The sequence below is a fragment of the Lontra canadensis genome, unplaced genomic scaffold (assembly GCF_010015895.1).
Source record: "Lontra canadensis isolate GAN:19392208 unplaced genomic scaffold, GSC_riverotter_1.0 scaffold52, whole genome shotgun sequence".
Lineage (NCBI taxonomy): Eukaryota > Metazoa > Chordata > Mammalia > Carnivora > Mustelidae > Lontra > Lontra canadensis.
In genome coordinates, this window is record NW_022631046.1 from 4,134,638 (window position 1) to 4,278,816 (window position 144,179).

At 38.2% G+C, this 144,179-nt stretch overlaps 1 protein-coding gene across 1 annotated transcript; it reads right to left on the reverse strand.

The window, feature by feature from the left end:
- Positions 1 to 29,787: 29,787 nt before the first annotated feature.
- Positions 29,788 to 112,031, reverse strand: KITLG (KIT ligand). Its single transcript, XM_032874187.1, has 10 exons — positions 111,816 to 112,031; positions 79,377 to 79,490; positions 67,038 to 67,100; positions 52,531 to 52,701; positions 49,631 to 49,790; positions 48,897 to 48,980; positions 39,437 to 39,546; positions 38,718 to 38,785; positions 37,586 to 37,662; positions 29,788 to 30,537 (listed from the first exon to the last, which is right to left on the reverse strand). The coding sequence occupies exons 1-9, from the start codon at positions 111,828 to 111,830 to the stop codon at positions 37,623 to 37,625; spliced, it is 825 nt and encodes a 274-aa protein (XP_032730078.1). The 5' UTR covers positions 111,831 to 112,031; the 3' UTR covers positions 29,788 to 30,537; positions 37,586 to 37,622.
- Positions 112,032 to 144,179: the final 32,148 nt, after the last annotated feature.

Consider the following 144,179-nt stretch of genomic DNA (forward strand, 5'->3'; position numbering starts at 1 on the left):
AGGGTAGTCCTATGGTTAACTTTTTGAGGAACCTCCATACTATTTTCCAGAATGGCTGCACCAGTTTGCATTCCTACCAAAAGGACGAGAGGGTTCTCCCTTCTCTGCATCCTTTCCAACATCTGTATTTCCTTTGTTGTTAATTTTAACAATTCTGACAGGTGTGTAGTGGTATGTCATTGTGATTTTGCTCTGTATTTCTGTGATGATGAGTGATGTTGCGCATCATTTCAAGTGTCTATTAGCCACCTGAATGTCTTCCTTGGAAAACTATTTATTCACGTCTTCTGCCCATTTCTAAACTGGATTCCTTATGTTTTGGGTGTTGAGTGCAATAAGTTCTTTATAGATTTTAGATACTAACCCATTGTTAGGTATGTCATTTGCAAATATCTTCTCCCATTAGGTAGGCTGCCTTTTGGTTTTGTTGATTGTTTCCTTCACTATGCAGAGCTTTATTTTTTTTAAGACTTTATTTATTTGACAGAGATCACAAGTAGGCAGAGGGGCAGGGTGAGAGAGAGGGAGAAGCAGGCTTCCTGCTGAGCAGAGAGCCCGATGCAGGGTTCGATCCCAGGCTCCTGGGACCCTGACCTGAACTGAAGGCAGAGGCTTTAACCCACTGAGCCACCCAGGCACTCCATATGCGGAGCTTTTTATCTTGATGAGGTCCCAGTAGTTCAATTTTCCTTTGGTTCCCTTGCCTCCAGAGATGTGTCTAGTAAGAAGTTGCTAGGGCTGAGGTCAAAGAGGTTTTTCTTGTGTTTTCTGTCTCACATTTAGGTCTTTCTTCCATTTAGAATTTATTTTTGTGTATGGTATAGAAAGTGATCCAGATTCATTCTTCTGCATGTTGCTGTCAAGGTTTCTCATCACCATTCACTGAAAAGACTTATCCATTGGATATTCTTTCCTGCTTTGTTGAAGATTAGTCAACCATATAGTTGTGGCTCCATTTCTGGGTTTTCTACTCTTCTCCATTGATATATGTATATGTTTTTGTGCCAGTACCATACTGTCTTGATCACTATAGCTTAATATAGCATGAAATCCAGAATAAGCATGCCCTCAGTTTTGGTATTCTTTTTCAAGGTTCCTTTGGCTATTCAGGGTCTTTTGTGGTTCCATATAAATTTTAGGATTGTTTGTTCCAGCTCTGTGAAAAATGCTGGTGGTATTTTGGTAGTGATTGCATTAAATGTGTAGATTGCTTTGGGAAGTACACACATTTTAACAACATTCTGCTAATCCATGAGAATGGAATGCTTTTCCATTTCCTTGTGTTCTTTTCAATTTCTTTCATAAGTGTTCTATAGTTTGCAGAATACAGATCTTGTACCTCTTTGGTTAGATTTATTCCTAAGTATCTTATGGTTTTGGGCATAATTGTAAATGGGATCAATTCCTTGATTTCCTTTTCTGCTGCTTCCTTTTTGTGTATATAGAAATGCAACAGACTTCTGTATATTGATTTTATAGCCTGTGCTTTTACTGAAATCATATATTTGTTCTAGCAATTTTTTGGTGGGGTCTTTGAGTTTTCTACATAGAGTATCATGTTGTCTGAAAATAGTGGAAGTTTGACTTCTTCCTTGCCAGTTTTTTGGATGCCTTTTATTTCCTTTTGTTGTCCTATTGCTGAGGCTAAGACTTCCAATACTATGTTGAATGGTAATAGTGAGTAGACATCCTTCCTCGTTCTTGAGTGTAGGGGAAAGGCTTTTTTCTGTTTTTCCTTATTGAGGATGATATTAGTTGTGGGTCTTTTGTAGATGACCTTTATGAAGTTGAGGCATGTTCCCTCTATCCCTACCTTGTTGAGGGTTTTTATTAACAATGGATGTTGTATTTTGTCAAATGATTTTTCTACATCTATTGAGAGGATCATATGGTCCTTACCTTTTCTTCTATTAATATGGTGTCTCCTGTTGATTTATTTGCCAATATCAAACCACACTTGCAACCCAGGAATACGTTCCAATGATTGTGGTGAATGATTCTTTAATGTGCTGTTGGATTCAATTTGCATCCATGTTCATCAGGAATATTGGTCTGTAATTCTCCTTTGTAGTGGGGTCTTTGTCTGGTTTTGGAATCAATGTAATGATGGCCTTTGAGAATGAGTTTAGAAGGTTTCATTTCTACTTTCTAGAACAGTTTGAGAATAAGTCATAACTCTTTTTAAAATGTTTAGTAGAATTCTCCAGAGATACCATCTGGTCTGGGACTTTTGTTTGGAGATTTTTGATTACTAATTCACTTTCTTTGATGGTTATCCATGTGTTCAAGTTTTCTATTTCTTCCTGTTTTAGTTTTGGTAGTTTGTATATTTCCAGGAATTTACCCATTTCTTCCAGATTGCCCAATTTTTTGGCATGTAATTTTTCATGATATTCCCTTATAATTGTTTGTATTTCTTTGGTGTTGGTTCTGATCTCTCTTTTCATTTGTGAATTTATTTATTTGGGTCCTTTCTCTTCTCTTTTTGATAAGTCGGGCTAGGTGGCTTATCAATTTTATCAATTCCTTCAAAGAACCAGCTCTTAGTTTTGATGATCTGTTCTAGTGGGTTTTTGGTTTGTTTCTCTATCATTAATTTCTGCTCTTATCTTCATTGTTTCCCTTCTTCTGCTGGCCTTCAGCTTCTAGCTCTGTTAGGTGGAAGGTTAGGTTGTGTATTTGAGATGTTTTTGCTTCTTGAGGTAAGCCTGTAATACCGTATACTTCCCTCTTATGACAGCTTTTGTTGCAGCTCAAATGTCTTGGACAGTCATGTTTTCATTTTCATTTGCTTCCATACATTTTTGAAATTTCTTCTTTAATTTCCTGGCTGAACCATTCATTCTTTAATAGGATGTGCTTTAACCTCTATGGATTAGTGGTCTTTCCAAACGTTTTCTCATGATGAACTCCAAGTTTCATAGCATTGTGGTCAGAAAATATGCATGGCATGATCTCAGTCTCTTTGTTCTTATTGAGGCCTGATTTGTGACTTCCCATGTGATCTGTTCTGGAGAATGTCCCATGTGCCCTCGAAAAGAGTGTGTATTCTGCTGCCTGAGGATGAAATGTTTTGAATATATCTGTTGAGTCCACCTGGTCCAGTGCGTCATGCAAAGCCATTGTTTCCTTGTTGATTTTCTGCTTAGATGATCTGTCCATTGCTGTAAGTGGGGATGTTAAAGTCCACCACTATTACTGTATTGTCACTAATGGGTTTTTTTTTACATGTCTGTTATTAGTTGTGTCATATATTTGGGTGTTTCCAAGATGGGGGCCTAAATATTTGCAATTGTTAGATCTTCTTGTTGGATAGACCTTGTTTATTATGATGTAGTGTCCTTCTTCATCCCTTGTTACAGTCTTTGGTTTAAAATCTAGTTTGTCTGATATCAGTATGGCTCCTCTGTCTTTCTTTTGATGTCCATTACCATGATAACTGGTTCTCCATCCCTTCATTTTCAATCTGCAGTCATTTGTAGGCAACACATATATGGGTCTTTTTTTTTTTTTTTTTTTTTTTACCATTCTGACCCCCTCTATGTTATGATTGGAGCATTTAGGCCATTTGCATTTAGAATTTTTTTTTAAGATTTTATTTATTCATTTGACAGAGATCACAGCTAGTCAGAGAGGCACACACACAGAGAGAGGAAGCAAAGTAGGCTCCCTGCCAAGCAGAGAGCCCGATGTGGGGCTCGATCCCAGGACCCTGGGATCACAACTGGAGCCAAAGGCAGAGGCTTTAACCCATTGAGCCACCCAGGTGCCCCTAGAATGATTATTGATAGATATGAATTTAATGCCATAGATTACCTGTAAAGTCATTGTTTATGGAGATTTTCTCTGTTCCTTTCTAGAGCTTACTGCTTTTGGTCTTTCTTTCCCACTCAAAGAGTCCTTTTTAATATTTCTTGTGGGGCTGGTTTAGTGGTCATGAACTCCTTTAGTTCTTTTGAGCAAAATCTTTTTTTTTTTTTTTGAGAGAGAGAGCGAGAGCATGTGAAATCAGTGCGGCGGTGGGTGGTGGGCAGAGGGAGTGAGAATTTAAGCAGGCTCCATGCCCAGTGCAGAGCTTGATATGGACTTCAACCTCATGACCCTGAGATCATGACCTGATCAAGGGTCAGACACTTGACTGACTGAGTCTCCCAGGAACCCCTGTCTGGGAAACTCTTTTTCTCTCTTATTCTGAATATTAGCTTTGTTGGACAAAGTATTCTTGGCTGCCTATTTTTCCATTTCAGCATGTTGAATATATCATGCCATTCTCTTTTGGACTATCAATTTTTCTAACCCTACTTGTCTTCCCTTGTAAGTTAGGGATGTCTTTTGCTTTGCTGCTGTAGGATTTTTTTCCTTATCTCGTATTTTGCAAATTTACCGTATGTTTTGATGTTGGCTTGCTTTTTGCTTCCCAGATTTGGATGTCTGTTTCTTTTCCCATATTTGGGAAGTTTCGAACTATAATTTGCTCAAATAAACCTTCTACTCTTTTATCCCCTCTCTTCTTCTTCTGGAACTCCTGTGATATGAATGTTATTATGCTTTATGGAATTGCTGAATTCCCTAAGTCTACCTTCATGAACCAATATTTTTCTCTCCCTCTTCTTTTTAGTTTCATTGTTTTTCATACTTTTATCTTCTATATCATTTATTCATTCCTGTGTTTCTTCTGTTCTTGTGGTCATTACATCCATTTGGTTTTTCATCTCAGTTTTAGCATTTTTTATTTCAGCCTGACTAGTTTTTAGGTCTTTTAAGTCAATAGTAAAGGACTCCATGGTGTCTTCTCTGCTTCTCCCAAACCCAACTAGTAGCCTTATAATTGTTGCTTTAAATTTGGATTAGGCATATTTCTTATACCTCTTTTGACTAGATCCTTGGCCGTGACATTTTCTTGTTTTTTTTGCAGGGGGGAGGGAGTTTAATTCCTTTCTTGTTTATTTTGTCTAGGTCTCTGTCTTCTTCTCTGTGTTAGGAAAGCCTGGTATATTTCCTGTTCCTAAGCGTAATGGCTTTATAAAGAATAGGTCATATACTTCCTTCTCCACACGAACACCGCAGTGCCCTCAGGGCTCCACTCTGGCCAAGTTTCGGACCTCTAAAACTCCAGTCTTTGAGCCAACTGGTTGTAAAAACACATGAATATCAGCCCCTCACATTTGCTTGTCCAATGGCTTTGGGGAAGTGTTTTCCTTGCCCAATCCCCTGTGCATTCCTCTCTCTCTCTCACTTCTCTCTGTGACCAGGCCTCACTCCCCACTCCCTCACCTGTGATTCATTTCTCCCCCAAACTATGTTTCTGCACTTCATATCTTCTGCAATGTGACCTCTTCTCTCCCTTTACTTGTGCAATTTATTCTGTCAGTCCTCAGATTATTTCTTGGGTATTTGGGATGATTTGATATTTATCTGGTTGTGTTCAAGATAAAATGCAAACCTAGCGTCTTGCTCTTACTCCTTAGCTCCTCCCCCATATATAATTGGTTTTATGCAACATCTGACTCTTGGTAAAAACAATCAGGTATATGAGGAGGTAAGACAATGAGATCAAAATTAAATGAAGCATATGATGACACAATGAAATTATATCATGAATTTTATATTTTTATATTACTCATTATGGAAAATTCCAAACATACATAAAAATAGAAAAATAGGGGTGACTGGATAGCTCAGTCAGTTATGTGTCTGACTCTTGATTTCAGCTCAGGTCATGATCTCAAGGTCGTGAGATTGAGCCTATCATGGAGCCCCTCTTTCCCTCTGTCCCTCCCCTCTATCTCTCACTCTCTTTAAAAAAAAAAAAAAAAACATGATAGAAAGAAAAAGGAACACCTTTCTATCTATAACCCAGGGATAACAATCAACATTAACTCATAAACCCTCTTTTGTTTCATCTATCCAGCTCTCCCACCTTTGAATTATTCTAAGAAATTGCCATAATTTTTCACCTGTAAGTATGTCAGCATATATCATTAAAAGGTAAAGAATCTTATTTAAAATATGTCATGGACTAAGTGTGTCTCTCCAAAATTTATATGCTGAAGCTCTAAATTCTAACGTGATGATATTTGAGATGAGGACCCTGGGAAATATTTAGGGGTAGATATGATGAAATGAGGGTGCTGCATTCATGATGGGATTAGTGCCTTTCTAACAGGAGACACCAGGGAGCTTGTTCTCTTTCCTCCCATGCAAACACAGAAAAAAGGGTACATGAGCATATAGCAAGATGGCAGCTGTTTATAAGCCAAAAAGAGAGCCTTCTACAGAATCTCACCACAGTGGCAACCCAATCTCAAACTTCCAGTCTCCAGAAATGTGAAAAAATAAATTTGTGTTGTTCAAGCCACCCAGTCTATGTTTTTGTCATGGTAACATAAGATGAGAACTATAATATATAATGATAATACAATTATCACTATATAAGGGGGGAAAAAACCCATTATAACCCATTTTCCTGCCTGAGTTTCAACTTTCTGAATGGCTTCAAAAATTTTTCTAGTTGGATTGTGAGCATTAGGACCCAAACATTGTTCCCGGGACAAATCTATAAAACAAACATATTCAAAGATGCTTCTTTGAAAAGGGTCTTGTTTTTTCTTTTCAGGGGATAGATAGATATAGATATATCACATCTTCTTATCCATTCATCTATTGACACACATTTACTTCCATATCTTGATTATTATAAATAATGCTGCTGCCATAAACATTGTGGTGCATATAACTCTTTGAATTAATGGTTTCATTTTCTTTTGGGTAAATATCCTGTAGTGGAATTATTTGGTCAGGTAGTATTTCTGTATTTTAATATTTTGAGGAACCTCGTATTGTTTTCCACAGCGGCTGCCCCAATTCACATTTCCATCAATAGTGCATGAGGGTTCTCTTTTCTCCAGATTCTTATCAATACTTGTTATTTCTTATTTTTTTTGATTCTAGCCATCTTGAGAGATATAAGGTAACATCTCATCATGGTTTTGATTTGTATTTCCCCGATGATGAGTGATGTCAAGCATCTTTTTATTTGTCTGTTGGTCATCTGTATGTTTTCTTTGGGGAAAAAAAAAGTCTATATTGGTACTCTGCCAATTTTTAAGTTGGATTATTATTTTGTGTTGAGTTGTATAAATTTTTTATATATTTCGGATATTAACTTTTTATTGGATATATCATTTGCAAATACATTCTCCCATTCAACAGGTTCCATTTTTGTTTTGTTAGTGGTTTCCTTCACTGTGCAAAAGCTTTATATTTTTTGTAGTCCCAGTAGGTTATTTTTGCTTTTGCTTTCTGTGCCTGAGGCGATCTATCCATAAATATGTTGCTAAGGCCAATGTCTAAAAGATTGCTATGTTCTCTTTCAGGAGTTTCATGGCCTCAGGTCTCAGATTTAGGTCTTTAATCCATTTTGAGGTGATTTTTGTTCATTGTGTAAGAAAGTCTAGTTTCACTCTTTTACATATAGCTGTCCAGATTTCCCAGCATCGTTTATTGCAAAGACTGTCTTTTCCCCATTGTATATTCTTCCTTCTTCTATCATTGATTAATTGACCATATAGATGTGAGTTTATTTCTAGATCCTCTATCCTGTTCCATTTATCTGTGTCTATTTTTTGTTCCAGTACCATAATGTTTTGATTACTAAAGCTTTGTAGTTTATCTTAAGATCAAGGATTTTGATACTTCCAGCTTTGTTTTTCTTTCTCAAGATTGCTTTGGCTATTCCAGATCTTTTGTGATTCCATACAAATTTTAGAATTTTTTGTCCTAGTTCTGTGAAAAATCCTATTGGTATTTTGAAAGGGATTGCATTGAATCTGTAGATTATTTTGGGTATTGTAGACTTTTTAAGAATATTAATTTTTCCAATCCATGAGCATGGAATATCTTTCCGTTTGTTTATGTCATCTTCAGTTTCTTTCATCAGTGTTTTACAGTTTTCAGAGTGTAAGTCTTTCACCACTTTAGTTATATTTATTCCTAGGTATTTGATTCTTTTTGTTAGAAGTGTAAATGGGGTTGTTTTTTTAAATTTCCCTTTCTGCTATATTATTGTTAATTTATACAAAAACAACAAATTTCTATGTATTTTATAACTCGCAACTTTACTGAATTTATTTATCAGTTCTAATAGTTTTATGATGGAGTCTTTAGGGTATCATGTCAACTGCAAATAATCACAGGTTTACTTCTTCCTTACACATTTGGATGCTTTTTATTTCTTTTTCTTCTCTGATTGCTACAGCCAGGACTTGCTGTGTTGAATAAAAGTGGTGAGAGTGGACATTTTTGTTGTGTTTCTGATGTTTGAGGAATAGATGTTAGTTTTTCACCATTGAAAATAAAAAGAAATTAATGTTAGCCATGTTTTCTTATATACGTCATTTTTAAAGTTTAGGTATGTTCCCTCTAAACCCATTTTTTTAGAGTTTTTATCAAGAATAGATGTTGTACCTTGCCAAATGTATTTTCTGCATCTATTTAGATGACCATATTGTTTTCATCCTTCTTGTTAATGTGACTGATTTGTGAATATGAATCACTTGTACCCCTGCAACATATCCTACCTGATTGTGGTGAATTTTTTTTTTTTTTTTAGTGTATTGTTGTGGATTTGATTTGCTTATATTTTGTCGAAGATTTTTGTGTCTATTTCTATTAGAGGTAATGTCCTGTAATTTTGTTATAGTGTTGTCGTCTGGTTTTGGTATCAAGGTAATCTGCCTTGTTGAATGAATTTGGAAGTTTTCCTTCCTTTTCTGTTTTTTGGAATAGTTTGAGAAGAATAAGTATTAACTCTTCTTTAAATGTTTGGTAGAATTCATCTGTGAAACCATCTAGTCCTGGACCTTTGTTGAGAATTTGTTGATTATCAATTCAATTTCATTCCTAGTAATTGGTCTGTTCATATTTTTTATCTCTTCCTGATTCAGTTTTAGAAGATTGTATGTTTCTAGGAATTTATCCATTTCTTCTAGGTTGTTTAGTTTTTAATATGATTTTTTATAATCTCTTATAATTCTTTGTATTTCAGTAGTGTTGGTTGTTATTCTCCATATCTGATTTTATATATTTGAGCCCTCTGCTTTTTTCTTAATAGGTCTGGCTAAAGATTTATAAATTCTGTTTATCTTTTTAAAGAACTAGCTCTTGTTTTCAATGATCTTTATGTTCTCTTTTTAGTCTCTGTTTCATTTATTTCTGCTCCAATCTTCAATATTTCCTTCCTTCTACTAACTTTGGGTTTTGTTATTCTTTTTCTAGCTCCTTTAGGTGTAAAGTTAGGTTGTTTATTTGAGTTTTTTCTTTTTTCTTGACGTTGACCTGTATCACTCACTATAATTTCCCTCCTAGAACTACATTTGCTATATCTCAAAAATTTTGGACTATTGTGTTCTTATTTTCATTAGTCTCCATGTATTCTTAAATTTCTTCTTTTACTTCTTTGTTGACTCATTGGCTTGTAATAGTATATTATTTAGCCTCCATGTATGCCTGTTTTTTTTTCTCTCTCTCTTTTCTTTTTTTGTAATTGATTTCTAATTTCATACCATTGTGGTCACAAAACTATACTTGATATGATTTAGATCCCTTTAAATTTATCAAGACTTGTTTTATTACCCTGGAAAATGTTCTATGTGCCCTTGAAAACAATGTATGTTCTTCTGTTTTTAGACAGAGTGCTATTATATATTTGTTAGGTCCATCTGGTCAAATATATTATTCAAAACTGCTGTTCCCTTGTTGATTTTCTGTCTGGATGATCAGTTCATTTATGTTAGTGGAGTGTTAAAGTCTCCTACTGTTATTGTATCACTGTCAATTTCTCCCTTTATGTCTGTTAATACTTGCTTTATATATTTAGGTGTTCCTGTGCTAGATGCATAGATATTTATAATTATTATAATCCTTTGTTGGATTGATCCCTTTATCATTATGTAATGCCTTTGTCTCTTGGTACAGTCTTTCTTTTAACATCTATTTTGTCTGATAGAAGTATCTTTACCCCAGCTTTCTTTTTTTTGCTCTGTTTGCATGATATATGTTTTTCCATCCCTTCACTTCCAGTCTGCATGTCTTTAGGTCTGAACTGAGTCTCTTGTAAGCAGCATATAGATGGCTCTTGTTTTTTATCCATGCAGTCACCCCATGTCTTTTGATTGGAGCATCTAGTCCATTTACATTTAAAGTAATTATCGATAGCTATGTACTTAGTGCCATTTTGTTAGTTGTTTTGGTTTTGGTTTTTTTTTTTAGAAGTAGCTATTTTTTTTATTGAATTATAATTAACATATGGTGTTATATTAGTCTCATGTACAGCATGGCAATTCAACAATTTTATACATTAACAGTGCTCATCACAATAGTCACCATCTGTCACCAAAAAATGTTATTATAGTATTATAGACTATATTCTCTATGCTGTACTTTTTATCCCTGTAACATTTTATAACTGGAAGTTTGTACCTCTTAATTCCCTTTTGTAGTTATTCTTTTCTTCTCTTGCTCTCTTCCTTTGTGCTTTGATGGCCTTCTTTAGAATTATGTTTGGATTCCTTTCTCTTTTTTTTGTGTGTGTGTGTATTTATTATAGATTTTTGGTTTGTGGTTACCACTGGATTCAGATATAACATCTTACATGTGTAGGAGTCTGTATTTGAGTTCATGGTCTCTTAAGTTAGCATACATACTAAAAGGAATTTTTTACTTTCCATTTCACATTTTATGATGTCATATTTTACATCTTTTATTTTGTATATTCTTGACTAATTTTTAGTGGATATAATTGATTTTACTACCTCTGTGTTTTAACCTCTATACTGGCTTTTTAAGTGATTAATCTGTACCTTTACTGTACGTTTGCCTTTACTTGTGAAATTTTTTCCTTTCATAACGTTCTTGTAGTTATGACTTTTTCTTCTCACTTGAAAAATTCTCTTTAACATTTCTTGTAAGGCTGGCTTAGTAGTGATAAATTCCCTTAACTTTTGTGGGTCTGGGAAACTCATTATCTCTTCCTCTATTCTGAATGATAACAGAGTATTCTTTGTTATAAGTTTTTTCTTTTCAGTGTTTTGAATATATTATGCCACATTCTTCTGGCCCACAAATTTTCTACAAAAAAAAAATCAACTGATTACTTTAATATGGTTTTCCTCATATGTAACTGTTGGTGTTTTTTTTTTTTTTTTTTTTTTTTTGTACCTTTAAACAATTCTCTTTTTATTGGGGCACCTGAGTGACTCAGTTGATAGGGTGTCTGACTCTCGATTTCAGCTCAGGTCATGATCTTGGGGTTGTGGGATTGAGACTTATGTCAGGTTCCACACTCAGTGGAGAGTCTGCTTGTCCCTCTCCCTCTGCTCCTTTCCTGGCTCTCTCTAAAATAAATTAAAAAATTAAATCTTAAAAAAAGTTCTCTCTCTATATTATTACTCTTTGCCATTTTAATTATTATGTGTTTTTCTGTGGACCCCCTTGGGTTCATCTTTTAAGGGGTTCTCTATGCTTGATGGATATCTGTTCCTTTCCCCAGTTTCGGGATGTTTTTAGCTATTTTTTGTTGTTGTTGTTTGTTTAATTTAATTTTATTTTTTATAAACATATAATACATTTTTATCCCCAGGGGTACAGGTCTGTGAATCGCCAGGATTACACACTTCACAGCACTCACCTTAGCACATACCCTCCCCAATGTCCATAACCCCATCCCCCCATCAACCCTCAGTTTGTTTTGTGAGATTAAGAGTCACTTATGGTTTGTCTCCCTGCCAATCCCATCTTGTTTCATTTACTCTTCTCCTACCCCCTTAACCACCCATGTTGCATCTCCTTTCCCTCATATCAGGGAGATCATATGATAGTTGTCTTTCTCCGATTGACTTATTTCGCTAAGCATGATACCCTCTAGTTCCATCCACGTCGTCGCAAATGGCAAGATTTCATTTCTTTTGATGGCTGCATAGTATTCCATTGTGTATATATACCACATCTTCTTTATCCATTCGTCTGTTGATGGACTTCTAGGTTCTTTCCATAGTTTGGTTATTGTAGACATTGCTGCTATAAACATTCGGGTGCATGTGCCCCTTCGGATCACTACGTTTGTATCTTTAGGGTAAATACCCAGCAGTGCAATTGCTGGGTCATAGGGTAGTTCTATTTTCAACATTTTGAGGAACCTCCATGCTGTTTTCCAGAGTGGTTGCACCAGCTTGCATTCCCACCAACAGTGTAGGAGGGTTCCCCTTTCTCCGCATCCTCGCCAGCATCTGTCATTTCCGGACTTGTTAATTTTAGCCATTCTGACTGGTGTGAGGTGGTATCTCACTGTGGTTTTGATTTGTATTTCCCTGATGCCGAGTGATATGGAGCACTTTTTCATGTGTTTGTTGGCCATCTGGATGTCTTCTTTGCAGAAATGTCTGTTCATGTCTTCTGCCCATTTCTTGATTGGATTATTTGTTCTTTGGGTGTTGAGTTTGCTAAGTTCTTTATAGATTTTGGACACTAGCCCTTTATCTGATATGTCATTTGCAAATATCTTCTCCCATTCTGTCAGTTGTCTTTTGGTTTTGTGAACTGTTTCCTTTGCTGTGCAAAAGCTTTTGATCTTGATAAAATCCCAATAGTTCATTTTTGCCCTTGCTTCCCTTGCCTTTGGCGATGTTCCTAGGAAGATGTTGCTGCGGCTGAGGTCGAAGAGGTTGCTGCCTGTGTTCTCCTCAAGGATTTTGATGGATTCCTTTCTCACATTGAGGTCCTTCATCCATTTTGAGTCTATTTTCGTGTGTGGTGTAAGGAAATGATCCAATTTCATTTTTCTGCATGTGGCCGTCCAATTTTCCCAACACCATTTATTGAAGAGGCTGTCTTTTTTCCATTGGACATTCTTTCCTGCTTTGTCGAAGATTAGTTGACCATAGAGTTGAGGGTCTATTTCTGGGCTCTCTATTCTGTTCCATTGATCTATGTGTCTGTTTTTGTGCCAGTACCATGCTCTCTTGATGATGACAGCTTTCTAGTAGAGCTTGAAGTCTGGAATTGTGATGCCACCAACTTTGGCTTTCTTTTTCCATATTCCTTTGGCTATTCGAGGTCTTTTCTGGTTCCATATAAATTTTAGGATTATTTGTTCCATTTCTTTGAAAAAAATGGATGGTGCTTTGATAGGAATTGCATTAAATGTGTAGATTGCTTTAGGTAGCATAGACATTTTCACAATATATATTCTTCCAATCCAGGAGCATGGAACATTTTTCCATTTCTTTGTGTCTTCCTCAATTTCTTTCATGAGTACTTTATAGTTTTCTGTGTATAGATTCTTAGTCTCTTTGGTTAGGTTTATTCCTAGGTATCTTATAGTTTTGGGTGCAACTGTAAATGGGATTGACTCCTTAATTTCTCTTTCTTCTGTCTTGTTGTTGGTGTAGAGAAATGCAACTGATTTCTGTGCATTGATTTTATATCCTGACACTTTACTGAATTCCTGTACCAGTTCTAGCAGTTTTGGAGTGGAGTCTTTTGGGTTTTCCACATAGAGTATCATATCATCTGCGAAGAGTGATAGTTTGACTTCTTCTTTGCCGATTTGGATGCCTTTAATTTCTTTTTGTTGTCTGATTGCTGAGGCTAGGACTTCTAGTACTATGTTGAATAGCAGTGGTGATAACGGACATCCCTGCCGTGTTCCTGACCTTAGCAGAAATGCTTTCAGTTTTTCTCCATTGAGAATGATATTTGCGATGAGTTTTTCATAGATGGCTTTGATAATATTGAGGTATGTGCCCTCTATCCCTACACTTTGAAGAGTTTTGATCAGGAAGGGATGCTGTACTTTGTCAAATGCTTTTTCAGCATCTATGGAGAGTATCATATGGTTCTTGTTCTTTCTTTTATTAATGTGTTGTATCACATTGATTGATTTGCGGATGTTGAACCAACCTTGCAGCACTGGAATAAATCCCACTTGGTCGTGGTGAATAATCCTTTTAATGTACTGTTGAATCCTATTGGCTAGTATTTTGGTGAGAATTTTCACATCTGTGTTCATCAAGGATATTGGTCTGTAGTTCTCTTTTTTGATGGGATCCTTGTCTGGTTTTGGGATCAAGGTGATGCTGGCCTCATAAAATGAGTTTGGAAGTTTTCCTTCCATTTCTATTTTTTGGAGTAGTTTCAGGAGAATAGGAATTAGTTCTTCTTTAAATGTTTGGTAGAATTCCCCCGGGAAGCCGTCTGGGCCTGGGCTTTTGTTTGTTTGGAGATTTTTGATGACTGTTTCAATCTCCTTACTGGTTATGGGTCTGTTCAGGCTTTCTATTTCTTCCTGGTTCAGTTGTGGTAGTTTATATGTCTCTAGGAATGCATCCATTTCTTCCAGATTGTGAAATTTGTTGGCATAGAGTTGCTCATAATATGTTCTTATGATTGTCTGTATTTCTTTGGTGTTAGTTGTGATCTCTCCTCTTTCATTCATGATTTTATTTATTTGGGTCCTTTCTCTTTTCTTTTTGATAAGTCTGGCCAGGGTTTTATCAATCTTATTAATTCTTTCAAAGAACCAACTCCTAGTTTTGTTGATTTGTTCTATTGTTTTTTTGGTTTCTATTTCATTGATTTCTGCTCTGATCTTTATGATTCTCTTCTACTGCTGGGTTTAGGGTTTCTTTCTTGTTCTTTCTCCAGCTGCTTTAGGTGTAGGGTTAGGTTGTGTACCTGAGACCTTTCTTGTTTCTTGAGAAAGGCTTGTACCGCTATATATTTTCCTCTCAGGACTGCCTTTGTTGTGTCCCACAGATTTTGAACCGTTGTGTTTTCATTATCATTTGTTTCCATGAATTTTTTCAATTCTTCTTTAATTTCCTGGTTGACCCATTCATTCTTTAGAAGGATGCTGTTTAGTCTCCATGTGTTTGAGTTCTTTCCAAATTTCCTCTTGTGATTGAGTTCTAGCTTCAGAGCATTGTGGTCTGAAAATATGCAGGGAATGATCCCAATCTTTTGATACCGGTTGAGACCTGATTTAGGACCCAGGATGTGATCTATTTTGGAGAATGTTCCATGGGCACTAGAGAAGAATGTGTATTCTGTTGCTTTGGGATGAAATGTTCTGAATATATCTGTGATATCCATCTGGTCCAGTGTGTCATTTAAGGCCTTTATTTCCTTGTTGATCTTTTGCTTGGATGATCTGTCCATTTCAGTGAGGGGAGTGTGAAAGTCCCCTACTATTATTGTATTATTGTGGATGTGTTTCTTTGATTTTGTTATTAATTGGTTTATATAGTTGGCTGCTCCCACGTTAGGGGCATAGATATTTAAAATTGTTAGATCTTCTTGTTGGACAGATCCTTTGAGTATGATATAGTGTCCTTCCTCATCTCTTATTATAGTTTTTGGCTTAAAATCTCATTGATCTGATATAAGGATTGCCACTCCTGCTTTCTTCTGATGTCCATTAGCATGGTAAATTCTTTTCCACCCCCTCACTTTAAATCTGGAGGTGTCCTCGGGTTTAAAATGAGTTTCTTGTAGGCAACATATAGATGGGTTTTGTTTTTTTATCCATTCTGATACCCTGTGTCTTTTGATTGGGGCATTTAGCCCATTAACATTCAGGGTAACTATTGAGAGATATGAATTTAGTGCCATTGCATTGCCTGTAAGGTGACTGTTACTGTATATTGTCTCTGTTCCTTTCTGCTCTACTAATTTTAGGCTCTCTCTTTGCTTAGAGGAGCCCTTTCAATATTTCCTGTAGAGCTGGTTTGGTGTTTGCAAATTCTTTCAGTTTTTGTTTGTCCTGGAAGCTTTTAATCTCTCCTTCTATTTTCAATAATAGCCTAGCTGGATATAGTATTCTTGGTTGCATGTTTTTCTCGTTTAGTGCTCTGAATATATCATGCCAGCTCTTTCTTGCCTGCCAGGTCTCTGTGGATAAGTCCGCTGCCAATCTAATATTTTTACCATTGTATGTTACAGACTTCTTTTCCCGGGCTGTTTTCAGGATTTTCTCTTTGTCGCTACGACTTGTAAATTTGACTATTAGGTGACGGGGTGTGGACCTATTCTTATTGATTTTGAGGGGGGGTTCTCTGAACCTCCTGGATTTTGATGCTTGTTCCCTTTGCCATATTGGGGAAATTCTCTCCAATATTTCTCTCCAATATACCTTCTGCTCCACTCTCTCTTTCTTCTTCTTCTGGAATCCCAATTATTCTAATGTTCTTTTGTCTTATGGTGTCACTTATCTCTCGAATTCTCCCCTCGTGGTCCAGTAGCTGTTTGTCCCTCTTTTGCTCAGCTTCTTTATTCTCTGTCATTTGGTCTTCAATATTGCTAATTCTTTCTTCTGCCTCATTTATCCTAGCAGTGAGAGCCTCCATTTTTGATTGCACCTCATTAATAGCTTTTTTGATTTCAACTTGGTTAGATTTTAGTTCTTTTATTTCTCCAGAAAGGGCTTTTATATCGCCTGAGAGGGTTTCTCTAATATCTTCCATGCCTTTTTCGAGCCTAGCTAGAACCTTGAGAATCGTCATTCTGAACTCTAGATCTGACATATTACCAATATCTGTAGTGATTAGGTCCCTAGCCTTTGGTACTGCCTCTTGTTCTTTTTTTTGTGGTGAATTTTTCCGCCTTGTCATTTTGTCCAGATAAGAGTATATGAAGGAGCAAGTAAAATACAAAAAGGGTGGCAACAACCCCAGGAAAATATGTTTTAACCAAATCAGAAGAGATCCCAAATCGTGAGGGGGGGGAAAAGGGGATAAAAAGAGGTTCAGAGGGGCACCTGGTTGGCTCAGTGGGTTAAAGCCCCTGCCTTCAGCTCGGGTCGTGATCCCAGGATCCTGGGATCGAGCCCCGCATCGGGCTCTCTGCTCAGCGGGGAGCCTGCTTCCTCCGCTCTCTCTCTGCCTGCCTCTCTGCCTACTTGTGATCTGTCTGTCAAATAAATAAAATCTTAAAAAAAAAAAAAAAAGAAGCTGGGTAATGGGAGAAGTGCAACCTTAGGCTTCCTTTAAAAAAAAAAAAGAAAAAAAAAGAGGTTCAGAAAGTAAAGAAAAAAAAAAGAAGAAACAATTTAAAAAAAGAAAATGAATAAAGAAAAAATATAAAAAAGAAAAAAAATATATATATACATATATATGTGTATATATATATATGTGTATATATATATATACATATATATTTTAGATAAACTAGTTAAAAAACGTTAAAAAAAGAAAAGGGGAAAAGTTAAAAAAAATTTGGCAGAAGAAAAGAAAAAAAATTGAAAAAGAAAAATTAAATTAACTGCAAGGCTAAAGAATCATGGGGAGAAAGCCATGAGTTCCGTGCTTTGCTTTCTCCTCCTCTGGAATTCCGCTGCTCTCCTTGGTATTGAAACTGCACTCCTTGGTAGGTGAACTTGGTCCTGGCTGGGTTTCTTGTTGATCTTCTGGGGGAGGGGCCTGTTGTAGTGATTCTCAAGTGTCTTTGCCCCAGGCGGAGTTGCACCGCCCTTACCAGGGGCCGGGCTGAGTAATCCGCTCGGGTTTGCTTTCGGGAGCTTTTGTTCCCTGAGCGCTTTCCGTAGAGTCCGGAGGACGGGAATGAAGATGGCGGCCTCCCAGTCTCCAGCCCGGAGGAGCTGAGAGCCCGGGACCCCACTCCTCAGTGCGACCCAGAGAACAGCGCCCAATTACTCCCATCTGCCTGGCCTCTGGCCACGCTCCGAGGTGACCGAGCCTGAGACCGGTTCAAGGTAACCCCGAGCTTAGAGCTCATTCCTCGGCTCTGTCTCTGTAGCCGGCTTCCCCGTTCTAATACCTGTAAGCTCTGCGACACTCAGCCACCCCCAATCCTTCTGTGACTCTGCGGGACCTGAGGCCACGCTGACCCCGCGTGGGCTTCACCCCGGTTAAGCCTCTGGAGCGATGTCCCTCAGCGGAACAGACTTTTAAAAGTCCTGATTTTGTGCTCCGTTGCTCCGCCGCTTGCTGGGAGCCGGCCCCTCCCCCCGCCGTCTATCTTCCCGTTGCTTTGGATTCACTTTTCCGCCAGTCCTACCTTTCAGAAAGTGGTTGATTTTCTGTTTCTAGAATTGCTGTTCTTCTTCTCTTCGATCTCCCGTTGGATTTGTAGGTGTTTGCAATCTTTAGCTAAGCTATCTAGCTGATCTCCTGCTACCTGAAGTAGTCTCAGCTGCTACTTCTCCGCCATCTTGACCGTAATCCCTGTTTTTAGCTATTATTCTTCATTTAAGTTTCCTGCCTTCTTTCTCTCTTCTCTTTTTGAGATTGCTGTAATGGAGATGTTATCACACTTGATGATGTCACAGAATTTCCTTAACGTATTTTCGTATTTTATTTTTTCTTTCTGTTGTTCAGCTTGGTTATTTTCCATTATCCTGTTGTCCAGATCACTAGTTTGTTCTTCTGAATTTTCTAATCTGCTATTGATTCCCTCTGGTGTATTTTTTGTTTCAATTATTGAATTCTTCAGCTCTGACTGGCTTTTTTTTTTTTTTTTTAATATTTCATGAGTTTGGAGAAACTCAATGAGTTTCTCCACTCTTAAGTCCAGTGAATATCTTTATGACCATTTTTTTTTAAATTCTTTATCCAGCATACTGTTCACCTATAATTTTTATTTTATTCATTCATTCAGGCATATTCTCCTGTTTCCTCATTTTTTCTGTCTGTGTTTGTTTTTTATGTATTAGGTAGGTCAGTTATGTCTCCTGGTCTTGAAAGTAGTGACCTTACATAGAAGAGGACCTGTGATGCCCTGTAGCACAATGCATTCTGGTCATCAGGACCAGGCACTCCGAGGGTTTCCCCCATGTGGGTTACATGCCTTGTCCTATTGTGGCTGAGCTGTGGTTGCCTTCAGCCCAGTTAGCTGCAATGATGTCCTTTGCTTGCTGTGGGCACACTTGGGCTCATTGGTGGGTGGGACAGATGTTCACTCTAGTTCTCTGCAGTTAGCCTCTCTGCCATAATAGCAGGTACACCAAGGCAGGGCTTGCTCCCTGCTGGAAACAAGAGGACCAGCTGCAGGAACTACAGGTGCACTGGTGTGTGGGGTTATCTTCTTGCCCCCTTACCACGGCTTGAGTCACTCTGGTGTGGTGTCAGTCATGGCTGGGGCAGCTTGCCAGGTACAGCAGGTCAGAAGCTGCTTTGGAGGGGTGCCTGTTGAGGCAGGGAGTTGGATACAGTGGGTTCATAGAGGAATTCTGGGGCAGGTCATGTGGTTCTAACAAGATAGATGGAGGGTGTTAGCACTGGTTCCAGAAAGTGTCTGGCTATCTAGATTGGGGGATGGAAAAGCAAATGGCATCCACCAGCACCTTTGTTCCTGGAGAAATCTCCTGCAGATCCTTGTCCCTCCAGCAAATATTCTAAGATTAGTCAATGAATCTCCTTCACATACTCCCCAAGCACTTTTCAAACTGCTGCTTCTGAACTATGTGTCTTCGGCCAAATTATTTAGTGTGTTGACTTTTTAAGAGGAATGACTCAGTTTTCTATCACCCTCTGGCTCTCCTGGAGTTAAGCATGCTGGTTTTTAAGCTGAGCCCCACTGATTTTTAAAGTTCCCAGAATTGGGCACCTGGTGACTCAGTTGGTTAAGCAACTGCCTTTGGTTCATGTCATGATCCTGGAGTCCTGGGATCCTGTCCCACATCAGGCTCCCTGCTCAGCAGGGAGTCTGCTTCTCCCACAGATCTCTCTCCTCTCATGCTCTCTCTCTCTCATGCCCTCTCTCTCTCAAATAAATAAATAAAATCTTTAAAACAAAAACAAAAAATAAAATAAAGTTCTCAGAATTAAGTCCTGCTGTTTTTCAAAACTAGATGTTATAGGAATTGTATTCCCAATGCAGGTCCCTGATACTAGGGATGCTCAGTGTGGGATCTGGTCCTTTTGTTTTTCCATACTTGTGATGTCCTTCTTGTTTGTGGTTAGTCCTGCCAGGCCTTTGGTTCCCAGCTATGTCTCTATCCCTCCCACCCTTTTTGATGTGGCTTCCGTTCTATGATTAGCTGTGAAAGGTCTGTTCTGCAATTCTTCAGGTGGTTTTCAGAGTTAGTTGCATGGATGTAACTGTAATGTATGTGTGTCCATGGGACAAGGTGAACTCAAGATTCTCCTACTCCACCATCTCCTTAAAACTCCTACATTTTTAATAAATAAATATAAAGATTACAGAATCTTTATATCCATTTAATATATTTGAATTAGGAGTTTACAGTTTCTCGGTTGTTTTGATGAGCTATTCCAAAACATCTTTCCAGGTTGGAGTTAAATAATATGTCCAAGTTTTCTCTTTTTTTCTTCTAATGTGTTTTGATTTTTTCCTTTGAGTTTTTAAAACTATGTGTTAGATGTCCTTAAAAGTCAAAAGTCCTTAAAAATGTCATTATGTTCCAACAGGCTTATATTGGGCAGACCATCTTATTACACAAAACCTCTTCAGAACATTTTAAAGTAAGTTTAAAGAAATGCTTGAAGCTGCTTTGTGAAAGCTATTCTTAGGAGAATGAAAAGATAAGCCACAAACTGTAGCAAATATGTACAGAACACATATCTAACATAGGAATTGCATCTAAAATATACAGTAACATTTTAAAATCTAATAGTAAGAAAACAACCCAATTTAAAAATGGACAAAAGATTTGACAAGACACCTCACCCAGGAAGATAAACAGATGGCAAGTAAGCTTATGAAAAGATATTCATCATCATTTGTCATTAGCAAAATAATAATGATACGCTATTACCCACCTCTTAGAATGGCTAAAATCCAACAAACTGACCATAAAAATTGCTGGAGAGGATGTGGAACAGCAGGACTTTTCATTCCTAGCTGTTGGGATTGCAAAGTGGTACAGCCATTTTAGAAGACAGTTTTGTGTTTTTTTACAAACCTAAATATAGTTATACCATATAGTCCACAATAATATTCCTAGGCATTTACCCAACTGATTTGAAAATTTATGTCTCCCAAAAAAATGAATGTTTATAGAAGCGTAATTCATAATCACCCAAAAACTGGAAACAACTAAAGATGTCCTTAATAGGTAAAAGGATAACCAAATTGTGACACATCCAGATCATGGGGATAAGTAAAAACTGTAAAGAAAATTAAAATACAGTGATTTCTAGAGGTATGGGGGAGGTAGAAATGTTGAATACATAAAGCACAAGGAATTTTTAGGGCAATCAAACAGTTCTGAATGTTCTATAGTGGTGGGTGTATAACACTACACATTTGTCAAGACCAGTACATTGAGAAACCTAAAACATGTGTTCTCATATATAGATTTCCTGGTTCTATAAACATAGCAATTTTATTAAATTCTATTGTGTTTCCTCACAATTAAGAGGAAAAAATGTATGATTTTGTGTATATTACTTAAAATTTTCTTGTTGGGGAAAGCTACCAAGGACTTGGGCAGGCATTAATGAAAACTGATTCTTCCACCTGTAATTTTACACATCAGGTGACTGTGATGACCGTGAGAGTTTTCACAAACTGGCTTCTGCCTCCATTCATTTCAAACCTTGTTTCTCATCCATTACCCACATAATTCTGGTACCAGGTCCATAAGACACATTCACTAGAGCATCCTAATGCAGCCTCTGCTCACACACATTTTTTGGTCATGGTGTCCTAGTGAACTGGGACAGTGGTCAATGGGAGTGTTTCTAGAAGCCATTTCCACACCAGAATACTAATACCTTAAAGATAAATGGAAGTGACTGCAAATTTTACAAAAACATATTACTACCTGAATATATTGCTAACTCCTTCCTATGATGTATAAAAAGATCTATGATGTATGATGACCATAAATTTAAGTTTCTTTAATTTCACAGAAAATCAGCCTCCTGGTGTTAGGAGTGTTTGGAAGTTCTCTTTTATTTATTTATTTATTTATTTATTTATTTTTTTCAATTTTCAAGGTAAAACAGCCATCAAGATTATGAGCTAAGAGTGAGAATGGGGAGTGCAGTGAGGGGTCGGGGAGAGAAAATGTATAAAATAGCTATGAAAATGGAAAAGCAAAAGTACTAGAGAAGAGCAATAGACAAGAAATGTAATTGTTGGATCAGCATTAAGACCCACTTGACAGGAAGGACTCTATAAAGAAACGAGTAAGCATGATGGTGTAATTTATACCAGTCATATTTAACCATACAAGCGCAGATAAAGAGTGGGTGGAGAACTATCATTTACCAGGCAAATATTAGGAACTGAGAGGGATCAAGAAGAAAGTATACACAAGAGAGTGATTATGATGCTGGACTGTGGATTTTAACCTGTTTAAGGAGAGGAAAGAGGACATCAAAGATTAACAGTTAGTGGAAAATGGTAGAATCATAGATTGACAGTCCCACTGGATCAAAGGGAGTAAATTGGAAAGATACAAAGTCATGGTCAGAGATGGAATATATGGAATTGAAATATGAATGGGTTACAGTTAAGGGCAATGATAAAGTCTATAAGAGGACCATCAGGCTAAGTGGCTAGGGTGGTATTAAGAAGTGGTTCATTAGGAGAAAAGTTCCAAGGACCTGAAAAGACAGGATGTTGAAAGGATCACTTACGTGCATAACAAAATCCCAAGAATTAGGACAGGAATACAAATGAATTGAGTGACAGTGATCCAGGAGCTAACACCATTAAGAAATGAGAGAGAGGAACCTGGGAGTTCTACATGGAAGCAACACTGAGTGGCAGTGGATATATAGTCTAATAATATGAGATTCAAATCTGGGAGGGCTTAGGGAGTAGAAAATAAAACCGAAGAAGCAACAAAGAGCAGAGGACCCATTTCTGAACCCAGTGACGGTTATGGAAGGTAAACACTCCCTAACTGAGAGGGCTGAAGAGGTAGATATATTCTTAGAAGAGAGCCTCATATTAATTTTGAGTAAGATGATGAAGGAAAAGTTCTAAAAGTACATTGGATGTTGCTAATTATGGACTGGAATTCCAAAGAGCACATATTATATTAAGATCTCAATGTCCGTCTGTAATTTTCTGGCCATTATGGCACAGCTGATAAAGGTTTATGTGGGCTGATCCAGAGTGTTACAAATTCTTCTAATAAGTGGAAAAGGTAAGGTTAGAGAATAGTATTATACATATACATGTATACATATATACATACGTAGATACATATATGGTATGCTCATGCCAAAAAGTTCTGGAAGTTAACACCAAGTAGTTATTGGTGTTGATCTCTGGGAGAACCTAAATTCAGTGTTAAAGGGAGACTTTGCCTTTAGTTTATACCCTGCTGTAGTGCAATACTGAAATGTACAATGATAAGATAATTGAAATGTGAATACTTACTGACTCTTTAATATTAAGAAATTGTTCATTTTTCTTAGGTGTGACAAGTGTACTGTGGTTATGTTGTAAAAAGTTATAATTTAGAAATACACATACAAATATTTACAGTTCAAATATTCTTATGTATTGACCTACAAATAATATGAAGGAGTACCTGGGTGGCTCAGCGGGTTAAAGCCTCTGCCTTTGGCTCAGGTCATGATCCCAGGGTCCTGGGATTGAGCCCCGCATCGGGCTCTCTGCTTTGCAGGGAGCCTGCTTCCTCCTCTCTCTCTGCCTGCCTCTCTGCTTACTTGTGTTCTCTGTCAAATAAATGAATAAAATCTTGGAAAAAAATGTTTTTTAAAATTAAAAAAAAATGAAAGGGCGGCGGCGAAGGGGTATAGATAGCAGACTTAGATAAAACAAGATCCTTCAGTAGTTGAGTCGAGTTAAAGCTAAGTTATGCTTACATAAGGTTTCATTATACTACTCTGCCCATTATATATATTTCAAATTGTTCATAATAAAACATTATAGAAAATAATTTATCAGACATTAGGTAATATCTGTTCAGTTCAAATTTTTTTAATTATACATTTATTATGTATATTAAAATTTAGGGAATTACAGTGGTATAAATATTCATGGTCCTACCCCTCACAATGTTCATGACTTAAAGGGGAAAGAAATCAATTACCGATCCCACCCCTATTCACCCCCCAAAATGAGATGGACCAAGCAGGACCTTGTTAAGGCATTTGGGTTCTTTTTGAAAGTAATGAGAAATCATTTAAATGTTTTAACCAGAGAAAAGTAACAGCAGATTTCTCTGAATTATTCACTCTAACTTAAGGAATTGATTGAAAAAGGGCTAGTGATGTGTAATTAGGTAGGAGCTATTTAGTTGTCTAGGCTTATATTGGCAAAAGTTTGCAATATAAACATTGAGCAGAGGAGGCAGAATCAGCAAAGTTGGAAAGAAATGGGTGAAAAAGTATTGTGTTATAAAACTAGGGGATGTGGTCTCAAGAGTCAAAAACCAACCAGAGGTTAAGCAAGATAACGATTTATTGCCTAAATTGAATGAGCCACCGTGGTGTTTCATCTCGCCGTTCCTCTTCTCAGAAATACACAATGGGAAGTTTCCCATGGTCCCTAAGGATATCTACCCTCGTTGTGGTATTCAAGGCTGTGCTCTCATCTCTCTTTCTATCTCTTTTTGTATTATATGCTCAGGGCATGCTGGGTTGTTTCGATAGAATAAGCTAAGAAATTTTATTGCTTCTTGCTTTGGAAAGTGTTGCTCAAACTGGGTATAATTCTGTCAAAATTTGTCTCACCCTTGTAAATCTTAGCCCAAATATCAACTCCTCCATAATCTTGCCTAATCTATATCCATTTCCTTCTTGCATGCTTTAAGGACATGCTCCAAGCTTTGGACTTAGGTAATTACTTCAGTGTTGTTTTATACAAAGTACAGTGGTTTTCACATCTTTTCCCCATTAGAAACAATGTTGAGATCAAACAATGTTAACTTAATGGGTCAGGTAATCAAAGACAGTAACTGGTTAATATTTATTAAATTGAAATAATTTATCTCATGTTCATATGGCAACAAAATCTAGATTAATGAGTTTTTGTAGAAAAATTTGATTTTAGCTTAATAAATGCTCAACCTTTTTTTTTTTTTTTAAAGATTTATTTATTTTAGAGAACACAAGCAGGAGGGGGAGGAGAGAACAAATCTTAAACAGACTCCTTGCTGAGCATGAGCTCAATTTATTGACCTAAGCCAAAACCAAGAGTCGGATGTCCAGCTGACTGCCAGGCAAGGACCCCCTCAACCATGTTTTAAATATGTGTGATAGCCTTGAGATATCAAACAACAGGGCAAACTTCTGAGAGTGCATAAAATTCTTTATTTAGAACAATAAAGTATATGTATATATAATGTAATTTCAAATTCAACCTGTATAAAAAGGGGTCAGGACATAAACCTAGTTTAAAAAGTACACATATAGTATATACACATACACATCACATTTTACAACCTTTTTTATTTACTTACACTTCAGTCATAATAAACTAGAATAGTGTTGACATACATTTACATTACAATATGCAAACTCCAATCTATGACTGAACTAGCAAGATATCTATGCATCCATCTAAATGTTTGAATACTTTCAAGTCCATCGATTTAAAAAATAGTGACAAGTGGACACTATAATCACACATTAATCCTTAGAATATAGAATAAGATATTCTTATTGAAAATTTTTGAGTCTTATAGCTGAGAAATCAAGTAATTGAAAATACTATGGTTTTTAGTTTAAACAATTATCTTAATTATATTTTTAAAAATAACATCATAAGGACATAGTTGGAGATGGCAGTTATAAATTTACAGTGCTTAGGAAACATTTTAGGATTATGAATATCCACTTTAATATAAATTATTTCTAAAACATCTTGTTAGGAAATGAAAGTACCATTATTTTATCTGTAACAAAGGCATTTCCAGACTTGTTAATGGAAAGCAGCAATATCATAAATTGTGTGATCAAACACATAAATTACTAGACTTTCAATCTGAATGTTTATATTTTACTGCCAATCTCACAAAATAATACTGTTTCAAAGACAAGCTGGCTTAATTACAATTCTTATACCACTTTCAAATTTTAAAATGTAATTTATGGATGACCCCTTTCCAAATGGATTATAAATGATCTCTTGGCACTCAAAAACTTTGAGCATCTTACATTTTGTGCTCTAAGCTTTTAATAAAATGAGAGCATTTAAATAAGCTTAATTTGGTGCAATTCTAAAAGTTACACATATCTTATAGTATCTCTTTCTAAAACGTAATTGTGGTTTTCGTTCTTCAGAGGTGATCCAAAAATGTTTACTTAAGCAAAGGAAAAAGCCATCTCTTGTGTAAATGGTTATCCAATTCACCCTACATGAGACTGAATTTTACTTTTACTAATGGATCCTATTTACATTATAGATAAGAATAGCAATGACTTTTTATGTTCAAATTGCTTATTCACAAAGATCAGAGTTGAACATTTTATATGGAATAATTCCAGATCTATTTTATAGTCTTTGTCAGTCACATATCAATAGGGCTCACACCTAAGGCAATGTGACCTCCAACTTCACCATAAAGATAAATAAAAAATTGAGATCCAAAGAGAAGAGGTGACTTAACCAACATCAGTTAACAGCAGAGGGGAGGCTTCTGACAATTTTCCCACACAACCACCTTGCTGTTCCAGACTCTTTTTGAAAAAGATTTCTTAAAGAATGGGTGGGAATGGCTAAAGGCCTCATATTGGAATTACATTTTGAAACCCAAACCCAGCTGCACAAAAACATTAAGAGATAACCATGAATTCTGAATGCTTTTTCTGTTACTTTCAAACCTCAGTTGAACTAGAATACCAAAATATGCCACAGTTGCCCCTAAGTACTTTAATACTCAAAGAAATGTGTTTAATTCTTATTAAAAGCAAACACTGCATTATAAACACATACTTTCTCATACATTTTCATTCTTCACATACTTAATCCTTTTTTAAAGAGAATAGGGTACTTATGCTATTATCAATCATGTTGAAAAAAAAAACAATTTGACTCATTTAAAGGTGGCAGTGTGGTGAACACGTAAGATTATAATACAAAATCCAGCAACACTTCGATATCACTGAACAGGCACCATTCATCATAGAGCCGGTCTCTTTATAGGCTTGTGTTCCACCAGAGGTGCAAAGCTTTTAGTATAATTTAGAATCTGCAGACTTCGAAGATCATTTTAAAAGGCAGTTTTGAAATGTTACACAAGAGAACTATCAGATACGTGGTACCAATTTAAAAGGTGATTTCATGGTTTATAGTATCAGTTGTGAGTTTTCCATGATTTCTGAAGGATATTCAGCACATGTACTGGATAAAACAAAGATATATAGTTCTATATATATCTGTATATATATTTATCTCAAAGCAGATATGACAATTCCCAAGCAGCTAGCATCCAAAATAATGTTCAGCCTTTTTCTACTGTTCATGCATTTTATCAAACTTTAGTGTTTTAAAAATTGATAATTCACGTAACTCTCAATGAACCAATATATTTAATTAGGCAGAATATATTACCCCTTGCCTACCATGCCATATTTCATAACTTGCTGAATTCGTTTATTTAAGTCTATTGATTAGAACCATCTCCTTGAGTGTTAAAACCCAGCTCCTAGCTTTGAGAACAAAAGTGTTTTTCTTGTACTCTCAAGCCCACTAAACAGCATTTTCTCATGCCTAAGCGATTCGAAACCATTGGTGAAATAAATCAAATTATTAAACTGAGAAGTATCAATTTTCTCAATCTACACCTGACCTACACATATAATTCATATATATTTATATCTATTTTCCTCAAAATAATCAATGTCACACACTGAGGTCCTTTCAGCAAATAAACTGATCTCTGGGTTTATTACTAATCGATTGTATCGGGGGATATTTAAGGGCCGGAATAAGTCAATGCAGTTTCCCAAAGCACCTGGGTTGTATCTTAGAGAAATGACTACCTTTTAAGAAACCCCAGCACTTTAGAGAAGGAAGGGATCATAGAAAGCATCTGGGCTCTTTGGTACAAAAATAGAGCAAAGGCCACTTCACTGGAGTTGATTTGGATCTGCTTTGAACATAATCTAAAATCCAACTACGCTAGAAATTCTTGGACTTTTGAAATCAAAGGAAAGCTCAGTTTTTCATGACTTTTTTTTTTTTTTTAAATCACTACACTGCAAATGGTCATCTGAGGGGGTAGAACATGACAACAATGTTATAACAAGAATTAAGTCACAATAGAGAGCTTTGGATTCCTTTATGTATCTGTTCATGATATAGTAAAAGTATCTTCATCAAAATAAACCATAAGAATTCATTTCAGTCAGATGCTTATTTGCCTATAAAAAATTGGTAATGGAAATTCACATAATGTCTTAACAACTTTAGTTTAAAAGCATGATGTCCATCTTTGGAATTCTTACCAAATTCACTCTTAATAGGACAAACACTGTTACATGTTTTTAAATAGCAAACTGACATGTGTAACTACGTAAAGCTCGCTAGTTTTATTTCATAAACATTAATGAATATACAGTGACTGATTTTAAATAAATGGATCCTTTAAGCTGATAATGGTGATTATATGAGAAATAACTAAAATTTCCTGATTCCTTGCTGCCTTATAAAAGCCAAGTAACCTAGTTTTCAATACCCATATTATAATGTGGGTGTGGTTTTCTTAGATACTAAATATAATTTATTTTTACTTTCTCTCATGATGTAAATTGAAAATTGCAGCTTCATATATTCAGCAATTTCTCTGTAGTCCCTTTACATAACTCTGTAGTATTTTTAGAATATAAACATTTCATAATATATTTTGCAAGCACAATTTATACACTCTGATAGTGGCAGGGGAAAAGGGTGTTGAATGTGTTCCTCAGTGACTGTCCTGATATTCAGTGTTCTTAGCTTTGGGCCCTAAGTCTTTTGGAAATTCTCCTCTCTGTAAAGGCATCAATATTTGGGGGGGGGGTATTATTTTTACATTTTTATTAAACTTAAACTAACAAAAAACCTAGTTCATTCATTTATTACCCCACCCCATCCCTTGTAACCACCAATCTTTTCTTTGTATCTATGAGCTTGGTATTTTTAATTGTCTTTCTTTCATTTTTTTAGACTCCACATACAAGAGATCATATGGTATTTGCTGTTCTAACTTGTTTCACGTAGCCTAATGCCCTCAAGGTCCATCCATATTATCACAAATGACAAGATTTCATTTTTAGAGCTGAATGATAATCCATTGTGTGTGTGTGTGTGGGTATGCACACACATATAGGTAAATGTACACATACACACATCTTCTTTATCCATTAACCCATTGATGGACACTTATATAATTGTTTCTGTATCTTGGCCACTGTAAATAATGCAAAGAACATAGGTATTTATACATCTTTTAGAATTAGTATTTTCCCTGGATAAATTCCCAGAAATGGAATTCCTGGATAATATAGCAGTTGTATTTTAAATTTTTTGAGCAAACTCAAAATTTTCCATAGTGATGGCACCAATATGCATTTCCACCAACAGGGCACAAGGGTTCCCTTTTTCTCCACATCCTTACCAATACTTACTATCATCTTTTTAGATAATAGCCATTCTAACAGGTATGAGGGTATCTCTCATTGTGGTTTTGATTTGCATTGCTCTGGTGACCAATGTTCAGCAACTTTTCATTTATCTGTTGGGCATCTGTAGCTCCTCTTTGGAAAACTGTCTATTCAGATCTTCTGCCCATTTTTAAATTACATATATTCTTTCTATTGAGTTGTAGGAGTTCTTCGTAGATTTTAATTATTAGCCCCTTATTAGATACATGATATGCAATCATTTTCTCCCATTCTGTAGGTTGTGTTTCATTTTGTTGATGAGATCAATGTTCTAATTCAATACTGGCTCATAGTCATGGTTAGATCCAGCTAACCATGTCCATTTGTCTAGTGGGATACAGGTTTATGTCGAGAAGAGACCGAGATCAGACCCAGACCATTCATTAGCATCTACAAGGCTGACATGTTGCCTACTCCAATTATTTTATCCCCACTGTCTTCTCTATGTAGAGTTGTTGATGTTATTGACATTTGTTTTTAAATTTTTTTCTGGATCCCTTTGAGAAAAATTATTACCCCCCACTATTCAGGATGAAATCTACTTGCAGAGGCCAAGATAACTATGCGCTACAGGTTGTAACTGAAAATCAAGCTATGTGGCTTTTCAGCAGTTAGACACTTCTGGAGGGATGCAAAATGGTGCATGCAGTCTGGGACACGTGCTTTCTCTCCCAACATCAGTTGCAAGTTCTAAATGAGACCACAAGTCCCCCAGGTCCTTAAAATAGAGTCCTGCTCCATGCAAGTTCTTCTTTATAGATGATTAATTCAGCGCCAGTTTCACAGTAAAACACTTTGTTCCAATTTGTGAATCATCCATATAGAGTCATGGGTACCAAGAAGAGATAAAAATGCAGTCTGTCACTCCAGACAGAATATGAATTTGTTTAAAGCTGCTTCATTTATGAAGCAAACATGAACTGTTACCCACCTAGAGAGGAAAGAAAAGAGAGAGGTTATGGTGTATCTGCTTTCTGCTGCCTTTTCATTCTCAATAGCTGAATTCATAGGACTCCAGATTGAGTCATAGACTTAAAATAACCGCTTCACTTACACAGCCTAAAAGCACTTGACAAATCTTTCCCCAAATGCAATGACTAGTCACTCTCTCTGATCTTCCTGTTAACATTTAACATTATCTGAAATGATCTTACTGTTTGAGTCTCTCCACCCATTAGAACGTATGCTCCATGAGGACACAGAGTTTTGGCCACTTTTTTTTTTTTTTTTTTTAAGATTTTATTTATTTCTTTAGCGAGAGAGTGAGAGAGAGAGCAAGAGTGAGCAGGGGGAGGGGCAGAGGGAGAAACAGACTCCTGACTGAGCAGGAAGCCCTATGTGGGGCTTGATCCCAGGACCCTAGGATCATAAACTAAGCCGAAGGTAGACACTTAACTGATAAGCCACCCAGGCCCTCCATTTGTCTGTCTTTTTAACTGCTGTGCTCCAACACCTAGAACAGTGCCTGACACAAAGGAGATACTCAGTAAATATTCTTTGAACATAAGGATGATTGAATGCATACCCGGTGGCTTTCACACCTGTTTACCGGTTTGCATACCACAGATTGTTTCCATTTGTTAAGAGGGTTAAGAGGGTTATCTTGTAGCCTTGAATTTCTCTAACTAGGCCATGAGAAGGTGGTAGGTAAGGGGAGAGGCTTTGAAAGACCCAGACAGTGTCTAGAGAGAAATGGAGTAGCATGAAGGAGATAACCAGTGGAGAAGCTGATCAGTACCAACAAAAAGCAGCCTTATGGTCACTAAGCAATGCTGGTGTGTTAACTGCCCAGCCAGGTTCAAGCCGTCGCTTCTCTCAACTGAGGAACAGCAGCCGCAAGTTCACTTTCAATACTGTCAGCCAAGGAAAGACAGACAGAAATCCTGGCACCAGATCCTGACAAAGCCTCTGGGGAGTTTCATTTGGCCAAACAGAGCTTATTGTACTTGTTGAAACATGAAACCTAGACCTTGTTTCATTTCTTCAGAACTGGTGTTAATCCACTGAGTTTTGGACTCGGCTTTAGAATTTTCAACTTTCAAGTCAAGTATCTATACTTCCTTAACTTTTTTTTTTTTTTTTTCAGTTGCAACCCCTAAATGAATATGTATGTTGCTTTTTCTTCCCTACTCAATACTCTTTCTCTTTGTCCTTATCAATCCCAGAATCTCAGTTTTTAAATATTTGAGATCAGTGCAGAGGTTATATGTAAATTGTGTAAAATTCCACACTATAAGTGATAAGTGCAGTATTTTTGATCAGTCTCTCTAAATGAATATTCTAAAAACCATATTACATGACAATTTACCAAACAGAGAACTCCAGAAACTAGAGCACCTGCACCTGGGAAAAGAGAACTAAATCCTGAAAGAAAAATTAAGAAACATTAAGAAAACTTCAGAAATCCAAAATGTATAGCAGATATTTAAAGCTTGATTTAAAAAGTAAAAGGGAATCACACACACACACACACAAAAGCAAAAGGATATATATTTTTTAAAAAGCTAGCAAGAGCTTAAAATTCTAAACTTAAGTAGAAAAGCAAAAATGGAAATCTATTTCTAATTTTGTCCCTAGGTCTCTTAGCAAAGAAAATAAACTTGAAGGTTTGACAACTGTTCTCCCATAGAACAAAAACTACAATTTTTATAATGATACCCTAGATCCTAGCAACAACCTCATGAAATAAGCAGGGTGAGTCATACAGCTTATCTAGTTGCAGAGCCAAGTTCTGAACCCAAGTCTAATCCCTTCTTATCCTCTATATTCTAACGTGTCTACAGAAGGGGTTCAAAAACAAATCCTCCAAAGCTCTGGAAATTCTTGGGAAACATCTGGTAAAGAGTCACAGATCTTGCCAAGCCCTGTGTGCCAAATGACTAAACCTGACTCAAGGTCATCCATATTTCAACTCTAGGATCTATTATCTCCTGTCTTAGCTCAGGTCTGCAGGAAATGTCCAGACTGTGTTTCTTTTGTGAATTTCTCCACCAGCCTAATTGTAATAATTATTTTCAACACTTACCATGCTGGGGAGTATCATTAAACACTGCTGTCCTAGTGTCTACAAAGTCACACTATTTACAGTCAACCAAACTGGGCGTGACGATGCAGTCCTTCTCCCAATGTCTCAATGAAAATTCTTTGTAGCTGACTCCCAAACCCCAAATCTATTACTTCCAGCCCTGACTATTCCTTGAATCTCCAGTCTAACAGATTCAGCCACTGGTCAGTATTTCTTAACACCTCCTTCCCTTATTTTCTTTTAATGGCACCACCACCTGGTTAGTCCCATAGGCCCCAAATCATCCTTGAATACTACCTGTGATGTCAAGCCTCACATTCCACCAGTAACCAAAATGTGTTGATTCTTTTACTGCATATCTCCAAAGTGGTTCATGCTTTCCTATTTCCATGGCCCTGACCCTAGTCCAGGTCATCATTCTCTCTCACCTGTTTGGAAGGTTGGCTTCCTAGGTAGAAGGAACTCCCTGGCTCCAGCTCACTGCTTCCATCCCTATGTCTGGCCACACCAACTTCTCATTATTTTCCCAAACCTTGGCTCTGACTGTATCACTCACATCTTTTCCAACCCTCCAACATCTCCTTACCTGACTCCATAAAGTATATGTCCTGTACTTGGAATTTTTCAAACTGATGTCCATATCCTTGTTTCTCAGCCTTTTAACCCTTCATGTGTGACTTTCCACTAGGAGTCTAACTAACTGTACAAATGGACTCTTGAACACACTCTCTGCATCTTCTGGCCTCCCTGACTCAGTTTATGCCATCCGCAGTATCCAGATGACTCCTTTCCTATTGCTATTAAAATTTTACCCATCATCCAAGATCTGGCTCAGTATATCTGCCACCTCTAACATCTAGCTTGTGATGAAGCCTTTCTCCTGTTGCTAGTGATTTCTCTCCTTTCAGATAAGGCAACTGTATATGGGTGTACCTGTGTATAGTTCTAGGAGGTCCATCCATTCCACACCTATGTCAAGGACACATCCTCTACAACGTAAGCAGTGGTCTTGCCTTTGATCTCTTATTGCATTTGCCTTGTAAGCTCCTTCCATTGCTTTTTTAAGTTCATAAACCTCTAGTTTCCTTTTAAAAGTAGGTTATTATGCATATGCCTTATTTCCTTTTGTAGGCATAAGCAATCTGAGGACATAACTCGGTTATATTAAGCTTTCATCCAACCATGTACCTACTTACTAGAGTGTGTTGGAATCACATTTGTGGGAAGAATGAAGAGCAAAATTTTCCTATAAATACTCTTTTGTTTCTTTCTCAAATGGCTATATACTGCTAATAAATGAAAAATTCTTGTGGGATGCCACTTGAAATCAGCTCGTCGATTAAGTCTATTTTTAACTTTTTGTGTAGATATTTTCATGTTCGGTGTCAAATAGACACCACTCTAATCTATTTTCATTTAGAGCCAATTCCTTTTGTTTCTAGCTCATTACCTTATAATCTTTCCACCTTCTTTCCTCGTTTTTAAAATACCAAACCCTCCTTCTCTTCACCTTCCAATTATGGGTTATTTCATTTAAAGAACTAACTATTCCATTTTCTATTCTAGTACTACAATATTTATCTTAATTTGTTTTAGTTGATGAAACCTACACTTCAGGGAGAAATCCCTGCCATAAATCTGACTCATTCCCTGAACTTTCCCCTTCCTTGTAAACTAAAAAAAATGGCTGTAATCCAAATTATATCTACTCTTAAAAATGCATAGCAACAACTGCAAATGACATTTCAATCTTGGTGCTTTTTACTACTGTTTTATTTCTTGGTATATTTCCTCTCCTACCACCTTATATTCTGCCCTCACCAACCTCTTCCTTTATCACACCCCTCTTCCCAAATTATACTTCAAGATCCTTGGCAGGTTTTAAAAACCTCTGCTGATACAGGGACAAGCAAAAGGCTTTACACAGTGGGTACTCAGTAAATGACTACACATGATACCTATACATTTTGAATTTAGGGTCTGTAGATTCAGGATGACGAGCTGGATCTTTTGTCTTTTTCTTATCCTTCCTGTGTCTATTTTTGTTTTTATTTTCATAAATTTTGTTCTCACGTTAATCCAATTCTGAGATTCCCATCTTCTCCATTTTCCTTGCCGACAAATATTTATTCATCATTGCATGCACAAAGTATAAGCTCTATAGTTTGGTGGGATTCCAAAATGAAATTCAGAAATAAATCATGCCTTATAAGAGCTTATGGTTTAGCAGAGGACACAAAACGTCTATAAAAGTAATTGTGAAGTCCTATTAGTGTGTATTACATGGGCATTCCATGATGTATGAACTGTCACATGAAATATAATGAGCTGGCCATAAATTTGGGAAGTCGGCTTTTTGGAGGTGGTGGTACCTGAGTTCAGTCTTGAGAGCTCAGTGGACATGACGAGAAATACTTTATGAAGGAGAATGCCACCTCCAATTTCACCACTCATAATGTGTGAGGAGTTAATTTCTCAACAATCAAGAGCTTCGTTTTAAACCCACCTTGATTCATTGTAAACATGAACAGTATTTCACGTTTTAAGAAAAACTGTCATTTCCCACAACTCTCTTTCCCCTCGCTTTGGACATTTTACTTCCCTATTGACCCAATTCGCAAATTACGTGCACATGCGCACACACATACGCGATAAAAAGAAACCCCACTTTGCTTTCTTAAAGATTTTTAAGATTTTATTTTATTGAGGTAAGAACGCTTACTGTGAGCTCTACCCTCTTTCCACCCATTTAAGTACACATTACAGCACTGTGAACTATAGGCATAATGTGTCACAGCCGGTCTCTAGCACTTATCCATCTTGCAAACTAATAAAAAAAACGTACTTCAGAAGGACTGTCTTCCTTACTAGTGGTTAAATGTTCATTCAGGGTTTATTCACCCTGTCACACTCTTTCAACAAGCCTTGAGTGAGGGTCTACAACACAGAGGTTACAAGAGAGTCACTTGTGAAGGAGAGACGGCAAGAACCAGCCAAGCTCTGCTCCTCTCCCTAACTACGCCCCAGTTGCTTGACTATGGCTGCTTTAACACGCAATTGTTTTCCCTCCTAAACACGTGCTCTGGGTTTTCCCATCATAATCCATTTTCCAAATGTCACAGGACAAATACCACAATTAAAAACCACATGATTAAAGACCTGTGTGCCAAAACAGGATCCCAGCGATCAATGCTGTCCAAAACCAGAGGACGTTACTTGAGACTTTAAGACTCAATTAACCATGTAATGTGTGGTTTGTGGATGTCTCGCTTTAGGGAAGTGAGAGGGCAGAGAAGCTCCTGCGAGGCTCATGTTGGGGTTGAAGAGCAGAGAAATTATTTTTTCTAGAAACCGATGATTTCACCTTGCAGAGTATTGCTCCAGAAAATAAAAAGTATCAAGAGAAAATGTCTACTTGTTAACATTGTTTGACAGAAAACATGAGCTTAGAGAGAAGGTCAGATGGTGAGCGGGGGGCGGTGGGGGGGGGGGAGAAAGGTGCTGTTTATACTTTGGATAGGATCAAGGGCCCAATTAAAGGCCTAATTTAGAAGTCCATGTAATAGCAGGGTTAAAGCGTTAGAGAAATATGTGACATAATTATTATATCATGTTATTTGCAGCTGTTGAAAAATGTTCTCCAGCTACCAAATTGAGCCCCTGGAGGAGTTAAAAAGCTCTATGACCCAGCTTCCCTGGGAAGGTTCAATCTGGAGATAAATCTCTGAATCTGGGACAAAAATGAAGTTGGAAGGACAGTGACCTATAAAGCAAAGGCAAAGCTCACCAACAAACCATCTATCTAAGAACCCCGGAGAGTAAATGATCTTCTGATAATGAGGGAATGCAGGGAAAGAACTAAAGATTGAGGAAGATGAGAGGACACTCATGTTCTGCTCTGATAAATGCCCGGGATCCCAGAGCCACAGCAAAATGAACAGCCAGTTGGCAGCAGAGGTAGAAATGAGTGGAGCAGGAACTGAGGCTGGGTCAAGTTAGTGCCATTCTGGTGCTTGCCCCAGCCCTTCCCCGACCCCACTAATCTGGAGCCTGCAGCTGGGGCCCTGAGAAAGTAGACAGGAAAGCAAACAGGAGAATCCGCGCCTCCTGGCCATGGTTTCTTACTCTTTTCTCCCACAAGCCCTCCACAGTCCTTCACGATCTCGACGGGTATCGGTTTCTGGTTTATGTTTACTGCATCCTGGGCTCTGGACTGGCACAATTATTGCCAGTCATGTGGCGAGCGGCACTTTACCTTGACAACTTTCTTCTGATTCCTAAGATATTTTGGTCCTTTCTCTTTTTCCTTTAAATAGCAAGGAAACATTTTTGGCATTCACTTGTTTCAGCTTCTGAGATACTTTTTCTTTTCTTTTTTTTTTTTTAAGATTTTATTTATTTATTTGACAGACAGAGATCATAATTAGGCAGAGAGGCAGGCAGAGAGAGAGGAGGAAGCAGGCTCCCCGCTGAGCAGAGAGCCCAATGCGGGGCTCGATCCCAGGACCCCGGGATCACGACCTGAGCCGAAGGCAGAGGCTTTAACCCACTGAGCCACCCAGGCGTCCCCTGAGATACTTTTTCTATTATGTTATAGCAGCCACACCTAACTGAAATGGGTTTTATTTACTCTTCCTCTCTTAATATTACTTTAGTCCTAATTTGTTTTTTCCCCTTGCCTAATTTTTTTTTTTTTCTGGCCTCAAAATAGCAAACACTCCACTGTTAATTTTTTGTATACCTCCCACACAAGACGAATCCACTAATCAGGACCACTTTCAAAATGTCGAACACACGTAACTGAATTGTGCATATGTAATTCACTGTAACAGCTTCCGTTAACATACTGACATCAGTTTAATAGTCAATTTACTATATTTTGTTTCTGAGTTTAAGCATCTAAGATGTTGTATCATTTTTTTGAAATCTTTCATCTTGAATTTGAAAAACTTACCAAGGTACGAAAGTAACAGTGTTGATAGAAGCCACAATTACACCTCTTGAAACTCTCTCTCTTTTTCTTGCAACATACTGAAAAACAATGAGAAAAACACTATTTGCTTTTGGACAGAGATTCTGAAGTATACTGTGATCCTGGCATTGTAAAAGGCAGTTTTTCTGTAAATACAGTTAGAAAAGGTGACAAAATTGAGTGGGAAGTTTACCTTCATAAACAATACTAAAGAGAAGAAGGAAGACTTTATCTGCTTCAATATAGTCTTCCCAAATAATGTAAAAATTCTCTCTGCCTATGCATATACACATACTAAAAATCCCTATCTGTACTTAATACGTGTATATGTATATACAAAGGCATGATTGAAGAGAAAGTAACATGCCAAACTAAACTATAACTGGAGGTAAAGCAAAATATTAGTATTTAGGCAATATGGGGTAAGGGAAAAGTGATCAGCATCAGTTACAGTAAATGGAAAATTTTCAAAACAATTTTTGTGTTTGGCTTTGGAGAAAATACTAAACAGACTGAGAAGAGTTAAGGGCTCCAAAAGCTAGAGGGAAGCCATATATATCAAGGATGCAAAAGAAAGTCACTGCAAGTATCCTGACTAGGAGGTAACCTCATGAACCGGGGTTTACGGGAGAATGAGACAAGGGTACAGTTTAGAAAGGGGAAGGAAAAACAAGGTTCTGTGGCAGCTCAGCCAAGACATCATAAAGATATGGATGAAGATGATGACTATTGCCAAAGAGCTAAGACACAGGGAGGAGGAATCAGTAAGTCCTATGGGTGGCATGGAAATGAAGGAGAATGTGCAGATGAGCCTCCAGAGCCCCGTGATGGGGCGTCCAAGCAAGATTCTGCTGCTTAGAGAAATGGAGCTGAGAGGACCACTACTGATGCCTGAAGATAGGTCAAGAAGATGTGAAGGTCTTCTATAGTTAAGTGGAAATGTGGCATCGAAGCAAGTGTGAGAGGTAGGAAATGTGGATAAAGATCACCGATACACGTTGGGAGATGCCATGCAGAGCAAATAACTTCTTCTTAAAGACATATAAGCATGTGCATGGTTGGTGAAATGGCAACTGTCAAGCTTACTTCTGCACATATTTAGCAAATAAAGTACCTTATTTCATTATCGTCTTCATTAATCTGTATATTTTCAACTGTCCTTGTGAGATTTGGTTGTTTCTTCTGGGAAAAGAACAGGATATGTATTATAAAAATATCAATGAATGGTATAATATTCAAGAGGTTAATCGTCTCAACTTTTATATTTTATGTCAATAACTCCAATATCAGGGATTTTCCCCCCCACCATGCAGCATATAAAATACTTCTGCAATAAAAAAATATGAAAGATGCACCATATTATCAACTTTTTTAGGGGGTTGGAGGTGAAAAAGTAGTATCAAATTCAAAAGACAGTTCAAAAAGTTGAATCACAATAATTTAGTGCATTTCAAAATTTTGTATAGGTTTCTGTGAGAACAGAAGAAGAGAAATCCCAAAATATCAGATAACACAAATGGCACTTCTATTTGGCTTTAAAAGCAAATCATAGGATTTGCAACCTATTTCTTCCTTTTTATATTTGCTGCAGGCTATGAAAATCAGTTCCCATTTCTTAAGTGTGCCTTTTCAGCGGGAGGGTTGTCTCCTAAGCATGATAAGGAATAAGGGGAAAAACCTTTAGATTTACAGTCTATTGAGACTAAGTTAAGGTAGGACCTTTTCTCAGAAAAGGGCAGTTTGGTAATCGTTTATGTAAATCAAGTATGCACAAATATCTAAAGTTCATGAAGTTTTGATCAAGGAGAATAAAAAAAGAATAGCAACCCTTACCTTCCAGTATAAGGCTCCAAAAGCAAACCCGATTACCAGAGAGAAGAATGCCGGCAATGCCATGGCTGCCCACTGCAAGTTGGAGTCTCCAAGGGGGTTTGAGGCCTTCCCTGTAATTCAAACAGTGCAGTGGTGAACAGCACATCCCTGACAGAGGTTTTGCTCTTAACCTGTGCTTGTTCCCAACTGTTGCAATAACGTACTCTTGACCCAGCTCTGTTTAAAATATTTGGAACCCTGATTTTTCCGCGGAGTATTGTTTTGGGACAGCCAGACAAGTCCTTGTCGTCTCCAAAACACGTTAAGTTGAAAAATGAAAGAAAAGCCACAGAAGGATCTCTGACGTGACTGATGTTGACACACATGGAACACAGATGACATATTCCTAAAGGTGATTGGTACTCTCGAGCAAATCCATTTTCCATGACTTTGTCTTCTAAAACCTTTTTTGTTTTCTCACTCTTCACATCTTGCCAAGAAATTTGGAAGAGGACGTTTTGCAACCTGGATCAAGGTCGGTAGGCGTTAAGCTGTTTTGCCTGCCACAAGTAGTAAGTCATTAAATGGACTTAGCTATTAGAGTATTTTTAGGTACCTCATGCTTAGAGCCATAGCGTTTCCTCATCACATCCGCAGTATACCTTTACTGGATGCCAGAGCGTGGCTGGCTCTGTGCTAAGGACTAAAGGTTTGATTTTTTGGACCTTTTATGTTGGAAAGCCTGAGACCATTAAACACTAAAGAATGGTTGAAAGTACCAGTATCTTCTCATTGCTTACTCTAACAGCAAGAGATGGGGGTGGGGGTGTGTGTGAGAGGGAAAAAAGCATGTGAGATTAACTTGGGACTCATTTTGACCTTGCTCAGCTCCTCCGTGAGCAGCAAAATGATTCATGAATTAAACAAAACACATCTACCATCTACCACAAGGGTCTCTTCTCTCTGTCTCCTTACAAGGAACAACCTGGTTGTTAGAGACACAGACACATGTGCCAACCTGTACGAAAAGAACCAAAAGTCTTCAGTTTTCTTTGGTGAAGGAATACATTTAGAAATTATATATTTTCAGCAATTATAGGATCAAATGCAAACTAATCCAAGGTAAATGACTGTTTTAGGCTATAATATTATGCAACATTTGGGATATGGTGTCAGCCTATAGTCACCTGTTTAATATATTAAGTATGTAACATAAAAGAACCAAACCACTGTACATGTGTAAACATTTACAGGGAGAACATGAACTTACAGATTTAACCTGAGAGGCCAGAAACAAATCTTATCTACTGCAGAGAAAACAGGAATTGCCCATTTCCCCACCATTTGTAAACTGGGAGCATGGAATTCACTAATTGCAGGACTCCTATTTCCAAAGGGCTATAATAGGAAGTGTGTGTGTGTGTGTGTGTGTGTGTGTGTTGGGGAAGGGTGAGTCATGGGTGCCCCTTACACTTAAGGAAGGGCGATGGGGAGGGAAGTGGGGTCTTCCATTCATATAACTACAAATCACTTCTTTGAGACTAGACTAGCATATCTTCTGATCGCCCCCCACCCCAACCATCTTATAGCCTTGTGGGAAATAAGTTTTAGGCATTTTAAAGTAGAATTCAACATCAATTCTTTCATCAGAAAAAAAGAGTTACAACGTAGAATTTGGTATAATCAAAGTGGTACTACCATTATTGTAATAATACAGCTATTTTAAGGGTTATATCAAAGATTGTGTGTACTAGTCTGGAATTTAACTACCATTTATAAAAGTATTTTCTCTCAGAAAATGGACTCAGAATTATAAGCCATTCTTGACATTTTAGGAGTTTTCATATCACTATCTGTACATAACTTGGCTATTTGTGGTTGTATTCCAGTAACAAGCCTGAATTCTCCTTGAGGGCCACCATGCTATTGATGAAGGATAGTTGGAAGACAGGAACAGGCGCCCCCCCCCCACACCTCCAGCCAACCCCCCAGGAAGAGGAAACCACCCTTAAAAGGATTTTACCCTGCTGGTGGAAGGAATCCTCCCTCCCTTCCCATGTGACAAAACCGTGACTGGATGACAGGCACTGGGAGGGCTTGTCAGATTGACACAGACTGTCAGCAAGTCCATAAAAACCCCTAGACTTAGAAACTCCAGTGGCAACCCCTTCGGGTTTCTTCCCACCTTGGGAGCTCTATACTATCATTTTGCTATCACTCAATAAAGCTTGTTTTGCTGCCCACCACTCTGTCTGGTCTACTTCTTCATTCTTTGAGGTGGCATGACCAAGAACCATGGGCACAGACGGAAAAAAAAAAATTCCTGCAACACTATGGCCCACAGTGTCTCTTGGGACTGCTGTGTGGTTATGATAGATTTGACCAGGAGGGATCCGAGAGGGGTCCCCTCATGAAGATATACACAGAGAACAAAGGAAGCTATTAATATTTTTGTCCCCAGACTCCAGTAGAAAACAAAGGAGCTGGGACGGTGCTATGGAGAATTCTATTACATATACGCGGGTACCAGATGTCCTAGAATCAAGGCAAGCAACATCATAAAATCTTCCTGTTCTTTCCCAAAACCAAATCTTGACTTGAGCCATTCAGACCACAGGAAAGACCAGGGCCACTAGCAACAAGCAGAAGTGGCTTACCAAAGTGAGATACTCCGGGATTCCCCGCTCACAGTCTTTCTCAGGTAGGACAGCCCCTAAAGGTTTTCCAAAGAAATCCATGCTGGACAAGAGACCTAATTAAAGAGAACTCACCCACCTCACTCTTCCAGAGTAGTCACTTTTTAACTACTTTAAAAGTTCCACCCCCAGAACTATGGCCCCAAAGTCCCAGAACCTGACTAACACATTGCAGCAGTCTCCCTGCGGGACGGAGGGAGGGAGGGGGCCTCATAAAGACTAGGAGGGGAAACGGACCAGAGGAACTGAGCTTCACCTCCTGGAGGGTCAATATTACCTTGCTTTTGTTATTTCTCCCTAATGCAAAGAGCTTAAGAGCCAGCCTTTGGTTCTTTCCAGAGATACTACAGTCCCTCTTGCAGAGAGAGAAAAAGAATGTTATCAGAAAAGGCTTATTCATACCTCCAGGGCATGACTCCCAAGGCTACCTCTGCTACTTACTGGAGATCAGTGGGATTTGATCTGTGTGGCTCAAGGCCAAATGGTGGGTATTTGGCCCTACAGATGCCCAAGCTAGTAACAAAGCTTTGCTTTCATGTAAAGATTGCCACATAAAACTTGTAGGGTGAGGAAGCTCATCTGGATAGGATTTAAGTAATCCCACAACCCTGGGCTGTTGTCATAATTCTGTCTCATTATTATGAATGTCCAAAATTAATGGAAACTGACTTGTTTGGTTTGACCAATAATACCCAACATCTGTTCAAATACAGAACACGAAAAACTGTGCTACGATTTTGCTGACCTGCTTTTTCAAATGATTTTACTTACAGGCATCACCATGCCTGTGAACATGGACCTCTTGGTGCTTAGAAAACCTTCAAATCAGTACCCCTCCTTAATTCAGATTCAAAGCTCATTGCAGGTTGCGGTAAGTACTGACCCACAGCCTTGGTGCACCCAATTATTCTAATAACAATGAACACATATTATATATAAGGCATGGCTCCGAGTTCGTGTGTGTTAACACATTTAAAACTCACAGAAACTCTATGAAGGAGGTACTGTCATCCTTCACTTGACTGGCAAGTCCAGAGAGATTAACTTGCTCAAGGTCACACAGTTATCCAAGGGCCAACACTGGTATAGAAGCCCAGGCAGTCTGACTCTAAGACTGTCCTTTTAGAAGATGTATAACGTTAATGTCAAAGTAAGGATAACTTCTGTATCGTTTAAATATAATCTACAAGGATCTTAAACATTCTTTTAACTTGATACAAAGGAAATTACTATGATTTTGAAAACATAACTCCTTCTGGATAACTTGAACACTTTTATAAGGGAGAATCATGGCATAATGAGAGGACACTCACGTCTCAGGACCCCTTCATGTAGACTGCTCCTCCAGCTAGCACAACCACTTTTTGGGATTTTATCCTGCAAATTTCACTTCAAATTTCCCTGGCCATATCCCTCCAAAAAGTCTCACCTCCTTTATGCTACGACTAAAAACATTGACATACTTCTATTATAATATATATTGTAATATATATATATGATAAAAATACTAGGACTTTCTCTTATAAGAAGGTAAGCTCTACAAGAGCAAGTCTTTGTGCATGGGTATCTAAGTGCCACACTGATGAGTAACGTCTCCTGGCAAAAAGCTGCAAATTATGCAAGATCCATATTTTTTTATAAAAAGGAAAAAAGGAAAGCAAAACAAAAAAGAAGGCTGACCATTTTGTAATAAAAAAAAAGTGAATAGGTGTTTTATATTCAATGTCTTTTGAGGTAAGTAGAAAAGACCTTTGCTTCCAACCATGGTAATAGCATATTAGCCTTCTCAACCTAAATAACTGTTATATTAAACAAATTACCTAAGGTAGTTACTTTCATACATTAGTCAATAGGTAGCTCAAGAACATAATCCCTAAGAGTAAAAACATATCTGGTGAGGCCCATGATTGTCTTCATTTTCTGGCTGGGAGGTATGGAAGATAGAACCCAACTAGGGTTCAGTAGTTTCACAGAAATAAGGAATCAGAGACTGAAGTTCAGGGATGCAGATGTGTCTGGAGTTTGTGGGGCAGGGTTATTGGTGGGAAAGGAACCGTGCAGAAAAGGAGCACCAGAAATCTCTGGAGGAACCTCCTTAAGTCAATGGTTAAAAAAATAAGCTGTACATGCAAGGAAGAGACTTCACAAAGCCTGGCAATAAACAATATCTGGGAAGCTATGATCTTGACTGTTGATCAGTCAAGGAGCTCTGACAAGCCAGAATGGGGAGATTTTCTAGGCATTCAAGAGGTACCTTAGAAATTCTATGCCTTAGCAATAAGCCTACATTCCCCCTTCCCTCTAAGAAAGCTTAAAAACAAGACAGGGAAGGAAAATAAAGATAATCTGCCACTAATTGAACTGCCTATCTGTACAAAACTCAGAAGTCTCTAAAGAAATGCTATAAAATCTACATTCTCATAAACATAATATCCACAATATCCAGCATGTATTCAAAAATAACCAGCCACTTAAAGGGAAATGTGACCCAGAATCAGGGAGTTGGGGGCAGTCAACACATACCAACCCTGAGATGACCTATATGTTGAGATCAGGAGATGAGAACGTCAGAGATTCAGAACAACAGTTGACCCTTGAGCAATGCAGGGGTTAGGAGCACCAACCTCCTGCACAGCGGAAATCTACATGTAACTTTGACTTCCCTAAAACTTTACTAATAGGCCACTATTGACTGAAAGCCTTACCAATAACAAACAGCACATATTTTATACATTATATCTATTATATATATTAAAATAATCTAAGGAAAATGTTAAGAAAATCATGAGAAAATACATTTACAGTAAAAATCTGTTTACAAGTGGACCCATGTGGTTCAAACCCCTGTTGTTCAAAGGTCAACTATACATCCAGGGGCCAAAAAAGAAAATATCATAATGAATATGCAGATGGAAAATCTCAGCAGGAAAATAGACAAAGAATTAAACACAAATTTTAGAATACAAGCTTAGAAATGAAAAAAATGTACTAGATCCAAACCCATAGAATGTATAGCACCAAGAGTGAACCCTATGTAAAATAGGCACTTTGAAGGGCTATGATGTGTCCAGGAAAGTTTATCAGTTTTAACAAAGGTTAAATATTCCCTCTCTGTGGGGAATACTGATAACAGGAGAGGCTGCATATGGGTATGGGCAGGAGGTATGTGGGAAATCTATGTATCTTTCCCTAAATTTTGCTATGAACCATAAACTGGTTTAAAAAAAATTAAAAACAATTGTATTGGATGAAAAAAAAAATGGATGAAACGATCAGCAGCTTACAGATGGCAGAAGAGCCAGGAAACTTGAAAACAATAAGTAGAAATTATGCATTTTGGTGAACAGAGAGATTGGGGAGAGAAAAAAAAAATCTGAACAAAACCTCCATAATCTGTGAGACAAGATCAAACTACCTAATAAACATGTGATTGCTATGTGTGTGATTAAATATACTATGTGTGATTCCTTTTGGAGAGGAGAGAAAATGAAGAAAAATATTTGAAATAGTTATGGACAAATTTTTCCCAAGTTTTGGGGAAAATACACTTATGTATCAAAGAGGCTTGACAAAACGCAAAAGAAAAAAAATACAAAAAAAATCCCAGTCCTAGGCACATCTTAGTCAAACTACTACACAGAAGAAAAACTTGAAAGGCAGAGGGAAAAATGACCCAGTACATATTAGAATATAAACTCTGGATGCCTTTTTCTCAGAAACAATAAAAGCAGGAAGACAATTAAGTGACATCTTTAAAGGACTGAAAAAAAGTTCTGAAAACCCAGAATTCCATACCCAGTAAAAAGCACCTGCAGTACTGAAGACATTTTTTTTTTTTTTCTTAAGTATGCTCCATGCCCAGCACAGAGCCCAATGTGGAGCCCGAACTCACAACCCAAAGATCAAGTCCTGAGCTGGGATCAAGAGATGGCCACTAACACACTAAGCCACCCAGGTGCCCCAGGGACATTTTTTAATTAAAAAAAAAAAAAAAGATTTTGTTGCCAGTAGATTTATACCACAGGAAATACTAAAGGAAGTTCTTTAGACTGAAAGGAATTAACACTAGATGGAAAGTTCGGTTTACAAGAGGGAATGCAAAGTTTAAGAAATAATATATGGGTAAATATAAAAGACAACTATATTCTTTTGTTTTTTAAAAAAGACACAGGATAGCTTAAAGCAATAATTATAAGACTATTGTGAGGCTTATAACCTATGTAGTTCTATATGTCAACACAGCACAAAAGATGATTCTCCTATTTTTTTCTTAAGTGCTACAATATTAAGTAGAACACTGCAACATGTATACTGTAATTCCTAAAACAACCACAAAATAATGCAAAAAGAGCTGTTGAAAATAAACAAAATTAACCCAAAATCAATTGGGAAAGGAGAAACGAACAAATGAGGCAAATAGGAAATAAAATGGTAGGCCCAGATCCAACCATACCAATAACTATATTAAATATAAATGGATAAAATACTCTAACTAAAAGTTAAAGACCGCCTAGCTGAAATAGCAAGGCCCAACTATAAACTGACTACCAGAGATGGTCTTTAAAAATAGAGACAGTAGGTTGAAAAAAAGAAAGGTATACCATGCAAACAGTAAGCATAAGAAAAACTGGCTCCACTAACACAGACAAAATACACTTCAAGACAAGAATTCTAGCAGAGATAATGATGATTATTTCACTAACAATATAAAGGTCTGTTAATCAGAGAACCCATAACAATAATCAATCTATAACCACCTAATAATACAGCTTCAAAATATGAATTAAAAAACACATAACCAAAAGGAGAAATGGCAAAAACCACAAATAAAAGATTTTTAATCTTCCTCTATTAGTAGTTGATAAAAAAATTAGACAAAAAACTTTAATAAGCATTTGGAAGATCTGAACATTATCAGCCATTTTGATCAAATTTTAGAATGCTACACTCATTATTTGAATGATACACATAAGTTTCAATAAATTTTGAAAGATTACAGTGTATGTTTTCTGACAATAGAATTTATAAAACAATAAGATATCTAGAAAAAATACATATGTTTAGACATTAAGTAACCCACTTTTATATTACTCATGAATTAAAAAAGAAATCACAAGGAGAATTAAAAGATATTTTTGAAGAAATGATAATGGAAACACAATATATCAAAGTGTGTGGGATGCAACTGAAGTTGCTTACAAGAAAATTTATAACTTCAAGTGCTTCGAACAGAAAATTAGAATGGCTTAAATCACTAATCAAACTTTTCAACCTTAAGGACTTCAGCTACAACTTAGCTGAACAAACTAAGCCCAAAGTAAAAAGAAGGAAATAAAAAAGATGAGAAACCAATGAAATATAAATTAAGAAGCCAAAAGTTGTATCTTTGAAAAGATTAATAAAATAAAATCAGTAGTTAGTAAGAAAGACCTTAACTGGCTAACACAGTCTCTTTCTAAAACTTTTCAGATCTGATGTGCTTTGTAATTCAGAATTTTGAGATTTTAGAGGATTCTGTCTTACAGATATTGTATATAATATCCTCAGTAAAGTCTAGGTAGCATGCTGTGATCAAACACAATATTTCTATAGTGAAATCTATAAATATTCACTTTTAGAAGGAGAAAGACTATAAACAGCCTTATCTCAGTTTAGGTCAGGTCAGGTTTTGGTGCCAAAAATTCCCAAACAAATGGATTTTAGAGGTTTTTAAATTTTTTCTGAATTACAGAACTGGTATTGTGGATTTGTACTAAATTGATTATTCCTTTTTATAGGTAGGTCCTCTCTATGTCCCTGAACATATGACAGTGCCCCATTACTAAGTCTTAAGGGATAACTTTCTTAACTAAGATCATAGGATGAGTTTTTTTCCTTCTACAGCTTCCATGAAACTAGAGGATCAGAATACTTAGTAAAATCCAATGACCTTTATAACGACCTTCCCTGTATTTGAAAGGAGGACATTAGACTACCAGGAAATTGGGTCCTTAGTCAAAGAGCACAGAAATTTAAGGCAAAGAAGCATATTCTCCTCTAACATAATTTTATAGTAAATAAAATCATCAGATGTACAAATATAAAATTGTAAATACTGATATAACAAAACAAAATATCCTTAGAATTCTATACAACCAACATCTGTACTTTCAATTTTAAAATTCCATTTTTGTCAGACAAATCCCACAACAAATATATAAGTTGACAATGAACAAAGTTTAAATCGTATTTCTAAAAGTAATTATATGACTTATTTAAAACAATCTTAGCAGATTTTGGCCCAATACTCTAAAGATCATCTTGGGTTGTAGGGAAACCCATTTCTACAAACCTAATATTTGCTTATGTAAAATTTAAAAAAAATTATTAATTTGAGAGAGAGAGAGAGAGAGAGCACACAAGCGGGAGGAACAGACAGAGAGGGAGAAAGAATCTCAAGCAGATTCCATGCTGAGCGAGGAGCCCATGTGGGGCTTGATCTCATGACCTGAGCCAAAACCAAGAATCAGACGCTTAAGCAACTGAGCCACCCAGGCACCCCCAAATTTTCACTTAAATTCTAGTTAGTTAACATATAGTATAATATTGATTTCAGGAGTAGAATTTACTGATTCATCACTTACATAGAAACCTAATATTTAATTCTCAGGAAGATCGTAACAGGAAGAACAGTAACAGAACAGTATTAATATTATAATTGCAGAAATTTCCTTTAAAGCCCATGCAATACTCCCATAGGTGCTAACTGGAGCCATGCATGCATTAAATCAGACGTATGTACTTACTATTACTGCTACTGCTGTCATTCCTAAGGGAGCTGGCTGCAACAGGGGGTAACATAAATGGTTTTGTGACACTGACTCTGGAATCTAAATAGAAAGCAATAATGTGTCAGTGTTGCATGGTGATTTACATAAATTACAGAGTGTGCAAAAGGTTGAAGTGCAATACCAGAGTACTTTCAATGTCTGCTTCCCAAATTTTGATTATTCAGATCCTATTTATTTCTTACTGGGTCCTGTTCTATTTTTATTAAGAAATTCATCACAGTCGCCTTACAGAGCAAAGATTCATTGCCTGCATACTTAACAAACATAAGTAGCACAGATTTTCCTAATGGGAAAACAAGTCTCAATACTGAGTAACTGGTAAAGATCAGAATTCATGACTCAGAGGTAGACCTTAAGGAAAAGGCTTGAAAAGGGGACATTAAGAAAACTGGAGATGAAGGGTAACACACACTACACAATACGAGCAAGTATCAGACAAATCTACCTCCCATATTGTTTACCGACAGAAAATTCTTATATTTGAAAATGACAAGTGTTGCTTTGGTTTGAAAACCAAGAAATCAACTGATCACTTCTTTCATGCCATTTATATATGTCTTTGTGTTAGACATGTACACATACATCTTTCTCTAGCTACACATATTTGAGTCAGAGGTAGATTCTTACCTATATATACAAGATTCAAGCTTGCTTTTCACATTTGAATTGGAAATGCTTATTTGTCTTACCTTTTTCAGGACTTAATGTTGAAGGAAGCACACATTCACTAGTTTTAGATGCCACTGTCTCCAAGTCCTTGAGGGCATCAATGGATCTGTTAAAAATTCTGAAAAAATCTTCAGGGGTAAAATGCCTGGGTTCTGGGCTCTTAAGTGATTTTTTTACATTCTGGAAGAAAATAGGATTATATTCTTCAGATAGTTTACAGATCTAACTGATGTCGAGGTAACAGACGATAAAAATGTCCCCCAAAGATGCAAGTAAAACTAACACTTTTAGACAACTGTCTTAACCTGCATAATTCAAACTGGTACTATAAGATAGTGATCCCATCCACTTTGGTCTGGGGCTCAACTCCAGATAAAGGAATGAAGTGGTGGTGGGGGTAAGGTGAATAGAGTATCAAAACAAAATAATGTTAGCAACAAATTAGAGACACTGTTCTTTAAAGATGCTCATTAAGATAATGATTTTTCTTTTATTTTTTATATTTATTTATAACTTTATTATATTATATATATATTTATATATTTAATTTTTATATTTATTTTATTAAAAAATACCTCTTATAACATATGCTCTAAATATATTTCATTTATATATTATACATTTATTTACGTATTTATATATATTTATTTTTAAAATATTTTATTTATTTTAAAAAATCCCTCTTATAACACATGCTCCAAATAGCCCCAAATTAAAAAGTCAGATAATACTAAATAGTGGGAAGAATACGGAAAAGGGGGACTCTTATATATTGGTAGAATAATATAACTTGGTGCATTTGGTATCATCTGGTTGGACATGTGCCCATTCTGTAACCCAGAAATCCCACTTTGGGTGAATGTGCTAGAGAAGCTCTTGCACATACATGTGAGGAGACATACAAGAAAAGTTCTTAGCAACAGTGTAATATAACCCTTACATCAAATAACAGAAGAGTCGTTTAACCATGAGAGACTCTTAACTATAGGAAACCCACTGAGGGCTGCTGGAGGGGAAGTGGTGGGGGACTGGGTAACTAAGTGATGGGCATTAAGGAAGGCACGTGATGTGATGAGCACTGAGTGTTATAAGGAACTGATGAATTACTGAACTCTACACCTGAAACCAATGATGGAAGATACACTGGTCAACTGAATTTAAATTTATAAAAAAAAAAAAGTGGTTTAATAAATATCAGTATATTAAGCCCATTCTATAAACAGGAAAAACTTAATTTCAGCTATGTGCCTCAAAGTGGATATATCTTATAAACATAATGCTGAGCAAAAGAACCAAGTTATAAAAGAAGTAAGTATGATTAATTTCTAGAAATTCCCCAGGAAAGCAAACCAGACTGTATTTTAGGAATTCATACATGCGTGATTGTCTATAAATAAAAGTAGGTAACAATAACACCCCTGTAGCACTTGCTATGAACCACACTAAGTGCTTTATACATGTTAACTCCATCTCCAAAAACAACAGAGAAATACCACTTGGGTTCTAGCCACAGTGTCATGATTAGCAAATGAATACTCTTCAGTATCTGGGATGCTCTTCTTGACATCACCATTTACCTAATACTTAACTCATCTTTCAAGCCCCAGTGGTGGATTATTTCCTTCACAACATTGTTCCTCAGATGCCGTACTTTTTGTGACCTCTACCTCTTATCACTGCCATCAGAACCCTATTTGTACTACTATGATAGAAAAAGACATGTTAATTCTAAAATGTCATAGACTGTAAGACACACTAATTTAGAAATTAAAAAGCAAGGCTACAGATGTGATGAGATGTAGTGAGGAGGCTCTTAGTATGGTAAGAATTCCGAAATGAACATGAAGGGGATGAATATTGGGTCTTACAGAGAAATTGGAATTTGGAGAAGTATTTAAGTTTTACACTACAGAATGATATCTAAAACAGATTTAAACACCTAGAAGGCCTGTAGGGCAGACAATGAATTGTGAACTCTATGCCAAAGCAGGTCTCCCAAGACCTATTTTATTATGGATGTGGTATTCTAAAATAATAATAAAAATGTTTATTAGGATTTATTTTGCCAGACATGGTACTAAGGCACTAATCACAGATCATCTAATGTCAGCTCCATGAGATGGATCCCGTCACTGTCCTTCTAGGGATAAGGAAAGTGAACACAGAGAGGTTAAGTTCATAAAGGTAACTAGTGACAAAGTCAGAATTTGAACTCTAACATGTCATTCTTAATCTCTATATATTGCCTCGTCAATATACTTCAATCTCACAGCCCTGCCAGGCCCACATTCTCAAACTGGTGACAACTAATCATCAAATGGCCTGGCGATGGTAAAATTCACTGTTGTGACATGATTACTATGAATAGGGTTAAGTCTAAGTGTTCATTATAGGCAATTTTCCTTTTTTTTTTTTTTTTAAGATTTATTTATTTATTTGACAGAGATCACACGTAGACAGAGAGGCAGGCAGAGAGAGAGAGGAGGAAGCAGGCTCCCCACGGAGCAGAAAGCCCGATGTGGGGCTCAATCCCAGGACCCTGGGATCATGACCCAAGCTGAAGGCAGAGACTTTAACCCACTGAGCCACCCAGGTACCCTGGCAATTTTCCATTTAAAGGTAAATGAACATTTGTAACCTAAAAGGTGAGTTATGAGGACTTCCCTCACAAAATAAAGGGCTATTTTTTTTTACATTGTAGTGTGAATAAATTTTATTTTATATTAAATGACATCTAAGCCTTAAGGTATATTCCAGGATTTCAGGGTGACTATAACCACCTATTTTCTGTGCTCACCTTGAAAAACTTTTTTTAATGGAACATTTCACAAATAAAAGACCCGCCCACCCTTGCCACCCCCAATCAGCATAGGTCTTAGAGAAGAGTAGTAAGAAGCCATCCCAAGGAATACAAATTTACCTCAAATGAGTGTTCCTCCATGCACTCCACAAGGTCATCCACTATTTTCACAAGTTTGTCTATGATAGAGTAATTACTCAAGCCTTCAGAAATATTTGAAAACTTGTCCAGAAGATCAGTTAAGCTGACTGACAACTGTTCCACCATCACTCTTATCCAACAATGACTAGGCTGCAAGAAATTGAAAGAAAGGAAGATAAAGGAATCTGTTATAAATACAGTAAACTTGGAGCATCCTTCTTCAAAGACATCAATGTTTCGGTCACTAATGGACAAAGAATTTCCTTATATCAGAACAGGTCAGTTCTTGTGTTTTGTTTAACTCAGATGTAACATCTGCTTCTAAATTTGCAAATGAATAAAGACTCGAACAAAGTACTGATGGTAAAGAATGTTGCTCTTTCCGGCATCTGGGTGGCTCAGCTGGTTATGTGTCTGCCTTTGGCTCAGGTCATGATCCCAGGGTCTTTGGACTGAGACTCCCATGGGGCTCCCTGCTCAGTGTTGAAATCTTCTTCTCCCTTTCCCCCTGCCTGCTGCTCCCCCTGCTTGTGCACTTTCTCTCTCTGTGTGTCAAATAAATAAAATCTTACAAAAAAAAAAAAAAAAAAAAGAAGAAGAAGAATGTTGGTCTTCCATGGAAGTAAATTAAAGATGGAACCAAGTCTTACCCTTGACAAGGTTTACTCACTTTACTTACTCACAATGTTCTTAGAACAGTTTTAGGCATAGAGGGAGTTACCCAAAAAAAAGAAAAAAAGAAAGAAAAATTGTAGGAGAGAATCCTAGCCCTCAAGGACTTGAAGTCTTTTGGTGAACTGGAATATGAAACAGTGGATTAAAAATAGCTTATTTTTCCAAAGTGCTTGATAGATTCTAAGGCCTCTTCATAGATAAATTCATGTGGATATTTAAAAAACAAACAGCCCTGGCAGAAGAGTGGTCTCAGAGAGAAGCACTTTTGTCTTAGCAGCAAGCCAGCTACATAATTTGTAGAGCCAAGTGCAAAATTTGTTCAAGAATGAATAATTTGTTCAAGAATGAATAATTATTAAGATGGTGACAGCATAGCATTAAACCAATCATGGAGACATGCCCCTGAAGCTAGTCCCGCCCATTAGGTTAGAAGTTGAAATCTGTACAGTCAGGTATAACTGGGGTTCGATTTGGGCTGAGAAACTCCAGACAAGCTGCATAAAGTCTCTGAACCTCTCTGTAGAATGGGAATAATAGAACAAGTTAGTTGTGAGGAGATAATGCATAAATAACTTGAAAGTAAGTTTTATGAAGGCAGTATTTTTTTTTTTTAATATAGCCTAGAACTGTGTCTCTGGCATGGGAAAATTGCTCAGAAACTATTTGTTGAGCAAATGCATGAGTGAATAAAAAATGAATGAGAAAAAAATACTCTTGTGTCAGGGGTCTACACTTTCTGTAAAGGGCTAGGTAATCTGTATTTTAGGCTTTACATACCAAGAGATGAAAATAAAGGATATTATGTAGGTGCATTTATAGAGAGAAAGCAATTTCTATAAAACTTATTACAAAATTAAAATGTAGTTACAATAATTAAATATGTCTTTTGCATAATAATCAAATTTCATCTCTTGTAATACAGGTCTACCAATAAGAATGAAATTCTTTATTTTGGGTCAACATTTTGTTTAGTTGGGTTTCAAAATATTCTCTATTATCAAATAGACTGTGAATGTTCATCTGTAAAAACCAATCTCAGCTGACCGACCATATAAAATCAGGCAGTGAATTGGATCTGGCCTATAGCTTGCCAGCCTCTGTTATAAATGGCTCTGGGCCAATAAAGGTTTAGATTATTAGGACAAAATCTCTTTGATATATTAAAACACATTCTATTTTTTAAAATCAGTGTAACATTACTTAAAATAATTACTTAAAATAAGTTCATATACTTTGTATACTTTAACACTATGTTTTCTTCTTTAAAGATCTTTTAAGTAGAAGCTCTGAATTTTTTTTTTTTTAACTCTGCTAAAATATAACAAATGAGAAAAATAAGATTGGGGATAGCTATAATTGCCTTGGTTTATAAGATCCTAACAAATTTAAAATAACTTCTGCTGTAATAAAAATATTATAAGGAGTAACTGATGCCATGTGAAACGAACCAAACCACTAGATTTCCCTTCTTACCAGCAGAATATATCTATGGGGGAAGGCCAAGTAATTTATCCTAAATTATACAAGGGGGCCGTCTTCTATTCATTTAACAGAACAGTTTTAATTAATATAACACAGCCAAAAAGGAAACGGGTTTATCTACAAATTGGTAAGCCCCAATTCCTGGAAGCACGAAATGTCATTCAAAACTTTCAGAAGTGTTGGCTCTGGCTTCAGAAAAGTAGAATAAACAAACCCCCAAATGGGAATTAGTTCAATTAGGCCATTTCACTCAACTCATCAACCAAGTTCTCAAAGACTATGTGTTTCCAAAGTATGTTCAGAATGGATTCTTTGTTTTGTTTAATCAGTGCTTATCTCAAGCACATGTAAGTTCACATTTGCATCATTCACAGGTCTCTTTCCAAAATGTCACTCTTTCCTTTGGGACTGAATCGCTCTCCAAGTCTCCCTCCATTTAAACAGTGATAATTCCCTTTTAGACAGTCAGCCCTGTCAGCAAAGGGCAGATTTCCTAGGTTATGGGATACAACAGAAACTGCAAATAACTGTTTGAAGAGTATTTATATGGCGGTGCAGCCTTCCCCAATTAATTCATTCTGTTGTAATTGTGCAAATTTTTCTGTGGCAAGCAGATTCTAGGTGTCAGTCTCTTTAAACCCTGTCTTCACTCCACTTTATAAATATGCTCGTCTATCCTTCCCTCAAATCTTCTGACATAGAAAAACCAAAATCAAATTTCCTTATTCTGAACTAAGGTACTCCTTTAGTTTCTGCAGTCTTGGCACCTTAAATGAACAGGGTTTTTTTTTTTTTTTTCTTTTTTGTGGTTAAAGTAGAAATGATTTTGGTTATAGGTTTCTTATTTTTAAACCAGGGAACTCTGGGGTGCTTACTGCCACCATTTCTGTTTATCTCTATTTTCAGCTGAACTCTTTGTTTCCATTCTGTATTTAAGTTCTTATTTAGCTATGACGATGCCCTCATCGCCACCCACGGTCCCCCACGGTCCCCAACTTTCATATACCCAATCAATAGCTGAAGCAACCAACTTTTCCTAGCAAAATTTTCTAGCCTTAACTTATAATTTCTTACAGTTAAATCCTGGAAATCTCACATCTAATCCTAGCCCAAAACTTGCCCTTTACAAATTATGAAGAATTCTCTGCTTGTTAATATGAACTTCTGTACTACTACACTACTGAAAAACACATTTCTAAACATCTTGTAAATTGTATTTCATTCATTATTCATTCTCGCCAAATTTCCTTGGGAAAAAAACTGTATAATCAATTTAGAGTTCTATCTTTTCATTAATTTGCTTAAAGAGTCACATGTTAGCTTTTTAGGATTCTTGGACTTATTAAAGATAGCTCTGAGGCTGAAACAAGATTAAATATCAGCCAGTTTTGACCTGTCTGCAAGAAAACCAGCTTTGACTAGATCACATTTTCTTTTTAATTAAATATAATAGTCAATGATTTGCAAAGAGAATGAAACATAGGAAACTCATCATTTCATTTGTGAGATGATAGATCTGCTTTCTGACTCTTCTAAGATTATGATTAAGAAATATGATTGAAGGCTGTAAGTTTCCCAAATGTAATTTTTCCCTTTGCCTTAATAACAGGCATTATTATCACTATTCCTTAGCTTTCAGAAACCATTTTAAGCTTAAATAGTTCTGTATCAATATCAACTCACAACATTCATCAGAAGAATGTAAGATACAAATAATGTTCTCTATTTTACTAGCAGAAGAATGTGAAGAATTAGGAAAGTTGATAAAACCACACAGGAGGCCAAAGAAGTGAGGTTAAGAGGTACCTGTCAAATTCTTGAAGTACATATAATTTAAAGTTCCATTCCTACATATACATGCAAAACAAAACATATTCCTTGCTTTGAAAGGGAAAATCTGCCTGGGTTTTCCTTAACTCCAGACTCAATTCCTTATCTTCTTTCCTGGTAGCTTCTGTCTTATATTTGCTGGGTTAATTACAGCAACTCTGGCTAAGACTACTGGAAAAACATGCTTTCAATTCCTATGTAATATGCATCATTCTAAAATACTAACTGAATCAATTCATCAGTAATTCTTGACCTGCTACCATGCCATCACCACTGAAGATTTGTTCAAAAGATGAAAACTTCCTGGGGCTCCTGGGTGGCTCAGATGGTTAGGTATCTGCCTTTGGCTCAGGTCATGATCCTGGGGTCCTGGGATCGGGCCCCCTATCGGGCTCCCTGCTTGGCAGGAAGCCTGCTTCTCTCTCTCCCATTCCCCTGCTTGTGTTCGCTCTCTCGCTGCATCTTTCTCTGTCAAATAAATAAATAAAATCTTAAAAAAAAAAAAAAAGCTGTAAACTTCCTAAGGGATTTTAAAGTACCATGACCAAGTTAATGATTTAACTAAATGATGAAATAAAAGGTATAAAAACTATACTTAAAAGCATTCTAAACATAACTAGGAATAGGACTGCTTCCAAAGACCAATAATGAAAATATCTATGCACATTCTAAAACCACACATAAATTTAAACTGGGTCCTATATAAGCATATAAAATAGATACTATATGATATGTGATATAATACATCTGCAGTCCCAGAACTGATACATTCGAGACCCTGGATCAAACTGGGTGCTTTACAAACGTCCTGGGGGACTTGCTCAGTCTGGCATGCCTTTTTCTTCTCCATCCCCTCCTCCTTTCAAGAAATTGTTCTGGTTTATAAGCTAAAAGAAGTTGACACATTATTCTGCATCAGTCTTAGATGCACAGGGAGTCTCTAAGAGCAGGCACTGTTAGCTTTCACTGGACAAAACGTACTATAACATTTCTTCATGCATACTTGGCGCTACTCTCCATTTGGTAGCTCTCAGTATAGAGAGACCTGTGGCCTTCCTTAGTGGTCCTAACGCAGGTATCTACATTGTGAGAGTTCCCTACAAAGGAGCTGGGATAAGGACTCCATTAGTGATTCTTAGGGAGAAAAGCCCTGACTCATAAACCATGAGTCCTCTGAGGAATAACCACAGCGTGCACCCTTTCTTCTAATCCATCTAATCTGATTACCAGCCTTACTGCCCAGGTAGATTGTTTTAGTTTTATTTGCTTTAATGTGTGTGTGTGTGTCAAACCTCAATCTGGTCAGAATTAGAGGTAAGAATGCCCAAGGCACAAAGCATTCCTTTCTTTCCTCTTATGCTTCCAGCATTGACCTCCAGGGTAAGAGATCCAAAGAACGTAGAGCCATGCCATTGAGAATTACAAGAGTTTAAATATGGAAGGAATGCTGAAGACCACCTGCTCCAGTCCCACCAATTTCAGAAATGGGAAAACCAAGACCTAGAGCCGGGAAGTGGTTTGTTCAAGGTTGTACAATAAATGTAAAACAGAAACATGAGAATGCCAGGACTCACCTAGTTCTTTCATCAGTGGTATAAAGCACATACAGTTGCGGTATTTGCTTTCCACAAAGGTGACCATGAGTCTTACGGTCTCGCATCTGGACCACACATACTGGTCCTTCGACTCAACTAAGAGAGCTTTGGGGAATGGAAATGGCTCTTTCTGCGTCAGTTCAATGAATTCAGAGTCTTACTGATGAAAATAAATTTCTCCAACTGTCACACCCAGACAGCAAATGCCAATTGTCTTTAGTGGACTTTCTTTATTCTCCTTCTAGTATTTACCCTTAGGGCTGGAGAACACACTCCCCTGCTACTCTCAAACATTCCATGGCAGGCAAATTTCAAACATTTCTATAAAAGCACTTTGCAAAACTGTGTGCTCCCAATGCTGGTATGGAATCTCTAAAATCTTAACTACCTTTTGGAGGAGCTGGGTTTTGTCATGATTTATTTTGGTCTTCTGCCTAAACAATTCATTTGGGTCTTCAGTATTCTCTTCAGGCATCTGACTCTCATGTTCTTGCTTGGATTAAAGTGATATAGAAACCTCAATCTGATTAAGCTGGTAATCAGTCCAAACACTATAAATACGTGTTATTTCCCAGGGCAGGCCTATAAATGGTCTCTGATCCTCACCCAAAATGGCACAGTGATGAAGGAATGGCATGGCCAGGTAGGAGCAGAAATGATGAACGAGAAGCTCACTGTCTAGTCCCAACTATTAACACACTTTGTGGTTTTTAGTCAAGTCACTTAATCTATTCAGAGCTTCATGTTTCTCCATAAAATACAGGGGTCTGTCTAATCTGTACTAGCCAATACAGGGGGTTATTAGCCCTTGTGGCTACTTACCACTCAAACTGTAGCTCGGCTGATTAAAGCACTAAAATTTTAATTTTACTTAACTTGTTTAAAGTAAAAAATCAATACAATTCAGTGACTGGAGGAAGTGTGTTTTTGGGTTTTTTTTTTTTTTTGAAGATTTTATTTATTTATTTAGAGAGCACATGCAAGCTGGGGGAGGGGTAGAGGGAGGGGAGAGATAGCATCTCAAGCAGACTCTGTGCTGGGCTTGGAGCCCCATGCGGGGCTCGATCTCACAACTCTGAGATCACCACCAGAGCCCAAATCAAGAGTCAGATGTTCAACTGACCGAGCCACACCAGTTGCCCCAGGCCTGGAAAACTTTTAAGGATATTTGGAAAAACTCAGGTATATGAATCTGCACTTTCAATTGTAAATTTTATGAAAATCTAAACATGGAGTAAATATTTCTGATGAAAATTTAATATCTGCACTGAAGTGTGCTATAGGTGTGAAATACACAGTGGATTTTGAATATGAAAAAATTTAAAATATTCCATTAATTTATTTTGAGAAGGTAAAATGTTATTTTGGATATATTACAATAAAAACTATTTTACTTACTCCCCTGTTCCTTTTTACTTTTTTTTTTTTAATGTGGCCACTTAACAATTTTTAAGATTACACATATAGCTTCCATTATGTTTCTACCAAACAGTAATGGTCTAGCTATTCTGAAGAGTGTCTTCGTATAATCACTAATTAAGATGGGTCCTGTAGTTTGAGTACACAAAAGAGATACTTAAAAATAGTATTTAATGTTATATTTTATTCATTTAATATTTTATACCTATTCATTTAAAAAAATACTTTCTTTTTATATAGGAAGTAGAAGTAGGTAGTACAGTATCTACCTGGAGGATTTAATCTGCTTCTATAGGAAATACTTCTAATCCTAGGGGTTGAGCCTCAGGATCCCTACCAACAACTAGGAAACTTGCCCAATGGCTTGACTGGATAATGGTAGATCCTCAGCCAGCTGGACCAATCAGAAAGTCCCTCCCCCAAGCCAGTAGGTAACAGAAACTAAGCCGTCTCTGAGCAGCACCACAACCGCAGATATATAAAGTTGCGAGTCTGGGGTAGCTACATTTCACCAGTAGCTGGAACTACTGGACTGGAACACAAAGAAATTCTGCACAGAGAGAACAGCATAAGGCAGAGATGCAGAGACTCAGAGAGAGGAAAAGGGAAACCCGGTAGTTTTCCAGTCCTGGCTGGAATCCCTTCATGAAGCCTGGCCACATCCTTGCCCTTTTACTAGAATGCTGTTCTTCAGAATCCTTATAACTAGAATTTTTTTTTTTTTTGCTTTCCTTTTTTAAAATTTTTTTTTAAGATTTTATTTATTTATTTGACAGAGCTAAATCACAAGTAGGCAAAGAGGCAAGGCAGAGACAGAGAGAGGAGGAAGCAGGCTCCCTGCTGAGCAGAGAGCCCGATGTGGGACTCGATCCCTGGACCCTGAGATCATGACCTGAGCCGAAGGCAGGGCCTTAACCCACTGAGCCATGCAGGTGCCCTCAATGAAAGTAGTTTAATAGGAGCCTCAAGAAAACCCTGATTCCTAAAAATTGCATAATACCGTATGCATATGATTTTTAATAAAATGTACATATATCTAAGAAAAGAAGGGCAATAATGTTGAGATGCAGGTATTGTGTGAGGCGTTATAGGCACTCATCTCACAATAATCCTGTGGACTCCATCCAGGTCAAATTTGTGCCTTAGGGGAATAACAAGAGATTACGTGAGAACTTTTCTCCTTCCTTCTTCACTTTCTCTCAGCAAGTTATTCATTAGGTGCCTATCAGTCATTAGGCACTGATGCTATAAAAACAGAGCAAACATAGACCATCCCTGTCCTCATGAAGTTTACAAGTCTAAGCCGAAGGTTATCAATTAAGTAAATCCACAAATAAATGGGAAACTGTTCCTTTGAAGACACTCACAAAGGGAGTTTCCAACCAGAGGATTTGGCTTCATCTAGGAGAAAAAGGAAGGCTCCCTTACAGAAATGAAAATGAAACCAAGAATCTGGCGTTACTGGAATCAAAGGTCCCACCACGTGCAGGGGAACAGGGGCCACAGGGAACCCGTGAGGACGTGCGTGGGGCTGGTAGAGGGTTTGCCACACAATGGAAACCCATGAGGACGTGGGGCTGGAAGAGGGTTTGGAAAGGTGCCACACAATGTGGGTCTCAGAGGCCTGGTTTCAGAAGCTCCTTTTTTCTGTTTCCTAAGAACTCTGGCATTCAATGCATAGAAAGAGGGAAGGGTAAAACAATTAGGTGCGTGTTTGCTTGTTTAATCAGTTGTGTCTACTCAAGAAGAGTCAAAACCTCAAATGAGAAGTCCTAGAATGGCAAGGGTGATGGGAAGAGCCCAGAGGCAGCAGAGCCCAGCAAAAGAAGGCAGGAAGACCAGAGACTTGGAATCCTGCACACCCGGGGCAGGCGGCTGCGGGGGAAAGGTGGCCTGGAGGATTATGGTTAGAATGAGGTTACATATTCCCAATGACTTCTTTAACCTTGCCTTTAAAAATAATTAAAAACTGGGCGCCTGGGTGCCTTAGTGGGTTAAAGCCTCTGCCTTCGGCTCAGGCCATGATTCCAGGGTCCTGGGATCGAGCCCCGCATTGGGCTCTCTGCTCAGCAGGGAGTCTGCCTCCCCCTTGCTCTCTGCCTGCCTCTCTGCCTACTTGTGATCTCTATCAAATAAATAAAATCTTAAAAAATAAATAAATAAAAATAATTAAAAACTGACATGACATATAGTAAAGAATGGTTTAGGTAAGAATCATCAATAGATTCTAAATTTGGGGGAAAAACTTTGATGAGGAACTGTGCATGGTCTTAAAACATTTCCCTCAAATATTGCTCATGCGTTGCTAATGAGTAAATACATAGAACTAATGGAATAGCTTCACCAGGGGATCTGTTTAAGCACCCTGAGGGGAAGATGGACACTGTGTGCCTCTGGGTGTGATAACCTAAAGACGTTTCATCACTTATGTAGCATCATGGCTTCAAATGCATAATCTGAATATAATCATTAAGGAACATCAATCAAATGTTTCAAAGACACACATCTTAATTAAAGGGGACGGTTGTGTTACTTTAAATTTTAATGTCATAGAGACAAAAGAAAGGCTGAGGAGCTTTTAAAGCAGAGTAAAGAGACAGGAGATATTAGCTTACACAAGCTTAGTGGGTTTAAAACAGCACAAATTTATTATTTTACTGTTCCTGAGGTCAGAAATCTAACACAGGTCTTACTAGGCTCAAATCAAGGTGTTCATGCAGTCTGGGTTTCTTTTAGGGGCTCTATAAGAGAATTCTTTTCCTTGCCTTTTCCAGCTTCTATTTTATTTTAAGATTTTGTTTATTTATTTGAGATAGAGGGAGAGTAAAAGAGTATAGGCTAGGGGACAGGCAGAAGAAGAGGGAGAAGCAGACTCCCCACTAACCAGGGAGCTCTGGCTCAATCCTAGAACCCTGGGATCATACCTGAGCTAAATGGAGACAACTGAGCCCTGCCTTTTCCAGCTTCTGGAGACTACCTGCATCCCTTGGCCGGTGGCCCCTTACCCTGTAAGGACCTATTTTATATTTTTATATTTTAGCAAGAGGCTTTCATTGAGGTTAAACAAAAAACTTGTTGTTTAACCCTTAAACTGTCCCTGCTCACCATCCCCCAGGGGATTCACTTAAAAACAAGTCCAGGAAAAACAGCTCTAGGTAACAAAGCCCAGATACAAGGGTAGGTCAAGCCAGGTGGAGACATTGATCAGTGGAGGGATGCATACTATCTCCCTAGCTACTAAGGAGTATGGGCCCCCGCCCTTTGGGAGCCTTTTTGGCGCCAATGCTAATCAAGGTGTAATAGGCTGGTTCAAATGTCTACTGGGTAAATTGTAATTCAATTGGTCACCTAGCATCACTGTGGAGTTTCCTGTGTGTGTTACAATCTCATTGGTCACCTGTGCGTGGCCAGGCCCGACCCCATGGCCTTTGCCCTTAAAAGCTAGTCTGTGAAACAGAGAAGGGTCACCCTCTCTTGTAAGAGGTGCGTCCCCGAACGTTCGGTTAGATTCTTGATGCTTGGCGCGAAATAAAGCTTTGCTTGACCTTCGCTTTATATCAGTCTCGCTCCTTTAATCACGGACCCATTATTGGGGCATAACAACCCCATTTTCAAAGTTAACAGTTCAACATTTTTTAATCATTCTCTCTGGCTCTCACACTCTAGCTTCCTTCTTATAAGGATTCATGAGAATAGACCACACCCATCTGGATAATCCCAGATAAACTTCCCATCTCCCAAATCCTTAATTACATCTGCAAAATCCCTCTTACCATGTAAAAGATATATTCACAGCCTGGGACATCTTTGGGGAGCCATTATTCTGTCTATCACACATAATGTCAAAAAAGGAAATCATTATCCTATATTGGATCTTGTACTGGGGGAAAGAAATACTTTAAAAAAAAGAAAATTTTGATAAAACTGAAATACAGCCAATAGATTTAAACATTTTTCTTATTGCTAAATTTATTGAAACTGACAACCATACTGCGGTTATGTAAGAGAAAATCCTTTACTTAGGAAATACACACTTAAGTATTTAGGGATAAACAGCCATTAAGTATACAAGTAACTCAATGAGTTTAGAAAAATAACACACACCTGAGCACAGAAAGCAAGCATTTAGTAAAGCAAATGAGGCAAAATGTTAAAAACAGATGAATATGGATTACAGTTTGTGAGGGTTCTTAGAATATGCTTATAACTTTGCTGTATATTTGAAATTATTTCTGAATAAAAAGTTAAAACTGATGAATCTATAACTAAAACTGATACTTTTTTCTTAAATACTATAAGCAAGTCATAGTTTATCGTATTTTATAAACATTGAATGACTACAGATGTGTGACACAAATTCAGCAACAGTTTTTGGTCTTTCTGTGGTAACATTACTGGTGAATGGAAGGATCAGAAATGTTTAGGATTTTAAGTTAGGATTTTTATGGTTAGTGACTTAAAATCCTAACGGTTTGGCAATATTATAGTTTCAAGAGTTTAAAATAGAATTGGTAATTATCATCAGATTTAAACACCAACTGGTTGGTCACACCCTGCTATCTGTGAGAATCCGCTAGGTAATTTTCTAGGAGGTTTCTTAGAAAAGTAGCTCCCTAAATATTCAGGAGTATTTAGCAGATTTTTAAAGCAAAAGCATGACAATGAACTGTATTCTATTCTAGAGCCTTCTGCCGGGTGCCTCAGGCAGAATTTTATTGCTTTGGCCCCAGAGAATCTTTCTGGTATCCATTCTGATTCCTACTCTGCCCTCTATTGTTTAGAAACAAAAGATAAGGCAGCTGGGACTCTGACCCTTGACAAATCATCACTGGCCTCTCCACTGGGAAACTCCTCTGGTCTTGGCAGAAACTCACGTTTTTAAAATAAAGGTAAAACAAAGCCTAGGACCAGTTTCTGCCCAAAGCCTTCTGCATGGGCTTATTTTTCTTGCCAATTATGGTAGCCAAGAACAAAGTTTCTCCAGTTGTGCCAGGACAGTATGCCAAGATCAAATAATAGTGGACTTTTCTCAATTACAGAAACACGAAAAAAAATGTGGCAATGAATCAGCTTTATTTTTACAAGTTTGGCTCTTGCTACCACCAGCCCATACTGAAAACTGTGATTTAGCATAATCTATGATTATACCAGCACAAAATAATCTCTTTTGTTATTTTCAGTTTAACATTAAGAGCTGCATGATTTCTTTGAGTCAGTTTGGCAATCACACAACTAAATGCTTCTCCAGTCAGGGCAGAGTACATCTTTATTACTTAAATGTTTCACTTAGAACACCCTTCCTTGGGGTGCCTGGGTGGCTGAGTCAGTTAAGTGTCTGCCTTCAGCTTAGGTCATGATCTCAGGGTTCTGGGATCGAGTCTCACACCAGGCTCCCTGCTCAGGCTGCTTCTCCCTTTCCCACTCCCTCTGTCTCTCTCAAATAAATTATTAAGAAAAATAATAATAAAAAAATTTTAAAAAAAAGAATACCTTCCCTTGCCCTTGCTATTGTAATTATTTAGATACTCATATACTGTAACCCAAGGTTAAATGTCAGATGACCTGAAGTTTCTTTTTTTAATGTATTTTTTAAATTTCTTTTCAGTGTTCCAGCATTCATTGTTTATGCACCACACCCAGAGCTCCATTCAATATGTACCCTCCGTAATACCCACCACCAGGCTCACCCAATCTCCCACCCTGAAGTTTCTTTTTTAAGAGGGTCACTTTTTAGTTGTATAACCTTCAATGAAATATTCTTGCAAATCTCAGTGTGTCATTTGTAAAACAGAAATCACACAGATTATGGTGGCTATCTTGCCTTCCTGGAAGGGTTTTACTAAACATCCAAGGAGATAAATATGTGAAATCATTTTGAAAATTCAAAAAAAAAAATCACATTATAAAAAGGCCCCTTTCATCCCCCTCACTTAGTTATTATTAAAGTGCTTTGCACACAAAGCTAGGTGATGTGTTTGTTTCTTAAAGTATCTGGTAAGGTGCGGACTCCTCTTTTTATCCTAAACAAATGCTGTGCTTGTTCCCTGAGTAACTGAATGATTAGAATAATTAACTTCCAGTCTGCTATGATTTTACATTTCTATCTGCAGAGAACACCCCCTAATTCAACGGGACAGACACTGACCTAGACTTGAGGCCATCTGGTTCAGCATGAAGAGACACGTTCTAAGGAACTTTATATAGCTCATGCTAACTTAAATGCTTACTTTCTTACGGAAAAGAAATAGGCCTTTGACATTCTCTTGAAATGACAGTCTTAGAGTCTGTCTTTGAAAGACTTTTTAAGCATAAGCACTTAGCCATGGGCTTAACATAATTCAACTGGTAACAATGGATTGATTGGCTAATCCACAAAAAGCATGCAAAGCCTGAGATAGCTTGCACCAAGTGGGTCTGTAGTAAGTATTCTATAAGTCATGGAAAGAGGTCTACTTGCAGAGTCACCCAAATGATTTTAAGTTTAACTCAAGGAATACAATACAGCAGTTAAAATGAATCAGCATGGATCAGCTCCTGTCAAACGTGTGTTGCAAAACAGAAGTTGCAAAGTGGTAAATATGGTATAATTCTATTAAGTATGAAATCGTGCAAAAATACAGTAACTTCTGTATGAGTACAGATTTGCAGTAAATGGAAAAGAGCAGGTGGGGCTACTTCGTTTTGTTGCCCTAGCACAACCCCAGAGGACGCTATCCTTACGCCAAGCCGTGAAAACATGCAGTGGGATAAAAATTCCAGCTCAGAAGACTTGTTCCTAATAGTCGAATTGTGTATAAGAACAAAGTGGGGATTCGTGGAGATAAGAAAGAGGCAATACAAGGGTCTTTAGTAATATTTATAATGTCTCACTAGAAAATAGATTTGAAGCAAATACTGTGCCATGGTAAGGTTTAACAAGCTACATGGTGGGTATGTAGGCATCTCTATGCTTGCAAGATTTCTTCATGTATGAATTCTGGTAATTTGTAATCAGAAAAATAATTAAAATTTCTTGGTTTGCAGTAATAAAAGCATATTTATAATCATAACCTCCTATTTATATTGTAAATTTCTCAAAATCTATTGACTAATACATGGTGGTCTCAAATTAAACAGGAAAAAGACTTATAAAGGATCTTCGCAGAATATGCAAAGAATTTGCCTAATTTCACACTCAAGCTTTTAGGAGGAAGCTACAGGAAAGAGAAATCTGTGGCTAGCTCTAAGGAAGATGATCTTATTTACGTTAGAAGTAACAGGTCTAAGACAACATGTACTGAAAAGCTTACCCATAAGTAAAGTTTAGCAGTTACTTGAGGATAAAACAAAAATAAAAACCATGCAAGCTGAATTCCAAGGATACTTTCTTCAAATACTGAGCATTAGCTAACTTCTAAATGGGCGATAATTCCATGTCTCAATAGAATGATCCCATCTCTTTAATCAGCTACTAAAAAGGAACTCAGAAATGTACATTTTACTCACCAAAACATCCATCCCGGGGACATAGTTGAGGGCTATCTTATAGTCTTTTGGAAGATTTGCCACCTACAGAGACAAGAAAAGAAGGGGAAGAAAAAAAAGGAAAAAAATCCATGAGAAAATTCACACATAGCAATTAATATTGTTTTTAGTGGGAGAAAAATACATACAAACCTATTATATTAAGTTATCACTGCATTTCAATATTTACCTTTTCTTGATTTTCTTTTGTAACCAAAAGCACTCTCCAAAAATACAGTAATAATACAAGTCTTTTAGTCTCCAAATTCAGTAATAAGTATAATCCAGTGAGTTTTGGAAACATCTAAATTTCAGTTTCTATCTGTGGTTTTAGAATTCCCTTCCAGGAATGTTCTACTGTTTCACCAAAGAATCAGTAATACAATGTTTTGTTTTGGTTTTTTTGGTCAGTGGTTCTCAAAGTGCTGTATCACCAGGGAACCACTAAAAATGCAAACTCTCAGGCCACATCAGCCCTACTGAATCTTACTTAAGTCCTCCAGGTGATTCTGATGCAAGTTTGAGAACTTGATCCTAGAAAAAAATGTCAGTGAAACCTCAAAAGAACACTACTACTCATGAAATGCAAATGCTTTCTAAGTTAAATAATTTGTAGAGATTCAGTTCTGTGAGATAATGTAATCTGCTTACATAGGCCTGAACATTAGAAATGTCTCAAATGTCTACCTAGCTTCTTTTAAAGACTTTTTAAAAATATCTAACATGTTTTCATCAGTCACTGTGGCATGTGTTGAACAAACACCTGACCTGGAACCAAATCTAAATTCTGTACTTTGGAGTTTTGTTGTTGTTGTTTTAATTTTTCTTAATTTGTTTTTATTTTGAGAAAAGTCACACATTCTTTTGTAGTAAGTACAGAACAAAGAACTTTTTTCCCTGAACCATTTGGAATTTATTTGGTAATTTGATATCCCATTATCCCTTAATACCTTATATATCTCATACACAACAGTCATACGATGATCAAAATCAGGATAAATTCTGTACTTTGGTTTCTTTGTCTCATCTATAAAATGGAAGACGAAAGTACCCATGTCAAATAGCCAACTTACAAACTGAGATAACTTCATGTGCTAAACACATCATAGACAATCCATATGCTGTATTGAGGGATATACAGGCAACTGACTTCCCAGGTATAGATCCTGGCATGTCACAGAGTGCTAGGTTCCCTTATCTCCTCTCCCACATACAGCACCAGCTCTCTCATACCACCACAAATGCAAATTTCCAGCTACATATAGCCAACAACTGATATAGACCATTGGTCTTATCTTAAGACAAAATATGGTGTAAAAAAGTGATTTTGTACTATTACGTCTTCAATAAGTCTACCTTACTTTTGCAGATTTTCCCCTTCATCCTTTCTCTGAAATCTTTGCTCTTCCCCATATTAAGCTAGATCTAGCTCATGCTCGCTGGACTAGGTCACCTCTGACAAGTCTCCCATAACACAATCTGTAGGCTTCTTCCTGGCCATGCCAATAGCTTCTAGAATCTGAGAAAAATTTGGTGAGAAAGGAATATAGGCAAAGGCCCAAGTGAGTCAGAAGGAAGCCAAGGTAGTAACTGATCCCTCTGTGCCTATGACCATTCTCCCTCTAATGGTACCGCCTCACACTCATCTGAGGCTCAAGCCTAATATTTTCTCAATACGCGCCAGGTACTGTGTTCAACAAGGGCTTATGTTGCATGATCACATCCAATCTTCCAATCCCTGTGATGTATTATCTCTATCGAACAGACAAGGAACTTGATGCTCAAAGAGGTCAAGTAACTAACCAGACCACAGTTACTGCTTGTAAAGTATGGACTAGTACTCAAATCTCTTGACAGGAGAGCCTCCCTTGCCACTACTGTTCTACTACACATTTCGTCTGCTCTCTGCTCGTTTGTCCTGGGTACTTTCTTCCTCTCAGTCAAATTTCCCATCAGGCTTCTAAAATTTCTTTGTCTTTGGATCTTCATGCTCATCTTTGAAAAGCAAAATAACCCAGTCATTTTATGTAAGCCCTCCTGGCAAAGACACAGCTAACACTTCTGTGGGTAGAAACACTGGAATTAAACTGAGCAGCAACATTTTATTAGGTCATGAACCAACCATGTAAACTAAAGCCATTTCAGATGGAGAAATGTGACAAGAAGCGGCAGGTGTTCTGAACATCACCTGCTTGACAATCTAGCCCCTCCTTAAGAATTTACATTATATCTATCTACCTATATAAAATTGACAGATTTAGTATTCAGAAAGCTAAGGACCTGAGTATACATAAACCTAGTGAGCAGAAAAAAATGTAAGGGATATATGGCCAACTCCATTTTATTAGTAATTTATATATAAAAATCAGTTGAGGGGTACCTGGGTGGCTCGGGGGGGTTGGGCTTCTGCCTTCAGCTCAGGGTCCTGGGATTGAGCCCCGTGTTGGACTCTCTGCTCAGCAGGAAGCCTGCTCCCCTCCCCACCGCCCTGCCTGCCTCTCTGCCTACTTGTGATCTCGCTCTCTCAAGCTGTCAAATAAATAAATAAAATCTTTAAAAATACAATCAGTTGAAAGAAGTCAGCTTACTGAAACACACTGAAATCTCCATACCTTATACTTGGGGGGCAGTATATAATAATAATTTCTGCCTTAAACTGATTTATTAAGATTTTAATTTCCAATGGGATGAAAATACTATTTTTGAAAAATGCTCTGCAATTTAAAACAAGTTTTCATATATACAGTCTTTGTTACAATCTCATGAGATATATACTATTAAGGCTATTTTATAGATGAAGACATGGAGGCACAGAGGGGCTAACTGGTAGCAGACATCAGGAGTTCCCGATGGAGGGAGGATACAAACCTGGTCCTCCGTGCCTGGCTCAGCACCGTCCTCTACAGAGCAGTCTCCTTTCATTACTCTCTTGGCTGACATTGGTTCCTTTCCAGTTACATTTGGAAAAAAACTTAAGAAGTCAAGCTGTAGATTTTTATGGTTGCTTCATGAATTATTGTGTGACTTTCTAAGCACTTGGTAGTGTGTTGAAGAGCCCTCAGAGAGCACAGATAACTCTGTGATAAATTCAGCTTCTTTGATATATATTGATCATTACAGAAAGTCTGTAGAGGGAGGGAGCCTTAGGGATTTAGAAGATGTTCCTTTCAGTTAGTTTGATGGAGGAGTCATGGCACAGGTTCTGGGGACACACTGTTAGATCCAGGCCCTTCCGCATGTTAACTCAGATCTTGGCTAGTTACTTTATCTGCTTTAATTTCAACATGTATAATATGGGAATCATAACAAAATCTAACCAGTGAATTTATAAAGACTAAATAAGGACTAAAAACTCATTTAAAACACCTGGTGCTTAAGCAGGGTATGTACACAAAGATGAGTTTATATTAAATGCACAAGAGTGGGACATTCTAGATGGAGAAGGGGTCATATGCAAAGACAAAGACATGGGAAAGCACAGGTGTGTTCAGGAGACCACGGGCAGAAATATCAGGTTCCGGAACATAAGAGACAGGAAATATGTCAATAAAACCACATTAGAGAAGGACTTAAATGTTGGGCTAAGGAGGCCAAATGGGAGACAGTGAAGTTCAGTAGGACATGTTCTACCACCAAACCCACCAAGTCACTTCTGCCTCATTTCCTCTCTGATGAACTTTTACCACTTGTCTGTAAAATAAAAAGGGAGTGAACTAGGTAATTACTAAAAATGTAGTCTGATCTATCTTTATCCTGGCAGTAGTGGTGCTATACTGAACACAGAGGGATCAGGACAGTAAATTCAGAAAGACTGGTCTGGAAGGTATGGACTGGACCAAGGATAGAACAGAGGCCAGGAACAGTTTAGAAGACCACTAGAAAAGTGCTGAACATGAATTAAATATTTATCTAGAGACTAGAAGCCAAAAAACCAGAAATAAGGTTTAGATTTGAGGGAAGTAGCCTATTGGGAGGGTTAAATGGATGAGTAATCAAAACTATAGATTTTAAAAACAAATCCATTCTGGTAAAATAAGTTCAGGTCAAAAAACAAAAAACAAAAAACAAAAGGGAAGTGAATTGATGGTGAATTTTGCCAAAAGCCAAATTATCCCAATGAGCTTTTGTGGTTTGGCGTATGAAGATGTCAATACTATGCTAGATTGTAAAATGCATAAAACTGCAAAAACAAGTCACTTTATGCTGGGCTCATTCTACTAGATGGGCCCCATTGGGTATCTTTAGGATTGATCATACTCGGTGACACTGGGAAGCACAAAAACAAAACCAAACACATAAGGGAAAAGCATGCAGAAATGCTGAAAACTCAGCCAAGAAAAAGTCTTTTGACACCAAACAGATACTGGCTACATACCAGGTCCTAAAGGTATTTGGACTCAGAAGAAAAAAACTCAAAGTGAGAACACTTAATGCCTTCTCTAGATCACTAATCTAAAATCTTTGGATCTCATGGTTCAAATGTCATTGAGGTCTCTAAATCTCATGCAGGCAGTGGCTTCTTGGACATCTTTGCCGAGACCCTTCCTTGTCTCAGTTGTTTCTCCTCAGTGCAAGGGAAGAATCAAAATATAGTAGCAGTAACTCCTGATTCCCTTGGTACTGTACATAAGACATTGTGCCTAAGTGCACGTCTCTGAGGAAAGAGTCCACAGTTTCCAGAGTCTCAGACCCAGATGAGCTTAAGAATCACTGCTTTGGGGGGCGAGAGGGGAAGAGTATCTATGCTTATATTTAAATATCCCACTCACTCATATATAGCCGCTTAGTGTAATGCTGGTTTTCAGAAATAACGCAGGAAAAAGCTTTTTGCTTTTTTAGTTTTCCTTATAAGTCATCCTCTGTTGATACTAACAATGCAACGCAACAAGACAACTGTCTTTAGTTCTCAAAGGTATTTGTTTTTTGATAACGCAGAGATTTAAAAAAAGAATTAATATGACAATTTTACAAGACTTTTCTGAGTCTTTTCTCAGTGAAAAATACCTAAATAGTTAAAGGACTCCTCTCCCTCCAGAAATAATAATAAAATATTAAAAACAAATTAAAAGAACATCTATAATATGATCACTTCTTAATCATAAGACGACTACTACGTAGGAAATAAAATTCCTACAATGATAATTCTTAAACTGCAGTTGACATTTAAATCTTAAATTAAGACATTGTAAATTATGAGCTAGGTTCGTGTGTTCCAAAGACCCGTAGTTATGGGTGTGAACTTCTCCACTCAGTTTCCTATTTCCAGGTAAGGACGGTCAGGTTACTTATCACTAGGTCTCAGCTTCCTAATCAATAAACCAGGGGTAAAAATAATTACCTCCTAGGTTTGTAATGATTAAAGGACAGAATCCAAATAAAATGCTTTGCATGGTTCCTAGATACTCACACAGTAACTACTGCTCTAAAAAGTCAAGGAGCAGGAGCCATAGTACCTAAGTGATTCATCCTATGAAGGAAGAATGACTTTCTTCTTCAAAATTAAGACTCCCAGGCACCTGGGTGGCTCAGTGGTTTAAAGCCTCTGCCTTCAGCTCACATCATGATCCCAGGGTCCCGGGATCGAGCCCCGCATCAAGCCCTGCATAGAGCTTTCTGCTCAGCATGGAGCCTGCTTCCTCCTCTCTCTCTGCCTGTCTCTCTGCCTACTTGTGATCTCTGTTGAATAAATAAAATCTTAAAAAAAAAAAATTAAGACTCCCACATCTGGTAATATAACAGGACATTTGTCAGTTTTTACAAATATTATTTCCGATACACTTCTGTCCTTTCTTTGAACACTACAAGTTCAAAATTTACTTTCAAATATAAAAGGAAAGTTCTACTAACTGCAGGAGAAGAAATTAAAATGCTAAGTGTAGCCAACTAATAAAAATAAACTTTAAAAACTATCCAATTGTCAAACCATTATTCTTCAAAGGTCCAAAATAGAAAAGGGAAACCAACCCCAAAAAACTGTGAGAAACCTCTGCTTTTATTTAGATTATTTTTGAGAGAGAGAGAGAAAGAGAGAGAGAGAGAGAGATGAATGCGGGCACAAGTGGGGGGGAAGGGCTGAGGGAAGGGAGGAAAGAGAGAACCTTAAGCAGGCTCTATGCTCTCAGCTCTATGCTCTCAGGCTCAATCTCAAGACTGAGATCATGACCTGAGTTGAAATCAAGAGTTGAATGCTTAACCCAATGAGCCACCCAGGCACTCCAAGAGATCTCTGCTTTTATTTTATCTTTTTTTTTTTTTTTTTAAAGATATATTGAGAGAGATAGAGAGAGAAAAAGAGCATGGAAGTGGGATAAGGGAGAGAGGGGGAGAGAATCAATCTGTGGAGGGCAGAGCCAGCTGTAAGGACTCGCTCTCAGGACCATGAGATCATGACCTGAGATGAAATCCAGTGTCAGAGGCTTAACTGACTGAGCCATCCAGGTGCCTCTGACATTTCTGCTTTTATTTTATTTTTATTTTTTTACTAAAAGATTTTTTAAAATTTATTTATTTGAGAGAGAGAGAGACAGAGAGAGAGAGTATAAGCAAGGAGGAGAGGCAGAGGGAGAAGCAGACTCCCCACTGAGCAGGGAGCCTCACGCGGGTCCTGGGATCATGACCTGAGCCAAAGACAGCCCCTTATCCAACTGAGCCACCCAGGTGCCCCTGAGATTTCTGCTTTTAAAGAGAAGCTATGCTTAGAAAAGCTCAGAATTCATCTAGAAATGGAAACACTGAGACTCCAAAACTTCATTTTAATGCTGTGGTAATTCTATTTGAAAAATATTGTACTTGAAGAAGAATAAAAATCAGAAATTATTCAAAACTGTCCAAAGTGGAACTTATTTGAGGTATTTTTATATCTCCCATTATGTTAAACTCTAAGAGTCATGTGTTAAAATAAGTGCCTATCAAAAGACCAGGAAAACCATGAATTCCTGAGTTTTAATTCTGTTCTGATTTGTAGACTGACCTGGAAAAGACAGAGTAATTTCACCTTTATAAAATTGGGCTGGGATAGCAACCTGCCTTAAACATTTTGAGGAAGAAAAATAATTACTCAATAGATATTTAAAACAAAAAGGTTTTTAAAAAGTAACGTAGTCACCTTTAATTAAATTCCCCCAAATGAAAGAAAACTATGATTACAAATGAAGGTATCAGTACAAAGAACAAAAGGAAAAACCAATTTGAACTATTTCAATAATTGGATGCCTCCTTCTGTAACACAACCGTTAAATCTGCAGCCTCATTGTCCCACAGACCACAAATTTTAAAGTTTGTTTCATCTCTTCCCAGATCCTTGACCCTTTCCTTAGGTAGGTCTGAGTTTGCCATTTAAAACAAGTCTTACAACATTTTTTAGAAACAAAGCAAAATGTTCCATAAATAAATGGAACTATTATGCTGAACAAACATGCCAGAGAGATTTCAAATGAAAACCATGGGGACTGTAGGGGCAGCACAAAGTGTCCAAGAAGAAATTAAAAGAACAACAACAAAAAAATGACAGTAAGGTCATAAATCATGTACTTCTGTGACATGAGAATCACCCCAAGCAAACAGACTTCAGGTCTCTGGGCACAATACTAGCTGACACTTAATACAGAGAAGGAACTGGTAGAGACTGCAAAGAAAGGATTTCAGTCAAAGAGATTACTGGGCGCACAAGGTAAGAAAGGTAGGCAACCTACTTTGTTTCTCTCAAACAGAATGTACCAATGTTATGCATATAAAGCAAATCCCTCTTGTTCTATGTAACCTCCCTGAGTCAGGGCATTACTGAATTATTCTAGAAGATTCGAATTGACAAAGTATCATTATGGAATTGCCCCATGGTACTTTAGAGAGAGGCTGTGATTCTCTGTATCTGTGGAACTCAGAAGTCACGTCACTGAATTAGATTAATGAGTTTAGGCTAAGGATTAGAACACAATTTTGTTTTGTTTTTTTTCTGTTCCCCCCAGCCCCAAATGAAAAAACCCCCACATTAGAGGTATGATTGCCTAAGCAGTTCTGACACTTACATGCAGATCCCTACCACCCAGGACGCTAGCTGGAAACACCCCATCTTCACAAGCTGAGACTCCGTATTTCTGCAGTGGGAGCCCTGACAGTTGTACTTTCAGTAAGTACCCTAAAATACCGCAAACGTATGATTCTCAAATGATACCCTACACGTGTTGGTTTATAGCAATGACTTCCAACATTTTTTCAGCTGATTCTTTTTTCCACATCAAGTCTTAGTTGGAAATCCAGAGACACAAATGAAGGCTGAATGGCTGTGCGAGCTGTAGGAGCCAGTCTGAAAACTACTGTCATAGAAGGCACTGCGCTGGTAATGGGACCTGGAGCTGGGATTCACCATTCCTGGGTCTGTTTCCTTATTTATTAACTTTTTAAAGGTTTTATTTACTTGTCAGAGAGAGGGGAGAGAGCACAAGCAGGGGGAGTGGAAGGAAGAAGGAGAAGCAGGCTGCCCGCTGAGTAAGGAGGCCGATGCAGGACTGGATCCCAGGACCCTAGGATCACGACCTGAGCCAAAGGCAGAGGCTTTGGGCCACACAGGCATCCCTCAGTTTTGTTTTTTGTTTTTTTTTTTTTTCTTTTTTTAAAGATTTTATTTATTTATTTGATAGGGTGAGAGAGAGCATGAGAGAGGAGAAGGTCAGAGGGAGAAGTAGACTTCCCATGGTGCTGGGAGCCTGATGCAGGACTCCATCCCTGGACTCTAGGATCATGACCTGAGCTGAAGGCAGTCGCTTAACCAACTGAGCCATCCAGGCACCTCTATTTTTTAAAAAAATAGTTTGTCCAGATTGTTTCTAAAGTTCTTTTCAGCTCCAGGATCCTCTGATCCCACAACACCACTTCTACCACTACTAACAGCTAGTATGTAGCAGGCACTTGCTGTGTTCCTAACACTGTCCTACTGATTCAATCCTTATAATCACTCTATGATGTACTATTAATCTTAATACTGATAAGGAAACTGAGAAACCAAAGAAGTTATATAACAATAACTGTGATAAGAAACATCATATATACATTCTTTTATTTAATCTCTAAGACAAAATTGGGATGTAGAAATTGAGATTCAGAAAGGTAGTTAATTTAAGGTAAAAAAGCTGGGATTTAAATTCAGGTCTACCAAATTCCAAAATCCATTCCTTAACCAATATATCGGCACAAGTTGGTCCTACATGAAATTTTTTAAATGGCATCCATGTATCAGGTATTGTGGTATTAGTGATATGCATTTATATTTTTATGGAGATGATTTATCTCCCAAACTAGATTATGAACATTTTGAGGTCAGGGATTATTCTATTTCCTACTCTATGAAATATGGGTTGCGAATTATGTAGGTCTTTATTCAATTAGAAGTCAGCTGAGTCCTATTTTTCGGGGGAGGGAGCAGGAGGCAGAGAGAGAGGGAGGGAGACTCTTAAACAGATTTTGCACCCAGTGTGGAGCCCAACACGGGGCTCAGTCTCCCAACTCTGAGACCAAGACCTGAGCAGAAACCAAGAGTTGAATGTCCAACTGACTGAGGCACCCAGTCACCCCTGGTGAGTTCTGTTTTTTATTAACTTGATTTTTTTTCAATAATCCAAAGTAAACACACTAATTTCACTAGACCAACTCTTGAAATTAAAAAATTTTCCCGAGTCAGTTGCTGGAAGGGAGGAAAAAACCCTCTTTTTTCAGTCTAATGATTTCACATTTGCCCTTGGGGTGAGGATTTATCCTTTAGTGTCAATATTAATGAATATCCCAGGCTCTTCTTAATCTGTAGTGGTTCTTGCCACTTTTCATTGTATCAGCAGACAGGTAACAGACTGAGAATAAACAGATGGTCAAAGACAAGGATGGAAAATCTTGGAAGGTGCTTGTAATATCTACTTATGTCTCTTGAAAATACTGGTTCAACATTTCACAGGAAGTAATGCTCATTAAGTAGTTTTCCTTAAATACTTAGCAAGTAATAGTACATATAAGTAATTTTTCTTAAATACCATGTTAATTTTGGATATGCTTGGCCTGTGGTCAAATATACCATCATCTTCCGACTATAGTTCATTGCCGATGTACTTGACATTTGCTCCCTAGGATAACTGCAGATCTCTACCGATCATCCTCAGTTCCACAGTTATACCTGCAGACCCATGAGAGCTGTAATTTCCCCGTTGTGAACTACTTTAAGCATATTTTTGAGACTCACATTAATCTGAGATCCCTATAAATTTATGTAACATAGATAAAGCTAGTCAAAATAAGAACTGGGACTAAATTAGGATCAAGACACTTATGTCTCCAAATTTTGGAGACCCAACAGACCACCTAGCAGTAGCTCTTAAATATCCTTTCAGAAATTTCTTTAAAATGTAGATGCCTGGAGCCCTTCCTCAGACCTGTCATTGTATTAGTTTCTTTAAGGGCAGCCCAGATACCTTTAATTTTAATAAGCACCACAGGGGACCATAATGCTTACCACGATGAAGCACATCAGGTCTTCCTTCACTGAACAAACATTTAGTGAGCAACTTTTTACCAATATAAAAATTATAATATGAGCATATATTTTCTCTTTTTAATATTTATTTACTTACTTATTTGAGGGAGAGAGAAAGCAGAAACAGGGGGAAGCGGGAGAAGCAGGTTCCCCGCCAAGCTGGGAGCCCAACGTGGGGCTTGATCCCACAACCCTGGGATCATGACCTGAGCTGAAGGCAGGTGCTTAACTGACTGAGCTACCCAGATGTCCCATATTTTCTTTGCAGTACAGGTCATAAGCAACTTGAGGGAGAGGTCCATGCTCTGCAGTCTTTGAAAACGAAATAAAGCAGGAGTGCCTGGGTGGCTCAGTTGGTTGAGCATCTGGCTCTTGGTTATAGCTCAGGTCATGATCTCAGGGTTTTGATATGGAGCCCCCCTTGGGGCTTAGTGCGGTGTCTGTGCTTAGTGCAGAGTCTGCTTGAGATTCTCTGCCTCTCCCTCTGTCCCTCCTTGTGCTTGTACTTGCTTCTCTCTTAAATAAATAAATAAAATCTTTAAGAAACAAAAAACTTTCCTCACTTGCTCCCTAAGACCTAGCGGGGCATATAGCAGGCAAATGCTGCTTTGCTTCGGTCACCAGCCCCTCAAATAAAATGTGCTGGTAGATCTTCATCACAGAATACTGCATCACAGAATACTTTTTAAACTTGGATCCTCTGGGCATCCTTCTAAGGAATCCACCTAAATTGCATGTGTGTCTGTGGTGTGTGTGTCTGTTTCTAACTGCATTGAGGCTAAGTCAGAAAGACTCAGACCACAGAATTAAGCTTCTGTTTTGAAGTCTGGCTATAAGCCCCAAATAAAACATAAACCAGGAAATATAGATCAAGAGTAGGGAAGACAAATATCTCAACAAATACAATTTTCTTTCTTTTGTCCATATCATGACCTTTATTTCTTCCCTATGTTTGTATCATCTCTGTGCTCTAGACAATTTTCAAATAACAGAATGCCACTTGGTTGCTTTGAACTGGGCACTTAACAAAAATGCTTCTCTAAGTGTGCTCACCCTGTAATTACACTTAGTAGCTCAAACGGGCATGTAAAATCTCCCCTAGATCAGGAAAGCTGGGAAGAATGCATTCCAGATGCTGTATTCTCTTTCTCGTGCCATGGTATGCATTTTAAGAGAAACATGGCACGAAGCTAGTCGTGACCAAGGGGCACCAGCGTAAAATGGCTTTTGCTGAGAGATGAGTTCCAACGTGACAAATGTGGGAGAGGAGTCTGTTCAACATTTGGGTAACAAATCACTCCTCCAGCTATGTTCCCAGAGGGAGCACATACCCACCTACATGTGATGGAGTCTTCATGCTGTTGAAGGGGGAGATTGGCCATTTCAGGTCTTTTCTGTTAGGCTTGTTAGAGAAGAGAAGGAAGGCATATAGAAGGGAAATAAGACACTGAGAAACCCACTAAAGAGATAATGGGGAACAAGGTGGTATGCCACATCAGCACACAGAAAACTTTCCAGTGTCCTTCACTGCCTGTGATGGAGATGAAAAAAAAAAAAAAAAAAAAACCCACCAAGAAACAAAGTCACCGCAGTGAGGTACCAATGTTACCAATAGATTCTTCTTGATCATAAATATCTCCCTGCCTGCTCTCCATACACCCTTTAGAATAACTCATTGATTTCTTTCTTTGTCTTGGAAAAATACTAAGTTGGGACAAGAAAAAAATGAAACCTTTTTCAAAAAAAAAAAACAAAAAACCGAAGAGAAACAAAACAAAACACAGCTATTGAAAGCATTCCTTACTTACCAATTTTGTAACGTCTTTTACATCATCAGTCACGCGGTTCCTGCAGATCCCTTTAGTTTTCACCAGAGGATTAAATAGGAGTAGTTGAAGATAAATGCAAGTGATAATCCAAGTCTAGATGAAAACAGAAAGATTGCTGGTGATGACCAGTTAACAGCTGTAATCACTCAAGCTATTACATCTTATACCTTAATGTGGAAAAGACCCTCTACATTTAAAAAAAAAAATGCTACTGGCTTATATACAATCCAATGTTGAGTAATTGAAGTATGCTCACCAAATTTTTAAAAACTGCCAGTTAAAATGTGGTTTGGATTTTTCATTTCTATGACATTACTGTTCGTTTTTGTTAGAAGCTTTCTAGAGCCAATTTCCTAATGGCAATTAGGAATGAACGTGCAGCAACATGTAAAATATCTACCACTTGAGGTGTTTTCTAAAAACTAGGAATGTATAAAATTCATACCTCAAGGCACCAAAAGAGGCTTTCTATGCTTTAAGTGTAGACTGTTTGGCAAGTAGCAGCAAACCTGAGCAGTGCTTTAATTCTAATAGGACAGTACACCAAAGTGAGGAAGAGAGATGTATTTTTAGATCTAGGACAGGATTTAACCTCATTTATGAGACATCAAAGGAATCATTGTTTTTAATCATAGCTTTTTAGCCATTTACTAGGGGGAAACATTTTTCTTAGCAAATAGGAAGACATTCTTGAGCCCTAGTGTGAGGTCATCACACACATACATGTGCACTTACACATGCCTCTCCTTGAAAATAATGCAACCATGTTTTATAGTTACTTTTATTCAGGACTTATTTTTTCTTATTATACTATAGTTGAGGTTTTTAAGAAATCAGGCATCCAGTTCTCTTTTTTTAGTACCTTGGTAGCCCATAACATAGCACCTTGTATATTAAAAGTTCTTAATAAATATTTGCTGGATGAATCAGTGATGAAGGTAAAAAACAGTCTAATGTTTCTAATTCAAATCCATTTTATTGAGCAGATATTATGAGACAGAGACTGTGCCAGTCACTAGAGAAGCAAAGGTGATGAAGGTGCCCTTGCAACTCAGAGGCAGGTACATAAATAACGTGCACACTCTGTGACAAAGGCTTTGGGAACACAAAGGCAGAAGCAATTAATCCATTAACCTTAGCGAGGAGAACCCTTGGCAGGAAGACCGTGCCAAGAAAAGCTAGAGAGAAAATGTGGCTCTGACTGGCTTCTGGAGGACAAGGAGTCTGCAAGAGTTGACAAGGAAAGGATAAGCATTCCAGGAAGACAAACAGCATGAGCAGAGGCATGAATAGGTGGAACACAGGGTTTTTAGGGCAGTGAAAATACTCTGTAAAACGGTAGATATGTCATTATCCCCCTGTCCAAACTCACAGAATGTATAGTACCAAGGGTAAACCCTAGTGCAAACTATGGACTTTGGAGGATTAAGACGTATCCATGTAGATGTATCAGCTGTAACAAATACTCCACTCTGGCCCTGTGTAGGGGCAGGGAGCAAGGGGGAAACCTCTGTACTTTCCCCTCAATTTTGCTGTGAACCTATAACTGTTAAAAAAAAAAATGACTCTGGGGACACCTGGGTGACTCAGTTGGTTTAAATATCTTCCTTCGGCTCAGATCATGATCCTAGGGTCCTGGGATCAAGCCCCATGTTGGGCTCCCTGATCAATGGGAGCCTGCTTCTCCCTGTCTTCCCACTTGTGCTCTCTATTGTTATCTCTCTCTCTCTCTCAAATAAATAAAAAAAAATATTTAAAAAAAAATCACTTTGATTGCTGTGGTGATTGCTGTAGGGTAGCAATAGGTAGAAACAGTCCAGTTAGGGGCTCCTGTTATAATCCAAGCAAGAAAGGGTTGTAGCAATGCATTGACCAGAAGTTGTTAGATTCTGGATAGCTCCTACAGGCTCAACCACTAAGATTTCCTGATAGCTGGAGTGTGATTTGAAAGAGTCAAAGATGACTTCAAGGATTTTGGCTTGAACAAATGGAAGGATGGTGTTGCCATCAACTGGTATGGGGAAGGCTGAGGGTAGAGAAGGCCTGGAGGGAAGATCAGGAGCTGAATTTTGAGTGTGCTAAATTTGAAAGGTCTTTGAGATACCTTAGGGAGGATACTAGGTCATGATATTTGAATCTGGATTTAGAAGGGAAGTTGGGGCTAGATATATGATAGACTTTGATGTATAAATGGAATTTATTCATCATTCAAAAGAGTGGATGAGCCCATCCAGGGAGTGAGGACCAACAGAACAAAGAACAAAGAATTGAGTCCTATGGTGCTCTAACTGGAAGAGGTCTGGCAGAAGATTTAGAACTCACAAAAGAGCTGGGGAGCTTGAGAGAGAAGCCAAAGGAATAGGAGGAAGCCAAGTTTAAAAAAAGAAAAATTACCTGGGGGAGGAGGTCAAACTATGTCAAATACTCGTAATAGGTCAAGTAAGAGGAGAACAGAGAACTGACCCCTAGATTTGGCAGAAGACAGCTCATTGTGACACTAACAAGAACATTTTTGCTGAAGTAGTTATGGGAAAAAGGCAATCTGGAGTGGGTTTAAGAGAACATAAGAGAGTAATTAGAAACTGTGAATGTGACAGCTCTTTTAAAGAGTTGTCCTTCAAAGGAGAGCAAATAAAAAAATGAATAAAAAAAAAAAAGTGGGGTAGTGATTGGCAAGGACTTGGGCGGGGGGGGGGGGGGGTTCTCTGTAAGCTGACCAGGCTGTCCGTATGCCTATGTGGATGACACAGCAAGAGGGTGCAACTGGCAACGTGGGCCAGAAGAGAGGCAACTGCTTGAACAATGTTCCTGCAAAGGCAAGAAGGGGTGAGATCTAGCTGTCAATCACAGGGCCCAGCTTTAAATAAGAGCCTGTATAGTTCATCAGTACTATCAGACAGGATGTCCAAAACTGTGAGTGCAGACACTGGTATTGTTTCAACAACGCAGTGAAGTATAGCTACCATTTACTGGACATTTATTATGTACCAAACATTTTGTATATCTTCTCACAAACTAAGTTTCATATATCCTTATTTCATTAAAGAAATTTTTTTGAAGATTTTATTTATTAGAGAGAGAATGACAGAGATCATGAGCAGGTGGAAGGGTTGAGGGAGAAGCAGACTCCTCACTAAGCAGGGAGCCCAATGTGGGCTCTATCCCAGGACCCCAAGTTCATGACCTGTGGTGAAGGCAGTTGCTTAACAGGCTGAGCCATCAAGGTGCCCTTTAAAAGATTTTTTTCTTAAGATTTTATTCATATATCCTAATTTTAAAGGTGAAGAAATTGAGCTACAGAGAGATTTGGGGACTTCTAAAAAAAACAAAAACAAAAACAAAAAACAAACAAACAAAAAACAGGTCTTTCCAATTCTAAATCCTGTCCTCTTTACCACCCCATACTATCACAGCATTCCCACAAAGCTCAGATCACTGGTCATGACTACAAATAGCAGAGCTCTAAAACTTCAATAATTTTTTAGATGTCAAGCGTATGGAGGCAAGTTTATTTCATAATCCATGCCACAGCAGAATATTCTACATTTCTCAGGTTACCATAATTTTTAATATATGTTCCATCACAGTTTTAAAAAATATCCTAATACACACTTAATAATAATTGCAAAATAATCTGCTCAGTTTTATAGGAATGTTTGGCCAGTGCTAAAATTAAATCTGTTCGTACAGTCACACATCTCTGAGAAACTTATATTTCCTAAAGCATTTTATTTTAAAGCTGTTAAATAGATTTGTAATTTATTTTCGTATATACCTAGGTAGTAGTATGGGATATTCGCCTTTCGTAAAATTCAACAATTCACTCTGCCGTAACTAAACATTAGAACAGAGGAGCCATCATGGGAGTAATGTCCCTCATCAGTACTCTCGTGAGAGGAGAGGGCTGAAATGCAGAACTTACTTCTTCATATCGGAAAGTAATCTTTCAGTATTATTCTGTATCGATTACAGACATTTTTTCTAACATATAGGACACACATTTCCTTTATTTCTGAAACAGTGGGTAGAAGTATTAAACCTTACTTTTTTGATGATTCAGGTTCATGATACAAAAGACTACGTGAAATAAGATAAGCCAGATGTAAACATATTGTATGATCTCACATGTGGAATATAAAAAAGAAAAGGAAAAAGGAAAGAAATAAAAGGGAAAAAAAAGTCAAATTCATGGTAACAGAGTAGAATTAAGAGTGGGAGTTACCAAAGGCTGGGGAAGATCCAGATCAAAGGGTACAAAATTTCAGTTATAAGATGAGTAAGTTCTGCGGACTTAATGCACAACACTATAGTTAATAAGACTGTATTACATACTTGAAATTTGCTGTGAGTAGGCCTCAAGTGTTCTCAACACACACAAAAGGAAAGGGTAACTGTAAGGTGATAGTTGGATTGCAGTCAGTTTGTGATGTACACTTGCCTCAAACATCACATTGTACACCTTAAATATATAGGATTTTTGTCAGTCGTACCTCAATAAAGGTGGGTAGGGGAAGAAAGCATTTCAGGTATGTGGTTGTGACCACCTTCCTCTAAGTAGCTCCAAAGTACTTTATTTGTTTGAAAGATTGTTTTTAAAATTTTATTTTTTGTTGGGTTCTTACTTTACCCGTTTCGCCCAGGCTGTCAGGTCATTCCTTGCAACATATTTTACTGTTAGTATGCCTATTTCTAGCTTCCTGTAGTCTCAATGGCAACACACAATACATGGCCCATGGGGTGCTGAGTCCCATAGACACAGTAATGGCAAAAAGATGGCCAAACCCTAATTCTTGGAACTTGTGGATTTTTTCCTTATAGGACAGAATGTACTTTACAGATGGGATTTAGCTAAGGACCTTGAGGTGGAGGAACCTGCCCCAGATTCCCTGGGTTCAAAAGAATCCTATGGCTCCTTACAAACAGAACCTTTTCCAGCTCTGGCTAGAGAAATGGAATAAAGGAAGAAGGGCAAACTGCGACATCATTTACTTGCCATTCCCGGGAAGGGATCAGGAGTCCAGGAATGCCAGTGGCTTCTAGAAGCTGAAAAAGGCAAGGATCAAAGTCTACCTGAGAGCCTTCAGGAAGGTATATGGTCCCACAGACACCTTGATTTCAGCTCAGTAAGCCTGCCAACTTTGGATTTCTGAATCCCCAAAACTGTAACATAATAAATTTGTACTGTTTTATAAGTCACTAAGTTTGTGGCAATTTGTTATAGCATCAATAGAAAAATCAGAGCTCAAGAAACTTTTGAATGAATTAATGGATGAATGGCATAGTATTGCAATGTCCAAGCTTTCCTAGTAAGGAAAATAAACTGCCCTTGTCAGTATTCTGGGCTCCCAACCCCGCTTTAAGCAAAGCAGCTTGGCTTTTTTTTTTTTTTTCTGTTTTATTTGTTCATGCTTCTGGGTAAGATTTTATTTAAACAAAGGTTTCCAGGGCAGGAAGGAAAAAAAAAAAAAAAAAAGGAAGAAAAAAACACATGCTTTTGAAAACTGGTTGTGTGATGGCAGAGAGCAGAACGTGGATCCAGAAAACCTCTGAGCCCCTTACCGTGGGACCTCAAAGAAGCCAATTAATCCTTCGAGGCATCTGTTTTATCAGTCTAAAAGATGAGATGAGAATAATTTTTGCCTAACCCACTTCATGTAACAATGGTGAAGATCAAATGAAAAGTTTTCAAGTCACAGGAGCTGTGCAATTATTTGTTGTGTGGTTTATGGGTTTGGGATAGTCTAGGAAACCAGGGAAACAAGGACTTTTCAAAGTGAATAAAGGAGGGAAACGGACTTTATAGGGTCAATCTTCCAGGAACAAAGAGGATGCTCTTTAGTACACGGATATTTTGACACGGATTTTGGATTCAGAACCTTTTACAATTTATTTCTTAGTTCTCAACTGTGTTTAGCTTCAGTTAACAAATGACTTCCAATTAACTGAGGTAATTACCATGTATCACCAAAATATTTATCTTTGTTTTCTCCCTCTTCCTCTTTCTCTAATTTCTGGAAACTCCAACAAGTGTACACGGGTGCCTAAATGTGGGGGGTGTGTGTGTGTGCGCGCACACACCCTATCGGAGATAGAATGCTGAAGCAAAATGTCCCTGTGTTTGTGACTTCTGCTCTAAAATGTATCTTTTCAGTTTGGGCAATCAACTCACTGTTTTTTTTCCCCCCTCTAACATTCTCTGCTTCTGCCTATGACATTTTTCTCTGGCTACTTTGTTTTAACATCGTACAACTTTTCTCTCTAGGTCACGCTCGTTGTGTGATAACCTCTCATTTCACGATAACCTTTCATTGCACAGACATACCAAACTAATCTTATTGTTGGCAGTTCTAGATTTTTTTTTTATTTAGAGGCATGCGTCAAAAGTGTCCCCCACATACTCCCCACATCACACACAATTCCGATAACTCTTTCATTGCTAAAAATTGCCTTTACATTATTCACATGATTAAAAAAAAAAGAAAAAGAATAAGATGTCTGGTTGTGCTGCTAGAACTAAGCCATACAACAGAAACGGTTTTGATAGTGGGAAGAAGTCACGAACATTCACACTCCATTGTGAATGATAGACAGCAGATCTTTTTCGGGGAGGTTTTAACAGTGGCAGATAGTTCTAAAAAGATACTTTGAACAAGTGGGGCAAAGTGACAGGAAGAGGAGGCTGGAGACCCTGAAAGGCAAAGGTCTTATTAAGGTCTCATGTTTGTTAAGAATCCGTCTCAGCAGACCCCAGTGGGATAGTTACCCAGTCACCAGTTTTTTCTGAACCTAAGAAGCTTCCTTATAATAAAAAGCCACATGGCAGGAAAAGGAGCTGCAAATTCCTCCTAAAGCAAACTATTTACTTGATCTGAACATGTGTGTGTTATAACACAGAAGTTGCTTCGCAGATTTCTTTCTTTTAGTACAGAGGGACACGCAGGTAGCCCAAGTACATCAGGGGAACATAAGCTGTTTGAGATATCAGAAGATTCCAAGTTTAAACTTGGAGGAAGACAACAACAACAAAAACCAAACTTTTCTCTCTATGAACTTGAGAAATGATTTTAAAATATATGTGTTGCCAGGGCCCACATTAGACACTTCCCAAAGTCGGAAAGGTAGAGGAGTGTCTGTGTAGCTTGTTTTCTTTAATACACAGACCTACAGAGTTGTATTAGGTCTGCCCCGAACAAAACAGCAGCTGCTGCCAGAAACAACATTCATCTTCTCTTTAATCGTGAATGCCGGCTAGCGAAGCTGGCAGTTAGTTCCCTTGTACACTAAATGTGCTTTGGAAGCAGGCCAACTGGCTCAGCTACCCAGAACTAGGAAAGCAATTCACCAAGATATGGGTATAGTAGTTAGTCCTGAGTTCAGGTCTTCCGAGGTCATATGAACAATATCCTTCAAAAATAACCTTAATGTAAACCAACAACAGATTCTGGTTCAGGGAAGAAGCATTTACTTCTATGGGACTTCTTTCTTCAGATTTTTAATTTTTAAAAGATATACCGTTACACATTATAGAGAAAATACCTAATCATCCCTACACAGACTCAAATTCTTCTCTAGCAATTGTCCAATAAGCTCAAAGGGACAGAGGAAACACGTAGCAGTAAAATTTAGAAAATAAATCTGCTACCAGGAAAGCAGATCTTAACAGGATAGCTCAGTGAAACTCAAACCAGCTTCTTCAAGTCCAGTTTGGTGCCCTAAAGTCTTGCGAAACGACACGTCCGCATCTCTCCATGTAGATCCTTTTGTGAAGTGAAATGAAAATATTCTAAAATATGGATGATTCCCTAAAGTACATGAATATGATCTACTAACAAAACCTGAACCACCTAGAAACGAATTGTTTAATATAAAAAGATAGGCAACCGCTTTAATGTAAACAGTAAATTTAAGGATTTCACTGGGAAAACAATGAGAAAAGTTACCCTTGATGGTCAGTCCTTACTGTAAATGTAAACCCTATTTATTTTTTTATTTTATTTTTTTTTAAGATTTTATTTATTTGACAGAGAGATCACAAGCAGGCAGAGAGTCAGGCAGAGAGAGAGGAGGAAGCAGGCTCCCCGCCGAGCAGAGAGCCTGATGCGGGGCTCGATCCCAGGACTCCGAGATCATGACCCGAGCCGAAGGCAGCGGCTTAACCCACTGAGCCACCCAGGCGCCCCTGTAAACCCTATTTAAAGGGAAAATGATGGGGCGCCTGGGTGGCTCAGTGGGTTAAAGCCTCTGCCTGGGACCGAGCCCCACATCAGGCTCTCTGCTCATCAGGAAGCCTGCTTCCTCCTCTCTCTCTCTGCCTGCCTCTCTGTCTACTTGTGATCTCTGTCTGTCAAATAAATAAATAAAATCTTTAAAAATAAATAAATAAATAAAGGGAAAATGACTCCCATATACTGACATCTAACTAAGGGCCACACCTAGGAGCAGCTTGTAGATAGCATTGCCTGTAACCTTCCCACCAACTGGAGTCTGCAGGTAAATAAGACATGCTTCAGTGAGATTAACTAACTTGCTTAGGGCCGCTCTGCTAGTCAGTCCCTGGGCTGTGTTCAAACCAAGACCTGTACTATATATTAGAAAGAAAAATACCCAGTCAGATAATAAAACTGATTTCAGTTGTATTTAATGAACTACTCAATTTTACCTAAAATATCTATGCAGTGGATGGCATATAGGTCAACTTTTTTTTTTTAATTCAATTTTTAAAGATTTGATTTTTTAAAGAATCAATTTTTTTAAAAAGATTTTATTTATTTATTTGATAGACAGAGATCACAAGTACGTAGAGAGGCAGGCAGAGAGAGGTAGCAGCTCCCGCTGAGCAGAGAGCCCAGTGCAGGGCTCGATCCCAGGACCCTGAGATCATGACCTGAGCTGAAGGCAGAGGCTTAACCCACTGAGCTACCCAGGTGCCCATGGAGTTACAGTGTCAAATTACTACAAGGTTGGGTAAACAAGTTGTACAGGTAAATCAAGCTACATCTCACTAGAGCTTTTTAAAATTTTTCATAGCTAGAGGGAAGGGAAAACAACAAACAAAATGAAGCATAAGTGGTTCCTTCTGATAAAAGCAAAGTGAGTACTTTCAGATTTCTAAGAAAAGTTGCCTATTCATCTAAGAGACATTTATGGAACACCTGGTAAATATGTAAGTATAGAAGATAAAGACAGAAGATACTGATTTGGGCCTTTGGGAGCTCAAACTACTAGAGAACACTGCAGGGAGAGAGGCAGGGAGGGGACGGGCCCAGGAGGGGCAGCTAAACCTGACGTTGGGGAGGGGAAACTGAAGGAGGGTCTCAAGGAGGGCTCCTGGGAGAGGACCTGTTCTTTAAAGGTGAATCACAGTTAACAGATCAAGGAGAGCAGGTGTGAAGACCCCTGACAGAGGAAAGAGCTGGTGCCCACAGAAGTGAGAAAACAAGGCATTTTCACAGAACTTCACATTGATGATATGACTAGGGAAAATGAACTTGAAGGAATCAACAACAAAATAGATGAAGCTAGAGAGATAGGCAGAGGTCCTTCCAATTTTTCTAATTGATTTGGATTTTATCTTAGAGACATGAGGAGCTCTGGAAGGACTTTAAGCAGAGGAGTATCAAGATCAGATTTATTTTAGAAAGGCTTATCAAACATCACCATGAAGGATAGATAGACTGGAGGGGCAGGGAGGTCACCAAAGTCCTTAACTGGGGCAGAGGCAGTGGTAATGGAGGGAAATGTGTAAGTTCAAGAGGATACGGAAGTAGACTGGGACTTGGCTGACTGACAAAATGTGTGGGGTAAAAAGGAGAGGAGTCATGAATGACCTCAAGTTCCAGTTTAGGTGACTGGGTAAGAAGTCCTGCTTTTCACCAAGTCAGGATAATGTAAGAGAAGTGACAGCTGGAGACTGTAAGTTATCACCCAAAACTCTGCAGGACAGATACCACATCTGAGGAGGAGAAAGAACTACCTGAACAGATGAGACAATGAGAAGCCAAGCACAGGAGAGGTAAATCAGCTGACTGCGGGATCTGCAGCCACCGTTAAAAGAAAGCACAAAAGGGCAAATGTGAACAAAAAAAGAAGCACTAAAAATTGTCAACCTTGGGGTGCCTGGGTGGCTCAGTCAGTTAAGCGTCTGCCTTCAGCTCAGGTCATGATCCCAGAGTCCTGGGATGGAGTCCCACAGGGGACTCCTTGCTCTGTGCGGAGCCTGCTTCTCCCTCTGCCTGCCACTCCCGCTGCTTGTGTGTTCTGACAAAAAAATAAAATATTAAAAAAAATAATAAAGATGTCAACCTGACCATTGCCAGAAAACACCTCACAGAGCGGACACTGACAAGGATCATTTCTGTGGGACTGATAGAACTAAGAACCCATCCACAGTGGGTGCACGGGGATAAATGAGTGGGGGGAATCGCAAGGGTAATCCAGAACAGCTTGAAAAGGAAGGAGAGCAAGTAATTCGGAAAGGCTAGGGTGTTAACTTTGGTCTTGGTAGAAAAGAAGGCAGCTCAAAAGCAGTGGGGCTATCATGATAAATTCAGCCTTTCTCTTTCTTCAGTGGCTAACGAAAGCCAGGTAAACTCAGAAGCTTTGCCACGGTGTGCAAATCTGTGCAATGAACTACCTCAGGTGAGAATCTAGGGCCCAGGTGTTCAAGTTTTGTTATTACTATTTGTAAGACACTTACATGACAGAAGAAGCATTTATGCCAGCAGTAGACATTATTTCATTAGAAACAAGCATAATATAGGTCATTAGCTCTTGACAAATACAGCAGTTCTATAAAAACACAGCAAGAGACTTCCCCTAAACAATATAATCTGCTCTATTTTAGGGAGATACTGATGACTAATTCTAATCAATTTTATGAGGAGAATATGTAACAAACCAGACTACTCTAGAAAATTGGGGGGTACTAGTTTAATGTTGAGCCTAGATTTACATATTTGTTGCCAATTCTTTTTGCAAGTAAATATATTTTCAAGGAAATAGGAGACAGGCCTCCAAAATTGGCCAAAGTATAGGAATATAGCAAACAAACAAACAAAAAACATGACAGTTCTGAAATGCACATCGCCACCCTCAGAACCCCATGGGCACTGGTTTCTTTTTGGATGGCATTGTTCACTACCACAATAAGCGCTCTGAGCACTGTACCTTTCCAAAAAAAAAAAAAAAAAAGGTATAAAAACATAAATTCTAATTCGTACTTTTTCAACTGTGTGACTCACTTCTGAAAGTGTGATCTCATGTAAATCAAAAAGCTCTGAAACTTTTTCAAAATCCATAAAATCTTTTGCATTCCAAACAACTGAGAGATGGAGAAATAAATCTTGGATCCTGTTGCTCTCTGATCCCATGTGCTGAATCTGGACTGAAGGACTGAACTTCCTAGAACTTCTTGTGTTTTTTGTTCTCCTATGGTTGCAATTAAATGTGTTCAGATGTCTTGTCAGATCAGCTACCAAGACTCTGACAAGTTTGATCTCTCCAGGCCTTTTAAGTTTTAAAAAGCTTAATCTGAGGAAGCACGCTCAGGAAATCTCCGAAGTTTTTTTCCCCACCTAGGCTTTTTTAATGACATTAAAATAAACTAAATCTTTACACTCGGCTTTAAGTGCTTCCAAACAGCATGAAAACCAGTGGGGGTTAAAGGCATGAGCTAAAGCACACTCACAATCTTGATCATTTTCTCCATCACATCACATGGCAAGCCCGATTTGCAAAGGTCACGGCCTAAGCATTCCTGATTACTTAACGTGTGCTGGACACTCCAAATTGCCTTTGGTTAAGTTGAATAAACTGTTGAAACGTTCCCCCCTTTCACTCAAAGGGCTCTAACTGAAATGGGGAGTCAGCGGTCTTACCTTTAGAGGAAAGTGTATAATCATCTGCGGTTGTTTACTGAGATTGCAGATTCCAGCATCACACAGAACCTAAATTTCTGAGTGTGCATCTCAGGAATGTACACTTTTAACAAGCCCTCCATGTGATTTTTTTTTTTTTTTTAAGGTATTCTTGAAAGTGTGAGACAGGCTATTTTAGGTTCTCCTAGCTCAGGGGTACTATATCATTTGGGAAAACAGAGAGGTCTAAAAAGGTATACAAAGTTGCATTTGGTTCAAGGGCTACATATTAGATGCTCCTGATTTAGAGCAACTTGGAAAAAGAAAAGGGAAATGTAGTGAACAGTGTAGGAGTAGTGAGTGTAGAGGAAACTGCGAATTGGCTCTTTCGATTCCCACCCAGCCCTCTCCTAGTATATTCTCCTCCTCTGTGGTGGCTGCCAAACTTCTTCTGCTCCTTTGCAATTAGCTACAGTTCCAGTGATGACTGGGCCAGTCAGGTACAGCCTACAAGACTGATAGGGGAAGGACAGTCTTGAAAAAAGAGCTAGATGTTGGGCATGCATTTTGCTCATATAGATGGTAGCCAGAGCACAAAGACCTTTCAGTCAGGACCAGTAACAGCTTCCAGCACTAGCTGTAACAGTTTTAAAGACCGCAGTGGACTTAACTGGGCTCTAAGTGACCAAAGTATTCTGGAAGTTTAGCCTCCTCTTCTGGCCCCTCCAGTGCAAATACATTTCATCATTCCCCCCATCTGTTTAGCTAGAATGGATCACACCGCATGCACCTAAATCCTAAGCAATGCTAGGAGAAAAGAACCCAAGTTATTAAGCATTTATTTCTCATAAAGTTTAGTCTAAATTTTCCTTCAGAATTTTCAATTAGTGTTTCAAAATTCAAATTGTAAGACAAGCATCATTTTAAAAATTAAAAAAAAAAAAGAATTTTTTCATTGGCAATCCATGAGAATGTTAATGTAATTCTACTACCTAAAGCACAACAAAGCACTTATCTTTGACATGCCTGGGACATGTTCCTTTGGTAACACTTCCAAATGCAAGTTCATTGTTGATGAAGCTGATAGTTATTTAATCCTTATTACTAATCCTTTAGATGTTAAAGTCAAAACTAAAAGTTGTACTAATAGTGAAGGTCACATTCCATATATGCTCTGCTTCCCTGTGGATGAAATATCAGCACAGGAAGAGGATGAAGAGGTTGTGAAATTGCCCCTGGGCTTGGATTTGGATCAGCTCTACCCAAAGCACGCAGGCCCATCTTGACCTGGTGTAAAAGTGAGGCTGAATTGTTTGGGTAATGGGTGATGCTAACCTCAACAGCAGAGTTTCAAAAGTCAACTAGAGCTTCAGTAATAAATTCAAGAGAGTTTTAGAAAACATCCCTGTTTACTCATGCACAGAGAAGCCCAACTTTGAATCTCTACTCTGCCACTGACCACTCTTGTGGCCTTTAAAAAAGTCACTTCATCTTTGCTTTAGTTTCTTCACCTGTAAGATGGGCCTCATCGTAGAACCTACTTCCCAGGCTTGTTGAGGGTGGAAAGGAGCTCTAGATGGGAAGCACTTGATAGAGGACCGGGAAATAGCACACCCGCATCCAAGTTTCCATGGTTATTATTGTTGTCGTCATTCCAACCACACTTAGCCCAAGCATCTCCAAACTCAAATCACAGTGGTTCAAGCCAAAACCATGGGCCCCATCCTTGATTCTTTCTGTTCCCCTATTTCCACATCCAGGCTGCTATGTACTGTTAGTTCTACCAGCAAAATCAATCTTTCAACATTCACCTTTCTCCACCTCCTCCTTTACCGCCACAGTACAGGCTCCACTCCTGCCCAGAAGGCTTTCAAGGGGCCCTTAAGTAGCCTCCTTTGCCTTCATGCTTGCTACTTAACAAAAGAGTGGTCCTCTGGGATTATAAAATAGCACTCACTGCCTGCTTAAAATCTTGGAATACCTTTCTATTCCATTTACGACAACAGGCAAGCTGCTGATCAAATCCTACCAGAAGTCCTACTAGGTCCTATTTAATGTAAACTTGCCTACTTCCATGCTCATATCTTAGCACATGGTCACTTGGGTTTAGGAACTGGGGCACAGATGAGGTCTGGGTAATGTATGATTCAATTCTCAGCAGATGGTGTCCATATTCACACAACGGAATTGCAACATCACCCACCAGTTTTGTTTATAATTTGTCTCCCACATTTGAGTCAGAGAACCGTGCATAAAGCCGGTACTTTTCAGGGCCTCGCTGTTCTGGCCAGAGTGGGTAGAGCAGGGCTGAGTACAGAGAATTGTCTCATAAATATTTTTTACACGAATGAATGCAGGATAAACAGAAGAGTTTCACTCAACAGTTGGCCATAAAATACGGTCACGCTTCTCCCTCTAGGGTTCAATAACTGCTAACTCCTAATGACAAGTTTGAGTCATGTTGCAACATTCTCTTAATTATTCAAAATGGGACATCAGCTAAAGGTTTTTTGGGTTGAACTTTGAGCCATTTTCTCTCAGCCCTTAGATATTTCTCTAGCTCATGAAAATGATAAAGTAGGATATCAAACCAAGGGTAGACTGTAAGCTCCATGAAGCATAGCAACAAAGTAATTTTTGCTATTATATTTCTAGCCTCTAGCACAGTGTCTTGTAGTAGATGCTAAATAAATCTTTAAAAAAAAAACAGAGAGAGAGAGCTCACATGCACAAGGGGGGAGTGGGAAGGGATGGAGGGAGAGAATGTCCTGCAGACTCCCTGCTGAGCACAGAGCCCAGTGAGGTCTAAATAAACAAATTTTAATGAACAACTAGTAGAAAAATGGCTTTCCTAGATGTGGCTGAAGTAGGATAATAGACCAAAGTGCTCACCTGCTTATAAAATCCCCAGAAGCCCCCCTCTAAAGGAACTAGGTAAGTTCAATTATGAAGTTACTTTCCCTTATTGACCCAAAGGTATTAAAACAAAAAACCACAACCAAAAAGCCCCCTGTGGATCTGGAATGTAGGCACTTTCCTATAGTAAATTCAACAGAAGTCTTCGAGAATTCTACAACTCTGTACTTCATTTAGAATTCAGAATATGACAAGTACAAATTTCTCCCTGTCTCCCCAATGAGTTGCAATCCATCAAAATTTCTAAAGCAGCCAATTAAAAAAAAATTATTCATGGGGATTCTGCACTGGGAACACATGCAGAGAAAAGGATTTCACTTGGGAGAAGACATGTTCAGAAGTGATGACATTAGGTCAAGCTTTTAAATGCTAATCTTATCCCTTCCAAAAGCATTGGTTAACTTACCTAGTGGTCATCCATTACTAAAGCAGGCCAAAAAAAAAAAAAAAAAAAAAAAAGTTCATAGAACTGATGGTTTGTTTTTGTAATCCAGATCCATTCCTAGTTTGACTAAAGAATAAAAACGTTACCTTTCTTCAGAGTAACTGAGGCATACTATTACTGCTCTCCTCTCCCATCACTTGGATGCAAGAAACAAAGTTGCATGCCAGACTACTCATCAGCTGACTCAAATGACACTCTCCCCCGCCCCAAATAGGCCTCAGTTGTGCCTATTAGTGTGAAAAATGCAATAATTAGTGGCAAGCTCTTTTATTCCAATTTTTCACTATGATGTTCATTAAATTACACTTAGCAGTAGAGACTCCAAATTCAATAAAGAAGATGCACAGCAGAAATTAACAAGACCTTTCCAACATATCAGGTTGTAAGTATTGGCATCACAGATTTTTACAATGTTTAAAAGGTTTCTGAGTTACTCTTCAAAGTAAATGTAAACTATTTTGTGTTTCAAAATTCTCCTTCAAGTCTCACTTGGAAGCTTACTTGATAATATTCCCTAGATTAAAAAACAAACAAACAAACAAACAAACAAAAAAATGCCACAGAAGAATATGAAAAATGTATTTTAAACTCTCAAGTTCTTACTCTAAATAATGCTGGGAGGGGGGAAAAAAGGAAGTTTCTTCTTGGGTCAGCAAAGAGGGTGAGTGGGTGGCCATTGCAAGATAATCCTTTGGGCTTCTTTTCAAAGCAGCTGCTTTGCTGGGGAATCCAAGGACATGGGGGAATGAATGTACACAGAGGGATGGCTTGGGTAGCACAGGACTCTCTCCCCATGGGGGGAAAATGAGGATCTACTTCCTCAGGAAGTGAAGAGAGGACTGTGTGAGCAGCACATCCAGCTTTAAGTGAAATTGACAAGACATGCTTCAGCTGCTGTAGGATTTAAGTGCCAAATCTGCACAAATAATTTTGCACATCTACTTCATTGTTTAATTTTTGTGTGTCATCTCTCATTTACGGTACTTTTTGGAGCTTTCGTTTGCAAATTAGAGCAGGCGGTAGACTTTGCTCTTTGTGACATAGTAATTACTTAAAATCTGAGAAGTTTTATAGGTTCCAGAAATGTTAAGTTTTTCATTCTACATCCCAAACTGAGCTTAACTGATATAAGGAAAAGAAAAAAGAAAAAAAGAAAAAGAAAATAGACCACGCTACAAGGTTGCCTAAGTTTAAAACTTCAGAACTTGGAAAACTTGGCATCAAAAGCATATCGGGAAGTTTTAAAGTACACTATATGTTGCTGCTCCAGCTCTGTACAGTTGTGTTCCATGACATGGTAGATTCTCATCACAGAAGAAATGTGAAAACTTCACTTATTTATCCTTCTCCGACCTTCCTCCACACATAAAGAGATCTTTGATCTTAAGCATTGAAACATCTTTTTTTCCTGAATTCCTTAACCACACCTGTCTTAAATTCTTAAATACTCAAAATGAACCATCTAAAGTTTCTATGGTCATATTTGTCTTCCTTCACGGTTTTTTTTTAAGATTTTATTTATTTATTTAAGAGAGAGTGAGAGAGAGCATGAGAGAGGAGAAGGTCAGAGGAAGAAGCAGACTCCCCATGGAGCTGGGAGCCTGATGTGGGACTCAATCCCGGGACTCTGGGATCATGACCTGAGCCGAAGGCAGTCACTTAACCAGCTGAGCCACCAGGGCGCCCTTCCCTCACTTTCATCGATAGAGATGATACACATCAGTGTCTGAATCTATAGGATACCCCGTCCTTGTCTACTGCACTGGCTAATTATTAACTAGTACAGACTATGAAAAGAAAATATGAAAGGAAGCATCCTGAATGTGGGTAAGGTGTGGAAGAAGAGTATGTTAACTCTATTTACAACAGATGTATTCATTACTATTACATATCAAGAAAAACACCCTAGCTAGGCAATATAAGGAGATGACAAATACTGATATGAAGCAAAGGCTTAGGAGCCAACAGACCAGATCCGAAGACTGACTCGATGTTAAGATGTGGAATAACTTTCTCAATCTCCCCAAGCTCATATTCTTCTTCTGCAACGAGTAATATCCATATTACCACTATCATAGATGGACAGAACTGGGGGGAGATAAAGTGTGTATTTTCTTCATCAGCAACAGTATTAGGTCTAACATCTTTTCTGGCTGTTAAACCTTCTATACATCTTGAATTAGTAGACACTTACAGGCATTTGCCATTCAACCTATTGTATTACTTCCTTAAAGATGGCCAGCAACTTGCCCACCTTTTCCTCCCCCACCTGTTTTAAAATCCATGGTCTCCATGCTCTTCTACAAGCCTAAGTAGCGCATTTTTCTCTCCAAACAGAATTATGTTTGAATAATGTATGTTTGTGTGGGCCAGTGCTGCAGGAAAGGTTATACGCATTTCTTACTGACATCAATGCATAATAGTAATGTTCTAAATTTCTTCCTACCTTCCAAATCACTCTCCCTATATCAGCTGAGGTCACACATGAACTGAGGTCAGTAGGCATAAAGATGGTTAAGTATCCAGATCCACTCTTAGACTACTGGTAGGTGTTCAGAATGCAACATCTGATCATAGTTTGGCTCAGAAAATCTTTGCCAAGATTTTGGTGCTGAGCTACTAACAGGAGATACCAATATGAGGCAATTTATCTTGGTAGACAGGTAAGTAAGAAGATAATTTTAGTACAGTGTTTTCACACTATATGATTTTTTTTAAGATTTTTCATTTCTTTATTTGAGACACAGAGAGAGGGAGAGAGCGCATTGGAGGGGGCAAAGGGAGAAATGGACTCCCCATTGAGCAGGAAGCCCAAAATGGGGCTCAATCCAGGACCCCGAGATCCTGGATCTTAACTGACTGAGCCACCCAGCCTCCCAGTATGATTTTTTTTTTTTTTTAATGTATTTCTTTTAGAGAGAGAGAGAGAGAAAGCATGAGAATTGAAGGGTAGGGCAAGGGGAGAGGAAGAGAAAGAATTTCAAGCAGACTCCCTGCTACGCTTAGAGCAGAACACAGGGTTCGATCTCGTGACCCTGAGATCCTGACCTGAGCTGAAACCAAGAGTTGGGATGCTCAACCAACTGAGCCACATGAGCGCCCCATTTTTTTTTAATGCTATGAAAGTACAAGGTCAGATCGCTAAACACAAGGGAAGTGGAAGTGAAGAATAAGAGCAAACAATCATCACAGAGGGCTTTGAGAAGAGCAATCATCTCAGCTGGACAATTGGAAGATGGACGAAGAAGGGACCCACAGGGCCTTCAAAGCCAAGTGCAGTCTGGTGGGTGCATCCCTGTACCACTGTACGTTGTTCGATGACACTATAATAAAATGTACTACTCAGAGTACTGGAAATAACCAACAACCAAATCAGAGAACCCTATATAGAATGTTGAGGGTTTGGACTTTATACTGCTCATAATGAAAAGTCAGGGGAGGGCTTTAACCAGAGCAGTTACATAGTGAGACTTCCTCTAATCACTCTAGATGATGCGCATTAAAACTTTTGAAACAACAGAAATCACCATTTGTTTTGTTGGATAATGAAATGGGCACCGCTGGAAGGAAGGACTAAAACACCAACGCCACATGGTTGAAATCAAGACATGATCTTCAGAGTTAGCAAATTCTTGTTCTGATGTTCCTGCAGAACCCCTCAAATGCCAGGACACAGATTTTCAGGGAAAGATGCAAAACTAATAAGCTTCCTTGTACTCCAGCTCTTCTCTTCAATCACTTACAAAAATAGTATAATGTCAGTGTTTCCATCCCATTCTCCTTTGAGTTTGAAATTAATGGACTTTATATATATATTAGCGTGTAAAAGAAATTTTTCTCCTTGGTTTCATAGTCTTGTTTCAAGTTTTTGTGTCAGATCTACTCTGAACTGAACTCAAAATTACTTCACACATTTCTACATTGGTAATTTAATCACAGAGGTAGTGATGATCAAAGATTCAGTCAAGAAACCTCTAGAAATGGCCTCAAGATTATACAATGTTAGAAAACAGGAGCTGTTTTCAGTCTTTCATAAGTGCTTTGAACAAATCAGCGCTTTATCAAAAGAGAACATAATAGTTTTCATGTTCTTTCAAAGAATGTAATGCTTGTTTACCTGAAGTAATGGACTGATAAAAGTAACTTCTATCTGTCTTGATTGACACAAAGCTTGCTTGGGGATTAACCTGGACAATCCAGCCCTTACTCTTGAACACAATTACCTACAAGAAAATAAAACTTGAATTCACCCGGAAAACACTCCTAAACTCTTGATTCCGACACACGTATTAAATTCAACACATGCTGGGGCGCCCGGGTGGCTGAGTGAGGGAAGCCTCTGCCTCGTGCTCAGGTCATGATCTCAGGGCCCTGGGATCCATCCCCTATAAAGCTCTCTGCTCAGCAGGAAGCCTGCTTCGTCCACCCCCCGCCACCGCCTCTCTGCCCACTTGTGATCTCTGTAATAATAAATAAATAAATCTTTAAAAAAAATAAAAATAAAAATAAATAAAAAAATTCAACACATGCACCAAAAAAAAAAAAAAAGGTTTTGAATGCAAAAATGCATTTTGCTTGAAAGCAACCAGCATTTACCCAGGTATGTGGTATGGTACTAGCCCTTTGCGTGTACTGGCTCATTTAATCTTCACAATCGTCCGAGGAATTAGTCACTATTTAAGTTTTATTTTACAAATGAGAAAATCAGAATACCCCAAGAATTAAGTGAATCAAAGTCATCCAATCTGAAAAGGTGACTCCAGATCCAGAAGTTTCCAAAGCTATCAACACATGCTATCAAGTTGCTTCAGGATTAATCTGGAAGACATTAATAAACACAAAGCTTTTAAGGATTTGGAAAGTTTGAATTTTTTAATCACTCAAGGCTTAGAGTAATAATATGACCTTAGGCCCCTGAGTAGAACAGCACATTCTACAGAGCACTACTCTAATAATTAACTCTCTCTCAGACACAAGCTTGTGAGGTAGTCAAGCCCTATGTCAGTCAGCATCCTTAGTTACATTGGAGGATGCTGATCCTCCCTGATCCAGACCCCTTACTAACCTCAATTTACTGTTACACAATCCTATTTCCCATAATCACCCATAATAATTTCTGCTTTTCAATGACAACAGATTTTGAAATTATTATAGCCACCACACAAATGGAACACACTGAAACAGTACATAGTCTGATGTATACTGATCTTTTGCTGGTAAAATACACCTGGAAAGATTACAGATACCACCTATCGAACATTGGTTCTGGGTCAACCAACTTCCATCTATTATCTCATTTAATCTTTGTACTCTTTCAACTGCATACTATTACCCTTATTACCCCATTATACATATGAGAACATCAAGGCCTAGAGAAAGAATGTTCATAACATGCACACAGTCTTGGTGAATAACAGAACTAGGACTTGGGCTTCCTTCTTTCTAACTAGAAAGTCTGTGTTCCTTCAGGTGTCTTTGAGGCCAATGAGTCAAGCACTTTTGCACAAACATAATTTTGTGCTTAACAATACAGTAGGAAAATGTGTTAAGACTGGAAATTATTTATAGTAGTGTGATTCTGCGAGTGACAATCACAAAGCAGGTACACAACATACTGTTTCTAAGTTTAAAAAATGAGGAAGGGGGAAAACAAGGAAAGGATGGGGGTTGGAGAAAGGAAAAGGGAGGAGAGAGAGGCAGGAAGGAAGGAAAGGGGGCTAAGAATTATTATTGTACAAAGAGGAAATTCTGGGTAAGAAAACGTGAAGTCAAGCTGAATAATTTGCCTAAGATCCCCTGGCAAGCTAAAGTCAAAAGCCAGAAGGAGAGCCCTGGAGCTCAGACACACGCATTCTTTCCAGTCTCCTTCAACAAAGGGCTATATTTCTGCTGATGCTGAAAATGACTTCTCCCAGGTAGAGAAATTAGGAAATCACTCACCAGTTCATGGAAAGGACTCATGTTCTGTCCCTCCAGTTCCAGGTGTAGCACATAGTTTAGGAATGTAGACTCTGGTTTCAGACCACCTGGTTCATAAAGCAGCTCTACCTTGTATTAGCTCTGTGACCTTGGGCACATGATAGAAAGAAGTAACTCTGCTCCTTGGTAAACTATCTTAGTGATTACGATTATGCACATTTAGCTCTTTTTCAATTTTTGTTAAAGTAGGGAATGAAAACAATCAAATTATTCAGGACTGAAGTGAATCTGAAGCCTGACTTGTCTGGATGAATGGCTTCAACTTTCCCTTTCATGCGGACAGTGGAGACCTTGCCATTAGGAAAAGTCGCGGATATTGATAAACTTACCATTTGTTTAATGCTCATGATAATAGCAAACATTTTAATTAGTATTTCCAATGTGCCAAGCACTGGACTAAGGGCTTTTTGTGGATTATTTCATTTATGCATAACCACCTTTGAGAAAGGTACTATTGGTCTCCCTGTTTGGCAGATGGGGAAACTGGGGCTAAGGGTAACCAGCTTAGCCAACCAAAGCAGGTCCGCTAACTGATGTCTTTTTTTTTTTTTTTTAAGATTTTATTTATTTATTTGTCAGAGAGAGAGAGAGAGAGCGAGCGAGCACAGGCAGACAGAGTAGCAGGCAGAGGCAGAGGGAGAAGCAGGCTCCCCGCTGAGCAAGGAGCCTGATGTGGGACTCGATCCCAGGACACTGGGATCATGACCTGAGCCGAAGGCAGCCACCCAACCAACTGAGCCACCCAGGCATCCCTAACTGATGTCTTTTTGGTTCATCACACTCTGTTCTGTTGTCTCCTTCACCTTTTCTCAAATGGTTCTTTCTAGCTAACACTTTCATTTCCAGTAAAGTATTGTCAAGTTACCCAGTGATACTGCTTATAAAGGTACTCTGACAGGCATTTGTTTAAACAATCAAAACATCAACATAAAAAATTATTTTTACCATTCATGTACTTGAACTGAACGGACAAGGAATCACAAAGCAAAGGTCACAACTTAAATGGCTGGTAGTTTTAAAAGCCAGACATAAGCATAAGGATATTATTATTAAATAGTTTTCTAGTATGATCACAGCCACTTATAATTGTCTTCAAAAATAGCATGAAAGAGGGTCAGAGCAAATTGATTACAGTAATCCCTGATGCATTATTTTTCCCCCAAGAAGTTTTTTTGAAACACAATTTAGAAATATTTTAAAATCTGCCCTCTGCCAAGAACCATATTGTTTTCTTTGAAAGACACCAAGGATTTGGCTGTAATTCTGAATTCCATAAAGTAAAAGGCATTTTTAGAGTTTCCAAGGGGCCTCCCTCACAACAGATGAGGCATGCATTTTATGGCTAAGGAGACAGGAGTGGAAGAGGCTGGGGACCAAGTCCAGGCTCCCTAACTTGTGGGGGTCTCATTACTCAGCACAACCATTTACACTCCTGGGTGGTGCGGAGGCGGTGCTGGTGGTCAGAAGCACCAGTCCCTCATGGGGAAACTCAGCTTGGCCTGCTCTCAGTCTTGCCCATGCAAAATTAAAGGACATCATCGACACACACACACAAGTGCAAGCCATTCAGATAGCATGGCTACGTACATTTATACTGAAAGATGGATGCATTCTACTGCAGTCCGTTAGGAGGAATCTAGTCGTTAGAATTAGGCAGGCTTGGTTTGAAAACCAAACTCTTCCACTTACTTGCATTTTTTTCTTTTAATCTTGGTCAATTTTTCTTAAATCTCTCTGAATTTTAGTTCCCTTATTTGTGTAAAAAAAAAAAAAATCAATATCTCTCTCTTAACACTTTTTTTTTTTTTTTTTTTTTAACTAGAATCAAATGAGACCTACCTGTGCAGTGTGTGGCACAGTGCCTCATCCATGCTGAGCAGCCAGATACTAACTTATTAACTAGTCCTATCACTTCCTTACTCAATAAGCTATTCTTTCTCTTGGAAAGCAGCTTGTCTTTTGGCCTATTTTGTATGACTTTCTCCTTTCTCAGGAAGAGAAGAAAGGTAAAGGAGATCAAATTGGGGGAAAATTTTGTTGAATTTACTGAGTGCTTATGAGTGTTAAAAAAAAAGTAGATTAATATATAAACAAGGCAGTTAAGCCATCAATCTCTAGGGACTACTTTAATTCATTTGTTCAGAATGCAAGTCTTATAGGCAAAGCCAGGTATGGTTAATAATGAAATAATTTTTACAGCATGTGGATTTGCTGTAACACTCCAGAATTATTCTAGCAGAGAATGAAATGATTATCTACTAAGTGGAAGTCACTGTGCTATTAGGCACTATCCTACTTAATCATTACATCAATACTATAATAGGTAGTTATTTCCACACCCATTTGAAAAATCAGGAAAGTAAAGTGCAGAGAGAAATACTTACTACAAGTCATACAGAGCTAGTAAGTGGCAGAACCAATAATATATTTGATCTAGAACCCAACCCACTGTTTTCTATTTTCTTGCATGGTCTCCCATTTGGGTTAGTAAATGACATTGCATATTCACTGAAAATTAATGCTGTAAATGGTGAGCCAACTAGCCCCTCCAATCACCAACCAAACACATGTTTGTATAATGGACATGTTTTCTCTATGGTAGTTAAAATTTGCTTTCTGTTTTAACAACAACAACCAAGGTTCTTAAAAATATATCAGCCCCTAACAACCTGAATCCAGTATCCAGTCATTCCACAACATTCAACATGTATTTACTAAGCATCTAGGATAAGCCACTCTGCTAGGCAACTAGAATCATGAAATTTTTGTTGTCTAAATTAATATCACTGGCAGCTCTTTTAATATCTGAATCACTTTTCTCTTTTGATTCAATGTTCCTATAAACAGAATATGTATCTTTTTTTTAAGATTTTATTTATATATTTGACAGAGAGAGAAAGAGATTGCAAGTAGGCAGAGAGGCAGGCAGAGAGTGGTGGCGGGGGGCGGGGGGGGGAGCAGGCTCCCCGCTGAGCAGAGAGCCCGATGATGCGGGGCTCAATCCCAGGACCCTAAGACCATGACCTGAGCCAAAGGCAGAGGCTTAACCCAATGAGCCACCCAGGTGCCCCAGAATGTGTATCTTTGAGGTACTGAATAAGCCTCATGGATACACTGGGGTTGAGCCAGCTAAATCTCTTTGGTTGCTAGTCTTGGCAATAACCACTTGGAGTTGGCAGAGGAAAGACCTTATCTCAGTTTCCTCATCTGTGAAAAAAACAGTACCTACCTCCCAGAAGAAAAGTTCTATGAATTAATCAATCTTGGAACAGTTTTCTACTAAGTGCCATTTTGGCATGATCTTCGCATCAGGGTGATTTGATTTTATAAAACAGTGATGGACGCTATTTAAAACAGCCACACATTTAAATGTCAAACACTGGACACATAACTATAATAAATTTCCTTTCTTCAAGCTGAATCATTTGTGTGTGAAATGGTCAGATCAGTTTGGGATTTTAAAGTGTATTGAATTGTTTAGGAGTAAAAAGATCCAGGTTTCAAATAGTTGGGGAAGTCTACTATTTTCTGAATATTGTTAAGACATAATACTATGGTCATAGAACATCATAAACAAATATGTACTAGAATCTTAAAAATATTTTCCCGGGCAAGGGTTAAAAAATGAAAAATTTTAACAATTAAAAAGAAACTATTACAATTGATGCAAAAACAAGAATTATAGGAACCCTATTTTATAACTCTGTGCTTTTCTACATAGAATTTATTTCATCTAATATTAAAAACACTATGCTAATAACCTGCTTTTCATCTTTCATGAATGTTTTCTACCTCCCTTTTATTCCTGCATTTCAGTGCCCATTTTGGACCACCTGGAGGCAGAAAGCACCAACCACTCCCCTCTACTGTGATAATTTATCTTTCTAACAAGTAGTCGAATAACATGTGTTAGTCCATCCTCTACTTAATGGAACACATCAGAAATGCCTGGGCAGGGCCAGATAAATAGAGTAGTTTTCTAAAATCACCAGATCCAAACTAAAGCAATCACAGGAAGTTTTAGTTGACCATCAAAAACCTAAATCCCTAACGTGTTGACGGTCTCAGAAGCATTAAATTGTAGGTTGACACAGAACCATAAATAATGATGTGTGACTGCCAAGGCTTGTTTTGCAATCCTTGGGTTTTCGAGATCACATTAGAAATCATTTCACATGAAACCTCGCCACCCTTCCTCCCTCTGCCCTCATCCGAAGGTCTACAGTGAATATAAATTTTGATAGCCATCCATATGGACAACACATCCCAGGAGGAAGGCAAGACATCTCTAACACAACCACTTTCTCTGCAACACTCTTCTTGGAAATCAAGGAATCTGTGTGTTTTCACAACATAGTTGCTTAGGAGGGCATTGAGAAAGGGACCCCAAGGAGGTGGTGGAAAACTCAGCACAAGAGAGAACCTCACAGTAAATAGCCACCATTAAGTTGTCATTGCTATAGGTGAGCTGGTTACTACACCATTCAAACACTTGCATTAGAAGAAAGAAACCAATTACAAGAGGCGTTTCCATACTGGAGTTTAGTCAAGGCACTTAAATGGAGAGGTCATTGGCTTCAGAGATTTTACGTCAAGGTAAAAGAGGCAAAAGTTCTCAGCACCCACGGGGCTTTTTGTTCAGAAGATGAACTTTTGCTCCTGAAAAGGGTGACAGAGTGCGTGCGTATACAAGCAAACACAATGGCCCCCTCTGGGCTGTGCTCTTTCCTCCCAAGTCTGCAGGGGGAGGCACGTTACGCAGTGCAGACGCCCTTTCTGTAAAGGTGACAGAGACTGAGGCTTATTTTTTCAAGTGAGCAGGGGCGGTGGGTTTGCACTTTTTCTTGCCTTTTACGCCCTTTCCCATGGGAGCAAGGCATCCTTTGCAAGGTGACTGCTGGATTTTTGAGCTGCTGTCTGTGTACCAGGAACAAAGAAAGAAACCTTAAGGGCCGCCGTGAAGACCACATTCTAATGGGTAGCACTCAAAGCCCCAAGGCAACAGCTACACGTGCAAAGTCAGGGGCTGAATTCCTGCATCCTAGTAGCTGGTCTATAGCTACTGTTACTTGCTTAACAGTCTGCATCCCTGCCTCTTGTTTGTTTTAGTAGGTAGTTCACTTGACTGAGGGCATTTAGAGGAGACGAGCATTGGCATCATTGTCATGATTGTATTTTCTGAGAAACCCATGGTCCCTTGTCTGGAAGAGAGGTCCACCTGATCTTCTGATATTCTCATGTCAACAAGAAAAGGACTGTCGTGGCTTCTGATCGCTAAGGAAAACCTAGTGCTGGCTACCAGGCTTGCCCCAACCCTGAGCTAATGTCAGTTTTAGAGAGAAGCTAAGGAAAGAAGGCAAGCAAGAGGTGTTCCAGAGACTGTATTGGATCTGCAAAAAGCCAGGGCAAGGAAAGACTCAGCCAAGGGTCACCCACAGGAACTATCTTTTCCCTGAAGCAAAAGGGCTGTTCCCTCTTTCAGCTTCTCTATGTCCAGCTACACACCCTCCTCTTCACGATCTTCTCAGGATTAACTCTAGGGTGCAATTCACGGATAATACTACCACTCAGAGACTTGCCTGTAACTTGCCCATGACTTGCCCAAGACTTGCCCAAGCCTACTAAGACTCAGTGATGGGCACTGAAGCCAGAGCCGCACATAGGACCCATTCTTCTGATTCTGCCCACTAATACCTCTACTGCATGACCAAATTCTCTCCATTTTCCACTCCCTGCACACAGATGTTGGCGACTGCAAGGGCAGCAAAGAGGAGCAAATACTGGGAAGCATTCATGACCTTTTGTAAGCTTACCTCCTCTGGCTGTCTGACCTTGCCTTAGGATTCTTCCTCCCCTGGAGAATTTAAAGATTAAGAAGAAAGAAAGATCCTCTTCAACTATGGATATGGCTAAAATAGGAATTATAAATAGCATTCTTATTATAGAGAATTATCAAGTAGAAGATGGAATGTCCCAAAGTACAACATCTTATACTTAAATCTCTTTCACTTCTTCCCGTTGGCTGGTTCATAATCATAAAACAATGGTTATAATTTGTATTCACACCAAAGTAATGGCTACATTATTCTCCAAATCAAAGGAAGTTTAAATGCCATGTGGTTCAAAACTCTATTTTACTAGTATCTCAGAAATGAAAAACTTTAGAACTGAAAGGCACTTACAAATCACCTACTCCCACATTCTTTCTTACTTTACAGTTGAGGAAACTAAGGTTGGAAGAGATTAAAATGCCTTCCCAAAGTCATACAACTTAGTATCTGGGCTAGCAAAAGAACTCCATCCCCTAACATCCAAGTCAATGTGGCAACCTAGAAAAATAGTAAAACGTAGCCAAAAGAGAAAGAGAGCTACATAAAGAACAGTCTTTCTTTAGATGACATACATTGTGATTTTAAAAAAAGAACCATGAGGCCTAATTATAAGAAAATCAGCCACCTCTGCCCAACTCCTTTTTTTTTCTGGACAGAAGGAAATAGGTAGAGATGAAATAATGATAATTTCTCAAACTCCTGACGCTTGTAAACAGTTTTTAGTATACACATACTTAAGTGAAAAGGCAAAAACATCTTGCTGCATCTATAAATTAGTAAGTTACAGTCAATGGTTTCTATGAGACGAAGTCTATACAAAATAACTCTGGAAACAGTGTAGATTATAAAAGCTTCCTGGCCTTCCCTCAATTTGTTTTATAAACTGTTCTGACTACACAGGTGACTAACACCAAAAAAAGAGTCTCTTGCAGCCGCTTGTGATTCATGTACTGGAAAACAAAGATAAAGTATCATTCCTCAGATTCATATCCAAATGCTTTATACCCTAATTTATAAAAGGGAACATTAAGGTAATCAAGGAAAAAAAAAACTCACAAACTTGCATAATGAAAAAAAAAAAAAAAGTCACTGCACGTTGCCTGGTAAAGATACCCTGTAGAAACAAATGTGTGGCCTCCCTCAGAAAAGCAAGTACCTTTAGTCCACAATAAACAGAATCACACCAGGGCAACTTCACAAGAATGTGGAAATATGGAAGTGAATCAGATATGGTAATAATACTTCCAGTTCCTATCTTTATTTTCAATTCTAAAGCTCTTATTCTGTTTTACCTTTAAAGAAAAACTTTAAAGGATTTAACATGGCTCATGCCACATAGTGCCTTTGTTTTCACACAGTCCTAGTTTGCTGTGTGTTAATTACAGTCTATAAACAGATAACAACCTATAATGGGAGGCACTGAATCCACAGATCCAGATTTATAAAAACTTGGTCTCTCTGTTTTGCTGGTTCAGCATCATTTAGATGCAACAGTCAGTTTTTCTCTGGCTTATAAATTGCTGGCAAGGAGATTCTCTTCTCAGGGACAATAAATTCTGATTGTACTATAGCAAGGAACTGTGCTGGGATAAAGACCAATAAAAATTGTTGTTTAATCCTTTACAATCATAGTATGAGAAGAATCTTTGTAACTAGTTGATAATCATCATATAGATTATAACCTGGAAATCCTAAGAAGTTTAACCATTTGCCTGAGGATCATTTGTCTTACCAGTGGTAAAACAGATATCAGAATTTAAGTCTTCAAAAGCAAGAGCCCACAATCTCTCCATAATAGCTTAGCTACTCCCTAGACACGGATGGGGAAGGCCCATGCAGTGGGGTTCAATGGACCATGCAAGAAACTTTCCTTCAATATTCTGACTAGCTATTTGGGCAGAGTTTTTTGTTTTTTTTTTTAAATTTTTTTAATGTTATTTATGGTGATGGAGGAATTTCAGTCACTTATCATTAAAGGAAAAAATGTGACTCACAATTGCTATCTTCAAACTGGTAGTTAGATATAAATAAAAAAATTTAGCAATTTTAATTTGTTTGGCTCATGCTCTCAGATTTCCATATGGTTACTTTCCTTGTTTTCTATTAAATGTAATTGACTTAGCACTTGACTTTTAAAGTCTTGGCAGAGTATATCGATTTAAAAGTATATAAATTAGAATTATTCAAAGCACGCATTCCAAATTGACTTTAAGGACAAAATTTAGAAATGCTCTTTTCATAAATGTTAATTTTTTCTAAAATTTGCATCATCACGCAGATGACAAATTTCATAAAGACAAAAGAGGGTATTTTCTGTGGAATAACAAAAACTAACAAGCATTCTATTTGTTTCTTTTCTGAGAACTAATGTGTGCCTAAAATGGCCTTTCTACACTGTTTGCAAGATGAATTTTTCCTGTCTTGGTATTTCTAAAACTGACAGCAGTCATGAAAACTCTCACAAACCATCTCAAAACTAAAATATAAGTACAACATTAATAAACATGGCTCCGGGCCATTAAACTGACAGCTCCTTTCTAACCAGTCTTGCCAAATAAACTGCACAATTGTTATTTAATATACCAGTATATCAGAGCATTACATTGAAAAAACAATTACACATTGAAATAGATGTTCCTTCTAAGCCAGAGCCACAATTGTCTTCTGAAGATGTAAAACCACACAATATGAATAAAATACAAGCAGAAATCTGAAAAATGCAAAGCACATTCATTTCTGTAGGTTCATGACTCAATTTATTGTTACAATTGCTCCTAAGGACTATTGCCCGTGTAATTCTTTTCCAAATACTGAAGTCCATCACTCAAGCTAAATAAATGACAGAATCATTTATCAAGCTCCAAGTGGTTGTTGATGGAATTTCCACACTTATTTGGCTCGAGTGAAAAGCCAAAATGCCTGTGTGTCCCTGGGATTCTTGGAGAGCTTATAATTCAAGTTAAAATTTATCACTATTATTACTATTATTAAATTCTCATTTTGTATCTTGGGTAGTGGAAACGTACAGAACCAGTTGCTTTATGATAGAATTCTGGTATGGATACCATAATTATAAATGATTACTTAAGCTGTTGAACATTAATAGACATTCCTCCCTGGCAAGGATATCATTAGATGCAGTAGGAAAAAAAAAAAAAAGACCTTACTTATTAATGTCTAATTTCCTTATGCTATTCTCCATCCACATAGAATTGCACAGAAAATTTCTTTCTAACTTCCAGATTAGGAAATTTAACAATATGAAGAAGGATTTAATCCCCCTCCCCTATTTCCATGATTTTATTTATTTCCTACTATTTCCAAGTGTCTTCCTTTGTAGTGGCAAGAATGTGGAATTGCTAGAAGTATCCTTAAAGGAAACCTTGAAGGTCATTAGATCCCAGGCAATGAATGCCTTCATTCAACAAGGGCACTGCCCTCCTTTGCCTGCAAACCCTTTAACATCAGCAAGATCCCCCAAGGGCTTGCACTTTAACTTGGTTGGAGCAGGTCACATTTCTAAAATACTTAGCGGTCTCAAATGTCCCTGGTCGGCAGCACTGAGTCACTAACGCCACCGCGTTTCAGGCTAGATCGACCTCTTTCTAGTTTTCAATGGAATTATTCCATGTAATCCGATTTACACAGCCATTTAATCAAAGCGAGAAAGGAGATTAGAGAGCTCACATTTGTTTTGCAAAGGAAGGGTGCAAGGATCATCAATCCTACTGACTCTCAAAGTGACATGATAGTCCATCGTCTCCCTTTGGAGTGTTGGACATTAACCTGATCTGGCTCCTGTGTTCTTGTTTAAATAAGAAGGTTTCGGCTCCCCCCCACCCCTCCTAAACTAGAACATAGCAATTTCTCCACTGGGTCTCACCACTACCATTCATGTGAGGAGATGCTCCTAGAACAAGGAATTGGTCCCCTGCGCTTATTATTCCACAAAGCAGAAAGCTTGCACCAGTCAAATAATTACATTAAAACTTTTCTTTCGGTGCCAGTCTCTAACATTTGCATTTCAAGAGCACAGTGCGGTGATCCTGGCTGTGGTGTTCAATGCTTTGCCGGTAAACTAATCCGTTTTGGAGAGGAACCTGTGCTCTGCTCCTTGGTCTCCGGCAGCCGCCCACCAAACAGCACAAACCTCCTTTCCGCCAGGAAGGGTCCCTTTCCCCTGCCCTTTCCACACCTGTGCATCGGGCTCCATTCTTCCTCCTTCCTTCTGAATGTGTACACTTCTCAGGCCCACACATCAATTTAAAATAGGATACAAAGCAATTCATGCAGCAAAGCATTTTCAGCACATGGATACCTTCATCTTAAACAGACGATATGGACAAATTCTGTTTCCTTTTACCCCACCACTTCCACCCCTCGGAATTGCAGTCTCTGATAGATCCTCCTGGGGGGTGAAAGGGCAGCTTTACCCAATTCGCGGCAGACACACAGATAAATCCCTAAGGGGAGAAGTGGGAAGAGGTAAGAACTGCAGTGGAGAAAGGAACTGTGGGTGGGAGTACCGTGGCAGGCCTTTCCAAACTGTAAGCCAGATAGTTGCTTCAAGGGGAAAAAAAAAGTCTAATTGTACCCCTGGGCGGTGCTTTACTCACAGTGTTTATGTATAATGCACAATTTAGCCGCACTGGGAATTACCTCAATAACTATCATTAGAGGTGCCTGTTTAAAAAGCAAAACAAAACGACAACAACAAACTTTTTTTCTCTCTTCTGTAATGGAAGAAGGTGGGTGCACTGTGGTGGTATTACCCCATCGATGGCTCTCTGGAAACTCACCCAGAGCCGCAAACCTGGCAAAGACCGCGCAGAGCCAAGTTTCCGGGGCTGGCGGGCAGGTTCCCCGCCTCGCGGAGCGCCGCTGCTAAGGGGCTCCCGTTGGCTCCGCTGCACCCGCGTCCGCACGAGCCCCGCGCCCACCTACCTAGGCGCTGCACAAAAACCTGGGTTCGAGAGTCAGCGAGCGTGGTGTTCTGGGAGCTGTTTTGTAATCTCCCGGGACCCACGGGAAAATATCTCCCATGCAAAGAAATGCCTTCCCGTGATAACTCTCCGACCAAAGAGCAGCAGATCCTTCCATTTTAAAGGAACTGCGGTTCCCGACTGACAGCTCCAAACTTAACGGCTTCGACTCCAAACTTGACACCAGCTCCGTCTCATCGCTCCCACTCCTCTCTGGCTCACCCGATCAGGGCGGCTCCGACTCGCACTCCACGCCCGCCTCCCTCGCACCCTCTTGGCTCGTCCCGCGGGAACAGCCCCACACGCCCCGGCAGCGGGTGCGGAGACGAGCCAGCCTCCCCTCGCCCACCCCCGGGCTCCGGGAGCGATTTTCTAGGAGAGCCGGTAAGCTCCCGGTGCGCCCTACTCACTTGTGTCTTCTTCATAAGGAAAGGCAGCGCTGTGATCCAGCCCAGGCAGCGGTGTGGCGACTCCGTTTAGATGTTCTGGAGCTCCAGCATACTGCACGAGCAGCGGCGGCAGATAGTCCACGCATTGGGTAGCCCGAGCGCAGCGCCCTCTCCACTGCCCGTGCTTCCCGCGGCGCTCCTCGTCCCGGCGCAAGGCGGCAAGTGAAGCCCGGCCCGGCGCGCCGCCAGCACTTTTATACCGGTCCCTCCCGCCTGCTCCGGACACGCCTCCTTCCCTTCCGGAGCCCCGGGGAAACGAGACGCTGCAGGGGCGCGGGGGGGAGACCCGGGAGGGCGGCCAGAGTGCGGCCAATGCCCCCGAAGTTGAACGAATCAGGCCAAGCGCTTCCTCTCGCCTGGCCGCCGCGGGCGCACACCAGGGGGAAGCCACGAGAGCGCCGAGGGTGAAGCTTAACCTGCAGGCGCAGCTCGCGCCGCGTGCCGGGTGCTGCGAGTCCCGGCTCGGCCTCCCTGCTCCGCCAGGATTCACCTGGCACCGCCCGGGGACAGACGCGCGCTAAGGAGAGCTGGGAGCTCCCCGCTTTCACACTGAGGCGGTTCGCGAGAGGAGTTCACTGGGTGCCTAGCAAAGAATTCACCCCGCCCCGCCTTGGGGACGGGGGTGGGAGAGCTTAATTGGATCTGTAGTTAGGCCATTGTCCTACCCCTCTATTTTTTTTTTTTTTTAACAATTTAGTGAATGAATGAATATAATTTTAAAAAGAATTGTTGACTCTGGGTTAAGTATTCTGAGGGAGATGCTATTTTAAGAATGGTTTCCTGCTGCTTCTTTAGAAATTAACATCAAAAGAGAAGCTATAGGTTATTAAATATGCAGGTCATAACAGCAAGTGTTTGAAAGTTGTACTTTTTTGTTAGAGATATTTTGGAAATCAGAAAGATAATGAAAAAACAGTGGTAGTAGCTAACATCATTATGTGATTAACTTAATTACATACCAGGTGCCATGCAGAGGACTTTTGGTAGATTCTTTTGTTGAATCTCTCCCTCAAACCTATAGTAACCTCAAACCTATCATTTTTTTTTTGAAGATTTTACTTATCAAAACTATCATTTTTATTCCCATCTTATGGATGACAAAACAGAGGCTTCGGTCAATTTTCCCAAACTACAGCTAAATGTAGTAAATGCTACATCTTAATCTGAATCAAGAGTCCTCTGGCTCTATAGCCTTTAAAAAAAAATACTTAGAGCAAGTATTTTATTGCCTCCACAAAACTCTTCTATTTTTGTTCTTATAACTGGAGACCATTAAAAAGAATTGTGTTAATTTTTTAAAACAAAATGTTAATCAGACATAACATCAATAATTTTTTTTGGAAAAAGAATAATGTATAAATTTAGGAATTAGGTATTTTAATGAGTAGGATTCGAAATTTGCATTAATTAGCTCAGTGTGCCTTTGTTAACAAATAAATATGCCAAACTTATAACCATGAGAGCAGAAACTAGGTAAAATTTGAACCTCACTGAATTAGTTTTCTATGGCTGCTGTACCAAATAACCACAAATTTAATGGCTTAGAACAACACAAGTGTATTATCTTATGGTTTGGAGATCAGAAGACCAAGATGGATTTCACTGGGCTAAGTGTTGGCTGTGCTGCATTCCTTATAGAAGCTCTAGGGCAGCATTCCTTGTCTTGCCTGTTTCAACTTCTAGAAGCTGTCCACATTCTTTGGCTCATGGCCTCCTTCATCTTCAAAGTCAGTAATAGTGAGTTGAGTTCTTCTGGCCTCAAACCATTCTGACTTTCCCTTTTGTCTCCCTATTTTACTTCTGAGGACCTTGTGGATAATCCAGGAAAATCTTCCTATTTTGAAAAACTGGCTGACGGGGTGCCTGGGTGGCTCAGTGGGTTAAAGCCTCTGCCTTTGGCCCAGGTCATGGTCTCAGGGTCCTGGGATCCAGCCCCGCATCTGGATCTCTGCTCGGCAGGGAGCCTGCTTCCCCCTGCTTCCCCTCCTCTCTCTCTCTCTGCCTGTCTCTCTGCCTACTTGTGATCTCTGTCAAATAAATAAAATCTTAAAAAAAAAAAAAAACTGGCTGATTAACAATAATAACTGCATCTTAATTCCCCTTTGCCATGTAATTGGGGGGTCATTATTCCAACTACCATTATTCCGTCTACCACATTCACATAATAGCAAACAAATTTGGGGACCTGGTATGTCACTGTGCCCTCCTTCATCAGGTGGTTTGCTCCATGTGGCTGCCCCTCCCAATTAGAAGAATGCATCCCTGTCCATCGTTATGAAAACAAATATTTGGAAAAAAGGACCACAAGAAAAGTTTGTAGTATTAAATGATTGTTTTTACTTTCAATTAGAATCGTGCTGCAAACCACTTTAAGGAGAAGTGGAAAGAAGCCTGAAAACAGAAGCACGTATGACAGTATTGGAAAACCATTTAATTAAAGACTCCTCCCAAGTAATCCCAATTTTAACCAGCCCTTGCGGGTAATTTTGTTATGCCAAAATCTTCCAAATACTTGCTTAGACATTGTGCATAAAGAATCTACACTCCTGAATGTCTTACTATACGCTAATAGAATGGCAATTGAGTATGAGAAAGGCTGTTTCAGATTCTGTGGCAGGCTCTATTACCTTGCCTCAAATTGTGGGTATAGCAGTGTGACATGCATAGCTATAAATGTTCCCAAGATGATTTTAGGTAGTGCACAGATTAATATTTTTGTTTGTTTTATCAAATGATTATGGATTAAAATGTATATATTTTTAAATGTATACATATAGAATATGTATAAATATCACATCAAACAGATGATTCCAAGTTGTTTCTTAGGAAAAAAAAAGTCAATTTAAAGACAGTTTAATGTATAGTATTAAATAAATAATAACTAGTACTAAGGGAAGGCATATGTGACAAAAATAATGAAGTTGGTAGAATTACAAAAACAGGCAAACATCAATAACCATATTAATCTTATGAAACTAATAAGAAGGAAGGGCTAATAAATTAGGCCAGGTTTAAAGAAACCAGAAGGTGAACCTCTCAGAAATTCGGGTGATTTCTTTTTATTCAACTAAGTCATTCATCTCAGTATTCAATATGTTCACCTTCTACATTGTACTCTTACCCTCCTTTCTTCCTCCTTCCCTTCTTTGTCCTTCTCTGTTCTGTCTCCTCCTCCCACCTGCACAGCTCAGTGGCTCTAGCTGCATTTAAATCATCATTGACTCTCTTATCCATAACCATGTCTTCTGTCTCCTTCATAGTGATGCACCACAGTTTTGCTGTATAATCATGTTATTTGAAATCAAGTCAAGAGAATAAGAAGCAGATATCTAAGAGATTAGAAAGAGCTTGTATGCAATTCAAAGATTCTCCAGCAAGCTCATGGGGAGGTCCAAAGTGGGTCAGAAAGACTGAGATCTCCCTTAAAGGCAGCGCGCCTTTGGAGGAGACACAGGCAGGTATCCAGTCCCTTAGCAGAAGGAATCCAGGAGCTACTTAAAAGTGAACAAGTGTCAGAGCTACGCCCTAAGTGGATAGGAGATACAGGGAATGTTTTCTTGCAGAAATAGTAGGCTCCCATTAGGGTTCAGGAAGTTCAACATTTGGAAGAAAAGTCTCTCCATGATAATCTCGTCTTTACTTGCATTCTTTCAATGCTACTTTGTCCATCATGCTCTTTTTGATTAATGGTTGGAAACAGTTTATGTTTTTCAGTTTCACATTTGTTGTTGTTAAGAGACAGGTTTAATTTAGTAAATAAGTCCTGTAAGTCTTGTCTCATTCATTTGAAACATCTCTTGTTCATCACCATTTTGTGACTGCCCTGTATTAGATACAGGTGTTTTCAGTACCTTTCTTTAAAAAAACAGACACCCCAGACTGAAACTGTTATGGTCTGACCAGGCCAAACCAGAGAGTTGCCATCCATTCCCATCTTTGGGGGTAATGGAAATGGAGAAGGACAAGAATCACTTTTTGATTATGTAACTTCCTCTGCTGAAAACTCTTTGGTGACTTGTCATTGCTCTTGGGATAAGGAAATAAGTACCTTAGCAAAGGCTTCATGGCTTCCAGGGTCTGGCCCCTTGCTGCCTTTCCAAAGTCAGTGCGTTTTGTACGCCCCTGCTCAGACACGGGCCTTCTTTCTGTTCCTCATGATTCCTTCCAATCTCAGAGCTTCTGCATATCTCCTTCCTTTTGCCTCTGCTTACATCACTTTGCTCAACCCTTTTCTCTTTGCCTAGTAAATATCTTCTCATCTTTATTAGGTCTCAATTCAATATTCTCTATATTCTCTTCCTTAGGCACGATTTCTCTAAACTCTGATTCAGTCAACTCCTCTCTTAATATAAACTCAAGTATGCATTCCTTCTCTAGTGTAGCACTTACAAAGCTGCTGCAGTTTAATATTTGTCTGGGTGATTATTTGATTAAAGTCACTGACTATGCCTGTCCTCACTCGTTATTTTATCATCAATGTCAAGTCCAGTGAGCCGAACATAGTCAATCTCTTACTACAGTTCTAATTAAGTTACTGATGCCAGACATGAGGCAGGGATTGTGCTAGGCCCTTACTTTATGCTATGTCACTAACTTCTCACAACAGTCATGTAAGGGAGATAATCTTTCTATTTGATAGATAAGGAAACTGAGAACTAACAAGGCAAAGTAGTTCCTTAAAGGTCCTTCAAACAGTTAAGGAGAAAAAGCATTGCTCTAACCCAGGCATATGGACTATGGTAAGCATTTATTATCCCAGCACACTTTCCTACTCTTCTTCTCTGCTATCAGCACCCCCACTTCTTTCCAGCAGAATTCATAGTGGATTACATGTCTTTCATGAGGGATTATAATTCACAAGGCTCTGTACCTCACCCCCTGCCTCTGCAGCTCCACATAGGGGTTGGTGAGATAGGAGTACTACAGCTAAAATGGACCAGTTAGCATCCACTGTGGGACTTATCTACTGAAGTTGATTGGAAAGATTACCTCTTTCCTGTGGAATTGCCGAACTATAAAAATGTGAATCTTCCCCTATCCTTATAGGTGGGTGATTTTTACCAGCCTTAGAACTGATGAAAAAAAAAAAATTATGGAGTATTCTTTGAATAACCCATATTTTTGGGTATTCAGAGAATATCATCAAACCCATTTGTTTAGTTCATTTTTTTCTTCGTTATGGAAAAAAGATTAGTGAACATTGCCAAGGATACTAAATACTTAAATTATTGGTAAACTCTTCTGTGAAATTCTAGAATTTTTCATAATATTAATTCAGAAAGTTCTAAATTATTTAGTGTTTTCAATAAATATTGATCACATATCAAATGGAGTTTGGCAAAATAAAAGAATTAGTGCTTCAAGGAGATAATTATAATACAGATAGATCATTATCCTCTACATCTATCAAATAATCAAGAAGATATTAGCCATTATGGCCCAAAGAAAACGTGATATCAAGAAATTCTAAAGGAATAATCTTATTTAAACATTTTAGTAGGAATATGAAAGAAAAGAAATCCAATGGATCTTCAAGAAGGAATTTCCTGGCATATTTAAAATTACTAGTTTAATTTTATAGAAATAATTCATATTATTTATTCATTAATCAATTTGACAAATATTTTTGAATACCTCCTGATGACTAATAATTTCCTTTTAAAACATCATATCCATTTCCATTATCCACGGCCCTACTTCAGAGTCTCATGAATCTCACTTAAACTGTTTCAGCAGATCCACCAATCGTCCTTCTGCCCCTGGTCTTTTTTTTATTCCAGTCCATATCAACTTCACTGCCAACATTTCAGTAGCATCTGTAAAAATCTAGTCACACCACTTTACTGTCTATAAATGTATTTTGATTCTCAGTACCTACAGAATGAAATCTGAAATTCCTCACAATTTGGCCACAATGTTTAGAGCTGCCTAGGTTCATTTGCTGTATCAGCCACTTTCATTCAACTAGCCATATTGGACTTCTTAACATTTTCTCTTTGACACCTTTGTTCCTGAGTTCACACTGTTCCTGCAATAGCTTTTTCTCTATTTTCTGCCTGAAACCTCCTTTTCATTATTCAAATTCTGATTAAAATAATACTTCCTCTTTGAAGCAGAGTGTCTGTTCATTCTTTATAACCTTAATTAGGTTTATAATTAATGGGAAAATTAATTTGTAATACACGAATCCTCACTCAGTGAAGGAGAAAAGGATATTGTTCAAAATGTAATAAGTCAGGTTTACCTGGGTGGCTCAGTTTATTAAGCCACTGCTTTAGGCTCAGGTGGTGATCCTGGTGTCCCGGGGTTGGGTAACGCGTTGGTTCCAGCTCCATGGGGAGTTTGCTTCTCCCTCTGACCTCCCCTCTCATCTTCTCTCTCACTCACTCTCAATCTCTCTCTCAAATAAATAAATAAAATCTTTAAAAACAAAAACAAAAAACAAAAAACAAAAAAAAATGTGATTAAGTCAAAGAGTAAAGTGAGCTGTGGGAATTTCATGGGAACATTCTAGAGAGCAGGGCTTCATAAAACAACTATGTTTTCATGTCATTGTGTTTGCTACTAAAGGTTTAATGAATGTTTTTTGACTCAAAATTTATCTTCTAATAAAAGAGGTATAATTATTTCAATTCACTTATAAAAACATTTTGCTTATCTTTTTCTAATCCTTAGAGATTTCAGAAATTTATTTCACATAGTTTTTATTTTTTGTTATTTTTTTTAAGACTTTATTTATTAATTTTACAGAGAGAGAGAGAGAAGGAGAGAACAAGCACAAGCAGAGGGAGCAGCAGGCAGGGGAGAATAAGGCTTCCTGATGAGCAAGAAGCCCGATGTAAGGCTCTATCCCAGGACTCTGGGATCATGACCTGAGCTGAAGACAGAAGCTTAACGGACTGAGCCACCCAGGTGTTCCAACACATAGTTTTTAAAACTAGAAGACAGTTTTGATAAATGTAGTTTACAGATGCAGAAACTGAGGTCACAAAGGGCTAATCTGAATGAGGGGCAGAATCTACATCTCCAGAAATGACTTATGAAACACTAGTCCAGAAGCACTACCTCTAAGGAATCAAGATCAAAGAGTAAATATGCGACCTTTATTTATCGTAGAGTGATTTATTATTAATAAGAAAATGATTTAAAGATTATTCAGAGAAGGATTTCTAGAGAAGAAGAAAAGTAAAAATTGATTTTCTAAATATGTGTATTCTGGGAATATGCTTTTCTATAGTCTGTACTCCCAGAACATAGGACACTGTTGAACATACATATATTTTAGATGCTCAAATACCATGAAATGTTACAAATTTTATATATTTTACCAGAGCTCCCTCTGCTCTGCTCCATGACATTTAAAAAATATATGTCTAATTGTACACTTTTGCATAATTTTCCTGGTTATGATTTTCATGTGTGTCTCATAACTTTTATGTATACTAGATAAATTAATTAATTTATGTTGGTGTTTTTGGCAGTGATGTTACCCTCTTCAGTTATCTGATTTTAAAAGAGATCTGTGGCTCCAACAGTAGCAGTGTTCTTTTCTATCTTCTTCTTTTGAAATGTGTTCTCTAATGAATCACTTAAATGAGAAGTTTCTAGAGCATGGCTTATTTCCTAATTGACATTTGTTCTGTACAGCTTTTGAACGGCACTGTTAATAACGAGGGCAGAGATATAGATCAATACACTACTTTATAAGGCTCTATGACGAGATATAATGCAACTCCCCTCGTTATCTCTTTCTCCAAAAACTATAAACAGGGAATGCCAGAGAGGCTGTCACATATTTGGAATTTTTTTTCTTTCTTTCTTTTTTGGGGGAGTGTCTTTAGGTGATAAGGAATGCGCTTGACATGAAGGTGGCTAGGCGGCAGATAACTTAACCATTGTGGGTTCCATAGTCTGAAATAAGCAGTGTAGATTTTTTTTTTTTTTTTTTTTTTTTGGTGGATGTGCAACTTAATTAGACAAGTAGCAGATTTTTCATGTCTCTCTCAGCGTCATCAGACCACTTATCAAGTTTGGATAAAAGACATTTGTTCACAATGTACCTCATTGTCTGTGTTTTCCCTCAGCTAGAAACTGACTGTAATGACCCCATCTTTAGAGGTTATGGGGATCTTGACCAATTTTCAACCTATTATCCAGAGGCCTTGAGGAAAGAGAGGGCTTTCAGAATCTTGAGATCCAACTTTAAAAACAGCTACTAAGCCCTAGACATTGTCATCACTCATCACATACACCAGCCACCCTCACCTACCTTCCTTTTCTTTATTGTTTCCATTCAAAGCTGCCATTTCATGCTATGACGGCTCGTATGGCAAATCCGAGATATCACCTTTCTTATTCTGAAGACCACACTCCAGGTGAGACTGTGAGATAGTTAATAAAAGTAAGGTTATTGTTGTCCTAATAATTAATTTTTTATTATATACTTTCTTTTCACTTGTAAAGAATGCATGCTTAAATTGTACTGATTATTGCTGTGATACTTTTCATTTACCTTAAAATATGTAGGATGGGGGTGTGAGTGTGTGTGTGTGTGTGTCTGTGTGTGAGTGATTTAATTGAAGGTACATTCCCTAGGTGCTATAAGCACTCTAGTGAGGATTTTCAGTCCAGGGCTAGCCAGCTAGCTTTCTAACTAGAAGTTCCAGGCTCTAGAGAATACTAATGCCACCACTTTTATTATCTATATCTATACCATACAAATCTACCTTATTTATAGATGTTGGAAATATGTTAAAAATAAGAATGTTAGATATCACTCATAGCACACTATATGGCCAAATAATTTTTTTTAGGCAGGACAAGCGTTGCTTATGACTTAACACCATTCATGTAAGAAAGGCTCATTGATAATATTGAAGCTCTTCGGGATATATGGATTGGACAAAATTGTTTTAGAGGTATAGACACGTATAGGGTATAAGAATTCAAGGAAGTCTGCCTTTGGCAGAGGAAATGATACCCTCAACTTGAGACATAAAGAGACTGATTCCAGTCACTTGTGTGGGAGGATTTCTAATGATGTGTCTGTCTTGAGTAAATATTTCATGCAAGATGTTAATAAGATCACTTAACTACAAAAAGTTGGGACTTTATCAAGCTTTAAAGAATACCTGAGTTGTGTCTGTTTGTCAATGTACTGGTCTGTATGTGTTACAGAATTTGGTCTGTGATTTGCTTTCAGTATGATCTGGTGGCTACATAACATACCACAAATAACCTAAAAGTTGTGCACATTAAATTGGCTTGAGGTCAGTTCATAACTGTTTATGGAACACTTACCAAATGCTGAGTACTTTGTGTATATTATTTAATCTTTATAGTGATCTATACAACAATCCTTGCAATACTCCTAACACAACTGTTACTTTTTGGTTTTGGTAAACCATCTATGTATAGGGTGCTGTTAATCCTTGCCATTATTTGGAGAAAGAGAAGCAAGATGATCAAATCCACCTATAAGGTGAGTATGATTACCCTGTTTTACAGATTAGGAAATTGAGCCACAGGGAGTTAAGTGAGTACTGAAGGTCACAAAGCTAGGAAGTGACCAATCTTGGATTTAACTTGGACCTGAGTGACTCTAAAAACCTATCCTTCTAATCATGATGTTTTACTGCATCTGTTAATGACTTGTCTTGTTAAATAGAAGAATTTATGGACTAAGAAGTAAGTTAAATATTTCTGATAATATAGTATTTACATTGTAGAGTTTTTTTGTGTGGTCAAAAGGTGGAAAATAACTTGTCAAGTCCTAGGGCATGCTGGGTAGCTGTCAGGTCTATAGGATAATTAGTTACCTTTCAAAGGAGTACCTTCAGCGTGGAAAATGTCCTTAAGGACTCTGATTCAAATGACTGATTTCACGACAATGAAGGACCCTGAAAGCCGAACAAGGATCTTTTATGTAGAGCAAAGGAAATAGGCTAGCACTGAGTCTTTTCAGGGCAAACATTGGAAGCGGAAGATTATCTGTGCTGATTTTTACCCTAATCCCCATTATTGGGTTTCTGGTTACCTGACCTTAGTATAGCTTGAACAATATCATCTCTGTAACCTTTGTGTTTCCTGGTTTATCTTGATCAACTATCAGTGCAAAGTGAGAAGCTGCCTTTCATCTGGTTTCCAATGGTGCTAACTAGAAAAGGAGAAACTAAAAAGTTTGCATTGAGCAGAAATAAAGTAGTCAAAGTATTAAAGCACCTGACGGTGAATCTAAAGAAGGTATTTGAAGAAGGAAGGCTTCCTAGGGAGAAGGTTCACTAAAGAATATTGGCACCGTAGGACATAGCGAACAAAGAGGGTTGACTAAAATCTTGACTTGCAGTGGTACGAAGTTTTCCTATCTGAACTTCAAGAAAGAGTTTTTGTCAATTAATCCTTATGCTGAAGCTGTTCTCCTAAATCTAATATATCAAAGATCTGGTATCATTAAGGAAGATAATCCTAAGAACTCTTAACAATATAAGCAAGGCTAGTTAAAAAAAAAAAAAATAGGTGTAATGCCACATAAGTTTTCCTTTCTGTAAAGAAAATAGAACAGGTTTCACTTTTGGAGATCAGCTAAATCAGGTGGAAGAACAGACAAAGGCTTTGTAGCCAAAGAGGGAGGAGAAAATGAACAAGGGAGATGTAAAACACAAAATGATTTATTTACAGTTGTTCATTAGATGAAAGGAGGAGGCACATTTTACTTATCCAACGTGCTTCATTTTTTTAGTGGAAAGAACATTAACTTTTCAGTAGACAGACCTGGGTTTAAAACTCGGCTTCACCAATTTCCACCTGGGAAATTTAGAGGAGATTCCTTAATCTCTCTGAGCCTCAGTTTCCCCAGAGGTTAAATGGAGATTCCAGTGTCTGTCTCCCAACAATGTTGGAGTCTGTATCTGTCACTAATCTTCCATTTTTGACTTTGGTCAACTCACCCTCCTGAGCGTCAGAAGCTCCATCTTTAAAATGGGAATAATAATGCTTTCTAGCTCCAACTGAGGGGAAACCCTGCACATGTGGATCAGACATATAGGAATGATGCTCTTGGTAGCTTTTGTTCCATCAAACCAGTATGATAATGACTACCTAGTAGTGGCACTTTAAAGATTAGATAGTAATGTATTTCAGATCCCTAGTTTATGGTAGCCAGCCAATAGATGGTACATAATATGCATGCAGTAAGTAGTAGAAATACATTATTAAATTCACACAAGATCTATAGGTGAGTGACATTGGCTTACTCAATACTTCCTTTCATAGAAAAAAATATATGCCATACTAGACAACTTATGACACAAAAAATTTCTCATATTTAAATTGTGTTCTCCATTTTTTGAAAGCATAATCACATGTTAATAGAGAATAAACATACATCATACTCCCTCTTTTTTTCAGAAAAGAAGGCTGGGATCCAGAGAAATTTAGTGATATTTACCAGAGATAATATGATTAATTAGGGAGTCAGGTTTGGATTCTGGATTCCTGAATTCCATCCTAGTGATCTCCTCACTATACTGCATTCTCCCTGTTCTGTGGGTCTGGCACACCTTTTTAGAAATCCTCCGCTATGACAAACTGTAAAAGCAAGAAAAAAATAATTAAAATAGGCTAGTCTATTATGAGTTCATGATGTGTTGATATCCTTGGCTTATTGTTTCAGTTTTTTAAATGTAAAAAAAGAGATAATGAATTCTCTGTAACATTTAGAGAGGAACAGAGAGAACACACTTTTGCTAAATTGAGTAGACTCGTGCCACTATCAATTTTGAGCCTTGACCTGATTTCAGACCCTTGAAAGTTGAAAATTAGCAAAATGTTTTGCCATTTTTCAGAAACAAAGATCGAAGCTTTTAAGATCACAAATCAAATTCATCAACTTTAGATAGCTAAGGAAAAATATTTTGATCCAGAGAAAATCGGAATATCAACTAAGTTATTTAATTTTCCTTGAAACATGTCTGCTTATGGTACATGGTTACTGAGTACATATTGTTTAAAAGCATTGGGTTTGTAAGAATCAAGCCTAAACTGAGTTAGATTCCTTAATGTAGCTTATCTTACCCAACTAAATACTTGACTACTTGATAACATTTTCTTCGCATTATTAGAATACTTCTAGAAAGTATCAGAAATATAAAGCAATGGTAAATGTAATATACTATTTCAGTTCAGTCCAACCTAGAATAACTTAATTCAACCTATAATACTCATAAAGAGTGTACTCTCTAGAGCATAATGCTGGCCCTAAGATAACTAAGGTCTTTGACTAATTCAATGTCTGAGTTTTATGATAATAAAAGCATATAGTTATTCAATTTTATTGATCACTTACATGCATCAGCCACTCCACCAAGAGTTTTGCACATGTTTTCTTATTTAATACCATCCCCCCAACATCTTTTGGAGATATATTAACACCATTTTATAGGTAAGAGAACAGTGGCTTAGATTAGGGAATATATCCAGGGATACACAGCTCATAAATAATTTAATTTATTCACCTAATTCATATCTTAACACAAATATGCAGACACAAACCAACTTACTTATGCAAGTAGACACAAACAATTGCAACTTAAAAAAAATTATGAATATATTTTTCCTCCTTTAATTGAAGCAAAGGTGTTTGCTGTTGTTTCTCCTGCCAGCCTATGCTTAAATAATGACTGTATGATAGTAGCATCAGCATTGTACAGAAAAGGAAATGCATCTGTGATCACGGAGGAGTGTAAATGCCTTTCATGGCCATTAACTCAAGTCTTAAATGCTCTGACCCTACCAATGTGCTTTGTTCACTTTTTATGATAAATTAGAACCAAAATGATATTTAAATTTTAGGTTGACTTCATAATAATACCTCTCCTCTTAAACCATACTTGTGTTAGGTAATCATAGTAATAGCATGCTTTGAATATACTCAGAACTGTCTTTTTTAAAAGGATCCCAAACACACAAGGCCGGAAAGCCTTAGACATGAGTGCATGAGGGGCAAAAGTATAGGAGGTAAACTCAGAGAAACACGAAATTTTAAAAAGAATAGACTCCCCCCACTGCCCTGCCCCCATTTTATTTAGTTTTCAGATGGAAAACTCTTGATAGAATATTTAGAAAAATAGAGATATCTAATTTCAAATAGTGGATTGAGTGTATTAATTTATTAGGTTGCTGGAACAAACTACCACTGATTAGGTGGCTTAAACAACAGAGTATTTGCTCACAGTTCTGGAGGCTGGAAGTCGCCTTCTCCTGTGGCCTCTCCTTGGCCTGCAGATGGCTGCCGTCTTGCTGTGTCGTCCCATGGTTGTCTCTCTTTACATACATACATGGTATCTCTTTGCCATGTCCAAATTTCTTATTATAAGGACAGCACTCATACTGGATTAGGGCCTATTCTATTGGCCTCATTTTAGCTTAATTACCTCTTTAAAGGTCCTCTCTTCAAATAAAATCACATTCAAGCTACTGGGGATCAGGGCTGCAACATATGAATTTTGAGGGAAGACACAATTCAGCCCATAACAGAATTTCATGTAGAATTTCATGTCTCTTTCCCAAAATGTTCACTGTAGATACATTGAGCACAATCTAATTTACTAATAAAGTGCTTTTCTTAATCTATTAAAAATGATATTCCTTCTTTTCTGTGCTATACAGAGTGGGGTCCCCATTATGTTGTCTGGGTTTCCCTCATAAATTAAAGGGAAATTTCCACAATGGAGCACTAGATGTCCTGCAAATGAAGGAGAGGAGGACGTGCTCAACTTCCTTGCAGCAAGAACCCACTGAGGTGGCACCGACCTTGACTTCCAAACAGCGCAGTACATTATTGGGGGAGGGGGGTAGTAGGGGGAGGAAGCGATGCCATTACGTCATAAATCTGAGGGGAATGTGGGAGAAGCTTCTGCGGGCAGCTCATGCCCTTGTCGCCATTGAAAACCCAGCTGACGTCAGTGCCATAGTCCCTGGGAATACTGGCCAGCGGGCTGAAGTTTGCTGCTGCCATTGAGGCCACCCTGTGGCCACCCCTGTGGCTGGCTGCTTGGTTCCTGGAATCTTCCCTTGCCGGATCCAGGCCGACTCCGAAAACCTCGACTTCCGGTGGTTCCCAATCTGAGGACGCAGCACCGGGCGCTCCCAGAGGCCTCCCAGGTCAACCGGCCCGCCATGGTGCTGCAGAACACAGACACTCCTGTGCTGAGGTGGACACTGTCACCTCCCTCAGCGGCTTTGTTGGGGTGGATGCTGGCCCGGAAGTTGTGGTGGATGCTGGCCCGGAAGTTCCGCGCATGCGGGGCACCGGGTCCGTGAACCCCCGTGGGAGGTCGTGAACCCCTGTGGGAGGTCGCACCCCCTCTGTGCTTCTACAGAGATCCTGAAGGGACTGGAAAGGAGGGGCGGCCGCGACTGAAATGGCTGTGACCGAGATAGAATTTCCGGGTGAATGGACTGCTCCGCCTTCCAAACTTACTCCCAACTCAGCCTGAGGGCCCAGGCTGGTGAGAAGGCGCGCAGGTGTCCTCTGCGTCTCTTCCGTGGTTCTCTGCCGACCTGGGGTCACCAGCCTGCCCCTGAACGCTGGACTGCGGCGCCACTGCTCCGGCTCCCGATTGGGTAGGAACAACCACCCAGTGGTCTTAAGCTATTCTTCCACACACTCTTCATTTTTTAACACGAAGTTAAATCGTTTTTCTTCTTAAAGACGTATTTATTTATTTGAGAGGGTGGGGGAGGGGCAGAGGGAGAGGAAGAATCTTCAAGCCCACTCCTCGATGTGCGCGGAGCTGGTCCGAGCTGGCCCGAGGCGGTCAAGGTGGCTCCCTGTCAGGACCCCGAGATCATGGAAAAGTCGGTCCCTTAACAGACTGCGGCGTCCAGGCGCCCCCCTCTTCTGCACACTCTTGAACAGAAAAATGGAAATGAGGTTCATGAAGAAGAAACAGTTTCCAAAAAAAAAAAGACATTCCTGAATTAGCTTTAGTAATATATATTATATCTGTGTGTGCGTATATAAATACACACACACACATACACAGGCAAGGCGGGGAGACTGCTGTGGTTATAGCTACCTTTTATTCGCTCACACGTTTACAACCAAAAGCACGCATCCATTTAGTAACCAATTAGATGTAACCAAGTGAATAACCCAAATCACACATTTTCACCATGCTAACTAAGAGCGTTCTTTTTAAGAATGCATTTGATTAAGTTTCTCTTTTAGGGTAATTTACAATTTCATGTTACATTAAGCCTGGTTTTTGGATATATTTATATAGACTAAAATAAGTTATCTGCAGTTCTACTGAGTTAGAAGTTACCCCAAGTACATTCAGCAAGAGCCTTGCTGCTGTGGACTAAGTCTTCCAAAAGTGGCTGTGACAAGGTTTCCAGTTCCACATGCTCTTGCCAGTTCCCAGCCTAGAGGTGAAGTCTGTGTCTCTGCCTGTCCCCCACCTGCCTCTTTAAAATTTGGGGGGCCTTTGTGACTGCCTTAATAAACAGAAGCAGCAGAAGGGATATGATGGAACTTCTGAGAACAGGTCCTAAAAGGCTACATGCCAGTTATTTTTATTTATTTATTTGACTATTTTTAGGTAAGTTCTTCAAATATGTTGGATTTTTTAATGTTGCATGTAGTTCAAAATTTTACTTTATTTCTTTTTAAGGATTCATATAGTAAATATTAATGTTCTCATCTAATACATCTGTTGGCCATTCTGTAGAGAATAGCCATCTGTTTTATTGTGGAGGTAATATCTCATGAATCTTGAATCATTCTGTTTACTGTCTTAAAGTATGACATAAGCAAGCATAGCATACTGAAAAGTTCATTAATATGTTGGGTGTTATTAATTATAAACATTTTACTTTTCTAGATCAGTTTCTTCATTTATGGAAAAATGGGAGGTTATACCAAGTCAGTATATGACCATGAAATTACCTTGGTAAAATTTTTTTTTAACAAGATCCTGTTATGACTCTATGGTTAAAAGAATTTTTGCAATGGGGCCCCTGGGTGGCCTAGTCAGTTAAGTGTCTGCCTTTGGCTCAAGTCATGATCCCAGAGTTGCAGAATTGAGTCTCACATGGGGCTCCCTGCTCAGCGGCAAGTCTGCTTCTCCCTCTGCCTCTGCTCCCTACCCTGCTCATTGTCTCTATCTCTCAAAAAAATAAAAATTTAAAAATTAAAAAAAAAAGTTTTAGGAGTAATTTCTAGTTGTTCAGTTTGTTAATGTAGGAAGATTTCAAAGTCAGTAGGATTACATTTAATTCTTAATCATCATCAATAATGGGAGCAAGATAATAATTCAAAGGGGTGAATAATCTCCAGATTTTGTACCTTTTCAATTTCAATGAGTTCTGCATTATTTTGTCTATTGTTATATAGTCCTAATTATTCTTTCTCATTGAGATCCAAAATTTAGTATTAATTATAAGATCCTTATCAACCATATACAGTTCCATCAAAAATTTTTTTAAAAAGATACACTTCTCATATGATTTAATCATTCTGCTCCTCAGAGAAATGAAGGCATATGTCCATACAAAGACTTAGATACAAATGTTCACAGCTTCTTTATTTGTAGTAACCAAATAATGAAATCCAAATTTCCAATACGTAGATGGATAAACAAAACATTTTATATGCATATAATGAAATACTACTCAACAATCAATAAAAACCAACAAGTGATACACATAAAAATATGGGTGGAACTCTATTATTAAAATAATTATATGGAATGAAAGAAGTCAGACAAAAAAAACAGAGTACACACTGTATGAGTCCATTAATCAAAATTCTAGCAAGTACAAAATAATCTATAGGGACAAAAACCAGATCAGTTTTTGCCTGGGGACAAGTGGAGAGTGAGTGAGAGGGATACAAAAATATATGGAAAACTTCTGAGGTGATGAGTATGTTCATTATCTTGACTAGTCTGATGGATCCATGAGAATACATATATATTAATGCCTATCAAAGTGTACACATTAAGTATGTCCTTTTTTGTGTTCCAAATATACCTCAAAATAGCTTTAAAAATAATATAAAAATATTTAAAAATAAACAAGAGGTATGTGAGAGCTATGTAAAGAAAATTTTAATACTTAAAGTATATGTACGGCATCTGTGGGACATTTAATTAATTCTTGGCAGAATTTTTATGCCTCTAGTGAATGGCATGATGAATATTTCAGTTTCTTGTTTTAATGATTACATAGTTTTTGAGTTTTTTTAATAATGACTTTAATTTGAAACTAGATATTTGAACAATTAATATACATCTGTGCTCATAATGAATAATAATACATAATTTAAAAATTCAAGCATAACTAATGTTAATTTATTACTACAGAAATATTCAGCTTGCTGTCTTGTTGAAATTGTGGTTTTCTAACCTAATTTAATGCCAGTCAATTACTCAACATAAATGTTTGAACCACATTGTGGTACAGGTTGTGGGTAGTGAGATAATGTAAAGAATCAGAGAAAGTTTGAAATCAGACAAAGGGGTAAGGACTCATGTAACTATATTAGAAAGTACTAAATACTTTTAGAGAATTACAGATAAATAATTACAAAAAGAATGATTTAAAAAAATGAAGAATTACCAAAACAAAAACACAAAACCCACCCCAGATGAATTCCTGGGGCAACTCATCACTTTAAATGGATAAGTATTGCATTTCTATAGATCACTTGTGTTTTGAAAGACCAGCGATGTCCAATGGGAGAAAGGTTGTTTGGGATTGCATTTGAAGACAGGATAGAATCGGGACTAGGATTTGGTTTGGAGAAAGAATATTTCAAATGAAGGGAATTATGTGTGCAAAAACAGATGGCTAAAAATGCCAGATGCCTGTAAAAAATTTTGACTGGTTCAGGTTGGCTTGAATAGTTCTGAGTGAGGGCCAATACTTGGAGTATAGTTGGAGAGGTAAATTGAGATTAGATCATATCTAAAACACTATTTATTTGGTTAGGCTTGAGTTGGTAAGCTACAGGGAACCATCAAAGTTGTTAAGCATTTTCATGTCATGATAAGATCTATATTTTAGGCAAATAATATGGCAACACAGCATAGGAGAAGTTGTAGTAAAGAAAAAATTTTTTTTGCTCTAAATAGTTTTTCATTTTTTAAGTAGTCACCTATGTTGTCAAAAGATACTTTCTTAAGCAGATAATATACTGCCTTTATTAGGGGGTGCCAAGAAAGAGGAGTTAGTTATTAGAAATATGATAGGTTGAATAGCTAGTGACTATACAATCCACCTGAAGGCTCTGGCTTACTTATACTCTGATCATACTGTCATACCAGGTCATACTCTGGTTGAAAGGGATATGTATCTCCCCTACTGGGGCAGCTTTTGGATAATTATAACTCCTATGCTAAGACAGCATAAGTTAAAAGAGACAGGACTGTGAACCTGGCAGACAGAAAGGATCACATAGGCATGATAATATGTCTGCAGATATTAGGTAAAACAAGGATCAGCATGCAAATTTAAACTAGACAGTGGATTAGAAGCAGTCATGGGGGGTGTTGAGGGAGGGATGGGGTTGAGAGAGGAGAGGAGAATTTGTAGCATGTGCCAATTTCCCTGGTGTAAATACTCCTACCACAGTCAATTTTAAGCTACCAAAGTGGGATCAACAGGCTCACAAAATTTTTGAAATTGAAACAGTTCATTCTTATGAGCCAGCATGGGCCATCTCCATCCCACTACCGCCCAGCCCACTACCACCACAGAGATTTGTAACCCAGGCAGGGAAAATAGTCCAGAGATCAGGGAATTAGGCAAACAGACTAGGCAAGAAGTTATCTGAATCCAGACAAGGCATCTGGGTGATATATACCAATATCATCAGCAAGAAAAAGCTGGTTATATTACTGAAAGTTATATGAGCCATGAGTCGTGGCCTCCCTCTGTTCTTTTCTTTCTTTCTTTCTTTCTTTCTTTTTTTTTTTTTAAGATTTTATTTATTTATTTGACACACAGAGACACAGCGAGAGAGGGAGCACAAGCAGGGGGAGTGGGAGAGGGAGAAGCAGGCTTCCTGCAGAGCAGGGAGCCTGATGTGGGGCTTGATCCCCCTGGGATCATGACCCGAGCTGAAGGCAGATGCTTAATGACTGAGCCACCAGGCCCCACTCTGTTCTTGTCTTTAATCTCTGTGGGGGTAGGTCGGAGGTAGGTGGAGGCAAACTGGAATATCTACCCGAGTTGTGAGCATCACATGGTAGTCATGGTCTTCTCTCTCCTGGACAGTTGGCATGGGTTTGTGGGTCATTAGTAGGGCTTTGGCTCCTCCTTTTGATTAGAGGCTTCATTCTTAAGCTTACAGCTTGGCAAGTATGGAATAAGAAAAAGTAGTCCCTGAAGAAAAGCATTTCTCTATCTGATAGTGAGTTGCCTGCTTCTAGCCAGTTTTTAAAATTAGATAATTTGTACAAAAGTCTTTCAGCCTACCTGTCTCTCTCTCACTCAGATGTTCTGCCTTGCTTAAAGCGAGCTATCATTCCAGGTGACACCATTCACAAATACGGTATTATAAGAATATTCTTTAGCTCACATTCTAGGATAGGGGGTTTCAGTGTTTAAAATCTTTGAAATTATTTTCTTTCCAGAAGAAATTTACAACCTAAATAATAATAAAAAGAATGCTAAAATGACCTGATAACTGTAGTTTTCATCACTTAGTAAATGTTTTCAAAATAACTGTCCTTAACATACCAATATTTTTTATGAGTTTGGCCTCTGTGTACAGTTTTAGTTATAGTATTCCCATTGATAATTTCTGCCAATTAGTTAGAAGTTTAGGGAAACCCAGAGAGGCCTTCCTGAATGTCAATAAAACAATTAAATATGGTATTTAAAGGATCCAAATTTTGTTAAAGATTGAAACTAAAAATTTTATTAGAATATCCCCTTTCCTTTCAAATGTTTTTTTGTTAGTTAAACTAAATATTATTTATTTTATTTTATTTTAAATATTTTCTTTATTTGAGAGAGAGAGAGTGAGATAGAGCATGAGAGGGGAGAAGGTCAGAAGAAGAAGCAGACTCCCTATGGAGCTGGGAGACTGATGCCTAGACTCGATCCTGGGACTCCAGGATCATGACCTGAGTCGAAGGCAGTTGTCTAACCAACCAAGCCACCCAGGCACCCTGAACTAAATATTATTATGCATATAGTTGTAGAAATAGTGTTTTCTAAAGATACCTATCTGCCTTATACCATAAAAACTGTTGACACAATTTTAAAAAATGGTGTATATACATACATAATTATGTATAATCATCAGAAGTAGTGGAATTAGAAATAGTTTGTGGTGGGGTTCTGTCTCCTGTGAAGGAAAAAAAGATAATAAATAAAATAATATAAGATAAATAAACAAAAATTTAAAATATTAATTTAAGAGGCAGCCTGCCAAGCCTACTACCCATTTCATTTTTCATTCCATAACTCTTAACCCTGCTCTATTGCTTTCCCATGCTACCAAGTCTGTCTCTGATAAGCTGAAGAGTTCAAGTCCGAGCCTGTCTCTGATAATGTCCCTGAGATTCCTCTCCAAAGTCCTTCCCAAGGCACTAGGGCTTCAAGCTTTCTCTTTCTTGTAAAGTCCAGAGGCTCTCCCAAAAGAAGCATGAACTTAGAGCTGCAGGCCCAGGTCAGCAACATTCGGTCCTGCTCCTTAAGAATCCACACACTGTGGTGGCATGCTATCAGCCTCTTTGTGAGTTGTAAGCTTCTTTGTTTACCACAGCATTATATACTGTTTATTCCACTGCCCTGCCTTTTCTTTTTCCTGAGAAGGGCTGGGGAGGTAGGTTTGGTATCCCGTTTCCCTTGAATTTTGTGAGAAGCTGCCCCTGAAGTATAAACTAGTATTATGTTACCCTAAGCCATTTCTTGGCTTTCCTGTTAAGAATTGCCTTCCCCCAAACCTTTAACCAAGCTTCATATACTCCCTATCCACTTTTCAGCTTTATTTCCCTCCCTAATATCCATCACTGACTGGAATGCCTTATATTCTACTTCTCTATTTGTCTACAATTTTTTTTTCCCACTAGAGTGTAAATTGCAGAAGATCAGGGGTTATGTCTGTGTTGTTTACTATTGTGTCCCTCGCACCTAACTCCATGCCTGTACACAGTAGGTACTAGACAGTAACTGAATTCATGAATGAATACAAGAATGAATGAATAAACTCTCGAGGGTAGGGTTCAGAGCTGGTAATAGGGTCAAAGCTGTGGCTTCCTAGTAGACAGCTTCATAAGAAATAAGATGAACATAATTTCCATGCATGGCTATTTTTTATTGTAAGTATGTGCTTCATTCATTCATCTCTTCACTTAACAACAAGCATTTGTTGAGAACCTTTTTCATAAAGGCATTGTTCTATATGCTGGAAGTTGGTGCAGAGTTCTAGATTAGTGGGTCAACTAGGGTAAGTAAGGTTCAGAAGTGATGTGTGTTATTATGATATACTTTATGGATGCTTAACTGACATGCTGGCTGAAGGAATACACGAGTGAATGCTAGAACAAGCATCCTGATAGAGGTGGATATAAAGCAGGAGCAAAGAATCCGTGAGTGCCTTTAAGCAGGTTGTGAAGAGATCTCGGCAGGCTTGGAATTACTGAGGAAGATTCATTTATTTGATATACTAAAGGAGTTGTTGGCAGTGGTCACTCTGAGCTGAGGGCACTAAATGGTCAAAAATATAAATGAGGAAGAATAAATCACTTGGGGAGAACTGCTGAGTTATTTGTGACCATAGATTGGGAATGTGGGTTGGGGCAGGATTAGAAATTATCTTACGAATTTTAAATTTTTGGGCACCAGGGTGGCTCAGTGGGTTAATACTCTGCCTTTGGCCCAGGTTGTGATCCCAGGGTTCGATTCTGGGATGGAGGCCTGCATCGGGCTTTCTGCTCAGCAGGGAACCTGCTTCTCCCCCCTCTCTCTGCCTGCCTCTCTGCCTACTTGTGATCTCTCTCTCTGTCAAATAAATAAAATCTTTAAAAAAATTTTTTGAATTTGTATCCGGAAGCTACTTAAGGTCATTAAGTGAGGAGTGACATGTATATTTTGAACATTTTTGGTGCAAAATATTTGGGAATGGAGGAGGAAGGAGATTTCATATAGAGATGCCTCGTAGAGAGCCATGACTTTGGTCCAAGTGAAGATGATGAGGACTAGGGCGACAGCCATGGGAGCAGAGAAGAGGTAATAGAGTAAATAAATATTTTGGAGGTGGAATCCATAGGATTTGAAGAGAAGAATAAGGAATGGCAAAGTTTCTAATTCAGGGAACTAATATATTGTTTTATCTTTAACTCATATGATTAATACATGGGGTAGAGGGAACAGGCTTGGTGGGAAGTTGGGGAGGGAGACACCAGTTTGCTATTAGACATGTCATGTTTGAGTTGTGAAATGCTATTAGGAAGATGACCCCTGGGCTCAGTGTAAAATGGGGCTGTAGAAGAAGATTTGGGTGTCATTGCTGAGGCTATAGGATTTTATGAGTGCCATCAGATAGAAGGTACAAAGCAAGAATAAAAGCACTCCTAGGATGGAATTCTGAGGTACATGAATATTTAAGAGGAGATGGTAAAGATGGAGAATAAACACTCAGTTTCACCACAACCAGAGGAAAGAGAAAGGAGAGGGAGGGAATCTTAGCAGAAGGATGAATCATCAACCAAAAACTGCTGCAGAAGTCAAAAGAATGAACAATTCAGAGTTTTGGGTGACCTTAAAAAGAGATATTTCAGTTGGGTGCTGGAGGTGACAGCTAGACTGTGAGGTCTACAGAAGGTGAGAAAGCAAACTGAATGTTCTGCCATTTTATATGAATGCCCAGCAGCATCCCCTGTTGCACCCTCGGCCCCACCCCCTGCAACCCTTTCCACAGAAACAGATTCGCAGTCATGCAGGGCTTACAATAAATGGACTTAATTTAGTATCTTGTACTCACATGAGAACTCTGTAATAGTATTCACGAGTTATACAATGTAACTGCAAGTCCTTTCCTTTTCCTTTAGCACCCTCCCAGATGCTTCTTATGACTGAGGAATACCATTTACTGAATGAAATGTGTTGGAGGAAGTGAGTGAGAAAGTGTTCATTTCTCAAAAACATCAAGAGTAGGTGCTCTGATTACCAATAGCAGTTACCGACCCTGAGAAGTCCTTGACTTACATTTGATTGCTTTTGAGCTGATGATAGTAGCTTCAGTCACCTATATGATGAAAAAAATTTCTGAGATCATTTTATAAGCAGAATTTTTGTCCGAAAGCAAAAGGACAGAAAGAACACACCTACCTATGTATCTCTGTGTGTAAATGTATAGAAAAATCTGAAGGGAGTTGTTAGTGAATAACTTCGGGTGGGTGAGTGGGATTAAGGAAGGGACTTTTTATTTATATTCTCCTGCACTATATAAAATTTGCAGTCAACATCTATTCATGTGTTTCTTAGGCAACTCTTTTTTTTTTTTTAATTTAAATTTAGTTAACATACAGTACAGTATTTGTTTCTGGAGTAGAAAGACTCCTTTCCACAACTACCCCACATAAAATACTAAACAGAGTATACAGTGCATTGAGGGTTTAAACTTCTACTTGTTAACAAGTTAGTTTTAATCATGAGCCTATTGGTAAAGGGAAAAATGTGAGCAAGGGTAGAATATGTATGTATGTATATATGTGTGTATAGATATATTTAGCCAAATTTTGGTGTTCTTTTCAGCAGCCAAATGGTACAGTACACTTTCCCAGAGTGTAGTCCTCTTGTATGTGAGTCACAAGGAGGTATGCCATAGAAATACAGAATCCTAGGTCCCACTCTTGATCTACCAAATAGGATGCTCTGGGAGCTTGCATTTTTTAAAGAATGCTTTTGGCAATTCTCAGGTATACCAACATTTGAGGATCATTGGCACATACAAAAGAGTACTAACTTGGGAATGTGCAGGCCTGTTTAGGTGGCCTTGCATAAATAGTTTATCTTCTCTGATACTCACTTTCTCTTCTGACAGTTGGCCTTCCCTCACAGTTCTAGGATTCTGTGTTAGATTGTAAGCATGACATGGCACTGTGAAGGAGAAACTTACCTGTAAATAAATCTCTTTATTATATTGTTTAGAGTTGTGCCTGTTCCCACCAAGTAAGATAGATGCCTTTAGTGAAATTGTGTTTATTGTTTAAAACTTTTAAAATCTGAGCTTCTCAAACCTTCAGATGCTTATCTGAGACAGGAATTCCTGTGGGTAATGGTCACGGGTGTCAGCCATGGGAGGAATCCTTGCCAATGTGATAGTACAGCAGTCATTAAAATTTCTATTATTTGTCCCTATGGGGTTGGTAGGGGAAGCACGAGTAATGAAGGGAATGCTATAAATGTAAAGACGTTTAGTTTCTTAATGCTGGAGGTTATTGAAATTCTAAGTTTCCTCTAGTGTGGGTGTGATCTTTCTCACCTCCTGACTTTGTGTAATAGCTGCGCAGTCAGACCTCCTGCAGGCTTGCTTTGCTCTGTTCTGGTTCTTTGGACCAGATCCCCCATCTGCCGGCCGACAGTGATGGAGAGCCAACTTGGTGGAATGTCACACCCTAAGGTGAGAAAGCAGGAGCAACCAGCTGCCAAAAACATCAGGACAGAAATTGTCTCCTCTGTTGATTTTTTTCTCTGCGTCTAGACTAGAGAAGAAAAATGGTAGAAGGTTTGCTATACTTTTGCTATTTCACTGTACAGAAATTCATGAGAATTTCTTGTATTTGCTTAAAATTACAATTGTTAAGGACATAAAAATGTGGTTTCTCTGTTTAGTGCAACACTCTACTCAATTTGGTATAGCCTAGTATATCATAACCATAACAAAAATAACCACATGCACACACACATGCACACATACACACACACAAACAACACCCTGAAATTTCTTAATGGTGTTTAGGATACCAGAGTCCCAGTTGCATTTTGTAAGACACCGTGTCCCTTCTTGGCTATGTTTCCTTTTCTTTTTTAGTGCTGGAGCTATTGCCCTCCCTTTTTCTCTCCCTCTCTCACCTGTTTTCTCTCATTCTTCCTTCCTCCTTTGAAGACTGATGTCTAATACATTTGAGACCCAATAGTATTTTTTCATAGACTGCAGTGATTTGAACATGCAGCATGGCCATATTTTACTTTTTATTTGTTTGTTTATTTTTAGTGGGGCCATATTTGAAAAAGTGCCACTACTTATGAATTCTATGGCAAGGGCAGGTTGAGGGGAGACAGGTTTCAGTTTTAAGTGGAGACTCTCTTTTTGTTTGGAAAATAGGGCTGCTGCTTATGACAAGGCAAAGTCCAGAGTAGGTTGGGTAAGGTTTGCACAAAGAAGAAAAAATACAATGCTACCTAATGGGAAAGGTGGTATTCTTTGAGTAAGCAGGCAATTCTGAGAAATTGTTAGGCTAACTGACTACTTCCTCTGGCTGTGGATGATAGGGAAAGGGGACAGCGGTCACTGGGGGATGATTAGAAAGTAAAAGACTTTGAGTTGCACAGATCTAAGGCTCAGCCCTGGAGACCAGGGAAAAAGGAGGGAATTTCTCATGGAAGTGTGGCCCATCCATATAAACTCCAATGTTCATAGCAGCAATGTCCACAATAGCCAGACTGTGGAAGGAGCCAAGATGCCCTTCAACAGATGAATGGATAAAGAAGATGTGGTCCATATATACGATGGAATATTACTCAGCCATCAGAAAAGTTGAATACCCAACTTTTGTATCACCATGGATGGGACTGGAGGAGATTATGCTGAGTGAAATAAGTCAAGCAGAGAGAGTCAATTATCATATGGTTCACTTACTTGTGGAACATAAGGAACAATATGGAGGATATCAGGAGAAGGAAAGGAAAAATGAATTGGGGGAAATCAGAGGGAGAAACGAATCATGAGAGACTGTGGACTCTGAGAAACAAACTGAGGGTTTTAGAGGGGAGGGGGTGGGAGGATGGATGAGCCTGGTGGTGCGTATTAAGTAGGGCATGGATCACATGGACCTCTGGGTGTTGTACATAAACAATGAATCTTGGAAAACTGCATCAAAATATAATGATGTATTTTATGATGACTTACATAACACAATTAAAAAAAAAGAAAATGCAACCGATTAAAAAAAAAGTGTGGCCCATGAACTTTAAGAGCTCAAATCATATCTGATATTAATTTTTTCCTTATAATTAAGCTTTGTTTATCACTAAAGCCTGGATTAGATTTTGTTGAGAGAAATTATGAGACAATTCTTTGATCACAGTTGTACAGAGCTCATGATGTGAGAGTAGCTGTCCACCCCCCCCCCACTCCACCCCAGGCTAATGAGAAGGTAACAACATTCTTTCAATGGATGGTATCAGTCAATGAGTTCTGTGAGTTGGCCAGCAACAATGAAAGAGGCTTATGAAAGAGCAAGACATAAGTAGTAACACCCTAGACTGGCCAGTAGAATAGGCAAGTATTCTCCAAAGTTGACTCTGATATTAAGAAAGGGGGAGGTGGAAGGGCATGCATGTCTGCAATCTTGCAAGGGGAAGAGTTGAGTGATTTTTATCTGGGTATTAAAGGAAAGGGAATCTCCAAAGTCTTGCAAACTTGAGACCCCTTAGATTGGTCATAGTATATCGTGTCTTCACAATGCCTCCTATTTAGGGTTATTCATTTTGTAAACAGGATTATCATACTTTTAGGTTCTGTAAGTTAACATTTAAAAAATGTTCTTAAGGTTAGGGGTGTCCTGTTCAATGTCATTTTACATAATATTATACCCTATGTGATGGGATGAGGGTTAAATTTTATCCATAGAAGACTACTATTTGATTGCAATAAAAAAAGATGGGCAACAGCGAGACTGAACTCTGAGAGGTCATCTGGCTTTAAAAAGATGAATGGAGTTTATTTGATTGACAGATCTCATAAAAGAGAATTTTGATGGGAAAAACAATCTGACTTTGTAATCAGTCACAGTGTTGTTTTTCACTATCACCCTGGAATTCTGCCATTGATACAATGCCTGCTTTGCAATCTGTTTTTTCTTAGTCACTGCTTTCGTCTCCAAAATTCTCTTCAGATTAAGAAGTACAAAGCCACACTCAGTAGCAGTGATTCATGAATAAAAAATTCACAATCCATAGTCCTTCTATAGCTCTGAATTTTTTTTTCTCCTCCTTGAGCTTTTTCAGTTTAAAAAAAATAAATAGAGACATTTCTGGGAAGATAAACTTAATTTGCTGTCATCAAGTTGAAAATTATCCACTTCATATTGGCCTCATTCTAGCCCAAACAGTGAGGGTTTTATAGATGATATGCCTTATGCATAGTTAGTTTTAATCTTTGGGGGAAAAAGACTCTCTATTGCTAGTCAGTAGTCCAGTTCTTGGGATTAGAAGGTGAACATGGGTATGAATTGTGGCTGACACTGCCTGCCCTACGTCAGTGACTGTAGCAGGAGTCAGAAGCCTTAAAGGGAGATACAAATTGGTGCCACAGACTTGGCGCCAGACACAGACAGGGTCTGGCTTTTAGTCATGACCAGTGTTGTCCTGTCAAAGTGATTTCTAGATGTTGCGACCTATTACCAGCTCCCCTGCCCTGGGATGCACAGCCAGTATTGAATAAACTTAATTTGTCTTTTCGCTTTTACGTTCCTTTACTTTTCTTCTGGCCTCCCTTTCTTCATTTTAGCTCATCACTAGTTACAAGAGTATGAGCTGGAAAGTGACTCTTGAGAAGCTGAGTGAGGGACCATGATTGAAATAGAATTAAAGAACAAGCTCCCAAACTACCCCACCCCCTCACCCCATGGCCTCCTGCAGGAAACTTGAAAGAGCACAACTTCAGAAAATGGGGACATTAGAATGGGAATCTTAGGAGAGAGAAGGCTTCAAGAAAGAAAGCTTGACAGATGAGAGATTTTCTCACAGGATGTCATGACATTCTGTCATGGGCATATGGGTATTATCTGGGAGAGAAAATATCAGCTGAAAAATTGAAGGGAGCAGAGAAGGAAAAGAAGGGGAAGAGCTGGTTGGGAAGAGAACTTCTCTGTAATTTAAATATCTATAAAGATACTTATGAAAGTTCATAAAAATAAATTCAAGTATTATATATGAAAATCAAATTTCCGTTTTTTTTTTTTTCCTTCTCCAGTCTTCAGTACCTAATGGAGAAGGACCTCAGAGGATTTTCCTTACGTCATTATTTAAAAAAAAAAAAAATTCTGTCCTCTTCTTTTCTGCCATTAAAACCTTTCATGGCAGTGGACCAAAGTCCATTAGAGTCATACTGGGGAGACACTAGTGAGGAAAACTTACTGTAATGGGGATGAGAATATTTCGGTTCCCTTCCATTCTCATGGGCCTTAGTTGAATGAAAGTCACCATCAGCATTTTTCTTAAGCTGCGTTTACTGTTATATTCAATTTTAAATTAACTGCACAAGGTTTATTTACTTCATGAATTATCTAAGACTCCTTTTTGAATATCCAAATATTAAGTAAGGCTTTAGTGTCTGAATTTCTTTCCATTGTGCAGTTGATATGGAATCATGGAGAAGGCTGTGGTGTGTGTCAGCAAAACATAGGAAAACTGCAAAACATCTAAAATCAAATACATTATGCTTCAGGTCATCTATGGTTTGAGATTATTTATGTTGTCAAAATTATTCCTCTTCATTACCATGGATAACTGCCAATTGCCCAAATTCCAGTGCCTGGAACTCATAGATAAGCAAGAAGACTATCAAAATACAATAAAACCAATAGCTGCATTCTTAAATGACCAAACTTTTGCTATTTCTCAGAATCATTCTTGGTCTCATTTTAAAATCCAAGCAATACTTAAATATGTAGTTTCAAAATCTTCTAGTTTTCAGTACTTATGTTGGGTAAGAGTTATTACATATACATTTTTGCAAGAATTAGACCACTTCTGCCAAGACAAATATTGTATAACTCCCTAAACTATTATAAAGGCCCAGAAGTAAACTTAACAATAAATAAAAAGAAAACAATTCCTTTGAAAAAATATGATCAGCAAGGCAGACGATGCAATGCCTTCTTGATAGACATTTAATCCATACCTTATCTTAAATGGAATATAAAAAGAAAATATTTTTGCTCATCTTTTGGGATAAGATCTAAGAAGCAGCTCATAGGTTTGTGTTGTTTGGTTTGCTCATGTTAGAGAGGAATGGTATAATACCAATACATGGTCTTGACTACTTTGTTAACCATATTTCTAATAATCAGCAGTAGCATCTGAAGTCTTTCTTTGTTCCACTTTGGATTGTGGTTGGTTCCCCTAAATGTTTCTCTGGTCATCTTTCCATTTGAGGTCATTGCGTTGTTATATGTCAAGTTGACCGTGTCATAGGGTAGCCAGATATTTGACTAAACAGTATTCTGGATGTGTTTTTGAGGGTATTTCTGGGTGAGATCAACATTTAAATTGGCTGAATGAGTAAAGCAGATTGCTCTCCTCAGTGTGGGTAAGGCTCATCCAAATTGTTGAAAGCCAGATTAGAACAAAAAGGCTTGAGTAAAGAAGAATTTGCTCTCTTTGCCTGAATGTGTTTGAGCTGGGACATCAGTCTTCTTCTGCCCTTGGATTCAGACTGGAACTTACACCATCAGTGAGCCTGGTTCATAGGCTCTTAGACTCTGACCCAAACTTTTCCGTTGGCTCACCTGAGTCTCCAGTTTGCAGACTGCATATCTTGGAACTTCTCAGCCTCCGTAATTGCATCAGCTAGTTCCTTATAATAAATCTCTTTTTGTGTAAATATATTCTGTTGTTTCTGTTTCTCTGAAGAATCCTAGCTAATACAGTCACCTATCTAGCTTTCTCATGGGCTCTTCAGTGGCAGCTGTGCTTGACTATAAAAACACTAGCTTCAAAGATTTCTGCAAAGTCTCTTCAAAGAGAGCACCAAGAGGGAAAAGCAAAGGAGGGTCATTCCTATACATGTGCCTAGAAGCTGTCCCAGGTCAATGCCATTTAAACAGAGTGCTGCTTCACAACACCTACCTTGAGCTCATTTCATGTAGCTCTAGGTCTGTCTGTCTCTGGCTTGGAATCCCAAACGCTTTTAGTATCTGGCAGGCACTTGTTCAGTTCTCAACTACTCATGCTCAGCTGAGGACTCACTCAGCCTCTGGAAGATTTACACCCAGCCTTTGAAAGTCATCTTTGCTCTTGTCATTTTCAAAGCCCACCAGTTTGGTTGCTTCTACAGGGATTGCTCTGATTTCTTCAAGGGTCTTTACTCTCATATAAATGGATGGGCTTTGGAGACCCTGTACTTCCATGATATATATATCTATATACCATGCATGCAAGTGTGTGTGTATATATATATGCACACGCACACTTTTTTTGAAAAAAAAAAAAAAATATATATATATATATATTTTTTTTTTCCTCCCCTACATCAGGTGTTCAGAAGATCCTAGGACCCAGAAAGGGATCTTTGTCCTAGGGAGTTGGTATGCTTGCTGGTTCTTTAAGGCATTCTGATTCTTTTCTTTCCTGCCCAGGTAAGGGTATCAGTCAAAAGCATTGTTTGCTTTGTTGAGCCCAAGGAGTTCAGCAATATTTTAGCACTTAACCAAATGTCCTCCCCTTAACTGAGATGGTTGCATGTACTTACTCCTCAGAAGGATATATTATGCATTCACAGCTGTCTCAGGGCAAGAAAAATAGCTCAAGGTTAAGCCTAACTATATAATTTTCCAAGGAAATCTTATAGTCTCTTAAGTTTCCAGGGTAGGATATATACAAGTTTATATATAATATATTATATATATTATTTATTATAAAATTTATTGCAATTTTAGAATACCTCATGTTTCCTAAGCATGCATATTAGCAAAAGATAGATTTTTCCTACTTCCTCCAACATGTCTCCTTCCCTCATCCCATCTTTATTTGGGGGCACTAAAGCTCAGTGTTCGGATTTTCAGTGATTTACCACAAATACTTATGGAATACCTCTATTCTTTTAATCCCTGGATTTTTACAGTTGTAAGCTACAGTGACAGGATAAAGCACTGCCATAATTTTTCCCTGAGTAAAGGAATAATACCGCAATACGTTTGTGTTCTGCCAAATTGCTGCTACTTCACATGACACCTTTGAAAGATTTTTCTTAGTTAATGTGTTACCTACCAATAGGACTGGTCCTTGTCTGCATTGAGCTGTCAGTCTAGCTGGAGAAAGCATCACAGATAAACAGTGATAATCAAAAGCGACCACTAAAATAATGGTGTCAATGGAACTGAGCCTAGGGAGCAGTTAACTCTGCTCTCATGCAGGCTGGCAGGGGAGGGCTAGGAAAAGCTACTGAGAGACTTTTCTCTTGGGTCTTGACATGAGTATAATTTGGCCAGGGGACCAGTGGGAAGGGAAAAGAGGGAGATCTGACAACTGTAAAATACTTTAACACTTTAAAAAATTTACAGAAGCATTCTTTCTTAAACCAATGTTTGGAAAACAATTACTGTTTGAATTAGAGTATTGAAGCATTCCTCTTTGGCAATGTTTTTAAAATGCTCACAGCCAAAAAATTCTCTGCCAGTTTTTTTAGAGAAAAAAAGAGCTGTATGCATTCAATGCTTTATTAGTTTTAATTTTAACCAACAATGTAAAAATATTTTAAGGGATAATTTTTCTTTTGCTTTGGAATTAAATTTATTCTTTTCATACAGGGGCATTCTAACTTCTTTGTCTAACATTTATGGAGTTCTTTATATGTTTTATCTAACGTATACTTATTCTCTTGGGAAGGGATCTGTGCTTTCTGTAAAATGGAATTGCTACTGCCAGCTACTGTGTGATTTGATTTATTATGAGAGTTTATAAGTTGGACTCATTATCACACTCCTTACAGAGGGTCATTCTGGAAAAAGTTTGATTTAAAATTTTAAAGTGTTATAATTACCAGTCAGAACCTCCTGAAATATCTAATGCTCTATCCCAATAAAGTATCAGAATTCTATATTTTTTTGTGCCTTCCTAGATTATGGTTATTTTTGGACTGTTTCGTGAGGAAGTATATTTGAAGATATTTATGCACAATTATTCAGATAACACTTCAAGGACCATAGACTATTTCAAAACTCCAGTATTAAATATTCTTTTTAATAGATTCTTTGCCTATTGATTGTGTTGGTATTTTTGCTGTTTTAATGGCAACTGAAACTTCTGTTTAAAAATAAAATAAATTTGAGCACCTACAAAATACCAGTGGGCTCAGTACGT

Excerpts from the sequence above, each read along its gene's own strand:
- KITLG (XM_032874187.1), bottom strand. Across the intron at positions 49,791-52,530 it reads TGGAGGAACACTCATTTGAG|AATGTAAAAAAATCACTTAA; the intron begins GTAAATTTGTAT and ends ATTTTCTTCCAG. Across the intron at positions 37,663-38,717 it reads GAAGACGATAATGAAATAAG|TATGTTGCAAGAAAAAGAGA; the intron begins GTACTTTATTTG and ends ATTGTTTTTCAG.